At 37.6% G+C, this 144,179-nt stretch overlaps 1 protein-coding gene and 1 pseudogene across 3 annotated transcripts; both read right to left on the reverse strand.

The window, feature by feature from the left end:
• Nucleotides 1-21,674: 21,674 nt before the first annotated feature.
• DSC2 (desmocollin 2) lies at nt 21,675-59,856 on the reverse strand. Of its 2 annotated transcripts, XM_079718279.1 has the most exons (17): nt 59,701-59,856; nt 50,813-50,897; nt 49,712-49,911; nt 48,489-48,608; nt 47,051-47,206; nt 45,639-45,783; nt 44,479-44,645; nt 40,406-40,540; nt 39,969-40,154; nt 38,064-38,314; nt 37,796-37,938; nt 33,093-33,320; nt 30,531-30,761; nt 30,028-30,152; nt 28,273-28,560; nt 27,390-27,587; nt 21,675-21,800 (listed from the first exon to the last, which is right to left on the reverse strand). In XM_079718279.1, the coding sequence occupies exons 1-16, from the start codon at nt 59,764-59,766 to the stop codon at nt 27,390-27,392; spliced, it is 2,724 nt and encodes a 907-aa protein (XP_079574405.1). In that variant the 5' UTR covers nt 59,767-59,856; the 3' UTR covers nt 21,675-21,800. The 2 variants fall into 2 exon arrangements, with proteins under 2 accessions (XP_079574405.1, XP_079574404.1); XM_079718278.1 differs by lacking the exon at nt 21,675-21,800 and having other exon boundaries at nt 25,336-27,587.
• Nucleotides 59,857-60,031: 175 nt separating this feature from the next.
• Nucleotides 60,032-100,180, reverse strand: LOC307062458 (desmocollin-1-like; annotated as a pseudogene). The gene is made up of 13 exons: nt 99,873-100,180; nt 96,648-96,732; nt 94,994-95,188; nt 89,243-89,386; nt 87,910-88,076; nt 86,330-86,589; nt 86,036-86,182; nt 78,976-79,185; nt 78,405-78,645; nt 76,961-77,081; nt 75,983-76,237; nt 74,651-74,877; nt 60,032-60,404 (listed from the first exon to the last, which is right to left on the reverse strand). The product of its transcript is annotated as a desmocollin-1-like (transcript).
• Between the last annotated feature and the right edge of the window lie 43,999 nt (nt 100,181-144,179).

The raw sequence follows: 144,179 nt of genomic DNA on the forward strand, positions 1-144,179 counted from the left end.
AGCTGCACAGGCACTGGGGCTGGAGGAAAGGAAATTAACAAAACCCAGTTCCTGCCCAAAGCAATTCAAAGTCTACGAGGGAATAAAGGCATTCATCATAGCCCAGTATGCTAAACCTTTTAATAGAGAGGAAGCTTACAACACTAGGGCACATTCTTTTGTTTCTCTCTAGACTGAGTTTTGTGGCCCCACCTACTAGACTCAGGATGAACACCCTCTTACATATGTGTTGTTGCTTCTTAAAGTCCGTGTACAAGTTCCAAGGTCAGGACCCTCAGACACTGCAGATTAATCAGAGAAGGCACTAAGGCCTTCATTCATCCCACCCTGGTAACCCCAATAGGCTGCTTGTCTAAGCCATGTGTTTCCCTATAACTCACAGGCCTAAACTCTCAGGACTCAAACCCTAAGCTGAGCTTCCCAGTCCCATCTCTGAGGCATGCAAGGCTCCTATGCACCCATCAGAGATCCTGTTTCACCTCTGGAGGCCTCATATGGAAGAGCTCTTCCAACCTCAGAGAACGCTCTCCACACTTCACTCCAACCATTTTCACCTCCCATCCTCCAGACCCTCACCTTGACCCATGACCTCAAGACGGAGCCTCTCAAAGTGTCCTCTGGCCCCAGGCCGACTTTAGAAGTAAGCCAGGATGATAGCTCTCATCAGAAAGCAAATTGGCTAGCACTTGATTTTGGACCCTCAGCCTCCAGAACTAAATAATGCTTGAGATAAGAACCAACAGAGAAAAGGAGAAGGGTAGGAACATGTTTTGGGCAAAGACCATAGTAATAGCCCTAGCGGAGCTCTCAGGAGTCTTGTAAGGGTTTCCCACATCAAGGAAATAGAAAGGAGTTTCTTCAGAGCCACTGGATGGAAGACCTGTGCTGAGAATCAGGTTAGAAAGGTAGTCTCCTAACAAACCAGGCTGAGGAGTTGAATTTCATCCTAGAGGAGATGGAGAATCATCCACTCGATCTGTAAGAAAGATGATCACTTTGGGTGAGTTAATGGGCTCATTAACTTCATTAATGAACCTATTTCTGCCATGATATAGCTTTTCCTTAATATTTAGGAAATAAAAGATTTGAAATGTTTTTCTTTATGCTCAGTAGCCCTAGTTTTCAGTGATTTCAACTTTGTCTAATAGAGTCTGACCTGATTACTACTGTCTTCCATGTGACTAAAACCATTGAGATAGCTATCATTTGCTGTATAATTAAGGTGATTGTTAAACCTACTGACTATATATGACAGTTACTCTGAGCTTCTCTGTTTAGCTTCTACAAAATAAAAATTATAGGAATCTATTCCAGAAATAGCGTAAGAAAGCATATCGGTGGTATTTTCTATTTGTTTTGAAAAATTCTAGGTGCAATATGAATACTGAATAATAACAATATGAAGTATAACTATCTTGGAATTTCCTGTTTTGCTAAGACATGTATTTGTCCACCACGAGTATATTAAAGTCCTAATAAAAAGCAATGTGTTTTTATAATTTAGAAAAGAATCTTCATAGGCAGTTATAATTATAAATATGACTTGAAGACAAATTTAAAAATTGCTTTTATTTTTCCTGTGGAGATTATAATTTTAAATGAAATTGTTGAAAATTTATTTAAAACCTGAGCTTTAGTTTGAATATAGTTAGAACTGGATGCCTTCTATAATAAAACTAATTTTAAGTCATCATGAATCATCATAAAGCATAAAGAGTTATTCTGAAATGTCTTTACTTTAATACCCTGTACCCCAAACTGGAAAGTCAGTTGGAAGTCACTACTAAAAGAATAATATGCAAAAATGGGAAAGAAATATTATTTTTCCTTGTTGTCTTCTCAGTTTGAGGGTAAGAGCAGCAATAAATAGAAGATCAAAAATGGAAGGTGCTCTTAAGCTAATGTCTAAAACTTCAGGGATCCAGGTGAATTGTCAAATTTTCAGTAGAAAGCAAACTTAAGATCATCAGGAAGAGTTCTCTGTAGCTAGGAGGAATCTCTGGCCACAGAAAGGGTAAAGACCCTAAGAGCTGGGAGCCGACTCCTAGCCTACTGAGAAGGCTGCCTTGCACAACTCCGTGACCACAGGTGCTGGTCTCACACACCCACTCACCTCAGTGGTTTATATGGGTGGTGACACCGCAAATGTGGGTCCCCTCACACACGCCTATAAAACACAACCAGTACAACTGTATGATGTTTGGAACAAATTTGCTGGTAAGGGAAGAGATATTTATGAAAAGCTTAAATTAAAACCAAGTAAAAGTTTCATGTTGAATAGTCCTACTAGTGACACAGAATGAGTTCTGCCCTGAGACATTAGCTCCGAAGCATTTGTAGAATATTATTTAGGGTAAATAGTCATGGTAATGAACAGTATTCAAACAAATTGCTTGCTGGAGCAAGAGTGGGAAATACTGTACAAACATGTACTCAAATGCCAGGAGTGTTTTCAGACTTAATTTTTAGAAATTAGCTCCCCTTAGTGTATCCACTTGCTCTTTTAGAGAAGGCTCTTCCCTGTTGCTAGGCAACTGGGCGGTCGGATTCTCTCATCTCCACTACTGTTTTCCTCTAAGAGTACTAAATTCTGCTACTGCCCTTCCGGCCTCCAGGAGAGGATGCTGCTTTTCCTGTAGCACCTTTCCCAAAGTGTGGTGGTAGGTCCTCCACTAATTTCCCACAGCGTCGCTAAGAACGGCCTTGATTTTTTTTTTTTTTTTTTTTTGGTCATTTAAAAAGACTGCTGGAGACAGTTGACGTCAAGAGTAACCTATAATATTGCATTGATGCTCAGGAAGAGAGCCATCCCACGATCTCCATCAACCTCATGGCAAGCACCCCTCCCAGCTCTATTTCCACCCCCATGGAAATGCTCCAGGAAACAAAGAGAACCTCGAGCCTAGACCAGAATGAGCCCTGGCCTCCCAGGGAACAGAAGTTTACCTTTCCTCCTATTCTGTGCTGTGTCCTTACTCCTGAGGATTAATTTCTACCCAGAGTGATTGACAGTAGGATTACTCATTTCTTCCTGGAGAAAACACTCCCAGCCACAGAGGTGTGACCTTTCACTCTAACCTTGCAACAAACATTCAAAAATTGAACATTTGTACATCTCTCAAACTCAGAAATATCCAGTTTAAGTAACACCATGATAATAGTCCAATCCAGATAGGGTGTGCCAGGCTCAGAAAGGCTCCCTTTCAGTCTCTCCTTATTAATAAATGATTCAAGAACTATTACATTGGTTTTACTCTCCCTCCATGGAAATCTTCAGACACCCTGACAAATAGCCTCTCTTCTGCAAACAGGCCTTTCAAGGAGAGAGGAATTGTCTCCTGGTGACTTCTCACTAGGCTGGAAGGAAGACGGATTTCCACACAGACAACAACTCCATTGTGTGAGTGATAACTTCGTACATTAACTAGACAAACCCAGGGTAACAAAGCCCTGCTACAGGGTCAGTTTAGTCCCTCTTATCTTGGAATCATCCCATATCCTTCGCTTCATGTCAGTGTGAAAGTCTCTTCCCACCGGGTGAGGCTTTAGTTTCTCCTATATGTTCTCATGTCGCCAGGAGAGCGCATTGTGTGCATCTGTTGTTCAAAGAGCATTACTCATGGATGAAGGCTACAGGTGTGACTGGGCCATGTGTCATTCATCTGATTCATTGGCCAATCAGCCTTCTTTTTTCCCAGAAGTTTAGGAGGACCATCCCTCAAAATCAGCTTGGGGAAGTGGCAGACCCCCAGCTCAGATGCCTATCAGCTAGCTCAGGAGTGGAGAAGCAGATTTTCCCACCAGTTCTCTATGGGCGGTAAATTATTTAATTCAGCAGTTATTATTTATTGGTCTTAATTGTTGATTTTATTTTTAATTATCTACTCATTAATTTTATTTACTCAAGATTTATTCATCTTGATTTGTTTTTTTCTTTTCAGCCTGCCCAGTTTCCCGAGGCCTTCTGTCACTAGATAAGGAATAGCTTTCTACCAATTAGCTACTTAGTGTTCACTGAACAAGCCAAACACCAAGGTTCTTTCCTTGCACTGCTTTCAAGCATCATACTTGTGTTTGCCATTCAACGTTATGATAAGCTGCACTTTTCCCTAATTGATAAGTTCTAGTCTTAACTTACACACGTCTATGTAAGGTTATACCAGATCCCTATTCCTCTAAACAACCCTGATGCAGGGGTCTTACCTGAATGTTAAAAGAAAAAGAGAGAGAGAAGCTAGAAATATTCCTATTAGGCACATAGGCATGTACCAGAGAGCCTATTTTGTTGTCCCTTTCTCCTAAGGTTGCCGTGTTCTTGACATGTGCAATAAAACTGGCTGCTTCTCCCAGATTCCAAGTTCTGTTTGGATGGTGGTCAGAGAAAGACTTGATCTTAACTATAATATTTCACTTTAAAAATGAGAATCTCTGACCAAAATCACCATTTCAGGTCCCCAAAGTAATAAATAGTACTTTTAGACATCTCAAAATAAATTATTCCAAACTAACAGAGACATCCTTAAGAACTTTATTTCCTACTCAAAACAATGTTAACTAGAGCCCTGAACCAAGATGGTGGAGTAGAAGGATGTGCTCTCACTCCCTCTTGTGAGAACACCAGAATCACAACTAGCTGCTGGACAATCATCAACAGGAAGACACTGGAACTCACCAAAAAAGATACCCCACATCCAAAGACAAAGGAGAAGCCACAAGGAGATGGTAGGAGGGGCGCAATCACAGTAAAATCAAATCCCATAACTGCTGGCTGAGTGACTCACAGACTGGAGAACACTTATACCACAGAAGTCCAACCACTGGAGTGAAGGTTCTGAGCCCCATGTCAGGCTTCCCAACCTGGGGGTCCAGCAACGGGGGGAGGAATTCCTAGATAATCAGACTTTGAAGGCTAGTGGGATTTGATTGCACGACTTCAACAGCACTGGGGGAAACAGAGACTCCACTCTTGCAGGGCACACACAAAGTAGTGTGTGCATCAGGACCCAGGGGAAGGAGCAGTGACCCCAGGGGAGACTGAACCAGACCTACCCGTTAGTGTTGGAGGGTCTCCTGCAGAGGCGAGGGGTGGCTGTGACACTGGCAGCAGAAGTTCCAGGAAGTACTCCTTGGCATGAGCCCTCCCAGAGTCCAACACTAGCCCCACCAAAGAGCCCAGGCAGGCTCCAGTGTTGGGTTGCCTAAGGCCAAACAACCAACAGGGAGGGAAAACAGCCACACCCATCAGCAGTCAAGTGGATTAAAGTTTTACTGAGCTCTGCCCACCAGAACAACAGCCAGTTCAGCCACCATCAGGAAACTTGCCCAAGCCTCTTAGATGGCCGCATTCACCAGAGGGCAGACAGCAGAAGCAAGAAGAACTACAATCCTGCAGCCTGTGGAACAAAAACCACATTCACAGAAAGATAGACAAGATGAAAAGGCAGAGGGCTATGAACCAGATGAAGGAACAAGATAAAACCCCAGAAAAACAACTAAATGAAGTGGAGATAGGCAACCTTCCAGAAAAAGAATTCAGAATAATGAGAGTGAAGATGATCCAGGACCTCGGAAAAAGAATGAAGGCAAAGGTCGAGAAGATGCAAGAAATGTTTAACAAAGACCTAGAAGAATTAAAGAACAAACAAACAGAGATGAAAACTACAATAACTGAAATGTAAACTACACTAGAAGGAATCAATAGCATGATAACCAAGGCAGAAGAACGGTAAGTGACCTGGAAGACAGAATGGTGGAATTCACTTCTGCCAAACAGAATAAAGAAAAAAGAATGAAAAGAAATGAAGTCAGCCTAAGAGACCTCTGGGACCACATTAAATGCAACAACATCTGCATTATAGGGGTCCCAGAAGGAGAAGAGAGAGAGAAAGGACCAGAGAAAATATTTGACGAGATTATAGTTGAAAACTTCCCTTACATGGGAAAGGAAATAGCCACCCAAGTCCAGGAAGCACAGAGAGTCCCATACAGGATAAACCCAAGGAGAAACATGACAAGACACATAGTAATCAAATTGGCAAAAATTAAAGACAAAGAAAAATTATTGAAAGCAGCAAGGGACAAATGACAAATAACATACAAGGGAATTCCCATAAGGTTAACAGCTGATTTCTCAGCAGAAACTCTACAAGACAGAAGGGACTGGCATGATATACTTAAAGTGATGAAAGGGAAGAAGCTACAACCAAGAGTACTCCACCCAGCAAGCAACTCGTTCAGATTCGTTGGAGAAATCAAAAGCTTTACAGACAAGCAAAAGTTAAGAGAATTCAGCACCACCAAATCAGCTTTACAACAAATGCTAAAGGAACTTCTCTTAGTGGGAAACACAAGCGAAGAAAATGGCCTAAAAAAACAAACCCAAAACAATTAAGAAAATGCTCATAGGAACATACATATCGATAATTACCTTAAATGTAAATGGATTAAATGCTCCAACCAAAAGACACAGGCTTGCTGAGTGGATACAAAAACAAGACCCATATATATGCTGTCTACAAGAGACCCACTTCAGACCTAGAGACACATACAGACTGAAAGTGAGAGGATGGAGAAAAGATATTCCATGCAAATGGAAATCAAAAGAAAGCTGGAGTAGAAACATGCATATCAGATAAAATAGATTTTAAAATAAAGAATGTTACAAGAGTCAAGGAAGGACACTACATAATGATCAAGGGATCAATCCAAGAAGAAGATATAACAATTATAGATATATGTGCACCCAATATAGGTGCACCTCAAAACATAGGGCATCTGCTAACAGCTATAAAACAGGAAATCAACAGTAACACAATAATAGTGGGGGACTTTAACACCTCACTTACACCAATGGACAGATCATCCAAAATGAAAATAAATAAGGACGCAGAAGCTTTAAATGACACAATAGATGAGATAGATTTAATTGATATTTATAGGACATTCCATCCAGAAACAGCAGATTACACTTTCTTCTCAAGTGCGCTCAGAATATTCCCTGGGATAGATCACATCTTGGGTCAAAAATCAAGCCTCAGTAAATTTAAGAAAATTGAACTCATATCAAGCATCTTTTCTGACCACCACGCTATGAGATTAGAAATCAATTACAGGGAAAAAAGCATAAAAAACACAAACACATGGAGGCTAAACAATACGTTACTAAATAACCAAGAGATAAATCACTGAAGAAATCAAAGAGGAAATCATAAAATACCTAGAGAGAAATGACAATGAAAACACGATGATCCAAAACCTATGGGATGCAGCAAAAGCAGTTCTAAGAGGGAAGTTTATAGCTATACAACCCTACCTCAAGACACAAGAAAAATCTCAAATAAACAATCTAACCTTATACTAAAGGGACTAAAGAAAGAAGAACAAACAAAACCCAAAGTTAGCAGAAGGAAAGAAATCATGAAGATCAGGGCAGAAATAAATGAAATAGAAACAAAGAAAGCAATAGCAAAGATCAATAAAACTAAAAGCTGGTTCTTTGAGAAGATAAACAAAATTGATAAACCATTAGTCAGACTCATCAGGAAAAAGGGGAAGAGGACTCAAATCATTAAAATTAGAAATGAAAAAGGAGAAGTTACAACAGACACCGCAGAAATACAAAGCATCCTAAGAGACTGCTACAAGCAACTCTATGCTAATAAAATGGACAACCTGGAAGGAATGGACAAATTCTTAGAAAGGTAGAACCTTCCAAGACTGAACCAGGAAGAAACAGAAAATATGAACAGAACAATCACAAGTAATGAAATTGAAACTGTGATTAAAAATCTTCCAACAATCAAAAGTCCAGGAGCAGATGGCTTCACAGGTGAATCAAACATTTTGAGAGAGCTAGCACCTATCCATCTCAAACTCTTCCAAAAAATTGCAGAGGAAGGGTTACTCCCAAGCTCATTCTATAAGGCCACCATCACCCTGATACAAAAACCAGACAAAGATACTACAAAAAAAGAAAATTACAGACCAAATCACTGATGAATATAGATGCAAAAGTTCTCAACACAATACTAGCAAACAGAATCCAACAACACATTAAAAGGATCATACACCATGATCAATTGAGATTTATCCCAGGGATGCAAGGATTCTTGAATATACACAAATCAGTCAATGTGATACACCATATTAACAACTTGAAGAATAAAAACCATATGATTGGACTTCCCTGGTGGCGCAGTGGTTGAGGGTCCACCTGCCGATGCAGGGGACATGGGTTCATGCCCCAGTCTGGAAAGATCCCACATGCTGCGGAGCGGCTGGGCCCATGAGCCATGGCTGCTGAGCCTGCATGTCTGGAGTCTGTGCTCTGCAACAGGAGAGGCCACAACAGTGAGATGCCCGTGTACGACAAAATAAATAAATAAATAAATAAACCATATGATCATCTGAATAGATGCAGAAAAAGTTTTTGACAAAATTCATCACCCATTTATGATTAAAAACTCTCCAGAAAGTGGGCATAGAGGGAACCTACCTCAACATAATAAAGGCCATATATGACAAACCCACAGCAAACATCATTCTCAATGGTGAAAAACTGAAAGCATTTCCTCTAGGATCAGGAACAAGAGAAGGATGTCCACTCTCACCACTATTATTCAACATAGTTTTGGAAGTCCTAGTCACAGCAATCAGAGAAGAAAAAGAAATAAAAGGAATACAAATTGGAAAAGAAGTAAAACTGTCACTGTTTGCAGATGACCTGATAGTATGCATAGAGAATCCTCAAGATGCTACCAGAAAACTACTAGAGCTAATTAATGAATTTGGTAAATTTGCAGGATACAAAATTAATGTACAGAAATCTCTTGCATTCCTATACACTAATGATGAAAAATCTGAAAGAGAAATTAAGGAAACACTCCCATTTACCAGTGCAATAAAAAGAATAAAATACTTAGGAATAAACTTACCTAGGGAGACAAAAGACCTGTATGCAGAAAACAATAAGACACTGATGAAAAAATTAAAGATGATACCAACAAATGGAGTGATATACCATGTTTTTGGATTTGAAGAATCAATATTGTGAAAATGACTATACTACCCAAAGCAATCTACAGATTCAATGCAATCCCTATCAAACTGCCAATGGCATTTTTTATGGAACTAGAACAAAAAATCTTAAAATTATTATGGAGACACAAAAGACCCCGAATAGCCAAAGCAGTCTTGTGGGAAAAAAATGGAGCTGGAGGAATCAGACTCCCTGACTTCAGACTATACTACAAAGCTACAGTAATCAAGACAATATGGTACTGGCACAAAAACAGAAACATAGATCAATGGAACAAGATAGAAAGCCCAGAGATAAACCCATGTACCTATGGTCAACTAATCTATGACAAAGGAGAAAAGGATATACAATGGAGAAAAGACAGTCTCTTGAATAAGTGGTGCTGGGAAAACTGGACAGCTACATGTAAAAGAATGAAATTAGAACACTCCCTAACACCATACACAAAAATAAACTCAAAATGGATTCAAGACCTAAATATAAGTCCAGACACTATAAAACTCTTAGAGGAAAACATAGGAAGAACACTCTTTGACGTAAATCACAGCAAGATCTTTTTTGATCCACCTCCTAGAGTAATGGAAATCAAAACAAAAATAAACAAATGGGACCTAATGAAACTTCAAAGCTTTTGCACAGCAAATGAAATCATAAACAAGGCAAAAAGACAACCCTCAGAATAGGAGAAAACATTTGCAAACAAATCAATAGACAAAGGATTATTCTCCAAAATATATAAACAGTTCATGCAGCTCAATATTAAAAAAACAAACAACCCAATCCAAAAATGGACAGAAGACCTAAATAGACATTTCTCCAAAGAAGACATACAGATGGCCAAGAAGCATGTGAAAAGCTGCTCAACATCACTAATTATTAGAGAAATGCAAATCAAAACTACAGTGAGGTATCACCTCATACAAGTTAGAATGGGCATCATCAGAAAATCTATAAGCAACAAATGCTGGAGAGGGTGTCGAGAAAAGGGAACCCTCTTGCATTGTTGGTGGGAATGTTACTTGATACAGCTACTATGGAGAACAGTATGGAGGTTCCTTAAAAAACTAAAAATAAAATTAGCATATGATCCTGCAATCCCACTACTGGGCATATACTCAGAGAAAACCATAATTCAAAAAGACACATGCACCCCAATGTTCATTGCAGCACTATTTTCAATAGCCAGGTCATGGAAGCAACCTAAATGCCCATCGACAGACAAATGGATAAAGAAGTTGTATACAATGGAATATTACTCAGCCATAAAAAGGAAGGAAATTGAATCATTTGTTGAGATGTGGATGGATCTAGAGACTATCATGCAGAGTGAAGTAAGTCAGAAAGAGAAAAACAAATATCGTATATTAACACATATATGTGGAACCTAGAAAAATGGTACAGATGAACCGGTTTGCAGGGCAGAAATTGAGACACAAATGTAGAGAACAAACATATGGACACCAAGGGGAAAAGCGGTGGGAGGGTGGTGGTGGTGGTGTGATGAATTGAGTGATTGGGATTGACATGTATACACTGATGTGTATAAAATTGATGACTAATAAGAGCCTGCTGTATAAAAAATAAATTTAAAAAAAGAAAAGAAATGAAAAAAAAGACAAAACAATGTTAAGTAGTGATCAGATATTATCTGGAACAGCTTCTCAACCATCTAATGATGAGTTATCTGATCTCAACTGCTGTACTGTTCCAAAGGTCCAAGCAAAGACTGGAGCCCACTGCCTCTCCCCATTCGTCTTATCCTGGGATGGGTGGACAAAACGAAATTGGAATGGACAAGCACTGTGGATGTAACTATGACATCTTTCCCCTTATGGTGACCTGCCTTTCTGTAATAGTCCCAAGATAATTGACACCAATGTCATCCAATATCAACTTTTCCTTTCTCAATTGGCACACCGAGAATAAGGTTTCCTCCCTTCAGAGAGATACTGAAAAGTGATGAGGACACACATGTTCTCATGACATAATGTAACATAAAGACATCTTATTTTCTGCCACATTCATTTATCATAGTATACAAAGTATTCCCTGAGAATAGGTGGCCTGAGCCTTGCTCTATTGGGCTCTCTCAGCAATAGTTTTCCAGACTCGTCTGTTCAAAGGAGAAGGGCATACTCTATCATGGCATTTGGCAAGGAATATGCCAGGTTTTTTTATTTTTCCCAAGTTTGTCCAAGGCCCTCTAGTTTTTTCCTCCCCTTCCCCTCCAAATGTAACAGGGATCCAAGTCAGCCTGACCTGGGTACTCTAACCCCGTCTGTCTAGAGATTCTAACTGAATTTTTAAATTGCCTGTTAACTTGTTTGACATAATTGTCCTGGGGTAGGTAGTTTTTAAATCTCTGGCCTCTCCATATTGTAAAAATGTAAAATTTTAGAAAAGATTTTTCCCTTTACATCTGGATTACATAGAGTAAATTTCATAGACCTTAAGCATACACTTCAATAAGTTTTTTTTTCTTCAATAAGTTTTGACAAATATATACATAAATATATATATGGTTGGCCAAAAAGTTTGTTAGGGCTTTTCAGTAACATCTTACGAAAAACCCGAACAAATTTTTGGCCGACCCAATTATTTATCTATATATATACATAGTGTTACCTTCATTCAAATCAAGATAGAGAACATTTCCTTCACCGTAGTCAATACCCCCAACCTGAGGCAACCACTGTTCTGCTTTCTGTCACTAAGGAGTAGTTTTGACTTCCTTAGAATTTCACATAAATGGAATTGCCCACTAACTTAGTTATCTATTACAATCTTTTTATCTATTGGACATCACTTTTGCATTATTCCACAACTTAGTGAGTTAAAACAACTAGGACTTGTTATCTCACAGTTTCTGTGGAATCCAGGCTTAGCTGGCTGTCTCTAGCTCAGGTTGCAGTCAAGGTGTGTAGCTGAGGCTACAGTCATATCAAGGTTCCACTGGATCTGTTTTTAAGTTCCTGTACGTGACTTTCGGCAGGCTTTCCTTGATAAATGTTGGCTGAGGCATCAGTTCCTTGCCACATGGGCCTCTCTAGGGCAGCCCACACCATGGGTACCTGGCTTCCCTCAGAAAAAAACAGAAAAATAAGGTGCCCAGAATGGAAGCCACAGTCTTTTTGTAACACAACATCAGAAGTGAGATTCTGTCACCTCTGCCTAATTCTTTTGGCTAGAAGTAAGTCACTAGAAGCACTCCAAAGTCAAGGGATGGCGATTACACAAGGGCATGAACACCAAAAGGCAGAAATCATTGGACACCATCTTCGAGGCTGACAGCCACCCAGAATGTATGCTTTTGTGTCTGATGTCTTTCATTCAACTTTGTTGTTGAGTGTATCAGTACCTTGTCCCTTTAGTACTATTGCATTGTCTGTATACCACTGTGTGTTTAATTCTTCTCTTTTGTGTTGTTTCCCCATTTTAGCTGCTATGAATAAAGCTGTTATGAACATGTGCAAGTCTTTTTGTGCACATAGAGTTTTTGTGGGTTTTTTTTTTTTGCAGTACACGGGCCTCTCGCCGTTGTGGCCTCTCCCACTGCGGAGCACAGACTCCAGACGCGCAGACTCAGCGGCCATGGCTCACGGGCCTAGCCGCTCCGTGGCATGTGGGATCCTCCCAGACTGGGGCACGAACCCGTGTCCTCTGCATCGGCAGGTGAACTCTCAACCACTGCGCCACCAGGGAAGCCAGGGAAGCCCCCTTGCCAACACATTTTTGTCAGTCTTATAATTTTACCACTATGGGTGTCTCATTGTGGTTTTCATTTGCATTTCACTGATGAAGTGATATCTTATGTTTTTAATTTGCTTTCCCCTGATGACTAATGATGTTGAGCAATTTTTCATGTGCTTATTGGCCATGTTAAGTACAATTGCATTGTCTGTTTGTCTCCTCATTACTGTTTTGTGACAATATTTACTACATATTTTTAAAATTAAATTATTTATATGCAATAAATATACAAAGTATTTAAATATAAATTCAAATGTTGTACACTTTAAATAGAATTTTATTTGTTGAAAACATAATTCAAGTCCTCCTCCTTCCTCTTCCACCTCTTCCTTTTCATCTTTATATTGGCTAATGTTCATTACAAAAGTGGTTCCAGAGTCACAGGAGCTGTTAAAATCTTGTGTTTCACAGGTTGGATTCACAAGTAGGAAGATGGAGGCAAGGGTATCTTCTAGAAAGCGTATTGTCTAAGCTTTTGGACCACAAAACATTTTTAAAATTTCTTTTTGGATGCCAAGATAAAATTTATAGTTATGGAGGAGAATGTCCCTGTTCTGTAATTGACTCAAAAGTTTGGGAAGGGGGCTTCCCTGGTGGCACAGTGGTTGAGAGTCCGCCCGCCGATTCAGGGGACATGGGTTCATGCCCCGGTCCGGGAAGATCCCACATGCCGCGGAGCGGCTGGGCCCGTGAGCCATGGCCGCTGAGCCTGCACATCCGGAGCCTGTGCTCCGCAAGGGGAGAGGCCACGGCAGTGAGAGGCCCGCGTACCGAAAAAAAAAAAAGTTTGAGAAGGCTGCAGTGGGTCCAGGACTGACTACAAATTTAGGAATATCACCACCAGGAACAGTAGTTCGTAACTCTCACTGCATATTGATATCTCCTGGGGAGCTTTTAGTAAACACCAACGTTCAGCCTCCCCCCTCAGATCAATTACATCGGATTCTCCGAGGGAGGGACTCTCTTAAGTGTTTTATTTAAAAGCTTCCCAGAGTATTCTACTGTACAGATCAGAAATGAGATTCTTGCTCTAGATGAGCTGTTCTCAAAATGTGGTTGTTTAACCAGTAGCACAAGTACCACTAGGAATGTGGAAGTTCTTTACTCACTCTGAAATATGATGACCGATACAAAACCCAGGAAATGATGAAATTGATGTTGGAAGAATTCAGGCCTTTGGGTTTTTCTAAGATGCAGATTCTTAAACTTGTTTTTAAATGTTTCATTTTGATTTAGATGTAAATCTCCTCTTCCCATTTTTTAGCCCTCTTTGTAGCATTTATATAATCTATTTAATCAATATTTTACAAGAAAGGCTTAGGTCTGCTTTTGTGTACTTCATCAAGTCCTTTCACGGTGGGCATGATGAAATGTACTGTGGTTTCCAGTTCGTTTATTACCTGGACTGTTGTTACCTGTATTCGTTTATTCTTACTTTCAAAGTCTTTCCCTAGATTTCAGTAAATTACAGGAGAAATATATATCAAGGAAGGATTTCTTCCACACACCCATTTAGGTCTAGATGTTTCCTATCCTTGGTGAAATATTAATGGCTAGAAAGATTCTAATGGTTCTACTTTCCTATCTCAAGTGCAAGAATATTTATTCTAACTCTTGGGGCTGGGTCTTTTAAATGGTTTCCAGATAAACTATCTATATTATTAAGATTTCCCTCTGCTTACAATTGACACAATTCTCACGATTTACTTTGATGTCCACAGCTATTGGCAAAAAGGAAAAAAAAATCAGGTATTGTTTTGGTATTCTTTCCACTTAGATAACCAAAGCTATCATGTAAGACTTTTAGCATCATGACACAGTAAACACAGGACAGAGATTGGTGTTTCCACTGCCTTCATACTAAGTACTGAAACACCATATCTTATTACTTAGGGACTAATGCCAGTCTTGAAACGAAATCACGCTTCCCTTTGAGATACCTCTGTTCATCTCTACCTAGATGTTATGGGTCTTGCTTTTCATTATGGTTTTTAAAAATCTCTTCCTTTAGCTCATGCTTAACCTACTTTTTCATCTTTCCATTCCACACTCTCAACTGGGACAATAAAAATGTTCTCAAGATACATATAATTGACAGTAGTGAAGGCATGCTTCCTGAAACCACAAGTTTTCTGCCACACCTCTTTTAGGAAGACCAAACAGTCCTGACACCCAAGCTAGTTTAAATATCCTGAAAAATGGGTATTTTATAGGGGTCATCTGGAAAGATTTACTGAGATGTGAACTTGGAGATCTGAATGATAGAGGAGACAAATGATCTGGAGGCAAAGCATCCCAGCCTGAGAGAATACCAAGTATAAAAGCCCTGGAAATCAAGAACAAGCTTGTCTGTTCAGAGAACAGAGAGAAGCCAACAAGTGCTGGAGTGGAGTGAAGGCTACTAGCATATAAAGTGATAAAAAGAAGCAACAAAGATTTTAAAAAACTCATGGGCCCCGTTAAAGAGTTTAGGTTTTATTTTAATTTCATCTGCTCATAAAAAGGCATAGAAAGGCTTTTGGGTGGTGGGGGAGGAGGAAGGCATGATCTGATTTATATATTTTATTAATCACTTATGGCTGCTGTAAGAAAAGAGATTATAGAGGGCAACGCTGGCGGATGTAGCAGTTCAGGCCAAAGGTGATGATGGTTTGACCTATGAAAGGCAGTGACGGAACTAGTGATGAAGTTTGGATTTGTGGTATAACTTGAAGTTAAACCTCATAGGACTGGTTGATAGATTGGAGATGGGATGTGAGAGAAAGAGAAGATTCAAGGGTGCCTACCAAGGGCTTTGTACTAAGCAGCAGTGTGAACACAATGACTGAATGAAGGAAGGAAATTGGGAGAGGAACTGGTTTGGCTTCAGACATGAAGGGTTTTATCTGGACATGTAAAGCTTGAGATGTCTATTACATATCCAAGCTAAGATGTATTTTTTAAAACTTTGAGAGTGAAAGATAAAATCTAGGGAATGAGTGAAGATAGATCCCTTAGTTACTCCAAGAGTCAGGAAGGAAAAAGGAAGCAGCTTCTCCTAGACTGAGGAGGAGTGGCCAGAGACTAAGGAGGAATGGAATGATCTGTGAACATGGTGTTCCATAAGCCAAGGGAAGATAGTTTGTCAGCAAGAAGGAAGTAATTAACTGTGGCATAAGCTTTTGAAAAGTCAAGTAAGATTAAGGCTAAAAACAAGTCATTGGATTGGACATGACTAAGCCATTGGTGATGACAGGAAAGTGAGTTTCCTTGGAGTAGTGGTGACGAAGGCTCGATTGCAGAGCCGCAGATGGACTAGGCGAGGTGATGAGGAAATAGAGACAAAAGCGACTCTCAGATCATCGCTTTCTTGCACCTGTCACACTTTGGTCCTCCTGAAAGCAAAGCCTGAAACACAGATGTGAGAGAAGCCAGTCTACTGGGAGATAATCCTGGAGGCAGAATCAGAGACTGGGAAAATATAAAAATCACTAAAAGTTGTGTTATTGACTTGATTAATACTGTGGGCTCAGTCCCATTTGTCACGCTCTGAGAAATGAGGTCTACTGCACTTCAGAGTTGTATTCTGGAAAGAGAGTACATTACCAGGCAATTCTAAGCTACCACAAACTTAGAGGCTTAAAACAACACACATGTATTATCCATAGTTTTTGTGTGTCAAATATCTGGACATGGCTTAGCTGGGTGTTCTGCTTTATTCTCACCAGGTTGCAACCGAGGTGTCGGCTGGGCTGCATTTTCATCTAGAGGCTCAGGTGGGGAAGGATCCATTTTCAAGCTCATGCTGATTCTTGGTAGGTTTCCTTATGGCTGTGTAACAAATGGCCTGCTTTTTGTGGCTGTTGGATGGATGGTGGGCAGCATTAAGTCCTACAGACCATCAGCAGTTTCTAGAGGTCACGCCAGTTCTTTGTCACATAGGCTTGCTTAATATGGCTGCTTATTGCAAGTCAGCAAGAAGAAGCTCTTTCCCCGGTCCACTAAAATGGGATGTTATATAGCATAATCATACGCTATGTGGGTGAAGTCTCATCCCAATACCTTTGCCATGGTCTATTGACTAGAAGCAAGTCTAGTCAATAGACTTACTTCTAGTCAATAGAAGCCCTGCCCTGCCTTCTAGTCAATGAGGCCCGGCCCTCATTCCAGGGGAGGAGATTACTCAAAATCATGGACACCAAAAGGCAAGGAACCATTGGAGGGTCACCTTAACAAACAGGAATCTGGAGCACATGTCCACTGACTTCTCTTCCCTTTACAGTGAGCAGTCACTCCTCTGATTTTCTGGGCTCCACCTACACACAGACTGAGAGATGATGAAGCAGGTGCTCCAGGTGGACACTGGCAGGTGTGTGGAGCTGTCAGCCTCAGCTATGCTGAAATTGGGCATTGAAGGGTTGTCCTATGGGACTCAAAGGCTTCTGCAATAGCATCATTTGAGTCTCTGTTATGCAGGTTTTTCTATGAAAAGGGACAGAGAAAATGAGGCAAACGCTGAAGGACAACTTCAGGTAAACAAGTTCTATGCACATGACAGAAGCAAGTTGCAGGGTGGCTAAGAGCATAGATTCTGGAGTCAGATTGCCTAGTCAAATACTGATTCTATCATATCCTAGTACCACTACCCTGAGCTAGTCATTTAACATTTCTGTGTCTCAGTTTCCTCATCTATAAAGTGGGAATAATAATAGTTCCTAACTTGAATGAGCATAAAAAGAATTAACATATGTACATATGTTAATTGGAACAAGAAAACTACTATATCCATGTTAACTATTATTTCTATTAAGCATTTCTGTTTATTATTGGAGATGATCCAGGCAAGAGCAGATTATGGACGACGTAGGAGAGGTTAATTTCATGAACAAAGGTCTTGAGGAAGCAAAAGGTCATGGGAACCAGTGTATTAATGGAGAGGTTGCCTTAAATAGGGGCAGAGCAAGTCATCCATTATAAAGGATGGAGGTCAAAGTACATGGTATAGTTGTTGGTAGTCTGGTAGAGTTGGTGGTGCAAAGATGAGAGAGTTCTGTTTCTATTTTATCATTAAAATCAGATGCAAAGTTTTGTTAAGCAAGGAAGGTAGTCTAGAGAATTAAGCAGAGAGTAGGTGTAAAACAGGAAATTGACTAGACCAGTCTTTTGAATTGTTGACTCTAATTCATAGTAAGAAATATTTTTTATGTTGTGAACTGGTACATAGCTCACACATGTAATCTGGAGCTTAAATTTCATGAATAACACTTACTATTCCCATGTGTAACACACACCATTTCTGTTCATTGCCTTCTAATTTATTAATAATGCAGGTGGCCATCCCTCGAGTTAATTGGCTGTGTTTCAACCAATTGGCTATATCTCACTGTTTGAAAAACCCTGAACTTAGGCAACAGGGCAGAATTGTGGGTCAGCACTGACAACATGGTTAAATGTTTTTTCTTGAGCCATGTTCCAGGGTTCATGCAAAATTCATGAAAGAGCTGGCAAATGGGGTTTATCCAGTGATAGGGGTTTGCTGAGTAATTACAAAGAAGAGAAGGGAAAAGAAGTTAAAGTTATAGTGGAATAGATTAAAGCAATGAATAAATTGAGGTTGAGAAAGGAAGGAAATGAGATCAATGAAACAATGAAAAAGTGGTAGGGTTTTGCAAGAGACCGAAAATTGACAAAGATGTATTGGAAGCTTTCCTAAAGAAACTCAGCCAGGGCTTCCCTGGTGGCGCAGTGGTTGAGAGTCTGCCTGCCGATGCAGGGGATATGGGTTCGTGCCCCGGTCCGGGAAGATCCCACATGCCACGGAGCGGCTGGACCCATGAGCCATGGCCGCTGAGCCTGCACATCCGGAGCCTGTGCTCCTCAACGGGGGGGAGAGGCCACAACAGTGAGAGGTCCGCGTACCGAAAAAAAAAAAAAAAAAAAAACTCAGCCAAAAAAAAGAAAAAGGGAACTTCCCTAAGTAATTGAGTTTCAGGCACATATCCAGACAAACTATATAAATCAAAGCATCAGAAGAGTTCTGGGATAGACTTGTGCATTTATCTGTTAAAGACATTTTATCAGGGCTGCTTACCAGCTTCATGTTCGCATGGAGCTAACATCAAACTAATCCAACTACCCTTGCCCTGTCCTTGACATACATCCCCACACACCACAGACATTGCAGTACAATCTCTTTGATTTGGAGGACGTTTGGAAATCAATGATATACTAAGACTGAATTATCACTTCACTTATATTTGATTAACATGGAATCATAGAAAATTATAACAAAGTGACTAGATATTTAATCTGGTTTAACTCCTCATTTTTTTGAAGAAACATACACCCAAAGAAGGAGTTATGTGATTTTCCTAAAGGTGCAGATGAGTTTTAAGAATGTTGAGTTAAAAATTCAGAATTTTGGACCCATATACCCTCTCTTAAAAAATCTTTATGGAGATAAATTAATCTGTTAAAACCAAAAATGGTTGAAACCCATAATGTTGTTTTTTTCTTTCCTGCTTAAACCTAAGATGTATTGGCAGGTTTTAAATTATTATTATTTTTGGAAGAAACAGCACCCAATTATAACTATAAAAAACAAAACTGTGTCTGCAAGTTAAATCCTGTTCTAGGAAACTATCCAAATTCTTTTACTGTGAACAATCAATGAACCATATAAAGAGTTTTAGAAATAATTTTATTAATTAGAAGTTTTTTAATGATATTTATTCTCTAAGATTTCTATATGCATTATGCAAAAAGGAAGAATTTTAATTACTGATGTTTATATGAAAATTTTGCAAAAAGGAGACATTAAAATAATTAGAAAATGACTCCTATTTTTCAATTAAAAAAAGAAAGTACAGACTCCGGGGACTTCCCTGGTGGCTTAGTGGTTAAGAATCTGCCTGCCGGGCTTCCCTGGTGGCGCAGTGGTTGAGAGTCCGCCTGCCGATGCAGGGGACACTGGTTCGTGCCCCGGTCCGGGAGGATCCCACATTCTGCGGAGCGGCTGGGCCCGTGAGCCATGGCCACTGAGCCTGCGCGTCCGGAGCCTGTGCTCTGCAACGGGAGAGGCCGCGACAGTGAGAGGCCCGCGTACCGCAAAAAAAAAAAAAAAAAAAAAAAATCTGCCTGCCAATGCAGGGAACACGGGTTCAAACCCTGGTCGTGGAAGATCCCACATGCCATGGAGCAACTAATCCAGTGCACCACAGCTACTGAGCCTGCTGCACTCTTGAACCCGCGAGCCACAACTACTGAGCCCACGCACCACAACAACTGAAACCTGCGTGCTTAGACCCCGTGCTCCGCAAGGAAAGAAGCCACTGCAATGAGAATCCCATGCACTGCAACGAAGAGTAGCCCCCGGGCTTCCCTGGTGGCGCAGTGGTTGAGAGTCCGCCTGCCGATGCAGGGGACACGGGTTCATGCCCCGGTCTAGGAAGATCCCACATGCCGCGGAGCCGCTAGGCCCGTGAGCCATGGCCACTGAGCCTGCGCGTCCGGAGCCTGTGCTCTGCAACGGGAGAGGCCACAACAGTGAGAGGCCCGCGTACCGCAAAAGAAAAAAAAAAAAGTAGCCCCCATTGGCTGCAACCAGAGAAAAGCCCGCTCCCAGCAACGAAGACCCAATGCAGCCAGAAATAAATACATTAAATAAATAAATTTATATATATATATAAAAAGTACAGACTCCAGACCAAATCACAATGTTACAATGTTTAAAATGTAATGAAGACTCAGCAGTCTTTTTAAGATTTATTTTCTTTAAATTTATTTTCTTTATTTATTTTTGGCTGTGTTGGGTCTTTGCTGCTGCGCGTGGATTTTCTCTAGTTGTGGCGAGCGGGGGCTACTCTTTGTTGCGGAACACGGGCTTCTCCTTGTGGTGGCTTACTCTTGTTGTGAAGCTCGGGTTCTAGGCACGCGGGCTTCCGTAGCTGTGGCTCATGGACTCTACAGCGCAGGCTTGGTAGTTGTGGCACACTGGCTTAGATGCTCCACAGCATGTGGAATCTTTGCGGACCAGGGCTCGAACCAACGTCTCCTGCATTGGCAGGCAGATTCTTAACCACTTCACCACCAGGGAAGTCCTCATCATAGGTCTTCTTTGTGCAAAGATTAACTTTGTGTCTATGGCAGGAGGAAGAGGGAAAGCTGGGCTTGCTACAAAATGAACGATTTATTTGGTTCACCCTTGCACTCATGAAAATCCTGTTTGAAATATTTCATTTGGTACGTCTAGTAAATTGATTACTTTTTCTTAGTCTAGCCAGCACATGAAAATTTACTGATGATAAAATTTGGTGCTAATGCAAAATTTTTAGACGAAAAACACATGAGTGCACTCAATTCTTATGAGATGATAAAATATTGTTTTTGCTTTAATTCAGTCATTTACTGTGAAGGTAACATGTTCGTTGTAGCCTTGACGTTGTAAGGCTAAGATTTAAAGGTTTTTTTCTCACAGGTCTATAAATCTCCAAAAATCTAAAACCTATTAACTTTTCTTGTTATTTCATTTATTATTTTCCCCCGATTTTATAATAAATGCTCATTGTAAAATGGAAACACAAAAACATAATAAAGAAATATTTCATCTGCAGATTACCACTCAATGTTTTAGTATATTACATAGAATCTTATATTTATATGAATTTGGAATTATACTAGAGAATTGTCCTACTTTTTCATTAATACTGTATTTTGTCTTTTCTTAATTAAATAGCCTTCAAAATAAAATAATTGCATGATATTCCATTATCATCATAACAATAGTAGCAATAGCTATCTTTATTAATACATTGATGAGTCAAGCACTAAGATAGGATTCTTGGGACGTCCCTCGTGGTCCAGTGGTAAAGAATCCGCCTTCCACCACAAGGGACACGTGTTCGAGCCCTGGTCCAGCAACTAAGATCCCACATGCCGCAGGGCAACTAAGCGCGCGTGCCACAACGAAGAGCCTGCACCGCAATGAAAAGATCCTGCATGCCTCAATGAAGACCCCGTGTGCTGCAACTAAGACCTGAGGCAACCAAAAACAAACAAATAAATAAATTTTTAAAAAAGATAGGATCTTTACATGTATTACATCATTTGTTCCTATTTTGTCCTCATTTTATATGTAACAAATCTGATGCTCCCATGACTTACCAAGGTTCCTCAGTTAGTGATAACAAAGTTGCAATTTGGATTCATGTCTTTCAGACTACAAAGTCAGTGCCCATGGTCACTACATCCGTTATCCTCATTTATGGTAACTTGCATCACAATAATGTATTATAAACCATTTACTTTCCTATCATGGGACATTTAGCTTATTTCCAATTATCCACATATTTCATGCTACTGAGATAAACATCCTTGCATGTGTGTGGAATCTTTGCACCATTATCCTACCTTTTCAGGATAAATTCCTTTTACCTGATTTACTGGTAATTTTGCATCAGAATTCTGTAGGTTGACCCTGCCCCTCTCCTTTCAACGTTGGCTTTCAGAACGTCTCATTCCCTGTATGTTCACCTCATGTCCTTGGTTCTTAGAAAATTTCCAATTGGCCCACTTCCCATGGGAACACTCCTTAAGCTGCAAGTCTTGACTCTTCCACCACATCCCTTCCCTGTTTCATAAAACCCTCTGAAGCTCCAAGCCATCATGGTTACCCAGTGAGCACTGCCTGTCACCCTGCCTGACACGGCTTCCACATGACAGCATAGCACTGCCAAGCATCTGCCACTTCATGCACAGAGTCACCTGTTGCACCTGGTGCTGACCCTCCTTGCCCCATTTGTCTCTGGAGATTTGACAACCTGACTTGTTTTGGGAAGAGATGCAACATAATTTGCATGCATGTTATTGGTTAGCAGCATTTATGTGGCAAAATTAGCTCATTTTTTTAGTGTTTACTGAGTGTCCTCATCCCACGATTCTACCTTAAGACCATGCCTCCACTTCCCTTCCATGTGGTTGGCAGGAATCACGGAACAGAGTTCATTCTGAAATGGTTAATCAACTGAAATTGTGGAATTTTACAAACTAATGTGTTTCAACTCTTTGGTACATTTCTAGCATTTTGTGTAATGTATCTGATATGAAGAAGCAAACTTTAAATACTTTAGTTTCATAAACTTCCAAATAATCACCTACATCCAGATACTAATCCCTATCCATGGTTCTCAAACTTTAAAGGGTGTAAAACTGACTTAGCAAACTTATTAAAAAGTGCGGCCTTCCATACTTCTTCCCAATAACCTGTCATTTCTGTGATTCTGATTCAAGGGATTTTTTTGTTTGTTTCAGCCACTTTGCCTGTGGGATCTTATTTCCCTGACCAGGGATCAAACCTGCACCCCCTGCAGTGGAAGCACGGAGTCTTAACAACTGGACCACGAGTCTTAACCCCTGGACCACCAGGGAAGTCCCAAAGGGATCTTTATTTTAACAAACACAATGGGTGATTCTGAGGTAGATGATCTGTGAACCACACTCTAAAAAAATAGTGCAAGCAAGGTCACCCTACTATTTGTCTACTGTGAAAGAAACAGCATTTTGCTCCATCCTCATTCCTACATCCTAACATAAATAAAAGCAAGCAGGCAACTAGCAGAAATTCCACAGTTCTAACCTCTTAGCTTTGTGCAGATTTCCTGTAGGGTTGTAAGGGACAACTACACCTTGGACTACATGCCTTGTCCTGTGCAAGAGTAGCTGATTCAGCGTGTTCCTTCTCACATGAGCACAAACAGTCTGTATTAGGAAGGCCTTACATGGCTGTAATGGGAGCGCATTAAATGACTGTATGCAAAAAAATGAATGAATGAAACTGTGTTTAAAATTCTCAGAAAAGTTGGCAGTTTGGGGCAACGAATAGGATGTGCTATGAAGACAAGAAAGAGAAGCTAAGGATTCTCAGCTTCAAGCCTAAGTAATAAAAAGGAGGACACTATTTATACAGGCAACTCAGGAAGGCCTGATTGGATGTGGCAACATGCTGTTTGTCTTTACGCATGAGTTAAAAGTACTAGCCTAACAGAGGTCTTGACCTAAAAGTAAATAATAGGATAATAGAGGTCTTAAAGAAGAACTGGATAAGACCTGTAGCTCTACATAGATATCATGTAACCTCTTACAGCTTCATTATTCAAGGAGGTAAAAAAAATGATGGTTCTAGGTACATAGAAGGAAAAGCATTTTGTCGTCAGGATGTTACTGCCTAAGGGGTCGACCAGGGCAAAATCTGGGGTCGAGATTTCAATCTTGAGCCCAGGAAAAGGCTGGAGGTAGAGACTAAAGGGAAAGCTTGTGGTCAAAGTCAGATTTTGCACTTAAAAAAAGAAAGAAAGAAAAGGAACGAAGATAAAACCCCATCTTAAAACAGGGAATCCAATAAAGCAGAAAATGATTATACAGAGACCGCAAAAGCAGATTGCACTGAACTAATGGCAGATCTCTGTTGGCTTCCTCTGTTGAAGCAACATTTTGTAGGGGAAATCTCTAGGATTTTTGCCTTCTTTTTGCTTCCTGAGGCAATGTATGGCTTATTAGGAATTTTATCTGCTTTTCATTTAAGTCTTAAGACTGATCACACACTGATTTGTGGGCTATAGATATGATGTAGCTTCCTGACTACCAAGACTCAGAGACCTGGAAACTATTATTAGCCATGAAGTTCCCAAAGGCCATCACAGGTAAAACACTGATCGAGCTTCTGGGGAAAATGAATGGGAACATGACGGCAAGTTGTCAGCTGTAGAGAAGTGGATACAGGAGCTATGATTATTCCTAGCTATGGCATCCTCTGCTCCTATGATAATAGCAGCAGCTGACATATATATTGAGGGCTAACCCAGTACCAAGTCTTTTCATGAATTAACTCTTTTAACTGACAACAAAACTATGAAGTAGACTCCTCCAACCCCCTCAATAGGTGTCATACAAGTGAGGAAATTAGACTCAAAGTTTGAGTGACTTCTCAAATCCCACAGCTAATAAGGGTGGAGCTGGGAGTTTGCATCAAGGTAGTCTCTCTGGAGTTTTTGCATTTAGATAACCATGGTGACTGCCAAGAGTCTTAAACTCCCAGGCAAGCAACTGCTTGCCTCGGAGACAAATCATTCTTTAGCAGAACAAGCTAGCAGAGCAGCTAAGGATGGCCTTGGCAGGAGGAATCTTAAGCACAAGTAATTTTCAAAGAGCTTTAGAATTAGTGCCCTTTTTAAGAAGTGGATGTTCCTCTTTCCAGCCAATTTGAATAGAGTAGTTTCACAGTGTTTCAAACAAAGCAATCCTTTGCAGATACTTCATCAATCTTTGCGATGTATGTTCTGAACCACTGGAAATATAAGATCCAGTCATCAGATGATCATTATGAAGAAACATATGCTCAATTGACAAACATTTGAAAATGAAAAACAAAAACCAAAATAATCCTCCAAAAAACCCAACCTTTTCATTATCCTGTTTTCTTAATTGATTTTTGTTAACATGAAATGGGTTGTTATGTGACTTATTTAAAATTATTTGGTTTTATTAGGAGTGCCTTTTAGGTGGACCACTCTGACTTTCATGTTTAAAAACCATTTTTTATTCAAATGTCTTACAGCCACCCTAATAGAACCCTAGGAAAGGAGTTCTATTATTATTCCCCATTTTAGATGAAGAAAACCAGACACAGAGAAATTATGCAACTTAACCAACATCCCATAGCATCACAGTCTTTAGAATAGTAAAATTAGATAAATGTGGTGATGACAACGGACCAATTTCCTCTCCAAATCAAACTCTAAAATTCTAAAAAATGTAGAACAGGATTCGAAACAAGAGACTCATTTCTCTAAGAAAAATACAATCCCATAAGCTCATATCAGACACATGATTAACAAACACCCTGATTTTTAAAAACTATTTGATTTACTTTATCATAACTAGTAATATACAAGAATTTTATACATAATTTATTAAAAATAACTTTGAGAAATAGTATTTTTGACTGAGTAGTGATGAAACTATTGAAAAGATAAACTGATTATTGAATAAATTACCCAGTGTTAATTTTTAAAAATAATTGTTATAAGCCAATCCTGTGAATTCAAAATAGGCATATTATTAACAATCCTAAATATCAGAAATACTTTTTAAATGTCCATATGGTTAGTATGGATAGAAAATTCATTGACTGAAATCAGCTGTAAAATGTAGCCTGGAATTTGGTTGGCTATTAAGTTTAATTTTGTCTTATTATTTCAAAATTTAAATAGTTCGAACCAGTTCGACATTTGTTAAAAACTGTAATCTCAAAATATTAAAAAAAAACTTTACAAACACATAGCTATAACTAGCTACCTCATCTAAAAAGCTATAAAAGTTATTCCTAGAGAGATTTCACGATCCCTATATTGCAAAGCTTATTTCAAAAAACATCACTATTTTGCATTTATAAACTGTATCCTTGCAATAATGAACTGTAAATATACTATTATACACTAAACATCCGCACCCCAATTTTAATTACACTATTCCTTTTGTTAACATAAAATGTTGCACCATATAAAAGCATGACATATTTCTACAGTTGAATGGCAAAAGTAAAGGGTCTTTGCTGAGGAGATAATGAAGCAATCACCAAAATAGTTGAAACAAAAAAAATTGACATTACATTGATTTTAAGAAAAGCCAAGAATACAGGTGCTTACATAAAACAGAAACACAGAATAAGTCACTTTATAAGCAAGGAAAAAGAGGAGTCTTTTAAAAATATTTATATTCTCCAACCCAAATTGGAGTTTTAAGAACAAAAAGAAGAGAAAGAGAAAGAGAGAGATAGAGGGAAAAAGAGAGGGAGAGGGGGAAAGAGGGAAGAGAGGGTGAGAGGCAGACAGAAGGGGTGGTGGGGAGTGGCGGGGACCAAAGACCAAAACCTTGCAGGAGTAAAAATACATTCTTCAGCATTTTTTTAATTTAAATTTTGCGGAGAAGGTGGGCAACAGAGGAAATGTAGATTCAGTGCCAGATTTCACAGAGAATACAACACAAAAACTAAAGTCCACAGAAATGGAATTATAATAACAGTCAGGGCTTAGTTGGGAATCTCCCTTTGCTTTATGAAGCAAGGTCATGTTACAAGACTAAAACAATAGCAAGAATGTAGTGTATACACTTTAGAATGTTTAGAACAACAGTCTTCAAGCACCACACAAACAATTAACTTAGGTAACTGAAGATACTGTTAGAGCAAGACCTCTTCAATTTTCCATTCGGTTATACTCCAAGTAGTCTATGATATAGACTTGAGTTAATTCCATATTATTGCACTATAAATTGGCTGCTGTCACTATACCCAAATGTAAACAATAATGCAGACTTTCTCAACTTGTCTATCTGCAGGTGTCCTTAGGTGGAAGACAAGTAATTAAAAACTATGGAAAAATCAGGAAATGTGTGTAGTTATTCACAGCATCCCTCTGTAAAAGCACATTTGGCTAAAGAGATCTCAACAAAATAAAGGGGAAAAGCCCCCAAAACAGCATCTTCTATTTTTAAAAAAATCCTGGCTTGTAATAATAATTTAGAAGAGACAATTAAAGCCACTGGCTTTTGTAGACTAAATAGAACACACTCATCTCTTCATGCATGTTTCTGCTAGTGTCCTAAATTTGGGTTCCAAATGATCCAAAAATTCAAGCCCATCTTCTTCTTGTCGTTCACTGCAACAACCCACAGAACCAGCCGCCGATCCTTTTCCTTCATAGTTATACGTCCGGACGTAGTCTTGAGCATGCATGTGACTGTTATCCTGATTACACTGCTGGACCTTCTGCCAAGAGAAAAAACACAGCATATTTTATTACTATTTTAAACACCGAAACTTACTAGCATAAAAATAATTGCTTTGATTTACCTTTCATTGTTTAATTTTTAATCAGTGTATCCTCTGATGGATTCCTACATATAAAAAACACCCATGATTGGTCTATATCATCAATCATACCATCATTTCACTACATAGAATGTTTCTAAAAGTCACACATGTGGCAGCAACTATACAAGTGTTCGTTTTAAGTAATCATTGCTTTCTCTTTCAAGATTATGGCTAATGTGAAATGCATCCCTTAAACTGAACCTGAATGCATGTGGGCTCAGAGCTTTCCAGATAGGCATAGTGGCTGTGCAGGCTGGAATTGCCTTGGACCCCACTTTTGGTCTTTAAGACACGACTTGTCTGATGACAATGGCATCAGAGAAATGGCAACACAAAGTCATGAGAAAAAGAATTTGAATATCATATGATTTCAGAAGCAATTAAAAAGCAAACAAAATATGAGGAAAAGTCAATATCCACTTAACATCTGATCATAACTAAATCAAAATTAAGGAAAATCAAATTTCTTATTAGTAGGTTAATCATTAATTGAAAATAAAGATCAGGCCACTAAACTGTAATCATTTAGAAAGTTGAAAAGGAAGCAAAATAGATTTGTAGGTCACTTAGGGAAACCCACTTCACCAAGGCGGGGCTGAGTGTAGGTGTACCACTCGGAGTACGCGTATCTGCTGTTGTCTGCCTCTACTTGTCCTCCTCTGCAGGAATCCAGGGTGTGCTGTCCACCTCCCTTACGTGCTTCCAGGGTGTGATGATGCCCGGCCTCCTGGCAGGACTCAATGGTCTGCCCTCCTTTCACCATTTCAATGGTCTCCTGCCCTCCGTTCTTCACTCCGGATCCCAGGGTGCTGCAAATTCCCTGAGTGGAGCCTCCTGCAGTATGGGTTGTGAAGCCATTGGTGGAATACTGAAACAAAACAGTTGGCATTGGGGAAGTATGGAGGAGAACAAAAAATGAGAAAAAGAGCAAATCATGCAGATAATGCTGTGACTTTTCATACTATAAGGTAAGCATTCTGAGGGCAGGAACTCCATCTGTCCTGGCAATCCCAAGTACCTAACTACTGTAACCCCAGTACTTCACGTACTGTCCAATACAAGCAACAAACTATAGATGTCAAGTGGTCTGAACCTTGAGACAAGTCAGAAAGCTTGATGTATATTCCTTCTTCGAAAACTTCTTAGACTACTGTACAACTTCATTTGTGAAATCCTTCCAGCAACTCACATCTCAAGATCAGGATTGTACACTATTGTCTCACATGGATTGACCCTGATTCCCTTCACCTGACTAGAACAGAAACAGAAATAATAATCAGTATTTTTATTTAGTGTCTAATTGAGTTCCCTTCAACTGAAACAAAATCAATAGAAATAAAAGTTGCTGTAAAAATCTTAGCAGCGGGCTTCCCTGGTGGCGCAGTGGTTGAGAGTCCACCTGCCAATGCAGGGTACACGGGCTCGTGCCAAGGTCTGGGAAGATCCCACATGCCGCGGAGCGCCTGGGCCCGTGAGCCATGGCCGCTGAGCCTGCGTGTCTGGAGCCTGTGCTCCGCAACGGGAGGGGCCACAACAGTGAGAGGCCCGCGTACCACTAAAAAAAAAAAAAAAAATCTTAGCAGCAATACTAAATCCTTGTGATAACTAAATACAAATAAATCAGCAGAGAAAATAAGAACACTAAAGCTCTGGCCACTAATTTTCCATGTTACTTTTCTGTAGGAAACTCTAAGTTTTATTTTTTCTAATACCTTCCCAGATGTCAACATTCTTTTGTTTTTAAATCCTTCCTGCTCTAATCATCAATTATGCTTTTTGTAGGGAATTTACTTGCTCTTCATCCACATATTAGGCTGGAAAACAAAGCTGAAGCAGTGTAATCACCTGTTAGCATTACTGCTTCATATATTTAACTTCAGGCTCCTTTCTAACCTATATTAGAACCTGAAAGCCTCCATTAAAGTTCTTCCCACGATGATCAAAGCCTGTAGTCATTTTATTGCTGTTGCCAGAAAAAAAAATTAAAACCATATGCTGATGATCTGTGAATAACTAAATGAAACATTCTTACACACAACCAGCAGCTTCAACATATAAAAAAGACTGGGTCTAAAGTTGAAGCCATGACACCCTTGAAATAGAAAATAATAATGACATGCCGAAGGATTTTTACTATTACGTAACACTATATGGCCGAATTGAAATGCCATATATCACCATAGGATCAATGTCATTTTATCTGTCCCCTGGGACTGATGACATTTTATATATTGTAAGTTACCTGATTTCAAAAGAACTTTGCCCAGAAAAGATCATTATTGTTGGTTAGGCCAATTTATCATCTGTATGTATTTTGAAAAGACAAACAATTTACCACTTTGTCATCTCCGGGAGCTTCAGTGTTTGATACAATGAGGTTCTGCTGGGCTAAATCATCAGGAAATACTTTTGGCTTTTTGGCTGCCCCAGCAGCCCCACAGACTAAGGCAAATAGGATACCTGGAGGATGAGAGAGATTTTCAGTTTATCGTAAAACAATGTTATGAATTTATGATGACAAGTATGAAAACAACTTTCCAGAAAACATAAATATCATTGCTTGTGTCAAAGTAGCATCCAGTAGAAAAGTCTGCCCTAACCAGATATGCCACAAACAATGCTAAGGGCTGTATTTGTGTTGAATTTTATGTCTATGCTAATTAGGATAGCACTAAAATGATACCTAAATGCACTTTCAATAAATAAATTAAATATGTGCCTGTTAAATAGAAATGTAGCTATATACAAATGAGCAGCCATAGATAACAGTGCTGATTCTAAGAATGTGGCCTGAAAGTTATTTTAAAAGCTATCATTTGAATTCATGAAAGGACTTACAAAATAGCAATGCTATGCCCAACAATATTGCAAGGATGGCCCACTTTCCAAGTATTCCATTGCCAGTCTGCGGAGAAATGTCAGTGTTGCAGTCACTTGGGGTAACACAGTTACATAACATCACGTTTAATTGAGTGACAAGTGATTGGCCAAGCCTATCTGTAACTCTGGCAGGTACTGTATATCGTCCAAACTGGAGGTCATTCAGATAGGAAAGACGTGCTGCTGTATCTGAAAGGAAATAAAACCAAGCGTTATAGAATGTCATTGATTTCTCCTGAGCATAAATAAATAACTAGTGACAGAATATTCATATTTCCCTACAACTGGATATTCCTGATGGGAAAGGCACAAGTGCTACACAATTGTAAGCGTGAATGGACGAAGTCTTTCTAACCATATAAAAGTTTGTCTACACTGCCTCTTTTTAGAAAGGTCTTTCTTTTGGCTTTTGTAATAATATATTTTATCTGTGGATAAACAAATCCTTCCTATCACAAATAACAGACTTGTTTAAAGACTGATTTTTATCATATCTTTAAAATTTTAAAATTTTTAAAATACCAGTCAGTGTATATTTTCTTTTATGCATGATTCATCAGAGAATTTCATAGACTAAAATTCTGGATGTTTTCCCTTACTTTGTTTTCTATACATTGTGCCAAACCTTGAACATATTTTCAAGGCATGAGTCATGCTGCTGGAACTTCTTCTCATGGTCCTACAAGATACTGGGACCAACTGTATTTTTTTTGGTTTCTATGTATGTTTTTTTAGGTCAATAGTAGAAAATATCCAGGTCAAAATCCTAGTCTTGGGAACGCCAAAAATATACTACTCTACATGTAGATGACACATGCCCATGCCCAAGAATAATCCTCCCCACTTAACTGGCTCAGTGTGACATTTTCATTATTTCATAATTTGAAGCTCTAAATATAAACTTGGATATTTGGGTAAAAAAAAAAAAATCACTGAATCAAGTCAATTTTAAGAGAAAGCATCGTTAACCCAGTGAGTCTATGTATGTGTAAGAAATCATAATAAGACTAACAAAACCACAATTTATGATTCAAAATGTGCCATGGTCTATTGCATTGACTATCTTGTTTACTTCCCCCAATAATCCCATTTTACACATGAGTAAATTGATGCCCAAGAAGAATAAATAGCATGGCGAGACCTAAAGCCTCTTTAGGACACGTTCTTCTTAACCTGGCATTTCCCAGGCTTTTGGGCTCTTTCACAGCCCAGTAAAATTTTAAACTAACAAAGTTTTGACCAACATAATCCTGACAACGTTTCATTGTACTAAGTAGGAATATTTTTTAAAATTACCACCTCCTTTAACATTATGTAAAAAGAAATATTATGACACCAAATAAGTAGAAAGGACATCTAAATATAAGGTTAGTTCTCAAGCACACACACGTTAGAATGCTGTTACAAACACTGAAAATGTTGTCAGTTCACAGAGCAACTTGTTATAATAGGAAGTCAAGGAATACTCATTGAAAGCATGGGAATGAAAACCTTTCAAGGGCATTTTAAAGGCACCCCCCACTCAGCTTACAGTGGATCTTGAGTCGTGAAAGCTGGAGTGACATGACATCATGAAGCACAGGTACTGTAGTGCGGTCAGGAGATGCAGAATATGCTGGAAAGTTAAGAGCTGATGTAGGGAATGAGGCAATGGTGGGAAAAAGGGAGGTTCCCTTTGTTTTTGCCATTCTTGTCATCATAGATTCTAACATGGGTAAAGTCAGAAGTACAGACTGGGACCAAGTGGGGGAAGAATCCCACATAGAAAACAGTAGACAAGAAATGGTCAGAAGTCAATGCAGTGCAGAAAGAAGGGATCCTATGGTGGACACTGTGATGCATACCCAGATCCCCTGTAATCAGGGATGTATTGTCCCAGCTGCTTGGGAGGCTATCAGCACCATCAGTGACTGTGCCTTCCTGCCAAAGGTCACATCCCTGAGGGCAGCCCAACCCACTGATGAAGCAACGTAAAAGCACAGAACAGAATGGTCATTCTGAAGGGCCATTTAGTTCAGACTCCCCGTGAGTCAGCCGAGGCTGTCCTTTGGCCTGAGCTACAGCTTGATTTCTCTTTTTGCTAAATCCTGCTTCCCTTCCTTTCACACATATTAATGCCAAGGAAACTCCTTGATAAACATTCAGCCTGGAAAGACTGTCTCAGAGTCTGCTTCCTGGGTAGCATACCTGCAAGGGATGGGGATTCCCTTATGACTTAGGAGACCACTGTCATATGAAGACTCTGTGTAGGTGGGAGGTACACAAGTCAGGAAGTGGTTACATCAGACCTAGTCTGGGGTGGGGGGGTGGAGTACGAATGAGAATTCACCCAACACCAAAGGGAATCCTGGCACAGGACTGATCAGAGACTGGCACTTCTTACCACATCAACACTGAGAAACTCATGTTCTTTTGTTGGCAGTTACCATTCAGTGAATTATTCTTCTACTCCATCAGGAAAAAAAATATTTTAGATATCCTGATGCTGAGAAGGACAAAGGAATGTTTAAAAATACATACCGTTAATTTTTGTCAGTCTCCACATTCTAAGTACTTCTGAATCAGAAACACCGTCCAAACTGAAGTCAAAGGGTGGGCCGTGTATGGGTTCATCGGGATCTACGGCCACAATCTCCGCCGATGACATGACAGTTTTACAGATTATCACTGTCCGCTGAGGTATGAATGGGCCGTTATCATTCACGTCTTCAAGTATAATCCCTAGTGTCCCAGTACAGCTTCTCTTATCTAGAAAATTGGACACGAAAATACAATTTTTTAATGTTTTGAGTTTTCACTGGGACATTACACATTGCAAAAAATTTATTACTTATTAGGCACTTGTACCATATAAATGAGTGACAAGCACAGTCCCAGGCTATGTGCTTAAGGTAAGTTAAAAGAAAGACGTTATCAATTTCAAATGGGTTATACAGAAAATAACTGCTATTTAGATTTGTCATTCATTCACTAAAGAGCTGCAATAGACATGGGAACTTTTATGGAAGTGAGCTTTGACAGATTTTTAAAAAGAGGAAGGAAGAGGGGACCAACAAGGATATTTCTGGTATATTTAAAAGCACAAAGAGATTTAAGGAGGTGGGAAAGCACATACACACACCTATGTTCTGGACGTAATGAAGGGGAAGGCACACTGGTGGGAGCTAACGCTGGAAAGAAGAACCAAGGGTCCTTGAAAGCCAACGTAGGGAGCTTGGAGTTTAATATGCATTTAGAAAACACTTAAGATTTGGGGGCAGGAAAAGTGAAAGACAGAAGGCATGTATTTGGGAGATTAGAACAAAACTAGTACACGTAAATGTTCAAAGCATGAAAGACCCCAGAAGTGGAAAAATATTTTCAAACCAGAATAATCACTCTGAGGTGTAGCCTAAGGAATTCATCTATCTACATATTCAATAAAAACTTACTGAATAACTACTTTGTACAGGGCACTGCAGTGGAAAATCTGGAGATTCAAAAATGAGGTGGTCATGGGTCCTGGCCACAAATTAGTAACACGGTTGTGAAGTCTGAAGTTGAACATAAATCCAGGACTTGTGTCTCTAAATCGTTTATTCTTTCTGTTTAATAAGAAGGCCTTGAACATCAGGCATGGAGAAGAGGATGAAAAAAACCTGTGCCACCCGCGACCTGGGGCTATGCCTTATACGAAAGTGCCCACCTAGGAAAGCAGGAAGACCAGGCACTGGCATGCAGTCACAGCCTCGACCCAGCAAAAGAACCTATGATATTCCCAGGGTCATCATGAGCCAGGAGCCATAGCCCACCAAGTTAAGAAGGGGTTCTGAAATGTGGGCCACAGAAAAGAACATGGTGGAGGCAACTACAAGACCACTATGAGGTAAAGTGGAAGAAAGAAAAAAGTCAAAAGCAGAGGCAAACCAATACCCCCCATTTAATGTAAGCTTGCAAATTAAAATTCCTGAATGAGCAAGATTAATGCTTAAAGGAAAACCAACAAAATCAACAATCAGAAGATTAATTCACTCTATGCAAGATATCTTTGAAACATGTATATTTACTATCTTCAAAAGCATAAAGAAGGTTAACTGTTTAAATAAGCATGAAAATGACACTGAAATTCCAATAGAAATAAACATTCATCTAACAGGGACTCTAGAAAAAAAGGATAAATAGAATGGTAGGGAAGTAATACTTAAAGAAATACTTGCTGAGAATATCCCAGAATTAAAGAAAAAAAATGGATCTTCTAAAATATATTCTGACTGTAGTGCTGGGTAAATAAAAATAAATTCTCAGCATAACACTGAATTAAAACTATATATAGAACACAACCTAGGGAACTATAAAAGTTATCTGCATGTATTACCTATAAAGAGACAATAATTAAACAGACAGTAGAATATGCATCAGCAACAAGAAATGCCAAAAGATGATGGAGTACCACTTGCAGGGTACTGAGGGAAAGAAGGGGTTAAGGCAAAATTCTAAACCAAGTCAAATGATCAAATCAAGCATGAGAACAATATTAAAATATTTTTCAGAACAATAAAACTGACAGGGTTTATCACCCACAATGCACCATTGAAAGAACTAGTAAAGGATATAGTTCAGCAGGAAGAAAAGGGAACTAGGAGAGAAGAAATGAGATACAAGAAACAGTGCAACCATCTCTCACTTTGGACAACTTTTAAAGAAAAGACAGAGACACAAAGGAAGCAGGGAGACATGTATACATGTATTTTATCCATCTGACCAACTTTTCTATTAGGACAGAATAATCTCATCTCTCAAATTCTCTTGTTCTTATGCCATGTGGTATTTTCTTGCTCTCTCTGAAAATTGGGATTGCAAGATGTCTTGACCATTTCTTTCCATTTGAGGCCACACACGGAGTTGAAAGCACATGTCTTACTGATTAAATCTGGTTAATTATAAAGTCTTTAAAAATTGACCTCAGGACTTCCCTGGTGGCACAGTGGTTAAGAGTCCACCTGCCAAGGCAGGGAACATGTGTTCGATCCCTGGTCCGGGAAGATCCCACATGCTGCGCAGCAACTAAGCCTGTGCACCACAACTACCGAGCCTGTGCCCTAGAGCCCGAGTGACTAGAGCCCGCTCTCTGCAACAAAGACAAGCCACTGTAATGAGAAGCCCGCACACCACAACAAAGAGTAGCCCCCACCCACCACAACTAGAGAAAGCCAGCGCGCAGCAATGGAGACCCAACGCAGCCAAAAATAAATTAATTAATTAAAAAAATTTTTTGACCTCCACAGTGTTTGCTGTGCTACCACGGTGCTAAATGCTTGAATTTCCCTTCCATGAAATATTTAGAGTTGTTCAATAAACTCCATTTTTTTTGCACATTGTGATGAGTATTGGACAATATTTCAACCAAAGATTTTAGACATCTAACTCAGTGTTTCACAGCTCTGCTTTTCATCTGTTAATAAAGAATATTCTTTTATTCACTGGAATGTATGCATGCAATGCTCACCTTCTAATATTAATATAATTCTATATGGGTAAATATCAATTTCTAAAATGAAGTCTTGGAAGGTGAGCTACCTATGGGTCCATGATTTATGTGCATGGCACTCTTCTGATAAATGTTTTTTAAAAATTTGAAAGCACACTCCTCCTCCCCAAAGTTAGAATCTTACAACAAAAGTAGAAACCTAAAACTCAACTATACAGAGGAAACACCTGGGCAAAACTGCCAACTGAGGTTAGACTGAGAAGAGAAGAGAAATTGTACTTAAAGCTTAAGAAAAAGCTCTGTTTAGAAGAGAAGGAAGTAAAACTAGAATGCATGTGGATAAGAGAGAAATGTGTGGAAAAGTTGAGACAGAATCCTTGAGGGGGAGTTTTAAAAAGAGGAAACAAGTGCTGTAGGAAAGTAGGAGAGGGAGTGAGCACAGGCTCAGAGGTCAGTGCTCACAGGAGAGAACATTTCTCGTATGGAAGCAGCAGCTGGGAGGGCTCAAAGGGAATGAGCCAGGATAGATTTTAGAAAAAGGTAAAAGACAAAAACAAATAAAAAACATACTTTAGTATGATCTCAGTTCAGAAAATAAAAAGATGTGGAGTTATTTATCCCCTACCAGCTTCAAAAGAAATTAATGGAAAAAGCCCTGTCACACATTTGTTCTCGACCACAATGATGATTAACAGTGCCTCTCTTCTAAACGCCATAAAAACATTTGTTTGACAGAGGAAAATGTAGAATAAAATTACATCCAAAATCTCTCATTCCAGACAGTAATTTTTATCTCATTGATAAAAACCATTTGCCAACTGCAATTAAAAATGTAAAAATAATGGATTTGATTTTCATATTATTTCTCTTCTTTTCACTTGCTTTGACCAAAAAGCATGTTTTGACAAAGGGACAAAGGAAGCTGAGGCCTTAAAGGGCAGTCTTTAATTGGTTGAAGTTAAATTAACAATGATTACAACTTTACCAATTCAATCAATGGATATGAGCCATTTCTCTTTAATTTAGAAAAAGTTGAAATATCTAAAACATCTTCCAAAATCACTTCTAAATTCTAATTTTGCAAGCTATAGTATAATAATTTATGTTTACTGTAGTTAACATATTTATTTTACAGAGGCAAAAAGTTCAAATGTATATTACGGTAAAATTATATTTTATGCACTAAAAGGATCTCATTCCTAATCATTGTGCTCACATTCCAATTTTACAGGGCTCATAGAAAATGATTTTCCGTTTTATATGATTTTGTGGATTCACAGTATTTTTCTAACTTTATAATATCAGAATACTAACCCCCAAGTATATTGTCAGTTTCCTGTAGAAAGATATAACTCTTTTAGGACTGACCTATGAGGCAGTAAGTATGTTCTCTCTGTAATAAATTTTCCTGTCAAAGTGAATATTTTAAGAGATATGACTAAATAAATTGAAGCTAATTTTTCTAAAGTAATTTTCTCAATTTTTAATGATTATTTAATTTTAATAAATTATAGTCTCAAGTATTTTATATGACTAAATTATTTTATACTGTAATTACATACAAAACTGAGGGTACTATTAGAAAGCAGACATGAGTTAATAAATTATAGCAAACCTCTCAATTACTCTATTTGTCATCTGGGGTGAAATAAATTTTGAGAATGTATGCAGCTGACTTAAAAATGTATGTTGTTTAAAAACTGAGGATGTCTGTAGTTGGGGGTGTATATAGCTGGCTTAAACACAAAGTTCTTACCTTTGTCTGAGGCAAGGACTGTAATATTATATATACCATTTCTGGTGGTCTTTGCCTCTCTATCCAGGCTTCTGAAAGTTGTGATTGATCCTGAGTTTTCATCAACAGTGATCCATCCTTCTGGATCACTTAATTTCTTATACCTGTAAGTAATGAATTAAAATAGCAAAATGGATCATAAGCCAAATTACAATACTGGTATCAAAATAAGTTATACATTTTAAAAACATGGTAAATTTGAAATCAACTAAAACAGAATTACAAGTACCTTATGCCACTGCTACTATTTGTTTCCTGGACATATGCTTTATATCCACTGTGCTTTGTGCCCACTGGTACATTTTCTTTAATACGAACAAATTGTACTGCAGGGCTACACTCAGGGCCTTCATCCTGATTTTGTACATTAACAGTGACAGTCGCCATGTTCACGGTTCGTCTCGAACTACCAGAAAGTGGAGCTTCATTAACTACACTGATTTGCAGGGTCACCTCTTGTTTTTCTTCGTAATTCAGTGGCTACAAAAGCAAGCGTATTGGAAATCAGATCAAGAAATAGTACTTGGCAATGTGAACTAGTGTGTAACCAGTTAGCTTTGGAAATATGTAAGTGTTGTGTCGGGAACAGTCATGAAAATATTAAACATATACCCACAAATATGATGGTGGTGGAAGGAGGGAAATCCTTCAACTGATTGAGCATTTGGGTGGAGCCAGCAAAAAAAAAAAAAAAAAAATTCCTCAACTGCAATTTTAACACAAGTAATATTATAGGTCCTGATGGCGATTTCAGGTAGTATTTAATGAAATATTATTTGAAATATTACTTTAGGGACTCCATACCCTAATCAACAGTAATTTACTAGTCCATTAATTTTGGAACCGCTTTTCCTACCCCTCTGAGATGAGTACAATTATTCCTACCTGGTTTGGGGTAGAAAACGTGGGTCAAATTTTATGAAATGTTTTCAAGATAGGAGAGACAAGAAAATAGAAAGCTTATGGGCTTTACACTTTCCTTTTTAATCTCTTTTATCCAAGTTACTCTCTAAAAAATGGGTAGTACCAAGTTTAATGGAAGGTTTTCATTTTATTTTGCCTGATATCTAAAGAAAGAGAAAAGATTTAAGGGACAATCCCTTTGCTGTTGGTTTTTTTTTGTTTGTTTGTTTTGTTTTTGTGGTACGTGGGCCTCTCACTGTTGTGGCCTCTCCCGTTGCGGCGAGCACAGGTTCCGGACGCGCAGGCTCAGCGGCCATGGCTCACGGGCCTAGCCGCTCAGCGGCATGTGGGATCTTCCCGGACCGGGGTACGAACCCGTGTCCCCTGCATCGGCAGGCGGACTCTCAACCACTGTGCCACCAGGGAAGCCCCTTTTCTTGTTTTGAAACAGAAATTAACCCACAAACTGAAGCTAATTTTCATCATTGTAAGAAAAAAAGAATTCATCATGTTTGATCCATTCTCCTTGTGAATACGTACAGAAGGGAAGCTACAGAGACCCAGGATAGAATCATGTTTTAGTTAGAGGCAGCAGAAATAACCCCATGGTTTTGTCCAAAGCCACAGCTCAGATCACTTTATGGGCTAACTCTGCCTCCTGAATTCGCAGTGATGTCTTCTGAGATAATTTTAGAATATTATTAGAAAGAGATTTTAGAAGTATCTACATCTTCAAATGGGTGAGGATTCCCATTTTGAACCAGGAAGCTAAGAATGTAATGTACACTGGATACAGATGAACAGATCTATAAACAGCTTCCCTATGGGTCTGACCAGGAATAACTCATCATTTGGAAAATTCAGTAATTAAGTAGAGGCGCCTGGACACAGCTATAGATAGAATGGACTAGGAAAGTTTGACAGTGTCCCACTGGTGTCAAAGCTGTGCTAGTTTTTTAATTGTTAAGAGATACTGGTTACAAAGTGGGTACTATATCGTATTAATTGAACATGCATATATAATCATTTTAAACTATCATGCCTTTATAAAATGTTCTCCAAAATTTGTATATTCATCCCACTATATATATGAAAAACATAGTGTTTACATTTACCTAAATATCTATTTTATTCCTACATTTACCATAATTCCTTTCTTTTCACTAAGCTCTAGTATGCTAATCTGTGACATTATAAGCTACAAATAACTAATTTCCTAAGTTATTCTTACCTTAACTACACACAGAACTCCTTCATTGGTTTTGGGATCTGTTACAATTTTAAAATTTCCATCTTCATTGCCCTTTAAAATGGTATAATTAGCTCTCCAATTAGCAGTATTAATTAAATCCTTATCCGTAACGGCAACATGTAAGATTTCCACATCAATTCTATTTTCCTCCACTGATGTCTCATACTAAAATAATAAAAAACAACAAAAAAAAGTTTAATTAGTAACTCTCACAAAAATAAAACACCAGGTAAAGCCAGCCCAGTTCTTCTAATTTCTAAAGTACTATGTTAACATGACTTTAAACCCCAAGTCCAAACTACTGACACGTGGCTGGGAATACTTCATTTGAAATCATGGAGCATGGGTGAAGGTGCACATATGTAGCAACTAACACTACATTGTACATTTTTCTTTTATTAATATCACACACTTACAGAAGAACTGTTGAATGCTGGCAAGTTGTCATTCACATCTTCAATATTAATGATGCAAGTTGCAGTTGTCTGCAAACCAAAATCTTGACCATCCATGTCTTGTACTTTTATTTTCAATCGGTATTTATCAATTACCTGAAAAGTAAGTATTAATTATTGAGTGAAAGCAACATTGTAAATGAAATCTTAATTTACACTCTATAATTTCCCTTGCATTCAAATTTAAGACGTACACTATTAGATTTCATAGTTTTCATGTACTGGCAGAAGAACAATTTCCTCACACTAGTAATTTTCAATTAATTTATGAAAATAGAGTAGTTTCTCAAATTGAAAGTGCTACTCATGGAATTAACTGGTTTTAGCATTACTTAACAGAAAGAGAAGATATAGTCATAGTACATTTTAAATTGCCTAGTAATTAATCAAAATCTTTATCTCCTATGCAAAGTACATTCTTATATTCAAAAATACACAGCAGTGACTCTATGCCAGTCTCGTAATGAAGCAGTAAGGGTATCCTCCTGTAAAAAAAGGTGGATTTTAAATATTTACTTTACATTTACTAAAAGATCATTAAATTAGCATGAAAACAAAGTTCTGGAACTATGTAATTTTTTCTTCTTCATGGAAAATAGATTCTGGTTCTTAAGGGTTTTCCGTTCTTCAGAGATTGCAGAAGGCTCATCACTGGTTTTTAAAAATGTGTATCTCCTCATAATGGTTTCATTTGTCACAAGTATTGAGATATGGAAGGATTAACAACAACACTAATAATAATGTCTTCTGGACTGAACATTAGGAGGCTTGGGTTCTACTTCCAAGTTCAAAAATAACAAATGTACTCTTGGGCAGTTGGAAAAGTATTTTTCCCTAGCTTTCCTCTTCTATAAAATTATAACAACACCTTCCTTTATAATTCACCTCTTTTCATTAAGACTAAATTATATGTAAAAAACTATCCTAACCGTCCACCTAGAATATTCACCCTTCTCTTAAAAAGCCACCTTCTTGGGGCTTCCCTGATGGCGCAGTGGTTAAGAATCCACCTGCCAATGCAGGGGACACGGGTTCGAGCCCTTCTCCGGGAAGATCCCACATGCCGCGGAGCAACTAAGCCCGTGCGGCACAGCTACTGAGCCTGTGCTCTAGAGCCCGCGAGCCACAACTACTGAGCCTGTGTGCCGCAACTACTGAAGCCCGCGTGCCTAGAGCCCGTGCTCTGCAACCAAAGAAGCCACTGCAATGAGAAGCCTGCGCACCGCAATGGAGTAGCTCCTACTTACCGCAACTAGAGAAAGCCCTCGTGCAGCTATGAAGGCCCAAAGCAGCCAAAAATAAAATAAATAAAATAAATAAATTTTTTTAAAAAGACACCTTTTTCCCTTTAGACCTCTTAAACTTTCTAGCCCTCATGTATTACCTAAAATAAAACTAATATTTCTCTCGATCACTATGCTTTTTACAAACCCAATTTTTCCCAATTTACTCTTCTCTCATAATCAATCACGTGTAGAGTTAAAAATTCATGGCCTTATTTCATTAAAAAATTTTTAAAAGCTCATACTAGTATTACTTATGGGAGGGAATATGTATTCTGTTTGTAATAAACTATGATTTATTGGGAATGATCAACTGGCTGATAAAACAAAGAAAGAAATCAAGTTTGGGACCTAAATATTAACTTGTGATATCTTCAGATGGAAGAAAAATTCTGATGTTTAAAGAGCTTAAAGGGCTGAAGGCCATCAATAAAAAAATTGGAAACCTGGGATCAAAAAGTGAGTCCAGAGCTCTCTCGGGTAAAAGCACTCCAAGACTCCTTCATTAGTCAAATGTTTTCAACTGATTTATCAGAAGGATCTATTCAAGGCTTGATGATAAAAGAGAATTTGGTCTATAATCTGCTCTTTCTGAGCACATAAATTCCATGAAGAATCTGTATAATTTGTAGAGCTGTGACAGCAATTCATTCATTCAACAAATGAAATTGCATTCTTCACTGGCACATACTCATGGTAAAAATAAATAAATTATAAATTATAAAATTGAATTAAAAATAAAAATTTACCTAGGAATGTCCTTGTAAATGCAGTAAAAATGATTAATTTTAATAAATTTTATTAGATTTCAACCCATAGTCTACGTAAAGAAATGGGAGGTATATATAAGGCACTTCTGCATAACATAGTATGATGTTCTTTTCATGGAAAAGTACTTGTGTGATTGATTTATAAGCTGAACTAGCTATCGGTTTGTTTTTTTTTTTTCATAGAATACCATTTTTACATGAAAGACACCTATGGTTATTCAGACTGGTATATTTGGAAGACATTTTGTCATAGGTAAAGTGAATATGTCATTTCAAGGAAAACAGCTATTTGTTGCCAATGGTCAATTGGAGTTTTCAAGCCAAAATGAGGATTCTGGAAAACTTTTATGAACCATCGTGATATTAATGGAGATGAGGAGGTGATTTTTTCCAATATTGTTTAATTAGATGTGTCAATATTTGGAGGATCTACATAACTCAGGGAGTCAATATTTCCCATATGACTAATGCACGATGTTACAAAATCACACATGGTAAACTATCCACTCATAGCAGAAGAAAGACCAATGTATTTTGATGTAACAAAGTAGGAAAGTTCATGGACAAGGCTTCTTCAGAGTGTACATTGCAAAACACATTTATGACACTACCACTTGTCAAGATTTGGTGTATCAAAGAAGACTATCCACAATGATCTGAAATTACTATTAAAATACTCTTTTCTAACTTCGTATCATGTTGGATTTTCTTTACATATTTCGACTAAAACTATATAACAGACTGAATGCAGGAGATGTGAGAATCCATTGGTCTTATATTAAGTCAGGTATTGAAGAGATTTAGAAAATGCATAATAATGCCATGCTTCTCACTAAATTACTTATTGTTTTAGAAATGTAATCATTTTTTATAAAAATATTATTTACATTAACATGTAATATATTATTTTAATTGGGTAAATAAATATATAGTTTAAACTTTTATAGTTTTAAATGCTTACAGATTAAATAGTGATAAATATAACCCACATAAACAAAAGATCTTTGGAATTTCCAATAATATTTAAGACTGTAAAGGGGTCCTGAGACCAGAAAAGTTGCAGACCACTTCTATGGAAGAGGGAGAGGAAATGAATCGATATGAGTTTTAGGAAACAAAGAAAAATGTGACAAACACATATTACTATATTTTAAGATTAAGGATTATAAACGTAGGAAGTAGGCCAGAATAAAGGTTTGGTGGAGGAGGTAATAGTTTAATAACAAAATGAACAATTACTAAACTGGGGAAGTTGCAGTAGAAATGGACAGAATGTGAATGTTAAGATCACTTTGGAGTCAATATCAAATGCTTTGGAAAGTAATCTGATCTGCAAGAAGAGACATCAAATACAATTTTAAGAACATGAATCCAAGGTGACAATAGAAAAAAATTGTAAAGGAAAAGAAGGTACTAATGGCATTTTAGCTAGAGAACATGGGAAGGAGAGCATGTTTAGAAGGAAAGAAGAATTCATTTCTAGATGTACTGAATCTTAGGTACCTGTGAAATGTTCAAATAAGGATTTCTAGCAGTAAACTGAAAATGTTAAACCAGAGATCAGAGGCAGATAAACTTTCATTTAATCTATGTAAGGGGAAAGAGTGTAGATGAGATTGTTCATGAAGAAATAACACAGATAGAAAAAGAAGCATTGCTATCTGTAGATAAGAAAATTCCACAAATTCTGAAAGTTTTACTTTTCATATATGACATTTCTTGTTTTTTACAACTATGAATATGTTTATATTAGGAAATTTGATTTTATAAAACATACAATTCAGGAGAGAATGAATTAGCGGTTCAAAGTCAGAGCATTGCAAGGTCAATGACCTCCATCAACCTACCTAAAATAATTTTTGTTAAATTAGATTCACAACATTCTTTTCAAAAGCACATCTGCAGGTGGTATACAGAGATATGCAGGTACTGCTAAGTAGCCATGTGATAATCAGGCTTTATTTGTTAATATTTATGTTACCTCTCTGTCTAGCTGAGACGATGATGTGGTGATCACACCGGTAGTTGAATGCATAGAAAAGAGGGTGGGTGATGCTGGCAACTGCTCAATGATGGAGTACCTTAGACGCGTGTGCAGTGAGTCAGGCTCATCTTCATCAGTTGCACAAACCTGTCCCACGGTAGTACCTACATATGGAAAAATCCTCTTTAATTTCAAAAACTTTTACAGTTTCAATTTTCCCTTTATTTGACTCCTCTCCATCTACCACAAAAAAGTTTTGGACCACATAATTGATAATAGTAATAGTTTTTATACATTCTCAGACTTCTATATAAAATAGCACTTACTTTTAAATATCCCAGTATTCCAACATTTTGGAATTTGGTGACCATATTTGTATTTATTGTATTTATTGTATAAATTTATAAATGTTCATAATATCCCTCCATGGCCTTTGTATTTCTAGACTAAAGAATTCCAATTATTCTTTAACCTTTTTCTATTTGTAAGCCTACACTTAAATTGATCATATGAGTCAGTTTGCTCTGAAAATTCTTGGTTTAGTTAGATCTTTCTAAGGGAAGACTCAAAATCTGCATTCCGACTCCTAGCTGAAATGGTCAATTTTCAAAAGACTGAGAAAATATATTATTCTCCATGACCTTTATGATAATGCTCAGAATACTGTCTATCATTTAATCACTATAGAACATCAGCCAGGTCTCTTCAAGGCCAAGACATCCGTTGCTCAAAGACTTATTCTTTTTTAGAAAAGAATATTCTAAAAACATTCTTAGAATATTTAGAAAATATGGTATCTTAAAAGTATTTATTTTACCTCACACAGGAAGGCAAAGTAACATTGAGTCACTCCTATTTTTCAGGCACTGTGCTTGGCCTTCAAGGTATATTGTGCTTCATTTAACCTTCAAAACAACCTTGTATATTAATATCCCATTTTACAGATGAGGAAACCAAGGCTTGTCAAGATTAGGAAACTTGCCCAGGGTCATGTCAGACAGCTAGCAAAAGGCAGAGTAAAATGCCACCTACAGCCGCCTGTCTGGCAAGTCCCTTGTTCTTGGCAGCAGGATGTGCCACCTCCCAGTGGCCAGAGTGAAACTCAGCTAATGAATTGAAACATTAAGTTGCCGTATATTGCCACGGTAGGTACTCACCAACTCTGCAATTCTCAGAAACATTAAAAATGTAAGTTGTTTCTGTAAAAATTGGGAAGTTATCATTCTCATCCTCGATTCTGATTAGTAGGGGCAGTGGATATTCTGGAGTATATCCATCCTGAGTTGTTGCAAAGGCAACTAGCTGTGAAGAGAGTAAAATTGAAAAAAAAAAAAAAAAAAGCAAAAAAAAATACACTTCAAACTTGCTTTCGCTTTGGCTTTCATTTGGAGACAGTTCAGCATCACAGTGTGGATTTCACCGTTTATTACTGTTTTTGGATGTGAACATAACCTTAATGCCAGAAGAGATGGTTAATTTCATGGTGCACTACAGCATTTTATGTTTAAATTTATCTAATATAATAACATAGCTAAATTTGGTTTCCTCACCATTGCTGTATTGTTGTTCATGAGTGTAAGGGTTTTTATTATTATTTTCCTGAAAGAGTCTTGAGAACTATTTTGCTTTGTTTGAAAGTTTCAGGTGCATGAATTTAAAATACAATTTTCTGGATCTTTTATAACTTTGAATTCTTAGGATTCCAAATTCCCCAGGTGCAGTTAACTGAGATATTAATTTATTTTCTAATTAGAATTTTAGGCATATTGATGATTGTATTTAGATAACTGTCTTCATAAGGATTTTTTAATTTAAAAAGGGGGAGTCAGAAATGGACCAAATGAGTGGTTATAAATTGGGTCTAGAATGCGATTTATTCTTTTGATTTTATAATATGAATTTCCATTCCAATTTTTCTCATAACAACTATCATAGAAAGAACAGACCATCACAGGTACTTAGAAGGTCATGTTGTAGTAATTCTAAAACTAAGTAATTACATCATCCAAAATAGATATAAAATAATTAAAACTAAGTTAAGCAAAATGACCAGCTCCTGTTGGAAAATCAACACAACATTAGGTTAAATTCTTATCTATTAACGCTCATCCCACCACAGGAGGTTGCCCAGATGATGAAAAGACCTATTTATCCTAGTTAAGCACTGTCCACACTCCTTACTTGCTCACCACAAGTTAACTTTCTCTCATTGCAAAGGTACCAAGGCTTAACTTCCGAACTTGACTTACCTCCTATGGTATCAATCTCAGTACCATAAAGAGGTTCACAGATCTTTTCTGCCAAATAAATAACTACTGTTCAAAGTGGTCCTCTTTTTTTTCTTTTGAAAAGAAAAATAGTAAACTGTAATTCCCAGAAGAATCTAATAGAATCGAAGGCTATTTATTCTATAAAATTATTTTTGCTGCCAGTCAGGTCTGTACTATCAGATATACCCAGAGCACGGATGCCAAAATCAGAAAACAGTCAAGAGTATACAAATTGAGGAAGAGAGACGAAATAGCCAAGTTCAATTTTACTAATACAATATGTAAACTTTAGACTTTACCTCAAAAGATGGATACTTTTCACGATCAACAGGACGAGTACAAAACAATTTTCCAGTATCTCTCTCTACATAAAATAAATTTAGAGGTTCTTTGTCAACTCCAGGCCCACTTATGGAATAGTAAATAGTGTAGTTTTGTGCTGTATCAGATTGAATCTAGAAAGTAGACATCATATACATAAAAGACAAATTTGTATTTCAGCAAAACTTTCATTTATATACTTATGCAATCACACTGACATTTTACAATAAGTAATTGCCCTCTTTAATTTATTATTATGTCTGAATACAAAGCAGCAATAGAATAAGGAAGCCTAATAATTGTGAAATTCAAGAGCAAGGCATGAGGAAAATAATGTAATAGCATCTTAGCTTTCCAGAATAACTAAGAAATACATTAAAGGCTACATGTAACTACATGGATCAAGCATTTTGGACTTTCCCTGTCTTGGATAACAAAGTATTCTGAGCATGAAAAGTTATCCTTTTGTCAATGTTTTACACCTCAAGTTTTATTATATATAACGTATTTGAGACACTGGGTTTAAAGTATACTGTCGGCAGGCAAACATTTGGAAAGTGGTTTCCTTAATTAGTTTTTGTTATTTCTCAGCATCTTGTCAATTATAGGGGCTAAATGGGGGGATGAAAATGAGTGAGAATGGAAATGATGTAATATCTTGGCAAGTGTGCTACTTTGGTATTTGATTCAAAAAGAAAATTTTTTCCAAATTGTTTTCATCCTCTTAGTAGGATCCTTATCTATTAGGATGACTAACAATTATTTTCTAACAATTTCTTTCTCAACTTTAAAATGCTCTTTTCTCAGCTGCATTGAATTTGTTGGTGGGATATAATAAACAAGGATTCTCTCTCACCATTTCAAGAACTGGGGGAAAAGAAACCTAAGAGCTAGACTGAATGGTAGTGACCACTGATAAGGGAGGAAGGCAAGAAGATTTGTTAGGGTTTCCACTAAAAATGAAACAGGGGAGAGAAAATGTGGATCCAGTGTGATTTAAGCAGTGGACTTGGGAAGAAACCATGGAAAGGTGTACGTGTCTTTCCCCTTCATGGCATTTGACCTGTTATCAACAATTTCATCCTTTGTTATGGAAGATGTTTTGGGATTTTCTAGACTATGCCCAGGCTCTGAGATACCCTTGATGATATGAAAATTCATTAAGGAAGCATGTGTTTGACAGTGCTATATGGGTTTTACAGTTTTATAAATGGCTTTTGCATGACTAAAACTGCAAAAAAAAGTATACATAGGTATAGAGAGATGCATTTATACCATATATTGAAACATATGATAGACATACTCACCCATACATTCATACACACATACTTTTTAAATAACTGCATACTCATTGTCTAAATTTTTTACAAAGATGGAAACCATAGACTCTCACAGTGGAAGGAAAGTAAATTATACCTGTTGAAGAAAAAGTGGGAAAGGACCCAAGGAATTCTCAGACACTGAACAAGGAATAGGAGCCCATCTTCTCTTGGCACGTATTAGAACTTTTTCTTGAGAACGCCTTTTCCTCAGTACCTTAATTTAGAAGACAAAAAAATATTAATAATAAATAAAGCCAATGACTACTTTATTTTCAAACTTTAAAACTCTGATACATCTTTCTCCTCTCATGAGGATTAGCTGGGGAGGCGTAAGACCATGGTTGTGCTTGAAAACCAAACGAAATGTCAATACTAGAAAAAAAATAACCAAGAAATCCCTGCCCTAACTGTTATCACAGCAATCCTCTTGAGAAAATAACTTGGTGGGAACATGGAAGAGAGAGAGATGAAATTGGAAGCCTAGAAGCAAAACTGAAAAAAAAAAAACCTGTACTGTTGCCACACTGCCATGCAAAAACATGGGAGGAGAAATATGCAATGAATGTAAGTAGACAGGTGCCCTTCTAAATTTAGCATAAGCATCTTCCACTCACCGGCAACTAGGAAGCGCCAGGGGACCAACAGAGAGATCTGTGTCAGAAGGAGGAGAGAAACATGGTGACAACTCTCAAACAGCTGTCATGAGTATTGGCCAGGGGTTGAATGAAGTCATTTTGATCTTGGATGTCAAAGAGTCATAAGTATGCGTGAAGTCCAAACCTTAACCTAAAATAGTCCTCAATTTTCTAAGACTAAAAATTATGCTAAGATACATGAGACCTACCTCTGGATGCCTCATGTATCTCAGAGTAATTAACCATGTCATGACCCTATACTGCTGCCCAGAGTAGGACACCATCCTAAGTCATTAACGTGCCATATGAGTTCTTGAATAATTAAAAGCTACAAAGTCCAAGTTATATACAAATATCTTAAACAATAATGTTTCTTGTTTTGGAAACCTATTCCACAGTGAAGATCAAGAAATGCTTCTCTGTGTCTAATCTCAAGTTCTCATGCTGTCCCATATCCCAATTTCTCCTTTTATGTCCCAAATAAAAAGAAATTATAATCTGTGATAACCGACCGATGTTGAACAACCCTTTTCCATTTCAACACTGTTAACTTGAGTCATGGCTTTTATTCTTCTTCAAGCTAAATTATCCCATATCTTTTCTGATTCACATCTTCCCTGGTCATGTTAGTTCCACCTGAAGAAAATAGTTCATCATACTTCATTTTTATACTGTGGTATACCTTTGTTTGTTGCTCTAAAAGGACAAGTATTTTCTTCTCTTCTTGGGTTTCTGTGTTGGAAAGTAATATGGTAAAAGATCTCTTCGCTGAGGACAAAAGAATGGCATTTGTTGTATAGACTGAACCATCTTCTAAAATTTGGAAATCAGGATCACTTGAATGAATTAGATTTGCAGATTTAAAGCACTCCTTCAGGTTAACTGTAGAAAATGTACAGAGCAATCATTTGTAAGGTAAAACAAAGCAATATATAGCTTTAACAGTAAGCTATGCATTTGAGGTGGGGCAATCAAAAACTTTAAATACACTGACACTTGTAAGTTTTGCATTTTTAAAAGGATATATGAAACTATACGGTTAATTCAGTTGTGTTTAACTAAACATATCCATCACTTCTGATACCTACTTCACAGCCTTTTAAAGAAGAGACATTTGTTCTGAAATAAAAGAATGTGAATTCTACAGTTTGAATATTAAACTCACATCAAAAAGGTTTTTCTTTATTAACTGAAACTAGCCACAGAGCAATACATGAGAACACTTAAAATAAGTTAAACAGAATCTAGAGATTAAAACTGGCAGTTATTACATTAAATTATTAGTGAACTCTTTGCATCTGTTGTTAAATAGTCATCGTATTCTGTATCTTCATTGGTCTGATCTTTTGGTATACATTTGAGTTATATGAAAAAAATAATTGAAAAAAAATATGTGGAAGTAAATGTTGTAAGATGCCAAAATATTTTAGGAGAAAAACCCAAAAACAACACCTTTAAACTCAAGAAATAGTTTCAATACTATTTCTCAATTTCATAGATGTGTTATAACATATACCATATCCTTCATCTAACGTAAATATTACTAATTACTTCATTACTCAAACTAAACAATTTTAACTACTTTATATAATCATGTTTTTCAATAAAGTACAATATTCTGTTCATTGGATTGACACAATATATATATTAAAAAAAAAACTACTGGAATGTACTATATTAGTTTTAACTATTAGTTCCAATACAGTTATCCTCCTAAAGATTACACTAATTTTACAAGATCATACCAAATTAGGATTTATTACATATTTTGGCAGTTTCTTACCTCTACCAATAAATTTTTCAGCATCTAGTTTGGAGGGGACATGTAGTGTCACTGTTTTGCAGGCATCACAGGCAAATGTTAAGATCTAAAAAAATCAGTATTATACATTAAAAAGAGCCTTTTCATGTGTACATAGTTTATACAAATTTGTATAATTATAAATCTGTTTATATAATTAGCAAAATAAAATAAAAAGCATACACTGGATTAAGAATTCAGAAAAAAACTGCATAGAAGAGAAGAATAAAAACAACAGACTAGGGCTTCCCTGGTGGCGCAGTGGTTGAGAGTCCGCCTGCCGATGCAGGGGACGCGGGTTCGTGCCCCGGTCTGGGAAGATCCCACATGCCGCGGAGCGGCTGGGCCCGTGAGCCATGGCCACTGAGCCTGTGCTCCGGAGCCTGTGCTGTGCTCCGCAAGGGGAGAGGCCACAACAGTGAGAGGCCCGCCTACCGCAAAAAAAAAAAAAAAACAACAGACTAAGAGCCATGGCTCCCTCCCTCACAAAGCATGTAAACTCAGAGAATTGCTTATCCTCTTGGGCTCTGTTTCCTAGTCTGTAAAATGAAGTTAATAATAATTTCACTAACTTAGTGGATATACTGAGAAACCTATGACACCCTTTTGTGGGAAAGCACTGGAAACTATTAGGAAGGCAGCACAGGTATGTAAAAGGAAAGAGAAACAAAAACAAATTTAATGAGTCAGCAAGTTGTTTCAATTAACTGTCAACTGTCTATGAGTTTTGGTACCAAATCAAAAATATCCTAAAGAAAATTCCGATGCTTTTAAAGAGAAGCACTGACTCATTGCCATGGAGTGACTTAAGAAGTATTTACATATGACCCCACGCATATAAGCACACAACTTTGAAATATGAACTTATTTTGAAGTTCTCAATAATGAGAATTAAGGTCAATGTTAAAAATATTTCACTTAAAAAATTTAAATGATTTAGTGATTTATGCTGAACCAATTCCAATACAATATATATTTGAGCACACTGAAAATAAATTCTGTTCTCTCTGAAACTTTATAATGGATGCTTCTGAAAGTTTCACAGTTTTTTGCAAAGGTTTTTGATGAAAAGCAAAACAGCCAACCAGCATTTACACTGTTACTTAAACTTTTATTTTTTTTGGCTGTACTGCGCGGCCTGCAGGATCTTAGTTCCCCCACCAGGGATCGAACCCGTACTCCTTGCAGTGGAAGCTCAGAGTCTTAACCGCTGGACCACCAGGGAAGTCCCTACACTGTTATTTAGAAGTCTATAAACATAAATTAAAATCATCAAAATTTGGATGAAAATTTTAATTTCCAAAATGCACTAAAGACCGTTTAAGTATCTAATTTAAATTATGTATGAAGGACCAAGCATGGCAGAGATTACATTTCATTTGGAACTCAGAGATGGACATAACAAAGAGACTGTACTTGAATTAGAAATAAAAAGACGAAAAGAATCTTCATTGGTTGCATAGCCCAGAGGGAATAGGAGTAGAATCAGACATGTGAAGAGTCCAGCTCAAGGTGACAGAAAGCATACACCCACTGATTCATTCAACCAACATTTCTTGGTTTCTGCCTAGGTGCCAGGAAGTGTTCAAAGGCTACTACGGTGAACAAAGAGAACTCGACCTCACAGAGATTATTTTACACTAAAAGACAAAAAGTAAATACACAAATGCACAAAGGTCACACAATGCCGAGAGTAAGTGTTACGAGAAAAATAAAACAGAAAGAGAGGGTGATAAAGACCAGAAACTTGAATGAAAGCAGGACGCAAACCAGTTCACTAACTGGGGAAGAGTCTTCCAGGTGGAGCGAAAAGCTAGGCCAAAGGCCCTGGGAGGGAACTTCACCTGGTGTGTTGAAGGAACAAAAAGAAGGGCGTAGCAGTAAACACAGTGAGGGAAGAGTGAGAGGACATGATATTGAAGAGACAATCATAGGTGTATCATGTAGGGTCTAAAAGGCCACAGTAAGGAGTGCAGATTTTATTCTGAGGGCAAAGAGAAGCACAGTAGGTTTAGACACTGGAGTGGCGTCACGTGGTGAGCATTTACACAGACTCATTCCGGTGGCCATGTGAGAACAGACTATGGAGGAAGACAGAGTGGAAGCAAGGAGACCCATTGGGAGGAATCTATCTGAGAGGAGAGGTGGTGACTTGGACTAAGGTAAAAACGATGGAAAAGGTGAGAAGTGGCCGAATTAAGACAATATTTCAGATAACAGTATCCTGGACATCCAGCCATTCATGCATTCAACAAATACTGACTGAATGTTCTAATATGTACCAGACACAGAGCAGTAAAAGGGATTCTCATGAAACATTCAATTCAAGGGTAAGACTTATTTGTAATTTCAATAATGGAGGATAAAAGCTATGACAGGGAAGTACAGGATGCTTTGGGATAGCACTAGGAACCAGCCTCCTCTAAGAGCCAGGTGAAGAGGGGCAACAAGTTAGCTATGTCACAGGGAGGCAGGGCTTGTATGCTGCAAACATAGGAACTGCATATGCAAAGGCCCAGAGATGACACAGACTTGAAAATGCAATTTGCGATGGTTGATGCATATAGCACAAGAGGGACAGGAGTTTAAAATGGATTCACAGAAGTAGGTGTGGGACAGGTCCTGAACAGCCTTAACAAAGTACACATACAGATTTTTTTCCTAAAGATAATAAGAAACCAAAGATTTGTTTTAAGCAAATAAATTACATAAGCAGCTTTCTATTTGAATAAGGTTAACTCTGACCAGTGTGACGAATGAATTAGGGGAACAATTTTCATTTCTAATAATGGGACCTAGGGCATTCAGTCCAACCCCCAGGCCAAAACTAAAAATGATGAATACATGTTTTTAAACCATCCTAAAACATCCAGCTAGGCAAAAACTGAGGATAAAGCTGGAACACAGTAGTAACCAGAAACAACTTCTAATCTGAAAAGATTAGATTCTGGCTTTTTGGCCTCAAGAGAGGGGAGTGAAATCAAAGCACAGACCTGCCTAAGATCTAAGAGAAGGTTTGTCCACATCAATCTGGATCCCCAAATGCAAAACCTTCATTGTAAGAGTAAGCTAGAAGTAAACTGGTCCTCACATGGATTTGTGATCCACACTCACATCACTCATTTGTTCTAGGAAACACAAGCCGCTAATTAGTTTAAAGAAGCCCTGGCATGTGATCAGCACCATAGGTGCTGAAAACCATTTGACCAAATTCAATAACCATTCTTAATTTTTTTAAAAAAGTGCCCCCAGTAAGAATTGATAAGTCCTACTTCAATATTATATATTATATGACATCATCAATGGAAAGGCACTAGCAGTAGCCTCACTAAACTCAGAAACAAGATAGACTTCCCAAGGGTCATCATCTATAGCTAACATTACATTAAAGTATATTAGGCAAGAGAATGATATTAGATGGCATATGAATTGAAAAGAAAGAGGTTAAAAAAACCCACTATTTGCATTTGATATGACTATTTATCTGGAAAACCCAAGGAAAGTAACCACAAAACAATAAAATTTCATAAGGGAGCAGAAACAACTATTAAAACACAGAAATCATTAGTCATCATACACATAAACAAAATCTGTTAAACAATATAATGGAAAAGAGATCATTTTCGAAAGTGATAAAAAGTTAGAATACCAAAGAGTAAACTTAACAAGAAACATGTAAAGTTTATTTGAGAAAAACCTGAAAATATTTCTGAAGGACACAAAAGCAGACTTGAACAAAAGAAATATATATTATTATTTTGGATAGTAAAAAATCAACAACATAAGTATATCAGTTTACACTAAGTTAAATTATAAAGTTTATAATCCCAATAAAAATCGCATCGGGGGCTTCCCTGGTGGCGCAGTGGTTGAGAGTCCGCCTGCCGATGCAGGGGACGCAGGTTCGTGCCCAGGTGCGGGAAGATCCCACATGCCGCGAGGCAGCTGGGCCCGTGAGCCATGGCGGCTGAGCCTGCGCGTCCGGAGCCTGTGCTCTGCAACAGGAGAGGCCACAACAGTGAGAAGCCCGCGTACCGCAAAAAAAAAAAAAAAAATCACATCGGGCTTCCCTGGTGGCGCGGTGGTTAAGAGTCAGCCTGCCGTTGCAGGAGACACGGGTTGATGCCCCGGTCCGGGAAGATCCCACATGCTGCGGAGCGGCTGGGCCCGTGAGCCATGGCCGCTGAGCCTGCGCGTGTGCTCCGCAACGGGAGAGGCCACAACAGTGAGAGGCCCGTGTACCGCAAAAAAAAAAAAAAAAAAAAAAAAAAAAAAAAAAATCCCATCAATATTTTTTCTGGAACTAGACAAGCTGATATAAAATGTAATAAGGAAAAATAAACAATTAAAGATAGAAAAATTATGAAAAAGAAAAGCAATGAAAGGATATTAGCTTTAGCAGATACTGAAAGGTCTTATGAAGTCTCAATAATTAAAACAAAGCAGTATTTGGTATATGAATAGACGGAAAGAGAGTAGATGCATATAAATTGGAAAGGAAGAAGTAAAACAGTTTCTATTTACATTTGTTACAACTGTATATAGACCATAGGGGTTGTAACTTTTTGTTAACACTCACTAGCCATTTATGAGTTTCTATTTCTCCACATTCTTGCCTACAGAGCCTGTTGTCAAACTTTTGGATGTTTGCCAAATGAGAAATGACATTTCAATGTATTTCTTTCTTTTTTTTGTAATACCATTTTTTTAATTATTTATTTATTTGTTTTTTTAAAGATTTTTTTTTATATAGACCATTTTTTTCTTTTTTCCTTTAACATCTTTATTAGAGTATAATTGCTTTACAACCAATGTAGTTTAGAATGCATCTTTCCTTATTATGAGTAAGGCTGAAATATTTTATGGGACATTTTTATTACTTTATGGTTTTTCAGGTCCATGTTCATGCTGGACTTCTTGATTTAGAAGAGCTCCAACCACAAGATGGAATTGTATAAGGAATGATTTCGATTTAGCAGTGGAGATCCCTGATGACCTTAGAGAGACAGAAACTTCATTAGGTGTTTAGGTAGAGGCAGCGTTCAAGTGGTTACCAAATGTGTGAGGTGAGGCAAGATGAGGAAGTTGGGAGAAGCTGATTCACAGAAGGGTGACGGATTACTTGGGTTCATGGGGAAGGGAAATGTAAGGGGTGTCCCCCAAGCCATTTTTATTTAGTAATGTTCCTACTCTTCTTTTTTTTTTTTTTTTTTTATCTTATCTTTTTATTGAGGTATAGTTGATTTACAACATTATATTAGATTTAGGTATAAAACATAGATTCAAAACTTTTATAACTGATACTCCATTTAAAGTTATTATAAAATATTGGCTATATTTCCTATGTTGTACAATGTATCTTTGTAGCTTATTTATTTTATCCATAGTATTTTGTACCTCTTAATCCCCTACCCCTGTCTTGCGCCTCCCCTCTTGCCTCTCCCCACTGTCAGCCATTCTTTTTTTTTTTTTTTTTTTTTTTTTTTTAATTAGTTTCTGCTTTATAACAAAGTGAATCAGTCATACATATACATCTGTTCCCACATCCCTTCCCTCATGCATCTCCCTCCCTCCCACCCTCCCCATCCCACCCCTCCAGGCAGTCACAAAGCACCCAGCTGATCTCCCTGTGCTCTGTGGCTGCTTCCCACTATCTATCTACCTTACGTTTGGTAGTGTATATATGTCCATGCCTCTCTTTCGCTTTGTCACAGCTTACCCTTCCCCCTCCCCATATCCTCAAGTCCATTCTCAAGTAGGTCTGTGTCTTTATTTCTGTCTTACCCCTATGTTCTTCATGACATTTTTTTTTCTTAAATTCCATATATATGTGTCAGCATACAGTATTTGTCTTTCTCTTTCTGACTTACTTCACTCTGTATGACAGACTCTAGGTCCATCCACCTCATTACAAATAGCTCAATTTCATTTCTTTTTATGGCTGAGTAATATTCCATTGTATATATGTGCCACATCTTCTTTACCCATTCATCCGATGATGGACACTTAGGTTGTTTCCATCTCCGGGCTATTGTAAATAGGGCTGCTATGAACATTTTGGTACATGTCTCTTTTTGAATTATGGTTTTCTCAGGGTATATGCCCAGTAGTGGGATTGCTGGGTCATATGGTAGTTCTATTTGTAGTTTTTTAAGGAACCTCCATACCGTTCTCCATAGTGGCTGTACCAATTCACATTCCCACCAGCAGTGCAAGAGGGTTCCCTTTTTTCCACACCCTCTCCAGCATTTATTGTTTCTAGATTTTTTGATGATGGCCATTCTGACTGGTGTAAGATGATATCTCATTGTAGTTTTGATTTGCATTTCTCTAATGAGTAAAGATGTTGAGCATCCTTTCATGTGTTTGTTGGCAGTCTGTATATCTTCTGTGGAGAAATGTCTATTTAGGTCTTCTGCCCATTTTTGGATTGGGTTGTTTGTTTTTTTGTTATTGAGCTGCATGAGCTGCTTATAAATTTTGGAGATTAATCCTTTGTCAGTTGCTCCATTTGCAAATATTTTCTCCCATTCTGAGGGTTGTCTTTTGGTCTTGTTTATGGTTTCCTTTGCTGTGCAAAAGCTTTTAAGTTTCATTAGGTCCCATGTGTTTATTTTTGTCTTTATTTCCATTTCTCTAGGAGGTGGGTCAAAAAGGATCTTGCTGTGATTTATGTCATAGAGTGTTCTGCCTATGTTTTCCTCTAAGAGTTTGATAGTTTCTGGCCTTACATTTAGGTCTTTAATCCATTTTGAGCTTATTTTTGTGTATGGTGTTAGGGAGTGATCTAATCTCATACTTTTACATGTCCCTATCCAGTTTTCCCAGCACCACTTATTGAAGAGACTGTCCTTTCTCCACTGTACATTCCTGCCTCCTTTATCAAAGATAAGGTGACCATATGTCCGTGGGTTTATCTCTGGGCTTTCTATCCTGTTCCATTGATCTATCTTTCTGTTTTTGTGCCAGTACCATACTGTCTTGATTACTGTAGCTTTGTAGTATAGTCTGAAGTCAGGGAGCCTGATTCCTCCAGCTCCATTTTTCGTTCTCAAGATTGCTTTGGCTATTCGGGGTCTTTTGTGTTTCCATACAAATTGTGAAATTTTTTGTTCTAGTTCTGTGAAAAACGCCAGTGGTAGTTTGATAGGGATTGCATTGAATCTGTACCTACTCTTCTTTACACGTCTATCACACATGAGGCTCACAACCACAACAAGCATCTGAGGCTAGCAGGACTTTGCACAGACATGCACATGAGCATCAGAACAGCTTAAGACCCACCAAGCCTTCCAGCCAGAATGCAGTAGGATGAGGGGGGGTAGCCACAGCCACCCCACTTCTGGTCTATCCAGCTTTGAAGCTAAGGAAGGCCAAAGAATGAGAATTATTCAACTTCAGTTTATTCCCTTATATCTGCTTTCTTCTAAAAAGGAAGTGAGAACACACAGAAAATTGTGTGTGTCAGTATATAAGAGCAAAGCTATTTATGGCCTGTGCCTTTTAGTACCCGTGCCTAATCATGCCTTTTCCTTCAAGGGCAATGTTTAAAAAGAAGTGTCAAAAAAAAAAAAAAGTGTCAACTTTATTAAGAATCTAAGCAAAATCCGTTCCTTTTGTCATCAAAGACATATCTTACGACCGTTATTTACTCCCTTCTTGATTTCCTCAGCTGTGAACTATTACTTGCTGTGCACCCGGCCCTTTGTATGTTATTAATGTGCCCCGGGAGTTTAGTTAAGGGTTTGAAGTCTCTGGAGTTCCATGGGAAAGGCATTCTAATAATAGTAACAACTACAATTTCATTAGTTAAAAATTTCAGGACTTCGTTGTAAAATGAGAGCGGTAGAGTTAAGGGAAATTACACGGATATTTCCCGCCGCCAGTTGCACTCCTCCCAGAAGGAATCCTCCCTCTGTCTGTTCTCCAGGTTCGTCCCCTTGTCCTTCAGGGTTAGGGACTAGAGCCCTAACGCCTGCGGCTCAACGTGAAAGGACACTACCCGCTTAGCCCTCTGTACTTGGTCTATGTAAATTTTGTCCTTCCAGGGGACCCAGGAAGCCCTGACTGGGGAACCTCTGATCCCACACTCTCCCAGGGGCTGCTCTCCCCGCACTGGATTCCTATGCCTTGAGGTCCCCCAAAGAGATCTCAGTCTTTCCTGCCAGGCAGGGGGGCTATCCCTTCCGAATAAGGCCACCTCCTTTTCCCCTCCTTTAAAGCGGGAAGGAAACTAGAGCTGGAGGGCTTGGCGGGGGATGCGGGAGCGGGGAGAATCTGTGTGCCTCCGAGGCGAAAGATCGGGAAAGCCATTTCCCCGAAGTTTAAGGGGAATGAAATCTCACGTTCTGACAAACAATGGAAACCATAGCAAGGACCACCGAGGGCCGGCCCATCTACTATCTTTAGGCGCAGAGGGTGGAGACCGCCCCCGCCCCAGCTCTTCCCTCCCCACTTCACTCACACACTAAGATCAAAAGGCGCCTAGTCCTTTCACCCAAGGACCTGCGATTTCGGTCGCATCCGCCCAGAGGCTCCCCTCGTCTGCGGCCGGAGCCCGGCACTGAGGTCGAAGGGACTGCCCCGCCCGGGGAGGTGCACGAGGCGCAGAGGAGCAGCGCGGGGCGCGCGGCGCTCGCCGGCTTGTACCCAGAGGCTTCTCCTCCCCTGCGGGAGCGCTGCGCCCAGCTCGCTCTCCTCTGTCGGCCCTCCCCCCTCCCCCAGCCTACGGCACTTTTTTCAGCCAGCCCCAGGCCCAAGAACCCCCCGCATGGGCCGCCGCCACCACCGACCCCCGCTCCCAAAGTTTCCCCTCCCTCCCCCATGGGTCCGTGCGCCCACTCGGGACCGGGGTCCGGGCAGCCACTCACCGCGAGGGTCAGCAGGAGTTGCCGGCAAAGGGCTCCGCTCGCGGAGCCTGTGGGTCGCGCTGCCATGGGAGGACTCGGAGGCAGGTCGCCGGCCGAGGCACCCGGAAGCCAGGGGTGGGAAGGCGCAGCCGGGCGAAAGGCCGCGGGCCAGGCGCAGGCTGGGCCGGCCGCGCGGGAGTGCGAGGCAGAGGCCGTGGCGCGCGGAGGGAGCTGCTTTTCTTCTCGGTTTTTCTGAAGCTCCTGCGTCTCACCCCAGGGGCTTTTCCTCTGACCGAGGGTGGGGTTACAGGCGCCTCCGAAACACACCGATCGGCCCCACCTTGGTATTTTCTCAAGTCTTCATTTCTGGAAGAACGCCAACATGTGGGAACTCCCTGTCGCCGCCACCCTTTTTCTGCGCTAGGTGTTTCTCACCTACGGACGCCACCCACATGTCCCATCTCCCCACCGCCCCGGTATCTGCCTTGAGGATTAACAGCTGGCCCTGCCCAGCAAAAGCCCTGACTGTACAGACTCGGTCCCCGAGCGCGTCCTGCCGCAGGAGGGGGCGCGCTCTCGGCCCCGACTCCGCCCCGTGCGCAGCGGCCAGTTTCAGACCCGCAAAGGCCGCCTGGGAGCTGGAGAGGTCGCCTTTTGTGTCACAACTAACTAAGGCCCGCCTATTAGAGGGTTGACCCCAGGTAGACTGTTTTATACACTCTTTGCTGGAGTTAATTTATTGCAGACATCCAAGTGCAATTCAGACAGAGGTTTCATCTGTGGCACACCTTTCTTGGGGTGTTGTTTGGTTGTTGTTGTTTGTCTTTTTTTTTTTTAACAGAAATGTCATGGCCAGTATAGCAATTATACAAGGAAATTACAATAATTAATCAATTAAAATAAGGGAATCCAGGCATCAAGGGTGAGTTACTACGGAAAATACATCTTGTAGACGTTGGTTAAATGCGGGCCTACTGATTTCCTCCAAGACCCTCCTTTGTCACAGTTAAAGCCAACCACTGACCTTCTTGTAACTTACCTCCTAAATTGGACTCCTGGACGTCTGAGATTTCTCTCTTCCCTTCCCACCATAAAAACCAGAGTTCGTGGTAAGGAAAGAAAAAGAATAGGATAAAATGTATGTTTTGGTTTGAAGTGTACTTAAACTAGATGAATTATAGGAGTACTTAACCTGGAAGATTAAAATATAAAAGAGGTATGCTTGCAGCTCTTCAGAAAGCAATGACAGGGCATTCTGAATCATCCTACACCTCTTTTCAATTACGGCTTAAACCAGGGAATTCTGACCACAAAGGAGAAACTTGTCTGTTCCATCTCATTTGGTTTGTCTCCACAGGGATGTGTGGAGAAAACTTGTTTGAAAAGCCAGCCGTGATACATTTCAGCTCTTGAAAACATGTACAGTCCTAATACCATTATACACAGAGCCAACATTATTATAATATTGACCATATACTTAAATTCAAAAGTATTGTCAAACAGTACCTGCGTTAACATTCTATGTATTAGTCCCATGCTCTATTTTATTACTGAATGACACATAATGAGCTGTTCTGTTGTCTCCATACAAAATTTGTCATTGAACCTTTGCTTGTAAAATAAGCCTGAGTCATCAGCATGAGACTATGGTTAACATCCTTCTGTTTCCATAATTTTTTAACCCCCATGTTTTTTCCAGCAATGCTTTCATAAACACACCTCATCCTATTAATGAAGATATCATGATCTCTAGCGTGAAGCTTTCCAGAGGAAGAGAAGCAAGCTAGTTTCAGGTTTAAGAAATCTACTCAGGCTGTCGTCCTAGCCCTGGACAATAGGACATTTCCAAGCTCTTGCCTACCCCTCAACCTTTAATGCCTAAAGGTAGCTCATGTTTTTCCACATTCCAGAAAAGGGGAGAAGAGCAATTTGAAAAGAATTCGCCTTAGATATTTATTTTCATCTTTCACATTAAGTAACTGATTGAGGCTACTAAGATGGTGACTTGTTTGTTTCACTGTGATTCTTTAAACAAAGAAATGAATTATAAACTCTAAACAAGGGACCCAATTAATTTAATAGATTTAAATTAGACTATATGGCTTCTGAAATAGCTTCTTCTATACTACAATCTTGAAACAACAGGTATAAATTTGAAGAGACAATGAAATATGGGAAGATGAAATTTTTAGGTATGTCTTTTGGCTGTGAAGATGATTTTGCTGCCTTGAACTGGTTTTCCATTCTGCTATAGTAAAGAGTGCACCAGACCAAAAGTCAGGACCAAGTTTCTTTGTGTCTTGGGCCACTCATATAACCTTAGCGCTCAGCACTCCTGTTTGTTAAGTAAGATAATTAAAGTAATACTAGATGCTGTCTATGGCACCTTCCACATCTAAAATTAAACTACTTAGACTCCTTGTGGCTTATTTTTGAGAAGTTGGCTGGAAATAGGTGTTCCTTTCCAAGTAGAAAGTCAGAACCAGAGTTGTCCTTAAAAAACTGAACAAACAGCAACAAACAGCAAGGCACTTGGAGCACATCTCTGCAACCTAACTTCACAGTTTTCTAATTTCAGAAACTGGAAACTGAACATATTAATGGCAACAAAAAAATACCACTTACTGATAAGTACACAGGGACAGCTCTCTTTGAGCTGCGTGATTCCACTGTTGAAGCCTGGGGAGAAGGGTCAACGTGGACACGTGATCTTTAGGGTGCCTCTATCTTGGCGTGGCCAATGACACAGAATGGAACCTCAAAGCAAAGGAAACAGACCTAAGGGGGAAAAAATGAGGTTGGAGGACATTGTCTAGTTACTTTACAGGTGAAAGTGAAGAGGAAAACATCAGGTAACCATAATAAAATGAGCACAATTAGACTATTTACCTCTCAGAGTTGTTACAAGATTAAATGATGCAGAATAAAGCCTAGCATATTCTAAGAGCTCCATGAATGTTGGTTAATATGGGTATCCCTCTTCTGCCCGCTGCTACCATACCTTTACAAACCACTCATCGCCCACCCGACTTCATCCTTATGACTAGTTCCCTAGTTCCCTAGTTCCTGTTCTTCCTCTTTCCTCAGGTACTGGTCTAGGTCTCAACCCCAGTATTAATTCACTCACCACTCCCAAATCCTTCAAGCTCCGTCCCCCCAACACGACCCCCAGACCTCATCTGATTCAGAAGGATTAAGTATGCAATACCAAAATGAGATGCCGCAGCTCGCACTAGTTTTGTACTTACTGAAAATTGGGACCAATTTTTTTTCAACATTTAACAAACATTTATTGAATGTCTACCCTGTATTCCCATAGTATGGGATGCATTCTTAGTATTGCAGTTAACATATTGAATAGAAATTATGTTCACTTTTTCTATTTCTCATTTTACACTGTGCACTTCTTAGGGCAAGGACCATCAGAATTCTTTTATGATGGGAGAAAAGCTTTTTAAGTGCTGCCTTGTTCGATAAATAAAATATTTATTTTTTAATACTGCCGTATTTCTTTGAAGTTCTCTTCAAAATAGTCCTCGATAAAAGAGTATACTAATCAAATTCAACTTCCATTACCTTTCAAAATATATTTTTGAAATAAATAAGGGGTAGAGAGTGAAATAAACAGTCAGTTCTTATTGAAGTACTTTCACTTAAAAGACCCTCAATTAAAAAACAAGCCAATGAATGAATTCTGAGGCAGTTGTGTTGAACGTGACCGTGTCTGCTCTTGCCTTTAATAGAATGCCATTGACATGTGCCACTCTGGAGTGCTGTGAACAAATATATCCTTAAAACCACAGCATTAAAAAAAAAAAAACCCACAGCATTTTCAATTATTTGCTTTACTAACTAACTAGTTTGACAAGTATTTATTCAGTATCAACTATGTCTCAGGCATTTTCTCAGCCCTGGGAATGCTGTGGTGAAAAAAACAGAAAGGGCATGTGCTCGAAGGAAGGAAACGCCTAAGGAAGTACAATTGGGCTGAACAAGTACTCTCCACCTGCTATTCACCTCCTGCTGACTCTTTTGTAAAAGAAAAGACTAATCTCAAGTTAAGTGCAAAATGATATATAAAGAGTGTTCTATAAGGATGAAAAATCACCGACTAAAATTCATGTGTTAAATTCTGAAACAGACCTCGGGACAGGAAACTCACTGTTTTGTGAGATCACTTCACTTAGAACATATTTGCTCTTGGCTTCTTTGACAGTCATGTCTCCTGTTTTTCCTGTTTTCTTCTTCCCTTGCTGGCTGGGTCTGTGCATTCTCCTTGCCTGGATTCCTCTGCTCGACCTGACTTCTAAATATCGCCACATACTTCTACCATGGGTGTTTTGTATATGCTCTTCCCTTACCTGGAACTTTCTTCTGTCTCTGGCCTGGCCCATCCTATAAATAGCAACTTTTATTTTCTCTCCCACCAGGTCAAATCCCTCTCTGATCAGGTCAAATCTTCCTCATTAAATAGCTGCCTGTTCTTTAGAGCACTTGTCACAATTACAATGTTAAATTTGAGTAATTATTTGATTAATATTTGTTTTTCACCAAAGACCATACATTTTCATGACTGCACTTGACCTTTTTGGTTCTCCCTATATCCCTGGCACTAACCAGCATGAATCCTGGCACATCGTAGATGCCTAATAAATAATTGTTGAATGAGTGAGTAAATGAATAAAGGAATGAATGACTCCTGGGAGGTTTTTTTGGTAAGTAATTCTTTGTTTTTCTAATTTTAATGTTTATTGGCCTAATAAAATGATGTCTTGAGTCAAATTTAGCAGGGTGAGTGTTCCTAATCTGATCTCAAACATAATGGACATGTATTAGTATATTTGTTAAAATGTGAGCTGGGCCTACCTCAGCCACATTCAACTGTGAGTGTGTAGCAGTTGGGAGGGTAGAGAGTTAGATTTAATCAGGGAGTCACTTTTACAAGGAAGCATCAGCTTCCTAATTTTTGTCAGTCCAACAGGTATGAAGGATATTTTATGATTTTAAAATGCACTTCTCTGGTTTCTTAAAATATACTTTGTAGACTTTGGGATTCCTTTATTGTAAAATGCCTGGTCATACCCTTTGCCCATTTTTTTCTATTGTGCTTCCTGTCATGTGTAAGAATTCTTTGCACATTCTAGATATTATTCCCTTGTCTGTTTTAGTCATAACTAATGTATTCTCCCAATCTATCACCTATTATCTTTAATCAGGTTTAAATAGAAAGTCTGAATTTTAATGTAATCAAATGTATCTTTTAAAATTTTCTTTATGGTATATGCTTTTTGGGTGTTTTTTTAAAAATCTTTCTCTACTCCTGGGTCATATAGATGTTCTATATTGTCTTCCATTAACTTATGTCTTTGTCACCACAGGAAGTTTATCCCATCTGGAGGCCACTCTGTACATGATGTTAAGTAGGGAATCAATTCTGTTTTTCTCTAATAAAGAATCAGTTTTCCTAACAACACCACTAAATAATTTCTTCTTTTTTCAGTGGTGTGTGCCATCCACACTTTTAACATATATTAAGTTCCTATTTCTGCACTGGTCTCTTTCTGAATTTTAAAACTCTTTAGCCTATTTGTCTGTTCTTGTGCAAAAGCCATACTGGTCAGCCTTACCTTTAAATCCTCGCTCTATGAAAACCTAGCAGTCTGATCTTGTTTAAGTCAGCTAACCTCTCCCAGCCTCAGTTTTCTTACTGGTAAAAGGAATAATAAACACCTAAACTTGGAAGTATGTTATTAATATTTTCAATGAGATAACATTTGTGATAGTATCCTGTAATGCTTGCACATAGTAGGTGCTCAGTAAATGTCTTCAACAAGCATTTACTGAATTTCCTCCATGTTCCAGACACTGTTTTAAGCACAAAGATCCCTGCCCTCATGGAGCTTACACTCAAATGTGGGGAGGGGAGAGAAAACAATGAACATAATGAAGAAACAAATTATATTGTACACCAAATGGCAACATAATCCATTTTATATTGAAAATTCATGTAGTGTAAGTAGTCATAGTCTTTAACACCTGCAGGGTCCAGGAAAGTAATCAAAATAAATAAGTTAGGTTGGTTGAAAAGAGCAGCCCTTTTTATTATTCTGATTTTGTGAAGATAAGAGCACAAAAAATACATCTCTTTTCCTTCCTACATCTATCTTCAGAAAACAATAGTACAAGTGTCATGATAATTGGCAATTGACAGCCTTCTTATCTGAGACATAAATGGCAAGCCTCATAGGGCTCTGGCACTGGCAGAGACCCTGGGAAAGTCACTTGTCACTTCCAAGCAATTGGTGGTCTTTGGGAATATGGACTCCGTGTTGCCAGACCCGCCAGTTTTTCAAGCGAAGTCATAAATTTGCATTTGGGGTGAAATATCCTGATTTTTAATATAGCAGTTTATTCGTATTTTTTTCAACTGTAAAAGCTTCTCCTCTCCTCCCCCCAAACCCCCCAAAATTTGCAGGCCACATACGGTTTAAGGAAGTAATCAGGTTTAAATCTCTGAAAAAAACTGAGGTTTTATTTATGTCACTTTTAAAATAAGCTTTAGCTCTGCAGTATTTTGTAAAACTTGGTATGTGAAAGAGTGTGAGCCACTCAAACTATTATATAGTGCACTAACTATTTTTTTTTAATTGGAGTATAGCTGTTTTAGAATGTTGTGTTAGTTTCTGCTGTACAACGAAGTGAATCAGCTATATGTATACATATATCTCTTCCCTCTTAGACCTCCCTCCCACCCCCCATCCCACCCATCTATGTCATCACAAAGCACTGAGCTGAGCTCCCTGTGCTATACAGCAGGTTCCCACTGGCCATTTATTTTACACATGGTAGTGTATATATGTCAATCCTAATCTCCCAATTCATCCCACCCTCCCCTTCTACCCCCCTCCCTGTCCACATGTCCGTTCTCTATGTCTGCGTCTCTATTCCTGCCCTGCAAATCATTATATACTGAATAAATATTTTGCTAAGAATCTTACTGACCTGGGGCAGGAAACACTGGTTAAGAATAAGAAACAATATTTCTCCTGCATATTTGCCCCCAGATTACCTCCTATCATTATTAAACATCTACCTTAGTTACAGTGCCCTGATTTTGTTCAGCTGATAAACCACATTTCTCACTCTCTCTTGCAGCTAGGGATGGACAAGTGACTAAGTTCTCCCAAGGATATGTAGGCAGGAGTTGTTGGAGGGAGCTTCTGGAAACGCTCCCTAAAAAGAAAGTCTTCCTCCTTCCTCTTTTTTTCCTGCCTCAGACTCAGATGTGATAGCTGGAGTTGCATGAGCCATCTTGTGATTGTGAAGCAATTTGTACAAAGGATGGTTGAGCAGAAAAAGTGAAGGCTCCTGGGACATTGATGATATTAAGAAGCCCCTGTAAGTCCAAGACTCTGAACTTGTTTTACATTAGTGAAAACGAACTTTTGCCTATTTAAACCACTTTATAAGAAATTGATTCTTTACAAGAAATTGATTAAATTAAGAGATAATTAAGAGCTAGAGTGAACTGGTTGTAGTTCTATGTGGGATGTTGTATGGGGGAGGGCAGAGGGGGAAGAGTCAAGGGTGTTGCCCAGGGTTCTGGCTTTGGCTACTGGGCGACAATGTGCCCTGAGCAGGCAGGATCAGGTGGTTCATGATGTCTAAATAAATAAAGAAGCCACTTTATTTCTGTCACCAAGTAGTCTTATACAAGTCCTGAGTTTTTTTTTTTGTTTTTTTTTTTTGCGATACGCGGGCCTCTCACTGTTGTGGCCTCTCCCGTTGCGGAGCACAGGCTCCGGACACGCAGGCTCAACGGCCATGGCTCACGGGCCCAGCCGCTCCGCGGCATGTGGGATCTTCCCGCACCGGGGCACGAACCCGTGTCCCCTGCATCGGCAGGTGGACTCTCAACCACTGTGCCACCAGGGAAGCCCCTGAGATCATTTTTAAAATACCTTTTTATATAGCCTCTAATGTGGACGAGCAGAATTCCAACTAAGTTAATAGGCATGTGGAATCACCATTTGTCATACAGCAAAACAATAAAATTGTCTTCTTTGTCACCTGCTGAAACCTCCTCAACTTCCTGTGTTTGTTAAACTCACCTTTACTCATTTTGAAGTCTAGTTGAATTGGCATAAGAAATATTTTAGTCTGTGATGTAATTTGTTGGATTAATTAATAGGAAAATAAATTGTATTTGCTTTTATTTACCTATATATTAATTAACTGAAAAATGTGATCATGCCTCAGGCTATTAGAATGCAACCAAACATTGAATCCCTCAGACTTAAGGGGACACATCCATTTGATCACACAATTTATAGGGACAGAGACTGAAGCAGTGGAAATAGTATGCTAAATCTTAAAAGGTGTGTTTTAAAATTAGGGAAGATGTTTTCACTGAAATTTTTAATTTAATGCATCAATTAAATACTAAATGCCATGTATATATACTATTGACACACACAAAACAAACAAACAAACAAAAACTCTTGTCAAGCACAGGTGTAAGGGAGAGCACAGTGATGACTGAAACATAATCACTGCATTGAAGAATGTCAGTTTGGCTTATAAAACCAACAAATAAAATCCTTTTTATAGTTGAGGGGATTGAAGTAAATGAGCTTCAATGACTTGATAAAGATCATACAACAAGTTAATAGAAAAGTCCAGACTGTCTCACTCCTAGACCCATGCCTTCTGACAAAGTCAGGCTTCTGACTTCAGGGAGAACAGAAAAGAATATTTTCAAGTGAAGAAAAGGTACACCTTTTTGACTTCCATTAAATAATTAATACTTCATTTTGCCTTGAGACTGTTTAGAGAACACAGAACTATCTTCAAGAACAATCATTTTTGAAATCTTAGCCAAAAGAAAATGAGTTCCCAAGGCAGATTAAGTTGATTGAATCATGACTTAAGTAAAACAATTATTTCCATCCAGTCTCTGTTCTCTCCCTATATCAGATTAGACTAGCTACATTTAACAGAAAATCTAAAATTTCATTGCTTAAACACAGAAAGGTTTAGTCACTCAAGTGGACAGGTCCAGAGGCAGGAAGACCAGGGCAGGTTTGGAGGCTCCACAAAGTCACAAGGGATTTAGGCTCCTTCTATCTTGATGCTCCACCATTCTCAACACAAATGGCTCATGGTTTCCAATCTGAAGCATCATAAGATGGCTGCTTGAGCACCAGCCATCACATCTGTGTTCTAGCAATCATGAAATTCAATTGAGGAATGCAAAAAACAAAATAAAACAAAACAAAAACAAACATAAAAACATCTTCCAGCTGAATCAGCTCCTTTAAAACACCTACTCAGAAATTTCATACACAGCAATTCACTTGCTTCTCGTTGACCAGAATCTAGGACACGTCACACTTAGTTCAAGGGATTGGGAAATAATGGTCTGTTAGTGAGGCCCATAGCCATTCTGAATGAAATCAAGGTCCATCTCTAAGAAATAGCTAGGTTAGGGGATAGTTGGTAAACAACCAGAAGTCTCTGTCACAACTGTCACAAAATGTCAAGGGACATGTGTTTGTCAGTGGCAAGTGTCCCCTTGATATTTAACTTCAAATGTATTTAATATTAAAATATCAATACCAAATTCATATTTAATTTTAATAATTATTTTTTATCTATTTAATATTAATAACACATAAATATTAGACTAAGATAACTCTGAAAATTTGTCTTCATTTCCTTCTGCCTGATTTCCCAGTCTGAAATGAAAAGAAATAATCGTGACAGAATATGGTTACTCAGTGAAACACAGCTGGTTCTGACAGCTTCCTAGCCACACCTATGATATTCAAAGTCAGCTACACCCAAAAAAATAAAAGCTTAAAAACGTACATGGTGATGAACTGGCTCAGTAAGAAAAGAATACGTCAAGTCATCTATTTGCCAAAATGGTCTCAGGATACTGCGAGTGTGTTGCTTAAACTATCCAGGTTATTCAGGTTGGTTTTTAAACATAATTTAGTAAACTTGTTGGATAGACCCTGACCAAAAATAATGCCAAAATGTGATTTTTTTCCCCTCAATTATGGGTTGGCAAAATATATTCACTAAGTAAAATGGCAGTGAGTATGCCATGTACCTAAATTTGGTTACCCTATGTGCCATTGTATACCCTCCAATATATGCAATCATAAGGTACAAAGTATACAGAGAGTCAGTTACAGTTATTCAGGTACAGAAGAATACAGAGTAGGGTGGGAGATTCTGCTGTGTGGGTGAACAGAAGAGACGTGGCCTTGAGTTGGGGTCACCAGGTGAGCCGGGACAAATTTCCTTACCATTTGGCAGCCGTAGACCTGCTGCCTGAGCCTACCAGTGTACTCACTCTAATTGGCTAATTGTGTTGTTCATCTATTAGTTTTTGCAGGTTCTAACCAAGGGATCATCTATACAGTGCTTGTCAAATTTCATGTACAAAGGGATCTCCTGGGAGAGCTTGTTGAAATGCAGATTCTGATTCAATAGGTCTGGGGTGGGACCTGAATCCACTTTCTTCACCTGCTGTCAGGTGTTATAAACAGCACTGAGTAGCAAAGACCTAGTACAGAGGTGAACTTGTACACTGGGAACACCTGCAAGGCCTCCCCCACAGAGTTTTTTATTCAGTGGATCTGAGAAGAGACCCAAGAATTAGCCTTTCTGGCACATTCCCAGGTGATGCTGATGCTTCTGGTCCAGGAATCACACTTCAAGGACCACTGATTTAGAATTTCATTGTGGATCTCAAAGAGGTGGAAAATATGGTGGATGTAGAATAGTAAACTAGCTCTCTTACAGAATGCCTACAATGGGCGAAAGGTCTTTGTGAAGTTGGATTTTAAATTTTATGTAAATGAACCATATAAATGTCATCCACTCTTAATTCCTAAGCTTTCTACATATTTTAAGAGAGACAAAGTCAAAATAAGAAAATTCTTTCATTTCCACTTTGGATTAGAGGGTTCCTTTTAGTTTTCCTTGAACTATACCTGGCAGAAAATAATTCTATGTGAATTTTTGGTATGAATTCTAGGTAAAAATTCAGGTATCTCAAAGGAAGCCTTGAAGTTTCCTTTTAATAATAATTCCATGTTATAGCATTTAATGGTCCCTAAACATGGACAAATAAAAACACTCCACAATTACAGGTATTCATTGTTGCACTGTGACAACTAAATTTTTAAAAATTTGAAATCTTATGTATCCTCAGACCAAATACAGAGGAAGGTCATACTTATTTTTAATTGTTTTTTTCTCTAAAGTTAGTAAATAAACAACGTCTAACTCCATAGATTGATTTTATAAAGGGCATTTTATTCCTATCAATCAAAAACTTTAAGTAAAGATTTTAAAATAACTTGATCTATCCACATGAAATGCATATTATAAATATACTTTGCAAATAACATTTTTTACACAATTATTCTATCTATATATTTGAAAGTGGTTATTATTTTATTGGTAGTGGCAAGGATTTGAGATCAAGTGTGGTTTTTATTTTTTATGCAACACTATCCTTTCAAAGAGTTTTTTAAAACTATGCTCACTTAAATTTACTGGGCCCTACGAAGTATACAAGGATCTATCCATTCTTTTTTTTTTTTTTAATTTTTATTGGCGTGTAGTTGCTTTATCCATTCTTAGTAGTGCTTTCTCATGCTATACGTAGTACTCTTTTCTTTAACCTAATTATATAGAAAGACAAAGGCAGTTTCTGGTCAAATACAATGTTCCTTAACATTTATTAGAAAAGCAGATAAAGGCAGCAGAAACATGTAACAATATACATAATTTGTTTCATTGCCCTAATCTAATTGAGGATTTTCAACTAGTACAGGACTTTTATAACTAACGCACACCAAAATGGAGTTAGCTTTTCCTCTATGATAATAAAAATCCTCAAATCTAGAACATCTGTTGTGAACATTTCCCAAATAACATAGCATATTCCATTTTCTATGAGTAAACATATGCATAGATATCAAATTTTACAAAATATTTTTAATAAACCTAGGAGGAATTAAAAGCTCAGCAAAGTTAAGGAAGTATTTAACAAAGCTCATTTATAACAATTATATCAATTTTCATCTGTCTTGGTGTTTCCATGGAATTTTTTCACATGAAATAGTTTGAGATCTTGATCAAGATAAGAAAGTTTAATTATATATTTTCCCTAACTATGGATTTAATTCTTGAAAACAATTCAGAATGATTAACTTACTGACAATTAATTAACAGACAATTAACTTACATGAAATAATCCATCAAATACAATGTTCTGTTAACAAACTAAATTTGTAAACAGTTCAGCAGAGTTTCATAAATTTCATCAATCATACAATTAACATTTAATTTTGAGTGTAAATAAAGAATGACTTTGAACTTCCTAAATAAACCAAAAGGCATCATAGTTCCTCTGTGAGATAAATTTTAACATTTTTGTTGTTGTTTTGTTTTTTTATTTTTGTGGTACACGGGGCTCTCACTGTTGTGGCCTCTCCCATTGCGGAGCACAGGCTCCGGACGCGCAGGCTCAGCGGCCATGGCTCACGGGCCCAGCCACTCTGCGGCATGTGGGATCTTCCCGGACCGGGGCATGAACCCGTGTCCCCTGCATCAGCAGGTAGACTCGCAACCACTGCGCCACCAGGGAAGCCCTAAGTTTTAACATTTTGAAAACATTTTAAAATAGTCGAAACTTCTTTATACAAATTCATTTCCCACACTTTCTAATATATATATATATTTTTTGCGGTATGCGGGCCTCTTACTGCTGTGGCCTCTCTCGCTGCGGAGCACAGGCTCCGGACGCGCAGGCTCAGCGGCCATGGCTCACGGGCCCAGCTGCTCCGCGGCACGTGGGATCTTCCCAGACCGGGGCACAAACCCGTGTCCCCTGCATCGGCAGGTGGACTCTCAACCACTGCGCCACCAGGGAAGCCCCTCTAATAATTTTGATTATAATTTTAGAGTGTCTTCTCTTGCTGATTGAGAAATCAGCCTTTGCCCTTTAATTGCATTTTATGTTCAGATACAAATTTTCTCTTTCATTCTTAAATTTAAGAAATATGAAGACATAAACAAACATGTAAGTTAATGTTCGACTAGTGAGTTTTAATTGCTTAGCAAACATACTGCATCTACATTCAAGAATATAACTTAACACGTTATTATTATATATTTCCAAAATTTTAATATTATATTTTAAAATTTCAAAACTGGTATCATTGTCAGAGTAACATGTACATCAAATAACAGATATCCAGAAATTGCATTACTCTCCAAAATTATTTTACTGACAATGGCTATAAAAATGGACACCTTTTAGGGCTTGCCTGGTGGTGCAGTGGTTGAGAGTCCGCCTGCGGATGCAGAGGACATGGGTTCATGGCCCGGTCCAGGAAGATCCCGCATGCCTCGGAGCGGCTGGGTCCGTGGGCCATGGTCGCTGAGCCTGCGCGTCCGGAGCCTGTGCTCCGCAACGGGAGAGGCCATGACAGTGAGAGGCCCGCGTATCGCAAAAAAAAAAAAAAAAGGACACCTTTTAAAATATAATCTTACTTATTAAAACTACTTTTTTTTTCTGCTCTAATATCCAACTTCATATCAAGAAACACCTTTACTTAGAAACTGACTAAGAATAAGGAGACTAATCACAAAATTTAAGAAAATCAGATACTCATTTGTTTCAAAGGTTAACTAGCTAATAGATTAAAAAAATTATTTTTGTCTGAACAAGAAATATCCTTGTGATATATACAGTTAATGTTTATAAATCTATAGAGTTTGGCACAAAACACTATTAAAATATTATTTAAATATATGGTTTCTTTCTAAATTAATAAAATATAATGTCCTATTAAAATGCTATATATTCAAAATAGTTTATTAACTCATGTTTTCATTTTTTTATCCACCACCATTCAAGTAATGTTTGGTAAGAATTGCATTAATAGATTTCAATTTTTTAACATATATATGCCAGACACTTTTTCTGATTTAACATTTTTTGAAAGTGATTACCAACGCAGCCTGAGTATTAAGTTCCGGGTTAGATAGTCATTCAATCTTTAGCATAATCAAAGGGCTAAGCACTGTGTATCAGGGTTGTAAGCCTAATGCCTGTTGGGCTAGTTCCCCAAATGCTTGAAGATGGTGGGTGTGTGTCACACTAGAGAGAGCATGTCCTTGCCAAGGTATTTATATTTTAAAAAAGTAATAATACATCATGGTGGGCAAACAAAACACATTTGTGGGTTTCAGTCAACCCATGGGCATCAAGGCTGCAATTCTTTCATGGAAATCCTCTCACGTGATCCTTAAAAAAAAATCTCAGAGGCTCAAATTGCTGTGAGCTTGCTCTGGTCCATGTCTTTCCAACAATTCTAGAACGTGTAGGAACCTGATGATGCATCCACATGGACAGAGATCTCAGGATCGAGCTGGGAGCACCTCCGGAGGGTGAAAAATATAGTGGGAGATGAACCTTATTCACCAGTTGGAGACTGTATCAAAGAATGTTTAAAAAATCCTTCAGCACAGAGCCATGCAGATAGAGGAAGCAATTCTCTTGCACCAAAGACAATATTTCTAAAAGCATAATTGTCCCCAAGACTGTGAAGAAAATATATAATTTTCATCTAAAATAAAAATGTACTTTTCACTAGCTCCCCCGTATACTCTTCCAGAGCATACCAAGTAACATAAGTTTTCAAATAGAAGGTGCAAGACAGCACATAGTACAGTCCTAGAAAGGGCAATATGTAAATGCATATAAATGGAAATTAATAAATGAAACATTTATTTCTAGAGAACATGGAAGTTATCTCAGACAAGGAGAATTAGAGGGAGCTTCGTATTTATAGTATCCTTATCTATATGACTGGAAGTTTACCTCCAATAAACAAACACTTTAGCAGATGCTGCTATCATTTTACATTCAATAAACTCCTACATATGCATCGTAGATGTTACTCTAGTAAAAGGCACATTTATTTCTTTACACACTAGGGTCCTAAATTTGGGTTCCAGATGATCTAGAAACTCAAGTCCCTCTTCTTCCGGCAGATCCCTGTAGCAGCCAACGGAGCCGGCCACAGACTCTTTTCCTTCTCAGTTATAGGAGTGAACGTAGTCTTCAGAATGTTTATGCTCCTCGTCTTTTCCACACAGATACACCTTCTGTTTTGAAAAGGCACATTTTATTATTTTTAAAAAAACACCTAAATGTATTAGCATAAAAATAATGTCTTTGATTTACCTATTACTGTTTAATTTTTAATCAGAGTGTGTCCTCTAACGGATTCCTACACATAAAAAATGCACATGGGGGCTTCCCTGGTGGCGCAGTGGTTGAGAGTCCGCCTGGTGATGCAGGGGACACAGGTTCGTGCCCCGGTCCGGGAAGATCCCACATGCCGCGGAGCGGCTGAGCCCGTGAGCCATGGCCTCTGAGCCTGCATGTCTGGAGCCTGTGCTCCGCAATGGGAGAGACCACAACAGTGAGAGGCCCGCGTACAGCAAAAAAAAAAAAAAAAAAAAAAAAAAAGCACATGATTGGTCTGTATTATATTCATTATTAAAGCATAGCAAATATATAAATGCTCCTACTGAACACACTGACGAAAACAAAAGCTCCACATACATCACACAACTAGTTTACAATTTCCCATTTAAACATGAGATTGTATAACTGAAATGTATCTCTGAAACTTTTTCACATATTTGGGGGAAACCAAAATAAGCTATGATTCTTATGTTTATACACTATTATATACCTATAATAATATAATACATTAACTGGCTAATATTAATCTATGTTGATTGATCTGAGCATAAAACAAGGAGCTAAAACCCCACATAAAAGCTTAACGATCTATCTGGTTGAGGGCGATAGTCAAGATTTCATAACCACATGGAGGATTCAACATACTAAAAATATTTATAATCTGTGATCTGCACAGTACTCCATAACAAATATTTCACTCTAGGTGATTTTCCTGGCAACTTTTAGGGAAGAAGCTATCAGTTTTTTTACACGTCCTAAAGTATAAAATGCCTACATATGCCACTCCTAGATCAAGTTTTGTAAACCTTATTTTAAAAATTGAACTTTATAAGATCGTTTTTCTCTTTGGTTTTGGACCTAACACCCATCTATCTCTATGATAATTTAACATGAAAAGGTGATGAGCTCCAGATGTAGGAGGAGGAAAACTTTGGGGAAATCCTGATTTATAAGTAGTGTACTTTCACGTAATATGAACTTGAAGACACTGGCACTTACTTCGCCAAGCCGAGGTTGGGTGAAGCTGTGCCAGTCGTTGTATATGTATCTGCTGGTGTTCGTCACTCCTTGTCTTACACCCTTGACAGATTCCAAGGTCTGATGTCTGCCTCCTTTGATGGGGTCCAAAGTGTAGCAGCCTTTGACCACCTCAAAACTTTGATGTGTTTTGACTCCCTGGCCACCAAGTGTGCTAGCAGACATTCTTGTGTCACAGATGTTGGATTTCTGTATGGAGAGTCTAATATTTGCTTCCTAAAATGAATAAATCAGATTGAAACTAACAATTTTCTTTCACTTATTTCGCACCATGGGCAAATCACTTAACTGCTGTGCCTCTCTGTTCCCCATGCATGAAATCAGGATAATAATAGTACCCGTATCATAGGTGTTATAGGTTAAATTGTATCCCCTCCCCCAACAAAATTCATATGTTGAAGTCCCAACCCTCAGTGCCTCAGAATGTGGTCTTATTTGAAGATAGGGTCGTTATAGATGTAACTAGTTAAATTAAGATAAGGTCATACTCAGTTAAGGTGGGTCCCTAATCCAAAAGGGAAAAGTTGGACACAGACACACACACATACAGAATGCCATATGAAGACTTGATTTATGCTGTCACAAGCCAAGGAACTATCAGAAGCTAGGAGAGAAGACTGGAACAGAATCCTAGCACCTCCAGAGGGAGATGGTTCTGTGAATACCTTGATGTCTTAATTTCTAGCCTTCAGAATTGTGAGACAATAAGTTTCAACTGTTTAAGTTACTCAGTTTGCGGTGCTTTGTTATTGCAGCCCTAGGAAACTAATACAGTAGAATTATGAAGTTTAAGTGAATTAATACATGCAGGGCACTTGGAGCTCTGCTTGGCATAATAAGTGCTCAGTAAGCATTAGCTGTTATTATTATTACTATTTTACATAATAATCAACTGTCATCATTGAACCACCATACAAAGCAAAGTGAAATCTGATTTACCATCACTCCTTCTCTGGGTGCTTCAGTATTTGATACAATTAAGTTTTGCTTGGCTACATCTTCTGGAAAACATTTCTTTACTGTACTTTAGCAGTAACACAGATACATGTAAACAAAATACCTAAAAAATAAAAATATATAAGTAAAATAGCATTTTTTTCATGCTGGTATATATTAAGTCATTTGAATCATTTGATTTGTTTTAAAGTTTCTTCAGAGAACTTTAAAAAAATTGTTCCATAAATTGAGATCTCTTTGGATCATAAAATTTAAAACAGAATATTAACAAATGTATTAGTATACAGACCAGCTCTGTCTTAGTGAGGTTATGTTATTAGGCTAAATAAGATACAAATCAATAAAAAGGAAGAAAGATGAAGTGAACATAGTTTATTAATAGCTCTCTTCCCAGGTCCAGAATTAAATGCTTTCCTTATTTCCTCCACACTGAAATAGTAACTTCATTTGATTGGAATTTAAGCTAGTATTATTGGTATTTAAAATCCACAGAGAACAACTCAAAGATCTTAGAATCACAAAACAAAGAACATTAGGCATAAATCAAACAGGAAAGGCAATTATGTAAAATCAGTGCCTGGCTTTGAAAGTGTACATCAAGTGCTAAGAGGAATATCCAGTTTAACCTGAAACACAAATCAATGAACACAGACAAAGTAAAGACTATGGGAAAAGTTTGTAAATGCAAATAGGCTGTATGTAGTCAAATAGATTGTTAAAAAAAGAAAGAAGGGAGGAAGGAAGGGGAAAGGAGCAAACAAAGGAAAGAGGAGAGAGAGGAAGAGAGGGAGGGAGGAAGGAAGGAGAGAAGCCTGGGTAATGATTTCCATCACTTTTGCACCTCCAAAAACCAGTTTGCAGAATGCAAAATCTTAGGATTCTTTGCATCCATTACTTTTCCTCAGTGGTTCACCGTATGACCATTTCCCCCACGTTGGAGTCTTATTAAGATGTATGCTAAATCACTTCATTAATATACATTAATAATGAGCATAAACATCTAAGTAAATTTTGAAACTACTCTTTTCACTAACTCTTTCTGTGCGTTCACTATATGAACGTGGCTGGTTGAGAGACTATAATATTTTGTACGGGAGAGAATCTTAACATTAATTTTATCCAATCTCTTCACTTCACACATGGAAAAAAGCACTTAAAGAAGAGGAAATGATTTACCCAGTGTCTCACAGCTAATTCTTGGAAGAACTAAGGCTATAGTTCTGAAAATTACTTTAAATTTAATCTGCTCTTACTGATAGGTTTATTCTTCTATGACTCAGTACCCCAAGCCATAGAGTTCATGCAAGATTTTTAAAAGGACACATTTATCAAAGGCTATAAATGTCACTGATGTAAAGAACTGCCATATGTTTTTAAAAATATTAGATAACATTTCAGCTAACACATTCTAGAAAATTATACTTACATGACAACAATGCAGAACCCAACACCATGTCAAGAATAGCCCATCTTCCAAGTATTGCATTTGATCGCCTTGCATCTCTCGGAACTTTAGTAGTCATTCTACATTCAGATGGAATTGTACAGTCACATACTCTCACTGATAACGTGTTCTGCAGAAACACCATGTCTATCTTTTATTTGGAGAGGCACAGAATAATAGTTATAATCAAGATTTTGCAGTCCACGAAGAATGGCAGTTTTACCTATGTGAAAAAAAGACAGATTTTGATTTCTTGAAAAGCCAGGAAAATTAACTGACATTGCTCTATGCTTACCTATACTATTCTATATTTAATATATTATTCAAATATTATATTAAAATGGATTTGTATGTTTTCTTAAAGATATTCAGAACAAGAGTCTAAACATAGGTATATTATTCATTGCTTTAAAAAACAAGGTATTATCCTTTTTCTGGGATCAATAAAATAATTTACTAAAATTAATATTTATTTATTATAATGAACTAAGGTGAAAATCTAGACCACCATCTTAAGTTCCTATTGATTAGAAGGTTTAGCATAACTACATACCATCCATTAATGTCTCTATTGTCCAAAGTTTGCTGGCAGAATTATCGAGAATGAATTGAAAACGTGGCCCATTATCAGGTCCATCTTGATCTACAGGTTTGAGAATAGCAAAATCCTTATCATGCCGAAAAAATTGTCACTTCTTTTCCAATTTGTGATGAGTGATCATTATCATCTTCCAAAAGAACTACTAATGTTCCAGTGCAAGATCTGTTATATAAGAAAAACAAAAAATAAGATATTTCTTCACTTAAAGTTTATTTTCAACAATCTCTATGATGTACAGTTGACATCTGCTTTCTACTAGTTGTCTGAACTGGAATTTCATACACTTTCTGAACCACAAATAACATTGCTACCAGTACAAAATAGTGACATTACTCTTCCTTGGAGGTTGGTAGCTGTATCAGATGATATCTTGAGGTGCTTTTTAAAACTGAAAGGTATGAGATTATAAGTAATGTCACTAAGGAATAACCAGTTAAGAAGAAAATTGATTTCTTACATCTTTCTTTAGGAAGAACATACATTCATGCTTAAAATACAAACACTTTACATTTGGTCATAGTCACTTCTTTGACTTCATCTCTTTTTCTTCATCTACTCTTTGTTCAGACTTTGTAAAACTGACCATCAAACTCAGTAGGTGTGCTCCTGCCTGTGTACAGCTTTGGCACATTCTATTGCCACTGCTGAGAATATGTTTCTTCTCTTCTCTGCCTGACAAAACCTTATTATCCTTTAAGAATCCATTCAAATATCACCTCTGCATGAAACCTGCTGCGACTTCTACAGACAATGGTAGCCACATTCTCCTTCAATTTCTCAGAACCCTTGGTTCATCTTTGGCTCACGCACTGAACTGTGAACATGTTCATCCTAAGGGCTAAGTTGTATTCATCTTGAGTGCCTAGTGATATGGGCACAGTATTTCTTGGCTAACTTAAAACTTAATACTAACACATTGAATATAATGCACTTACTATTTTTAGACTTTGTAAAAAAATTAATTGAATAAACTGTAAAAAAGTTGCACCCCTCACCCCCATTTAATCAATTTGCTTTTGAGAATAAGAACTGTTGGGCTTCCCTGGTGGCACAGTGGTTAAGAATCCGGCTGCCAATTCAGGGGACACGGATTCGAGCCCTGGTCCAGGAAGATCTCACAAGTCGCAGAGCAACTAAGCCCATGTGCCACAACTACTGAGCCTGCACTCTAGAGCCCACGAGCCACAACTACTGAGTCCATGAGCCACAACTACTGAAGCCCACACACCTAGAACCCATGCTCTGCAACAAGAGAAGCCACCGCAATGAGAAGCCCACGCACGGCAAGGAAGAGTAGCCCCCGCTTGCCACAACTAGAGAAAGCCCGTGCGCAGCAACAAAGAGCCAACACAGCCAAAAATAAATAAATAAAATAAGTTTATTTTTAAAAAAAAGAGAATAAGAACTGTTGCTCATCTCCAGCTCTCCACTATTATTGGCCTAATGTTTCACACATAAGTCTAAATAAGTATTTTTAATTAACAGAACGCCCATTACTGGTGTTTAAGAGATACTGAAGTTTAAAAAACATGTTCAAGTTTTATCATTTGTAATAAAATTACAAACTACTATAAATGGTAAGCTTTCAAAATTGAAATAAACAGAAAACTAACTGATGAAATTTCTCACTTTTTTTGCTTTGAATGCTAGTCTAAATTTTGGTGCATAAATATTGATTTTATCATAAAGACTACCATAAATCATGTGTAAATGTAATCTGTTTTTTCTTTTTAGGTTGAAATAACAATTAAGCCATATTGGATAGTGTATTTCAGTGAAACTTTTTCTGTTGAATAACTAAAAAATTAATTTATTCAAAGTGACTTTTAAACTAATCACTTACATAAGGTAACTGCAGTATATTCTTATTTTATCTGAACAAGTTTTACAATATCTAGAAATTAAAGAGAGATACAGCAGGCTTCCCTGGTGGTGCAGTGGTTAAGAATCCGCCTGCCAATTCAGGGGACACGGGTTCAAGCCCTGATCCAGGAAGATCTTACATGCCGCGGAACGACTAAGCCTGTGTGCCACAACTACTGAGCCCACGTGTCACAACTACTGAAGCTCGCATGCCTGGAACCCATGCTCTGCAGCAAGAGAAGCCACCGCAATGAAGAGTAGCCCCCACTCGCTGCAACTAGAGAAAGCCCGCACACAGCAACGAAGACCTAACGCAGCCAAAAATAAATAAAATAAATAAATTTATTAAAAAATAAAGAGAGATACAATTTTTATTTTAAAAAATCTGCAGTAGCATATAAACATTTGGGACTGCCATAAATTTGTAAATAAATTTGAATACAAGTAACAACTTCAAACCCTAACAAGGAAGTGAATAATGGGAAAAAAGAAGCTCTTATTTTTTTAATAAAAAAAAAAGTTACAGATACTACCTGTGAGTCAACATGTGTGCTCTGATTTTACTTTTTAAAATTTAAGCAGAGAACTATTTCTCTTTAAGGAACAATAGAAATCTCACTTTTAAGAAATCTAGTAAAGAAATAGAGGGACTTCCCTGGAGGTCCAATGGTTAATAGGAGTCCGCGCTTCCAATGCAGGGGACGTGGGTTTGATCCCTGGTTGAGGAACTAAGATTCTGCATGCCGCAGTGCAGCAAAAAAAAAAAAAAAAAAAAAAAAAAATTCAACCAACATTCATCACATAAATGATTATTTTCCATCACAGTCTGTTTTAAGCATGTTGTTAAAAAGGGGAAAACTTGAAATTGTTAAAATGGATAGTAGTCAAAGCCACAGCTGAAAACAAAGTCCTAGATGCCTTCTAAAACTATGAAAGACTGATTGCAAATTTTTCCTTACTTCTGAGAAATAGAGCAAAAAGTAAGTAATTACTGATAATAGTTGAAGATTGTGAGAAGGTAATTGAGTGTGTATGTTTGTCTACTTCTAAACCTTATTTTAAATTAAGCACATAAGCAAATGCCAAGTATCGGTGAGTAAGGAATGTCATAATATTGGAGCTAGAAAGTACATCTTGGGTTAACTAAAATCTAAACTTACATGTCAACAATAGGGACTCTGAAATGCAAGAGTTCTCCATTGCTATTTAAGTTTCCAGGAACTGGAAGTCCACTGTTATGAATCAGCCCACTCCATGTAGAGAACTCTTTAATTAACCACTAGAAAGTTTTCAGGTTCTTTCTTATCAAGCTATAATACACCCCTTAATCATTTCCAATTTTTTCATGGGTTATTTTGGACTATACACAAAATGTTCACCTCTTCCACATGACAACCCTGAAATATTTATTTTAAGAAAATTCTTTTTACAGCCGAATATAAAAAAGCATTTGTAAACTTTTGAACTCAAGTTTCTATAATACATTAAAACTAATTGTTCCAGGTGCCTATTATGCACTTGAACTTGCAAAGCTCTTGGTAGTGAAATTCACAACCTGGACCTGGAGATTCACAGGGCTCTCAAACAACAGAGGAGTGACAAATATCAGTACCTACACGAAGCAAACATGCCAAGATCTCTGTCAGATGCTTGGTAAAAAAGATATTTAGCAATGATAGGGTCCTTGTATGAAAATGAGTTCAGAGTCTAGCTAGAGGAAAATAATGTACATGAGAAACAATGTGAGCACCCTTTTATAGAGAAGACACATCACCTGTGATAATTACGATATTATTCCCAGGGAAGGAGGGCGTAAAAGGTGTTCATAGAAGAACTGAACAGGGACTTCCCTGGTGGTGCAGTGGTTAACAGTCCGCCTGCCAGTGCAGAGGACATGGGTTCGAGCCCTAGTCTGGGAGGATCCCACATGCGGCGGAGCAGCTAAGGCCGTGCGCCACAACTACTGAGCCTGCATGCTGCAAATACTGAAGCCCGCACACCTACAGCCCGTGCTCCGCAACAAAAGAAGCCACCGCAATGAGAAGCTCGTGCACCACAGCAAAGAGTAGCTCCCACTCACTGCCAACTAGAGAATGCCCGCGTGCAAACTGAACAAAGACTAGTGAGAGCTACCACAGAAGATGTCACTGCCATTCATTTGAAGAAGCAAAGGGACCTGAATTTCAAACAGGAGGGGCAGTCTAATTCTAGGTGGAGGGTGTATAAAACGGTGCTTTCTAGAGTGAAAGCAGGGAAACCAGCCTGACTGACTGACAAGAATATTGACACAAAAAATACAAGGAAATAAACTAGATTCGAAGAAAGCTGGAATACCTAGATCATCATCATAAAATATTTATGAGCATCAAAACTAAACATTCATTTGGAAATATAAGTACTTATTTATATATTTGGCCCTTGGAAGCATATATTAAATGGATTAAAGTTCAAATAAACAAAATCCTTCATGACACCATACGGTTTTCCATTAACATTTATAGCACCTTTATCTTTACTTCTTGAGCACATCCAAGTTATCCATGGGCCTGGGACATAGACTCACAAAGTTTAGATTTGACATTTCATTTCTTTGTGCTATGATCACTGTATTTAAAGACGTTCTTTTGTCACCAAAAGACCAAGTTAATTTCTTACATCTCTGTTTTCCATATTTTCCTTCTCTCCAAAAAGTATTTCATTTTCTATCACCAAGCTTCTGCATTTCCGTGAAGTTTCCTCCCTTTATTTTTTAATCTGGGTGGGCAACTCTTTAACTGATTTCCACTTCTCATGATATGCATACATTCTTTGATGGGGAAAATTTTCATACCAGGGAATCTGTTATGAGAACATAATAATCCCTCAACTGATATTGCATGAAAATTTGACCTTGTCTTATGAATCCTAATTTTCATGGCCTAGTACTTGGAACTTAAAAGACAATCAACATTTGTGGAATAAGTGAGTAAATATAAATCCTTGTTTGACATCATAATTGTGTTCCTGAACCATTCAGATTTCACTTTCGCCTATATAGAAGCAGCAAATCACCAGGATTATAAAGGAGTGGCAATGTTAACTATATTTCTCAGTTAATGTTTTCCCCATTCTTTAGTAGATTTTTTTTCCTACTTATACTGAAAGAATTACATTAAAAGATTGTGTGAGAGGTATCAAGAGGAAAGGAAGATCATATGCACATGATTAAGTAATAATATTCAAATTGAGGTTTTCTTTCAGATTTTGAAATCTAAAAATTTTTGGCTCATGGGCATAGTTCTTTCAAACTGCTTGGTCATCTCACTGATTATGATGTGCAACAGACCATTTCCATCCCAGGGTTAACAGGAATAGACCAAGGCTGAGAGAGGAAGTAAGGAAAAAACCTGAATGGGACACACGTAGATGAACTGGCTTGCCCTTCCTCTATAAATCATAAGCAGCAGTATCTTCATTAGTTTAACCTTTGTCTCTCATCAGAGAATCTATTTTTTCATAGATGTGGCTTTTAGTGTAAAGCTATAGAAAAATGTATGGGTATAATATGTGAGAAAACATCTGTCTTTATCTTATTGTCAAAATATCAAGGGGCAAAATGAATAAACATGAAACATTTCATGACTTACTTCCAACTTTTGTTTATTTCCGTGGGATTTGATGTGTGTTTATTCATACACTCGCCCATTCCTGCTAAAGAAATTCAGTGATTCTATAGAAAAAGACCACAACATTGCTTTACCAGCTTGTTTTTATGAACATCTAGTGTATAAAAATATGCTAACCATAAAAATAATGGAAACCATCTTGGATTAAGCAGATAGTCAAAAACATAGGCTCTGTCATAAAAGCCCAAGTTCATTCACCTTTATCATTAATAGAAATTTACCCCAAATGAGTGAGTAATTGGTGTGGTGGAATGCCATATTGTAACTTCTATTTATATTTTTTATCATCTTCTTTTAGTATCTATTTTTATGATATATACATTAGCATAGTAGTATATGTATATAAATAAACACAGTAGTAAATATATGGGAGTGGTTATGGACTGGTCTCAGCCTATCAATAACCAAGGTTGTAGCTGAACTGGCCCTTGTGGTTCCTCTTATGATTGCAAGATGTCCTAAGTAATAACGATCAGGAAACATTGGGAAAAAAAAGGTTTATTACTTACAAGTCCTGGAAATTACCTGGCACACATGGGGCCACAGAACAAGAGTAAGTTTGTGGGGAATGGACGGGGTGGGGCAAGGGGAGTGACACCTGGGATTCTCCTTTTATTGAGGTGGAGGCTGGGGCCTTGGGTTTCACAGGCTCACTCTTAATTTAAAACACAAGAGCAGGAATTTAAAGCACAGGAAGAGATAAAACCAGCAGCCCAAATGGTGAGTTACTGAAATCAACCAAGATCTCTAAAACAAAGGAGCCTGGGGAGATGGGGTGAGGGTCAGCCTGTCTCTTGCTCTAGTTCTGTGGTTAGCAATGTGTTTATTTGAGATATCAATCAAAGCTTAAGTCAGGCACTTGCATTACAAAAAGAGAAGCCAACTGACAGGGCTTACACTGCAAAGGTCTATATTCAAAAATGATTTACTGCTTGAAGGATATATTCAAAAGAGTTTTGAGATCTCTACTTTAGGACGTTTGAAGAACAGTTCTTCACAAAACAGGTTCTAGGATTAACCTTGGAGAATGATTGTAAACCTCAGCAAAAGACATTAAAAATCATTGTTTGACCATTTATTTAGGAAATAGGATAAATGTTTTATTCCCCAGTAAGAGAGACTCAGAACAAATCTATCTGAACACAACTGTGGAAGGTGGGTTGAATCCCTCCAGCAAGTTCAGATCAGAATAATCTAAATCTGTACTCCTGAGAAAAATAGGGATCCTTGATGATGCCACTATGTCCATGGAAGAAGTCAAATAATATGGACCTCGAAACTGGGACTTCGGCCGTTCACCACCTCTTAGTTTTGCATTAGTGATGCACTGGGACCTAAATTGGGTGGTTTCCAAGCAATTAAGCAATCATAATGCAAACATTTTTTGCATTAAATTTTGATCTGGAAACAAACAAATTTAAATTTAGCTCCAAGATTTTCTAAAATATGTCCTATATTTATATTTTATTTCTAGAAAATTGCACTCACCTGCATCCATTGCAATCACGGAAACATTGTATTGGTTGTCTTTTACAAATGTTGATTTTCTATCTAGAACTTTTACGGTTTTGAAGTCACCAGTGTATTCATTAATTTCAAACCAGTTATCTTCATCTCTTATCTTCTTATACCTAGTTTTTAGAAATCAAATGTAAATGCTCAAACCAAAGAGTGGACATAATCTCAAAATCCGTCATCCTAAAATACATAGGGTGTTCCCAAATTTGAAATCAATTATCATCACAATTAAAAAGAAGGAAATTTTGAAAATACATTACCTTAAGCCCTCAGCAGTGCCGCTGTCTGGATCCACTGCTTCGTATCCAAGGAGTGTTGTGCCCACTGGGAGGCCATCTTTACTCTTAATAACTTTTACTGGTAGTTGGCATTCGGGGCCCTCATCACGGTCTTTAACTTTAACAGTGACAGTTGTAATGTGCATAGTAGGAGTTTGTGAGTTTGCTGCTTTAGAGAATTGTGCTTCGTTAATTACACCAATTTGCAAAACCATTTGGCGATGTACATCATAGTTCAATGACTGTTCAATAAACATACCATAATGAGTCTCTCTCTCTATATATATATATATAGAGGACATAACTATGTTTCCAAGTTTTAGCACAAAAGGGAAAATCATTTTTATATATAAAATGTTACCAAAAGTTGTTGCTAATGTATTAACGACGAATAAATAGCTTCCTATAGTGACAAACACTATCAAATGTAAAATTGTTCATTTTTAAGATTCAACAAATTTTTCTTCTCGCTTTCCTTTGGAAAGGTCCTGCTTTCATTTTTTTTTTATTACAAGTTTAAATACTAATAGAAATACAGAATAAGTGTTTGAATAAATTCAAATGGACTATTTCTCATTATTTTATTATTATCAAATGGGATAACAGTGATAACTAAATTAGCAAAAGTCCCTCTAAGCTAAGTATACAAAATAATCACATAGACTGTAACCAAGCAGGACCCTATGGGGCCTTCCCAGGGCAGACTTCTCCCCCATATACTCTGCTTTAGCTCCTTTCTGTAGTGCCTAGATAATAGTATCTGATGCACAGTTCCTGAGTTGTTTTAAAGATGTGAAAAGCCCCCACCAAATGGAAGATGTTAACTACTTGATGACCATGAGCTCATAGCCCACAGGCCTAAGGACTGATAATGTTAACCCCTATGACACCACCCTGTTGCCTCACCATCAGCCAATCAGAGAATTGTGCAGGAGTTGATCACATACTCTGGGATGCCCCTCCCTCACCTTGCCTTTACAAATGGTTTTTCTAAAATCCTTAGGGGAGTTTGGAGTTTTTGAGCACAAGCCACCTGTTCTCCTTGTATTGGCACCTTTACAATAAAGCTGCACTTTCCTTCACTACAACTTGGTGTCAGTAGATTGGCTTTACTGCCAGAGGGCGAGTGGGCCTGAGTTTGGTTCAGTAATAAGACTACTAGGACATGAGATTTGGCTATAATGGAGCAGTTACTCTGAGTATCTGAGTCAAAAGGTATAATCATATTATCTAGCAACACCTTCTCAAAGTATATTATATACGGATTTGTTAGTTCATGAACTGAGTAACTAGAAAGAATCCCAAAACAATAAATGAATAGAGACTAAAATCTATCAAAATAACAAAAAAAGAAAGAAAGAAATCTAGAAAAAAGTCCAAAAATATTTTTTAAAGAAATTTAAAAAAAGAAAGGAAAAATAAGCAATATTATAATTAAAGGACAGTTTCTAAAAATTTTATAAGGAACACAAAATGAAAATACTTACTGTAACTTCTTTGGGAGTTCATGATCAGTTTACACATAGTTTAGTGATTGAGAAATTAACTAAGCAATTCATTACTTCTCTATTCAGTAAACGTGTAGTTGTGGTGATGACACCTGTGTCTGGATGTATGGAGAAATGCTTTGGATTGTCTGGAATTTGCTGTAAGATTTTATATTTCAGATGAGTATGTAGAGTATCAGGTTCATCGAGGTCTATGGCAGTCACTTTTCTCACTGAAGTTCCTGTTTAGATAAATCCAATACTGTCAACAACTTAAGATAGCGATATAATTGAATTACAAACAAAAATAAAATCAAGGCATTGCTGTGGCATATTCTCCCAAAAACCCCACAAGTTGACTGATTTTACAGATAAGTGGAGAAGTATCTAAATGCTCTCCCACAACTCCAAGTTCCCCTAACCTGGAAACTTCAGTTAGGTGGCTACTGTGGATAACATAATCTGTGTTCTGCATGTGTGAGAACATCCACCCCACCGTTGGTAACAGAGGTTCTCAAATTCTTCCTCTCAATCCAGTACACGGACCATTTTTTGATGGGACCTTCTCTGTATATCTTGTTTCTTTAATATCCCACTTGATAGTGTTAAAGGAAAAGCACAGCTTTGCATATGATAACAAAGGTTTTATGCTTTTATATTTTAATAAATGTGCTGAATTGTTAATACATACAAGACAAACATTATGCAACAGTCAGAATATCATTTGGACAAGCTTTATGGCTCAGAAATCAGAGTATTGGTAATGTTACTTTAGCAAACCATTTATTGTGGGAAAATAATATTAAATGTGCACACAAAATAATGTTAAATATGCACATAGAAATTAAGAACATATCTTGTGATTTTTGAGAATGAACTAGACTTGTTATGCCCTTTGGTTTGATGAGGCCACAATCTTGGCTGCTGAGAGCATCAAACCAATTTTAAATTTTTTCAATTTGTTTGGGAAATAAGCTAAGTAAAGAAATGCATATGTTGTTATAAGCCAGATCAGCATTTCCATACCATAATCTATTTCTGGGTCCTTGAAAATGTATTGCGACTTTATAAAGATTCAAATGCTCTATTGCTTTATAAATACATCTGGGACACATATGTACATGATCAAAATAGAAAATATAAACAGCCTTTGTCTGTCATTGCGGATTAATCTAACAAAGTTAGTAACTTTGTGTATCAGTTAGCTGCCTTCTACATGTGCCTAGAAAATGAGCACAAAAAAGGTTTGCCTTTGAAACGCCTATGATCTTATAAGACTACAAAGTTTTATGTAGATTATCCATGAAAGTCAAGCATTTAAAAATGTTTTGCATAACTGTGCCTAAAACATTAATGAAGAATTCAACTGAAGCAAAATTCTCATGTTTTTCCTAAGATGTGAACTTACCGGTTTGGCAATTCTCAGGCACACTAAAGACAGTCAGTTGTCTTCAAAATATGAGGCGTTATCATTATCATCGTCAACTTTGAATAGTAAGGGGAGTGGGTACTCAGGTGCAAAACCGTCCACAGTAGTTGCATAGGCATAGATCTGAAAGGTAGACAAACACCATCAGCTAATTCTTGAATAACAAATTAGGCACAAAATTAAACCTAGTGGTTGGGGAAAGATGTAATATTTTAAAATATCATTGGCAAAGGCCTATGTAACTAAGAACTTATGCAACAGAGAGACAACACAGCAGCACAGACTATGCCTGCCCTATGGCTTCAATCCTTTCTCATTATTCTCTCACCAAGTACCATGCACTCCAGCTGAAGGAGGCTATTCTGTTCCCTGAATTAACTGCATGCAGTTCTGCTTGTTAGAATGCATGTAGACTTCCCCTAGTCATGCTAATAACAAGTATTTTTTTCTAAAGTTTATACAAAATATGATTCTAGTTATTTGTAGATTTATATACACATATAAATATCAACTATTTCTGGGTGACTCGACTGTGTTCTTTTCTCTACCTGTATTTTCTCATTTTTCTATCAGTAACATGTATTTCTTGTGTAGTAAAAATGCTAATAAAATCATATATATATATATATTCCAAACTCTATCTCAAAATGATATATCTTGGTCCCAAATATGAGGATTTAATGCCCTTTTTCTTTAAATACCATCAAATTATTTCTGAAGTTTTCTGGTAAATGGTTGTTGAGTTAAACAGATTTTCTTCACTGACAGTAGCAACTAAACCTGCCCAAAGTGAAGTCTGTGTTAACTCAGTTCATTACCACAACTAGCCTTCCTGATTTCCCTTCCTTAACCATTTTCTAAAATGAACCAGGATTAAAATCTCAGGAATCTAACTCCTCCCCCTCTTTAGCCTTATATTCATCAGTTGCCAGGTTCTAGAGATTACAGCATTTCTGTGTCTCTGTCATTCACTTCTCTTTTCTATACTCAATGCCATTATCCTCATGTGACTCCAAATGTATCCTTTCATATTGTATCCTACACACATGTCCTACCAACTTTCCTACAGTTGTCCTAACTGACCTTCTCCAAACTATGTAGCCCTCAGGAGTCAGATTCATTTCCACAAAGCACAATTTTAATCATGATATTAGCTAATCAGACTTTTCAGTGATCTTCCTATCATCTACCAAAGTAACACAAAATCTTCACTGTTGTGTGGAAAGGAAACATTTCATCTTCACATGCTAACCTGGAGGGGAAGAAATTTCCACTCCAATCTCTAGGACAGAAGGTTTTGAAATAACCATTCATGTTCTCTCTGTTCCCTTTTTCACTTTTCCCCAAACAACCTCCAGCTGGGTTTTTTCAGTAATAAAACTGATACTTTGATTTCTGTCAGTCTGATCCCTGTATCTTAATAAATTCTGCACTCAGGGATTCAGGAGGGTATTATCACCACTTCACCACCACCACACTATTCAGTCTTCCTATCAATCCCTCCCTCTCCCCTCATATTTTTGTTTGTCTGTTTGCGGTACACGTGCCTCACTGCTGTGGCCTCTCCCGTTGCGGAGCACAGGCTCCGGATGCACAGGCTCAGCGGCCATGGCTCACGGGCCCAGCCGCTCCGCGGCATGTGGAATCTTCCCGGACCGGGGCACGAACCCGTGTCCCCTGAATCAGCAGGAGGACTCTCAACCACTGCGCCACCAGGGAAGCCCTCCCCTCATATTTGATGTAATTTTTTCTTTCTTTAAACTGCTGTCATTTTGAGAGTTTTGGCTAGAGAAAACTATGTAATTGTTTTATGTCCCTATTAGTTTCCAATTGTCCTCAGGGGTGAAGCCTGAGACTTAGGATATTTGTGTGATTGAAGCACCTAACACAGTGCCTTACATTGGGTAATTCACCAGTAAATAGCTTGTTGCATTCAATTCCATCCATCTTTTTTTTTTTTAAGGAAAATAAACCACCCCTTAAGTTTGCCTTCTGTAAAAACTGTCTTAAACATTCTATGGGACCACTTGTAATGAATTCTCCTACTTCATCACGTTGATATTAAAACATCTCCCTATCTAACCTAAGTCCATCCTGCTGTAATTTACACTAATTTTTGCTAGTTTTTCTCTTCAATGGAAATGATCATCTACTTCTCGCTGTATAATCACTTGTAGTTTAAAATAGCTCCTGATGCTCAACTACAAATAAATATTGTTATTCCACATTCCACTGATTTTCAGATGTAGTGATTTTGTTTCCGGTACTATTTCAGGTACTAGTTTGATTTTTCACTATTAATGTGCTGAGCATCTCCAAAATAAATAAAAATTCAAATAATTATTGTAAAGATGATTTAAACTAGAAATGCAGCTGAACTTTAAACCACAGCCTGGATCCCTTGGAGAATCCACTAATATTCATATGATAAAGAAACTAATTATAAATATTTTCATAATTAGTCACTAAAGCAGCAGTTTCAGAAAGCTCAATACAACTAATGGTTTTGCAGTCTAGTTCCCATTATTCTATATTAAAAGCAATAATAATATATTTAAATATTGTTACAATACCTATACATAGAATACTATACTTTAGTAGAATTAGTCATATTTTTAGCTAAGTTAGAAGAGTATTATTTAAATTTCTTGTGTCTACTCTTGTGATATTTTCCCCTTGAATTCTTCTGTAGCTTGAAGAACCTCATCTCTTTTATCCCTTTTGCACTATAATTTGCCTTTATCTCTGTAATTGCTCTCATCTTTGGGAATGTGTAAACAGTTGTCAACAGAAGATGGGGCTTGAATTTACCCTTGTAGAGAGGGGTATTGAGTGTAGACTGGGGAGAGGAAAGGAGAGAGCAGTGACACCAAAGCTGAGTGTGTACGGAATGTAACTAGCAACATGAATTTAAAGACAATGGATAGACTTGTGTGTCTGGAAAAGAAATCATATGTTACAAGATAGTAAGGCTCTGGCTGGATAGGTAAGAAGGGACCAGATTGAGCTGATTTTTCCCTATAAACTTATAAAAGGTACAGACTCTCCTCAACATTCAAAGAGGAAGAGTGTTTGCAGCTGCTTTCTTTCATAAAATAACTTGGAATTATTGAAGAAAATTCACTTCTTATACAACTCTTCTTTAAAAAAACTTGCAAAAGGGCCTTATATAAATCCCTAAAAGACTAGATGCATTGAATGGTTTAAAACAAATTCCTTCAACTGCAATAATGGTGTGACTCATCCAGAAAAATCTTTACCAGACAAAATTAAACAATACAACATGGGGCAATAGAGCAAATGGGAGCACAGTAATGATATGTATTGAATTAGACCCTGTTCCCAATAATCAAGGAAATCAAATTATTTCAAACAACAATAATTTATTAACACTTAACATTCAAATAGCTTAGGTAAAAGCAAAGAATTGGAAAATCCCATCAAAAGCCCCAGTCTTGAGGACAAAATTCTGGAATATGTGCATTATTTGATCTCTGCCATTAGAATATTTGTAGACAGCTTTACTGTTTATATGGTGATTTTGCCAGCATTATGGCATTTAATGATCACAACAGCCTTGAGGTAGATAAGACAACAATTAGCAGCCCATAAAACAGAGAAGAAAACAGATTCTTGAAGTTGTGACTTGTCCAAGACTAAAAGCAAAAGTGGCAGATACTGAAGATCCACTAATATCCAGAGAAATAAGCTTTCCAGTAAAAAACAGTAAATGAAACTGACTTGATAGAAAAGCAAAGACATACTATTTTAATTTTAACCTCTACATTGACAGAGAAGGCTTCTATTCCACATTGTCTCAAGAGATTTTACAACTTTCACCATGTTTACATCTGGTTGTTATACTTTATGAATTTTGTTGATTTGCAGTTGGTGTTTCTAAATGTCAATTCAATCTTAAGCATGTTAATGGAAACTAGAGAAACACAAGTAATTCTGAAGGAAAATTACACAAAAGGCCAACTTTGAGCAAAAATTCCAACTATTTTATTCCTTTGTCCTTTAAAAGATGTCAAAAAAGAGTGAAGTAACTTATTTTATTTTGTTTTATTTTATTTTATTTTAGGCCACACCATACGGCTCTTGGGATCTTAGTTCCCTGACCATATATATCCCCTCAGCAGCGAAAGTGCAGAGTCCTAACCACTGGACAGCCAGGGAATTCCCAGTAACTTATTTTAATTATAAATTATTCTCTTTCCCTTCCCTCTTGCAATGATCTTAATAAGAAGCCAAAAGAGACAGCAGACTGACCAGTGAGAAGCAGCTAAAGACCTCAAAAATCCATAAACAGCATGTTATCAGCAGAATAAGAAATGAAGTGTACATCACAACATACAGAGCAGGCAGCTTTTTATTTCTCCACAAAAATGACTGCTAGTGTTAGAGCTTTTCTTCCTATAAAGAAGCTATAAAAGCAGCAGAGAACTTATGTATTTACATACACATGTATGTAAATATACATATTTATCAATTATTTATTTGGCTTTTTGATGAAAAGGTCAAAATGTTTAAAGTGAAGAAATATAGCATTGCGTATCATTCTAGATACTATGATTTTCACATATATAGTAACACGAAGAAAATCAGCAATGATTGTATATAACAATATCATGGATAATGCCTGAACAATTTCTGTTTTTCATAATTTCTGTTTTTATTAATAACACACACACACACACAGAGTAAGAACCAGTTTCACCTATTTCCTGATTTAATCACTTGTCACTTAACCAACCAGAACTTTATAGGGTTTTGGTGAAAGATGCTCTCTTGAGAAATATTGACCCGCCTAAAAAGAGATAATCCATTAACAAATATTAAAGAATTGATTTTATTCCACTAGAAGTGGTACGATGAAAATTTGTTAAAATACTAGCTACTGTGCAAAGCATTTTTATACCTATATAAAGACACACAGGTCAGCCTGTGTTCCAGCATATTTTATTTTATGTGATATGGAGACTCTTTACAATTTGGACATAAAAAAATATTTTGTAAGCCTTATTCTAAATGTATAACAAATGTAAAGTATATGTAATATGTAAGCATATTCTAAATTTGATGAAGAGTTCTTGTAATCAAAACAAATTTATCTGGGAAAGTCTCTTATAAATCGAGTCCTCACTGCAAGAAGACGAGCTTAGAGTCAGAACATTCAAGCCAATCCGGTGGACTGGCCCTACTGCATTCTCTGAAGAGAGGGACCTCTTAGAAAGTTCTATTAAGATGGAAATAAACTGTAGATGATCTCATCTCCTCTTTAAAGAGAGACTCAAATCCATAGTTACTTGGGAGAAAGCCACTCAGGGTGGAGCACCACATCTCCAGCCAGAATGAATCTTCACTGACCCACCTTGCCTTGCTCTGCAGGTAGGTCATTCTTTTTTATTTATTTATTTATTTATTTTTGTTGGGTTTTTTTTTCTTTCTTTTTTCTTTTTTCTTTTTTAGGTAGGTCATTCTTATTGCCACACCTGAAAACATTTGATATTCTGACTTTGCTCCCTGGCTACTGCGTTGTTCATTTTTACACCAGTTGTAAATAGCCCTATTATTCCTTAAAACCATCTAGGCTTTATGTTTGTTAATTATAAGTGGAATAGACAAACAAGTGAGCATTCAAGAGCAATAATTTTAGCACAGAAGGAAATAGATGAGATGAAGGGCTCCTGTGAGCAGATTATTGTGCTTAAGTCTTGCCTAATATACCTTCCTTCCTCCTGCTTCCAGTACAATTTCTATCTCCTTCTGTTCCTGTCTCTGAGTGTCTGAAAGCAAAATGGAAAAACTCTTCTTTTCAGAAGACAAAATGAGGTCATGTGTTGTGTAAATGGAGCCATCTTCTAGAATTCCGAAGTCAGGATCGCTTGACTGAATTAGGCTGGAGACACTCCTTCAGATTCACTGCAGGGAAGAAATTTCACTGTAATTTGTAAAGTGAAACAAGAATAGAACAAGTTTTACAGGAATGACAACCTCCAGTTAGTTCATGAGAAGCAAAAAAGGCAAGGTTATGCTTGGAATGTGTGGAGTAATTACTATTCTAAAACTTAGAGGCCATAAAAATTAAGTAATTAAATTGATGGAGTCACCATTTCCACTGCTTTCATCATAAAATAATTTATGAACAGACATAAAATATTTTTAATGTCACTGGATTTATTGTTTCCACTTTAACTCATGTATATGTACAAATGTATTGTTTTCTATTATATGTAGTAAACTGTATGATGTCAGATTTTGAACTTGTTTGCAATCATCTGTGATAGTTAAAACTATCTTGCAAAAAATAAGAAAACTGGTCTATACTTAAGTAATATTTCTCAGTAATACTGCAAGTACTAATTCTATAAAATCTTTTATAGGCTTAATAAACCCCAAACTTAATAATGCTTAGTGGTTGTATCAAAATATTTCCTTTACTGATTCATATTTAATATATTTACCATATTTACTATGTGTCTTTAGAGTATAGACTGTGTACCTTTTAAGTGCTTTTAAAAGATATAAGGGATTAATTCAAAACCTCAAAGCACTGGGTAAAGTATACAGAAGTATACCACTTCTGTATACAAGGTGTGTTTTTCTTTCTTTTTTTTTTTTTTTTTTGTGGTACGCGGGCCTCTCACTGTTGTGGCCTCTCCCGTTGTGGAGCACAGGCTCCGGACGCGCAGGATCAGCGGCCATGGCTCACGGGCCCAGCCACTCCGCGGCATGTGGGATCTTCCCGGACCGGGGCATGAACCCGTGTCCCCTGCATCGGCAGGCGGACTCTCAACCACTGCGCCACCAGGGAAGCCCAAGGTGTGTTTTTCTAGATGTAAACTTAAGGCTAATGAAAGGAATGTTACCCCTGGACTCAGAACAACCAACCCACGCCTCAGGTATGGCTGTGATAGTAAGACTACTTAAATTTTTATTTGACTTTCTGAAGCTATTCTGTGAAATAGATCACATAAATTCTTGATGGGTACTTGGTCATTGTAATCAAACTCAAGCATAAATTTTGTTTTGGGGCATTTCAATTTTGACACATCTGTTTTATATGTAATCAATTAAAGAATCTTGGAAGCAGATCAGTCATAGCAAACTAAAACATGTTTCTGGTTTTGGTGCCTCTGTTTGTATTAAACTAAGATAATTTAGCCTTCTGATGTTTGCTCATTTTTCTGGCAAGAAAAGTGTACAGCTAACGTGGTACTTTGTTTCTAACCACTACCAAAAAACAAGTAGTTTATCTTTCATTTCATGTCGAATTTTAATGCAAGTAGCTACCATATGGCTTTTATCCCAAACTTTACAAGAGCAGCTGGAAGCTAAATGTAGTAGTTAAAACCACGAAATTCATAACATGGTTTCTCACCTTTGCCTACAAGTGCTTCAGCCTGAAGATGAGAAGGAACTTGAAGAGAAATTTTCTGACAAACATCCCAAAATAATAATCAAATCTCAAAAGAAGGGGAAAAAATCAGGAATTACATTTGATTAAACTTTCACATTACAGTTTTGTCTTATTGATAAAAGTATTGTCAATTTCAGAAACAAATTAATCTTCCAATCCTTCAATATTTTTCATATTCATTTTAAAAGGAAACAGCAAAGAAAGTGGCTTTAGGGACACAACAGTCATTTAGTATCAATTAAAAAATTAAAATGAAGAGAGTTCTTAGAACCCGAATTGTATTGCATCCTTTCAAGAAAATGTTACAAACCATTGACTCTATATAGAGTTTATCATCTCTAAGACCATTTGTAAATGTCATTCTGATTTCTTAGCATGAAGAAAGTACTTAATTCTGGAATACAATAATCACACATTTGTACACAAATCATCATTTTCACAGCCCCAAGCAATTTGACCTGTAGTTAAGTCAAGAAAATATTCGAGGATGTTTTTAACCACCTGAAGACCAACGTCCGTAAATATTCACTGATCTCAAATTACTCCTTGGACTGGCTTTGCATAAACTTCAAAGTCTAAATGATCTCATTCACAAAACTAGTCTCAAAAGAAATACATTTCAAAATTTAGAGAGTAGACTTCAACAGGGTAAAGATTTTTAATTAAATTCAAGACACAAATATTGCTTTAACAAGCTATATACCTAACTCAAGGAAAGAAGACAGAGATTATCTGAAAAATAAGAGAAAAAGTGAATGTAAGTTCAAAACCTATTTTACTTACTTTTCTTAGCATTTTCTGTTTAGTTGCTTCTTCTACTGTTTTTCCAAATGACAGTTTTGTTATTATTTAAATATAAAACAGAGCTAGGACAGGGCTTCCTTGGTGGTGCAGTGGTTAAGAATACGTCTGCCAATGCAGGGGACATGGGTTCGAGCTCTGGTCCGGGAAGATCCCACATGCCGTGGAGCAACTAAGCCCGTGTGCCACAACTACTGAGCCTGTGTTCTAGAACACGAGAGCCACAACTACTGAGCCCATGTGCCACAACTACTGAAGCCCACGTGCCTAGAGCCTGTGCTCCGCAACAAGAGAAGCCACCGCAATGAGAAGCCCGTGCACCGCAACAGAGAGTAGCCCCCACTTGCCACAACTAGGGAAAGCCCGTGTGCAACAACAAAGACCCAATGCAACCAAAAATAAATAAATTAATTAAATAAATTTCAAAAAGAAAAGAGTAAGAAAAAAAAACAGTCTTCATCAATACAGATACTAATTAAAATGCAATTAAAAAATAGAGCTAGAACAGATAGGTCAATTTTATAACCAATTTTTCTCTGAGGACATATTTCTAGAGTTATGGGACCCACTATTTGGGAGAAGGAAAGAAAACCATCAGCCATATTATGGATGTATATTTCTTTTCTAACTCAACGCAAGTTTATTGGCTATATCCTGTCAGCCTATTTAAACTGTCTGTAATTTTACAATAACTCTGTTAGGCAGATAATACTAAAAACTGAAATTTAAAAAGTTGCATTTTTATTCCACTTTAAATAACCACTTTTAAAAAAATGAGTCTTTTTATTTACTTGACTTATAATATTTTCATTCCTTTTTAAAAAATAATGATTACTTCTTTTTATTATAAATGTATTTATTTTTAGCTGCATGGGGTCTTCATTGCTGCACGCGGGCTTTCTCTAGTTGTGGCAAGTGGGGGCTACTCTTTGTTGCAGTGTGCGGGCTTCTCACTGCGGTGGCTTCTCTCATTGCAGACCACAGGCTCTAGGCACACAGGCTTCAGTAGTTGTGGCTTGCAGGCTCTAGAGCACAGGCTCAGTAGTTGTGGCGCACGGGCTTAGTTGCTCTGCAACATGTGGGATCATCCCAGACCAGGACTCGAACCCGTGTCCCCTGTATTGGCAGACAGATTCTTAAACACTGCGCCACCAGGGAAGTCCCAATGTTTTCATTCTTAATAACAGGGAATGAAGTACACAGTTACAAAGCTATTAAAAACCTGAGTGGAAGCCAAGTTTCTGTATTTTTTCAAGACTGTCACATTTTTCTTTATTATTTTTTTTCAAGTTAAACGCTGTGCTTGAACTGAGAGCTCTGCTCTTCTTTTAGCTCTTCCTGGGTAAAATTAAGAGAGCCCTGGAGGGATTTCCCTGGTGGCGCAGTGGTTAAGAATTCGCCTGCTAATGCAGGGGACATGGGTTCAAGCCCTGGTCCGGGAAGATCCCACATGCTGTGGAGCAACTAAGCCCGTGCACCACAACTACTGAGCCTGCTCTCTAGAGCCCACGAGCCACAAGTACTGAGCCCGAGTGCCACAACTACTGAAGCCCACGTGCCTAGAGCCCGTGCTCCGCAACAAGAGAAGCCACTGCAATAAGAAGCCCGCGCACTGCAGTGAAGAGTAGCCCCGGCTCGCCACAACTAGAGAAAGCCCACGTGCAGCAATGAAGACACAATGCAGCCAAAAATAAATAAATAAATAAATTCATAAAAAAAAAAAAAAGTCCTGGGTATTTCACCTCTCCACCCAGAATCCTTTTCCTCTTCTCGCAGCTTAGTGGAACTAAGTATGTTAAATAAGTACAGCTTATTTACTAGTAGCAAAAGCAAACCTCAGAACCTCCTGGGTCAAATGGCTGAGGAGTGAATTCATTCCATCACTCCTTAGAAAAACACCACAGCAAGAATGAACAGGGGATTCCCTTGAAAAACTAACAGGTTGGCAGTGGAAACTTGAAGAGCAAACCAAACACCTGCCATCCCAGGTCTCAAGTCTTTCAACTCTTCCCTGAATTTTTCTCAGATCTGTTTTTTTTTTTCTCCCAGTCTACCTTCTCTGCCTTCCACTACCACCCTACTCTCTGTTTTTTTTGGGGTTTTTTTTGTGGTACGCGGGCCTCTCACTGTTGTGGCCTCTCCCGTTGCGGAGCACAGGCTCCGGACGCGCAGGCTCAGCGGCCATGGCTCACGGACCCAGCCTCCCCGCGGCATGTGGGATCTTCCCGGACCGGGGCACGAACCTGAGTCCCCTGCATCGGCAGGCGGACTCTTAACCACTGCGCCACCAGGTAAGCCCCACCCTACTCTCTTTCAAGCCCAGACTGAAGGAGGGAAACACACAGTAACATGCTTGAACTCCCTAACCCTTTGCTTGTTACTCACCAGGAAAGAGAAAAGGAAGCTGCTTAGAGAAGATGCTCCCTGGGGCAGTGGAGGCCACAGCCATCAGAAGCAGTCCCAATGGTCACGGGTGGTGGCTGGATAACAGGGCAGCTTGGGATGCACAGGGTGGCTTCAGCAGATTCCCGACAGCTGGCACTTGTACAGGATATTCTGCTGCCACCTTGACGTGGATGAACGTGATTTGGAGAAGAGTCAGGAGGCAAGTGGTAAAAATGACAGGAGGAGGAGCAGCAGAACAATTGCTTTCCTCCTATTCTCAGGTCAGTCCTCCTCCTTCAATTCAATTACCTCGGAATGGAAAGAGGTTTTCCTATAAGTGGGGAGGGTGGGGTACCACTAGCTCTTCCTCACAGCTTTCAAAATTTCTACTGCCACTTGACACATAGGCAGAAGCAACGGGGAGCACCCTCAATCCTCAGCCCTCCTCCCTTTCCCCCCATGTTAATGCTCTGAAGTCCTCCCTGGCTATTACCCACTCCCATGTCCTCCCCTCCTTCTTGGCCTTGTTAACCTGTCTTGGCCCTGGGTACAAACATAGATAGTGTGTGCACAAACTCCACTCAAAGAAGTGATGCCTCCTCAGCTGCCATTGGCAAATCAGGAATACACAGCCATCTGCAATCACATCTATCAGAAGTTATCTCCCCATCTAAGCATTTTGGTGTAGTCTGTCACACCTAGCACTGCAGTTCTGCCTGAGGTCTGGCGCTCTGGTCCACAGCAGCACTTTCACAGATGTGTTGTGTCTACTCCTTATTATTGTCTGCATGCTGTGGTATGATTCTGTAGATGTTACAGGAATTTCCTACAGTGCATATTGAAGTTATACAGGTAAGTGAATAAAGAAATAGCTGGGGGCTTCCCTGATGGCGCAGTGGTTGAGAGTCCACCTGTCGATGCAGGGGACATGGGTTCGTGTCCCGGTCCGGGAAGATCCCACATGCCGCAGAGTGGCTGGGACCATGAGCCATGGCCGCTAAGCCTGCGTGTCCGGAGCCTGTGCTCCACAACGGGAGAGGCCACAACAGTGAGAGGCCCGCGTACCGCAAAAAAAAAAAAAAATATATATATATATATATATAATATATATATAAATATATATAATATATATAAATATATATATATAAATATATAAAAAAAATATATATATATATATAAATATATATATAACAGCTTCTTTGGAATTAGAGGCCAAGAAGGTTTGGGAAATAAAACGTTCTGGAAAAAGAACTAGATGATGTCTTGTAATATATTATTGCCAAAGGTACAACCACCAATAAATATTTACTTTGAATCTGCATTGGAATTTGATTTCTCAATGAGAAAATAAAACCACTTTAATTAGGGACTTCCCTGATGGTCCAGTGGTTAAGAATCCGCCTTCCAATTCAGGGGACGTGGGTGCAAGATTTAAGTCTAAAGACCCACCTGACCATTGCAGTTCTTTAGTTTTTAGCTTAAGAGGTGTCAAGAATATAAGCCTTTCTATAAATTTCAAAGAATGTGTCTTATAGAAATACAGTGACAAATTTCATAAAAGATATTTATTCATAGCTAACTTGCAGAAATTACTGGTTACGAATAAATTCAAGGCCTCAAAATAGCCTCTTAATCATAAAATTATTATCTGTTAGGTGACCCAATTTATTCCAACAGATTTTGGACTGGTAGCAATGCTTTATACATTAATAAAGCCCTAACAAGGCATTTTGGGTTAAGTTTACATGGCTGAAGATAACAGAAGCTACAGGGGTAAAAGAGGGTGTATGGTTTTAAAATAGAAGATTAGAAGTGTATGAACAAATTAAAAATAAGTCAACTATAGAAGACATCTGGGTCTCAGGAGTTTAATTCTCAGGGGAAAACCCCTTTAATTCCAATGAACTCATGGACTTTTTTCTGGGTAAAAGGTTATTAAAACTTAGAAGCAACTCATAGGTATTGACGATTACTAGCAATGATTTCTTAAGGCTGTTTACATAGAATACTGACTAATTTTACATAAAATGACTACTTCCCATTATTATCAAAATTGTTGGCAGACTTATGAAAAGAAATGTCAGCATAAATATCCATATAATTTAGAACTGTATTCAGCACACACACCAAACTCAAATTGGCTTAAGAGAAACATAACAAAACAAAACAAAATTGCTGAGGATAAAGGGATTTGTTAGGTCATGTAATTGGAAAGTCCAGGGATCTCCTAGATTCAGGCATAGCTCAAGCCAAGTTATCAAATGATGTCACCAAGATACTGGTTCTCTCTATCTCTTAGCTCTGCCTTTCTTTGTGTTGGTTTCATTATCATTAAGTTTTCTCAGTGCAGAGGCAAATATGGTCACCAGAAGCTCCAAGATTACATTCAACTGTTCAGTAATGCATAGTTGAAAGAGCATGTCTCATTTTTAATAGCTGGAGCAAAACAATCTCACTGGAGAATCTTGCCCAAAAGGCTAAAGTCAAGGGATGGCCAGACCACATGGGCAAAAAGCCATGAGGAGGTCTTGCTCCAAAACAACTGTCAGCTACTTACAGAAAAAGGAGGCTAGACAAGCAAATTAAACGAAGCCCAGTAAACTGACCTTGTGTAGCATGCATTGTCCCCTTAATAATATAAAACAAATATTTGTCTTATGTCATGACAAGCCCTAAATGGATTTGCTAGAAACTGCATTAAACTTTTTCAGATAAATGATTTACAGTCGATTTATCCTCTCCATAATATTGGGTATTTAAGTTGTTGCCAATTTTTCATCGTTATAAAGACCATCTTCTCTAGATTCAGGACTATCTTTTTGAGACAGGGTCCCACAAGTAAAAGTTCTAGGTCAAATGATTTAATGGGACTTAATAGCTTTTGGTATATAAAGCCAATTTACATCACAAAAGCAGAGTACCAATGTACATTCTTACAATGAATGTAACAATAAATATCCTAGACAGGATCAAATGTTATCATTTCATTAAAAATCCTGCTATTTTAATCAGTAAAACATTATAATTTTAATCTGAATTACTTGTCTAGTGATGATATCTAGCACTTTTCACAACTGCCAAGCAATTGTATTTTTTATTATGTATATGCTCTTTTAATATATTGGCACATATTTGGAACTGTAAGGAAATTTGGCACATTTTGGAATAAACCAAACAAGTTAATAACTAAAACTCTTTCTTCAATGGAGCTTCTTGAGTTGAGAAGGTTGTTACACTTAGCTTCTAGCCTTTTATAACTTTGTGATTGAATCTGATGATTGTGCAAAAGTATTTTTGCTTTATAAGTCTATTAAAATGCTAATCTTCCCTGAGAAACTACTGGTATTTTCTGAAGTAACAACCATAAACTCACCCAGAGGTTTATAAATTGATTTGCTGGCTAGATTGAAATATGTGTTGTCATCTATAGCAAATGTGATACATACTCAGAGGAACCATTTGTAATTTCTTTGCTCTTGAACTAAAAATAAAACCCATTCCCCAAGATTCCTGCAGCTTGTTTTGGATATAACAAAACTAAATCTCTATTGATCAGATTCTGCATAGTGTTTCATGAAATGCCCCTAAGAATTTGTTCTTACCTAAGTTTAATTGAATAAACAGACTGTCATCTCAGTGGTCCTGCTGCTGTTCCACGGTCAAAGGGTGAAGATGTGGGATTAGATTGCTGGTCATTACAATGGTTGCTATGAACTGCTGCTCTTTCTTTTATATGGAAGATAATTAGAAAAATGAGAATGGGAAACAAACTGCTCTACATGATCAAACAAAACAAGTTCTCCTGTTTGAATAGAGAAACACTTTGTAAATTGTTTTGTCTTTTGATAAAAGTTTCCCTATACAAATTTGAACTAGAATATTTCTTAGAATGTTTGCCTGTACTTTGAAGAAGTGCATGGCTGCACGCTGTGCTTCTCCTGAGACAGATCAGAGGTCTCAGGTACAGTGAAAAAGTTCAGGTTTACCTCAGCCTAGACTGTTGTGCTGACTCTTTTGCTATTTTACCTTTTTCGGGGGGAGGGGGCCACGTGACATGCAGGATATTAGTCTCCCAACCAGGGATCAAACCCGTGCCCCCTGCAGTGGAAGCATGGAGGTTTAACCACTGGACCGCCAGGGAAGTCCCATTTTACCACTATTCTGAAAGGAAAGCACATTATGGTCTGTTTTGCTGAAGCCTTGGTGGTGTTATTTTCATTAATAGAATATATAAGAACTTTTAACTCATATAATGTATAATGTATAAAATAGTAATGGGATGGAGAAAGGGAAGATAGTAACCCATGAATGTTTTTGGACTAAACTACATTAAAAATACACGTCTCCACTTTACATTGGTGTTAACCGAGGTTTCCTTTATGTAAATGGAATAAGAGTGATTAACATTAAATGAAAGAAATTACACCCTTTAAAGTATACACCCTTTATGAAATAGCTTCAATTAGCCACTGGGTTCAAATTATTATTGCATCATAGGTGCTTCTGCAGTCAATTGGTAACATACAATTCTCCTGCCATGGAATGATTTAGGGAAAATGAGTCTAGAAAGTGCTGACTTTAGGAACTCCCTGACTTAATTCGCAGAGTTTGGATTCAGATTTGAATTGGCCCAATATTTTGCCAGGTCCTCAGATAGTATGAATTAGAATACATTCCCTATTTTTTAATAAATATCTGTTATGTGTCTATCACACTGCTTGAGAATGTGAGAAAAACAAAATTTGTAGGGGAAAATAATTATGCCCTAAAAATGCTTACAATGTTGTTAAACAGACAAAATGCATATGTATCGAGGAGAGAACAGAATGAGAAACACATAAACGCATGCTAAGTATTGGTACAGAATTTAAGTGTTTCCAGCATTCGGAGAAAAGACATTCACAGAAGAGTAAGATAATCAGAAAACCAGACAATCAGACAATCTTAGCCAAATATTAGATGACCTGTGAGGAATTCAAGCATAGCCCAAGACAAGGGTCCTGAACTCAGATAAAGTAAATGTGCGTTAAAACAAGGAGAAACAAATTAATGGTGCCTACCTAACCATAAGTGAAACGAAGGTTCAGAAAGAAATCAGTATATCTTGTAAACGGAGAATTGAAAGGTAGACTGGAATTAGATAAGCAGAAAGAGGATGCAGAACACGTGGTATAAGAGAGGTACAGGAACACAGTCAGCCCTCCACATCCATGGTTGCAGTTACCCTCTATATCCGTGGATTCCAACCCATGGATACCGAGAGCCAATTGTACTACATCATTTTACATCAGGAACTTGTGCATCCGCAGATTTTGGTATCCTCAGTGTGGGGGTGAGGTTGGGGGTTCCTGGAACCAATCCTCCTTTGACACCCAGGGACAACTCTAAATATGAACAGAGAACTGACCAAAATGGATTGTCTGGAACAGCTAGTCTAGATAGAACCAACTTTATCAACTTATAATTAGCACACCCTTTCTGTGTGTCAGGTGCTTTTCTAGGTTTTTCAGGGTACAGACATGGCCTCTTCTCATAGTGTAATAAAAGGAACAAATGAGGAAAAATATAACACTGCATGATGAAATAACAGCTATGAACAAGTGCCATGAGAGTACAGAGAAGAGAGAAAGTCATTCGGCATGGTGGATAGGAAAGCAATGCCATAGATTTGGTATGTCACAAAGGAGAAGGTGCAGTTTTAGTGGCTCTTGAAAGATGAATTGAAGTTAAGCAGATAAAGGAATCCAAAGGAAGCACAGTCTTCAGAGAAGTTTTTAATCAAAACCAAAGAAGTGTGGAAGAACAATGCTTATTCAGGAATGATGAGAAACTCCCAGGATGGAAGAACTTGAAGCTGTATCATGCAAAGAATGATTAAAGAAACTGGGAATTTCCATCCTACAGAAAAGCGGATTCAGTGGTGATATTATATAATAATTGTTTCCAAATATTTATTACATAGGGAAAATCTTACACTTGGTATTTTTGTCATTTTTGTTTTTATGTTTTAGAACAGTTTCAGATTTATAGAAAAATTGCAAAGACAGAACAGAGAGATCCTATACACTTCACACTCACCTTCCCCTATTATTAATATCTTACATTAGTGTCATACATTTGTTACAATTGGTGAGCCAAGATTAATACATTATTATTAACTAAAATCCATACTTTATTCAGATTTTTCTTTAGTTTTTACTTAACTTCTTTTTTCTGTTCCAGCATCCCATCAAGGATTTCACATTACATTTAGTAGTTGGGTCTTCTTAGGTTCTTCTTGACTGTAATAGTCTCTTAGACTCTCCTTGCTTTTGATGACCTTGATAGTTTTAAAGAGTACTGGTCAGGTATTGTGGGTCCTATGAGATTTTTCTGATATTTTTCCCATGATTGGATTACAGGAAAGTGCTATTTTTCATTACATCGTATCAAGTTACATACTATCAACATGACATACTCTACACTTGTTTTGAAACATGCTGAGAAGTAGAAAACATTCAAAAGGGGATAAAGATTTATACCATTTTTCTAGATTCCACATATATGCATTATTTTGCAAAGCAGAAATAGAGACATAGACATAGAGGATACCAAGGGGGAAAGAGGTGGGGAGGGAGGAATTGGGAGACTGGGATTGACACATGTACATTATTGATACTATGTATAAACAGACAACTGATGGGAACATATGTATAGCACAGGGAACTCTACCTAATGCACTGTGATAACCTAAATGGGAGGGAAGTCCAAAAGGGAGGGTATATCTGTATGTGTATGGCTGATTCATTTTGTTGTTCAGTAGAGGCTAACACAACATTGTAAAGCAACCATACTCCAATAAAAATTAATTTAAAAAAAGAGATTTAAATACATTAGTCAGAAGGACTCAGGATCAGAGAGAATGAAGTTACTTGCCTGAGTTCACAAGGCTAGTAAGTAACTAGACCAAGGCTCAAACCCAACTGTCCTGATTTTAAGTTTCTTCTTCCACTTCCTCAGGTTATAAATGAGCAAATGCCATAACATTCTGGCCAGGGGTGGGCTGAAGCTGCATGTCCTGGTTCTTTATAGCCAACTATGCACATTTCTTCCAAAATCTGCACTCAGAGACATCACGTTGGTAGCTTGAAACCAGTTATGGTGGGAGTATTTACACCATGGCAAACATCATATGTTCTAAATCGGAGCATTTCAAAAATACATTTTTTTTTCTGGAGAGTTGGTTGTTAAACAACCAACAAGGAAAATATTGATTGTTCATTCTATTTGTTTTGTTTTGGTTTTACACTAGAACAATCTTACTCTATTTCCAATTGTGTGTAGAAAAAAGAAAAAGAAAGACAATATATCAATATGTTTAACCTTCTCATAGAAAAATTAAAACAAAATAAAAATGTTGGAGCCTAAGTAAAAAATCTAACTACAGAGGGTCTGAAGATCCAAGTGAAAAATAGCCACAGGTAAAAGGGTAGAATATAGTGAAGAAGGAAAGAGAACGAGAACTCCATGGGTTCTTGTACCCAGATGTGTTATTTTGTCATTGGTGATAATGCTGTTCTATTCATTTTTGTTTGTTTGTTAAATCTGGAAATCCTATTATGTTTGGAGCAGCGACTTGATATTTATTTCCTGAATACAAGTTCCAAAGACATCTTTCTATGTGAAATACATATTTCTAGATCTCCATGCTGATTTAAGAAGTACACATGTGCTTAATAGATTCTGTAAATTAGAATGCTGCTTCTAATATTTAAACTATGAAAATATAGGAGTTCCTTCCTCCTTACCCCACCCCACTGACTTGGTAGTTGCAGTTTGATTCCTGGTTGAAAGACACCTGTCTAATAAGAAAGAGCTTTTATAGACACTTACTGGGCAGAGTCACTTGAAATGTCTGGTCAGCAGGATGGAGCTCCCTTCCCACCCCAAATTAGTGGTGTTTATCTCCCAAATAAGGATGAGGATGAGGTGTTCTGAAAGGGAAGACTTAAAGGAAATTGAAGGAAAGTGCTTGACAGTAGGCATTCTCTATCCAATGCTGTCAGACTCTAAGAATATCATTTAAGAATCCCAAATTCATATGGATAGAACATGGTGATTCAGAGTCAGTGAGGAAAGTAGCATCTGATTGTGAAGCAATTTTTCCCAAAGAAAAATATCTTTTAAAAAGTCCTTTTAGTGTTTGAGTGATTAAATATACACAAATATTTAACCACCATATAGGTTTTTTTTTTAATGTTGTGAGCATCTGTGACTGTGTGTGTATAAAATAAATATTGCAAATTGGTGCTTGAATGCTCTGAAAGGGATGGATGGTTAGTTAAACCAAATACACAAACACACACATATGCACGGAAAAAGTATAAAAATTTAAAACAAAAAAAATTTTTTTTTCAATGAGAGGCAAGCAGGAAGATGAGTTTGAGGGAATTTTGTCATCAAGCAAAAAACAGACCAGTTGGGCTTGTTTTGAATTTTTATTGGATGTCACCAGTGTTTCTCAAACTTGGCTAATTATCAAAAATACCCAGGGTGCTTGTTAAAAGTACAGATTCCTTTGATCCACCTCAGACTTATGGAATCAGATTCTTGTGGGAGTGGCGCAGGAATCTACATTCTTAACAATTGTCCCTAGTGATTCTGATGACTAGCCAAGGATGAGAAACACTGCCTAGATCAGGGGTTCTCAACTGTGGCTGCACACTTCTATCAGTTATAGAGTTTTTTAAAAAAATGCTGATGTCTTGGTCCCAACCCAGGCCAATTAAATCAGAATCTCTGGGATTGGAGCTGAGATATTTAAATAAACAAACAAACTAAACAAATATACCCTTCCAGGTGATTTTAATGCGCTAAGAGTGAGGACCACTGGCCGACCTAAATAATAAGCTAACACAGGAATCAGTGAACTTATAATAAGAAATGCCTGTTGTTCAATCTGTGGATATCTTTAGAAATTTAGAAGAAAAGGTAGCAAGTTTGGGGACACTTCTGACTACAAAGAAGTGAATCTATTTCTTCCTCTTGTCATTTTATGTATTCATTTTTAACTAGAGAGAGAAGTAGAAGAAAGGGAGGAAAAAAAGTGGAAGAACTCTCATGTATATTCTGAGTATTTAAAATCTCTAAGGACATCTCACCCATTCCCCTAACAATTTAAACTGAGCCTACCCTATGTACACAAATATCAGTGTGTTATTTAAGAATTTTCTTTTTATTTTCATTACCCAGTCTTGTAGAGAAATTGTGCTCCTTTAATTTTAATAAATTCCAATAAACATTTAAATAAATAAAAAATCATGGCTAAGATTCATATTGTTGGAGAAAGCCTTCTTTTAAAAAAATTAGGTTTCTTAAAATTTCCAGTTTAGATTGCTTGTGAATACCATTGTTACTTACACAGTAAAATATAGAACTAATGTAATTATCGAGAACAGCTTATAAAGCTGGCATATTTACCTGTAAACATTTTCTTTGAACAGACAAGAGAAATGTCATGCTTTATACTTAATGAATTAGGAAGATTTATTTTGCTTTTACATACTTTGTGGTATATACTAGTTTACAGGCTCTGTGAAACAAGGTGTAGCATTTTTCAAAAAATAGGCTTTATTTTTTAGAGTAGTTTTAGGGTCACAACAGTATTAAGAAGAAAGTACAGAGACTTCCCATACACCTCCTAACCCCACATATTGTAGCTTACCCCATTATCAACATCCCCACCAGAGTGGGACATTTGTTACAACTGATGACACACTGATACATCATTGTTACCCAATGTCCACAGTTTACATTAGAGTTTATTCTTGGTGGTGTACAATGTATGGTTTGGACATATGTATGACATGTATCCTCCATTATAATATTGTACAGAATAGTTTCATTACCTTAAAATTACACTGTGTTCCACCTATTCATCCTTCCTCCCCACCCCCAACCTCTGAGGACCACTGATCATTTTACTGTCTCCATAATTTCTCCTTTTCCAGAAATGTCATATAGTTGGAATTATACAGCATATAGCCTTTCAGACTGGCTTCTTTCACTTTGTAATATACATTAATTTTCTTCATTGTCTTTTCATGACTTGATAGCTCAATTCTTTTTAGTACTAATTAATAGTCCATTGTCTCGATGTATTGAAATCTGTTTATCCTTTCACCTACTGAAGGACATCTTGGTTACTTCCAAGTTTTGGCAGTTATGAATAAAAATGCTATAAACATCCGTGTACAGGTTTTTGTGTGGACAAATGTTTTCAGTTCCCTTGGATAGATACAAAGGGGTACCATTGCTGGATCAATTTTGTATGGTGAAAGTATGTTTAATTTTGTAAGAAACTGCCAAACTGTCTTTAACATGGCTGTACCATTTTGCATTCCTGTTGTTCCTCATCCTTGTCAGCATTTGGTGGTGTCAGTGCCCTGGATTTTGGCCACTCTAATAGGTGTGCAGTGGTATCTCCTTGTTATTTCAAGTTGTATTTCCCTGATAACATATAATGTGGAGCAAATTTTCATATGCTCATTTGCCATCTGTATATCATCGTTGGTGAGGATTCAAGTTCTTTGGCCAATTTTTTAGTTGGCTTGTTTGTTTTCTCATTGCTGAATTTCTAAGCGTTCTTCATATATTTTTGGAGACCAGTCCTTTATCAGATATATCTTTTGCAAATATTTTCTCCCAAGGGAGTAGCATTTTTGTTTGTGTGTGTGTGTTTTTTAGGATACATTGCCGAGTTATAAATTAATGTATATACATTCTGTATATTCATTTCTGTATATTCCTTTCATTTAATACAATAATGTAGGTATTTCCTAGTTTGTGTTTGTATTAGTTTGCTAGGGCTGCTGTAACAAAATATCACAAACTGGGTGACTTAAACAACAGAAATTTACTATTTCATTGTTCACAATATGTCAACAAGGTGTTTTTTTCTGATGGAAGGATCTGTTCCAGTCCTCTCTACTTGACTTATAGATGACTGCCTTTTCCCTATGCCTCTTCACATTATCTTCCCTTTATATGTGTCCAAATTTCCCCTTTTTATAAGGATACCAGTCATATTAGATTAGGGTCCATCATAATAACCTCATCTTAACTAATGGCATATGCAATGACCCTGTTTCCAAATAAGGTCACATTCTGAGGTACTGGGGGGCAGGACCTCAACATATGAATATGGGGGGAACACAATTCAATCATAACAATGTTGAAGCCATTTAGTCAACTCTTTCAATCCAATGAATAAGGACAATTACAACCTCTGTGCTTTCATGCCCTGTTAGTTATATATAACTCCCCTTATGTCCAGGTGTCTGCTTAGACGTTGGTTACCAGGAGAGGTAACAAACCTTTCCTGGTTCTGTTACCCCCACCTGAATTGGTATTAGGTGTGTTTCTCATATAAAGCCTCTTTACCCTGATTAGCCATCTCCAGTTGACTGGCAAGTTTTCCTCCCTGGATGATAAATTCTTTCTATTCAGGGACTGTTTATTCCCAATGGCTAGAATTATGGTTGAGAGTCCGCCTGTCGATGATGGGGACACGGGTTCGTGCCCCGGTCTGGGAAGATCCCACATGCTGTGGAGCGGCTGGGCCCGTGAGCCATGACTACTGAGCCTGCGCTTCCGGAGCCTGTGCTCCGCAACGGGAAAGGCCACAACAGTGAGAGGCCCGTGTACCGCAAAAAAAAAAAAAAAAAAAAAAAGATGCAGACCTACTAGAGAATGGACTTGAGGATATGGGGAGGGGGAAGGGTAAGCTGGGACAAAGTGAGAGAGTGGCATGGACATATATACACTACCAAACATAAAATAGATAGCTAGTGGGAAGCAGCTGCATAGCATAGGGAGATCAGCTCGGTGTTTTGTGACCACCTAGAGGGGTGGGATAGGGAGGGTGGGAGGGAGGGAGATGCAAGAGGGAAGAGATATGGGGACATATGTATATGTATAACTGATTCACTTTGTTATAAAGCAGAAAATGACACACCACTGTAAAGCAATTTTACTCTAATAAAGATGTTAAAAAAAATAAAAATAAAAATAGAGAAATGAATTAGCAAAAAAAAAAAAAAAAAGTCTCCACCGAACAACCAGCAAACCAGCTTAGCAACTTTCCTGGGTGGATTCTCCTATGAGTAATTAGCCCTGAGCAATGAAAATGTCCAGCAGCAACACCTCCTCTTGTAATCTTTGATCTGTGTGAGATTGCAGGATTCACAACAGAGGTGTTTGTTTCATGGTGCATCTAAATATTGACCAGGAAAAGGAAATTCTTCCTTTGCTTTCATGCACCAGACTTAGGCGGCCTGGTGGTTGTCTGAGCAATTACTCTGTGTGGTGGGGAGGGAATCCCTCACTCAGACCCACCAGGCCTTAACATCTCACCCCCTGCCTATCAGAAAAGCCTTCTTTCTGGTTTCTCAAACCCCACCTTCAAGAGCTCAGATTACATGACATTTATTTTGATACCATCAAAGTTTTGCTGACAACATGGAATTTTTGCCTGCCCTATGTTAACAAGTATATTCTTCAGATAATTAGACAGACAAATTCAGGCCTTGGTTAAGGGCCTAGAAGAGAAAACTTAAGTCACAGTTCATTCCAGTCCCCCCTCTCACCTCTTGCTCAAGGTGGCCATTAAGAGAGCAATGAATTGTGTGACAAAAGATGGTACAGTGTCAGAACGTACAAGAAGTCCCATCCAATAATTCCATGTAAAGAGCCATAGACTAACCATGTGCCCATAGGGCCTGAAATAATACCTTACATGATAAACATGCAGGTAGATGAATTTGGTAATAGGTATTTATACACTGTGCAATATAATTGACTTTTTACCGAAGTGTGCTGAGCCAAGTTGCTGTGTCACTGATGGATTTGCCAAAGATTCAGTGGTTTTATTCACATTGGAGGAGCAATCTGTTGAGGGAAGTAGTTTCAGTAGATATGTTTTATTGTTCTTGCAAGATAATAAACTCCTTGAGGCAAGAGCAGTGTTATTGCACTTTCTGTATAAGGTGCCTGACACAGTGACAACAAATAAATACTCTTTGGTTGAATGTATTTGAATAGGTGACCTTTTGAAAGTAACCAACACACAGAAAAGAGGAGATGTAAGAAGACCCAGGTTTTTATCCAGATTCATTCATTGCTAATTTTGAAAATTCTTAAATCACTTAAACGTACTGGGTCTCAAAGTTTTAATACATAAAAAGTAGGGTGGATAAAAGTATTCTCTGAAGTTGTTTTTTATTCATGCAGCAATGTTTATTTGGTGCAAAGTAAAAGAATGTTTCTACTCTCGTGGAATATATATGATGGGTGAATAGGTGGGAATAAACACGTAAAAAAATAGATGACTTCTAGCAGTAATAACTGCTATGTAGACAGGACCACAGGGGAAAGGAACAAAGAGTTAAATCCCCTAAGATGTCCTTGTTTGTTGGTTTTGTTTTTAATTTCTCCTTTTTCTCCAAATAGAAATCAACAGACTTTCTTGAAAGGAGGCCATGACTATCTGAATCAACTCTGGATTGGGTTTTTTTTTTTGTTTTGTTTTGTTTTGTTTTTTTGCGGTATGCGGGCCTCTCACTGTTGTGGCCTCTCCCTTTGCGGAGCACAGGCTCCGGACGCGCAGGCCCAGTGGCCATGGCTCACGGGCCTAGCTGCTCCGCGGCATGTGGGATCTTCCTGGACTGGGGCACGAACCCATGTCCCCTGCATCGGCAGGCGAACTCTCAACCACTGCACCACCAGGGAAGCCCCTGGAGTGTTCTACAGATGCAGGTTTTTGGCAAACACGAAGGATATAGAACCGCAGCCCTAAAACCTCTAGGGTCTTCCTAAAGTCTCTGTAGACATGCTGGTGTGTGCTGGGGGCAGTGGACAATAATGTACATATATATCATTTATATTTCAGCTGTCTCTAAGTGTAAGGCTCTGTAAGTAATGCATTTTGCAAATCACTCAAAGTTTTCCTCACTGTGATTTTCTCACTGTCCTTAGCCAGTATGACTATGGACTGAGTTGACTTCTAAAATACCTGATTACACTGACTTGAATTCATTTGATAAACCCAAAGTATTAAGACTCATTGACTCAGATAACTCACTTCCAGTAGAATCTAGCAAATTGGAAACTAGATTTGGTCTGTGATCTCAGAGGGGCATGAATACTACACGCTGGTCATTGTGGTTACCTAGGTAAGACTTCCTTATTAAAAATTGGCACACAAAGCATGAACATGAACAGCAGATGGGATCATTTGTTATCTTTAACACTGTATGCCTGCCCAAGTATGGCAACACAGGAGAAATCCCACAAAACAGAGCCAGTGCTGCAATCACCCAACCACGGGGTAGATATAGTTGAGATCACACGTTCCCTGAGTGGAGAGCTACATCAGCCTTCCTGGCTTGTTCCTTGAGCTCTCTACCCAAGACATTGGCCATGCAAAGTGGGTGTTTTCAGGGTACGAAAAACTCCTCCAAGAATGCTTCTAAAAGGTATGGTGAATGTATTTTCAACTTAAATGTGTTTTCATACTATCAGCACTCTAAATTTGCCACTTATCAGAAAAGCCCTTTTCCTCTCTTTCCTACATTTTTCTTGGCCTTTGAGGAATGTGGTAAGTAAAGATACACTGGAAAATAAAGAAACAAAACAAAAAAGAACTCCACTTGCGCTGGAATGGAATCTGAAGATAAAGGTTTGAGATGGCCATTTGCCAGCCCTGAATCTGGCTAAGTCCCAGTAACATAGGGTTATTATCCAACCCATAGAAATTTTGTGAGGGTTAAACAAGAAATAATTTGGTTATGAAAATGCTCTGTAAGGTTCAAAGAACTGCACACTTAGAAGGCTTGAACAGCTACTGGCCTTTTCTTGCGTATGCCACGTGGGACATTTATCAGAGGCTGAACACAAGGCTGGGCTAATAATAGTTTATTTGAAGTCAGCATCCAGGTTTTTGAGATATGAGCTTTAGAAAAGAACTGTAAATGAAGGTAGTCTAACCTCCTTGAGAATGCCATTCTAGTAAAGAAATGCAGTGATATCCCAAGCCTCATGGTCTTGGCTAGCTTTTGGCTAGTCTTGTGGCTGAAGCAATATGGCATGGCTGAGAGCCACAGGAAGTGCAAAAACAGACCCTGGAACCACATTTCTGAAGGCCACCACTATAGGCAATTTGCCGAGGAGCAGTATAATCTATAAAGGGCTGGGAGGCAATAATACATGAAGAAAAATGATAACAGGAAAGTGAAGCATTTAGAGTAATGGTCTATCTCACAGTAGAGTCTTTAACAAGGGACAAAAATGGAGTCTCTCCATCAGGGTTTCTAATATACATTTAATTTCTTATATAAATCTCTCATCTCTTTTGCACTCATGATTTGACTTGCCTTTTAGGATGTGGTTTCTTAAACTGGAAAGGAAACTGCTGAATCTCAAATTTCACTTTGTCAAACAATGACAGTCTTCACTGCCAACATCTAGGACACTCCCTTCTTTAAGTTATTCTACCTGATCAAGCACAGCATTTTCTACAGCCCTGAGTCTTTAAAAGAATGTTGAAACTGCAAACACAAAAAAGAAATGTTTAGAATGAAACAAACTATAAGCTAATTGGTAAGGGATTGAATGAAGGCCCAAATAGGAACTCATCTAAAGCAAACTTTCAAAAAGAAATCTATGTTAAGAGAGTAAAAAACAAACAAACAAAACAAAAACTGGCTTCAGTCTTTATGTTTATTGATAAAATCTCCTAAAAAGTTGCCAGAAAGCACTTAAAAAAATAAACATTATTTTATTTTACACTGAATGCCTGAAGATCCCTTAGAAAGTGGCCTAGTTAGGAAAGAGAAAACAGGAAGTAGGAATTAAGAGGGCAACCCCAGAGAAAAGATGGCTCCCCCCAGAGAAAAGATGGCTCTCCCCAGAGAAAAGATGGCTCAGATTAGGTATATTTGGCTGACAGCTGTGCCTCAGGGAAACACCAGATTAGTCAATCAAGTGCTACAATCTGACTAGAGAGCAGCAAGTAAAGAGATCTTGATCACAGTTGTCAGAGGCAAAGGCAGCAAGCGTTACAAGAGAGGTGCTTGTTAGCCCAGGAGTTTGGCTAAGATTTTTCTCTAATACTCAACAAACACATTCAAGAAACCTGGAAGAGTGCTCACTTGAATGAGCCTTGCCTGACAGCCCCGGGAAGAAATAAAGGATTATGTGAAAGAAATAAGCTTTGTAGACTATATTCTACAGAAATTATGAGTCTTGCAATCACAATTACATATAAAATTGGCAGTTCATTAAGATTTTAATATGCCTTTCTGGACTTCTGCTTGCCCTGTATGCCTTAAGGAGAGGTGAGGATGAGAATTCAGCCACTTGGAAATATTCCATGAAATTAACTTCCTCTGAAAATGCATGGAGTATGGAATAGAACGAGGTGCCGTCACAGAACTGACAATACATGTCATCATTGATGTCTTGCGAGAGAGATAGCTCTATTCTAAATTAATCATTAATTTAGCCACCTTTAAGATGAATCAGCTGAGGAACACTTCTTAGTTTTTCTCTCTTGCTCATGATAGAAAAAAGGTCTAAGAAATTAGCCTGTGTACCAAAAACGAGTTAAGTTTTGAGGGGCCCAGGCTTTTTCCCAAGCTAGGGCCAAGAGTCAAAGCTGCCAACTACCACTTAAGTATTAAAACCACCTCCCTCCCTCTGTGAAGCGTTAATGGACTCCATCCAGTTCCTGGCAGACATCTGTCTACATCACACATAAAATAAAGTTAAATTGGCAGTGTCAGCAGAGAAAGGGAGGTTTCATGGGTGTGGAGACAAACCAACCCTTCAGGTGAGAAGTGACTTCAGTCCTAGTTAGAGATAGTCTCCTCATGGTGAGTTCTGAGAAGCCAAACATTTTAAATGCCTTTCTCACTGTTTCCTGCCCCATAAAGAGCAGGTACCACAAATGATGCCCTCAGACCTCCTGTGATAAGAAACACATTAGATTCTACGAGCATGTGTAGCTATTGTGTAATAGTGGGGATTACACACTTATAGGTTTACTTCTACTTCTGTTTTACTCAGTTAAAACTCATTTATTCTTATAAAGGCATGAGGTAAGTGGGAGTGTGTAGGTGTCAACTACTGTTATTATTTTTCCACTTTTTAAATAGAGATATCTGATACTCATCCTTGCTAAAGAAAACATGCAAAATCAAACTGGTAATCTGGTTAGCACTTTGATATATTCTAAACATTCTCTTGCAATATGACCAAGGCATTACAAATGAGCAGCGGCTCCTTAAAAATGTCTACTGAAGGGCTTCCCTGGTGGCGCAGTGGTTGAGAGTCCGCCTGCCGATGCAGGGGACATGGGTTCGTGCCCCGGTCCAGGAAGATCCCACATGCCGCGGAGCAGCTAGGCCCATGAGCCATGGCCACTGGGCCTGCGCGTCCAGAGCCTGTGCTCTGCAATGGGAGAGGCCACAACAGTGAGAGGCCCGCGTGCTGCAAAAAAAAAAAAAAAAAAAAAAATGTCGACTGAAACCTCCAATGGAATGTAAGTTCCTACAGATGGTCTAAAAGGCTTTATATCTCTTTCAAATCATGTCATCTAAGATAGAAGCACTATAGCTAATACTGATAGTAATAATAATAATAAATACCAGTGTGTCTTTTGTACATTATCCCATTTCAGCTTTCTCTGAGACATTATCACAGTGGTATAGGCTATGCAAATTACCTTTATGAATGATAACTAATAATTTTCTTAAACAAAACTAATGGATAATATGGTTTTTCATTTTTCACTCTAAGTATAAAATTAATGCAACTATTTGGGTGTGTGTGTGTGCATGTGTGTGTATGCTATGGTGTTAGAAATTTATTCTTGTTTACTCAAAGTGTATAATGGAAACTAAACCACTATACTATCGATATCATTAGGGTGATACCACTTCATCAGTGATGAGCCCAGGAATATTTTAAGATGTGTATCAATAACATTTTAGAAACCATCATTCATCACACTGAATAATCTATTGGAGTAAAAATTATTTCAACTTCCATTGGTGATACTATAGATGGTGTTTGATGAGATAAATCTGCTATTTAGTATAAGAAAGGATTTAGATGATGCCAGGAATTTTCGGTCACACGTGCTCTTTGAGTGACACGTACCATCATGGTGTTGAGTTTTGGAGTTGAAATGTGTGGGGTTGGGGCAGGGAAGTGGTTCCAGGAAGAGAGCAAGCAGAAAGATACCAGACAGGTTGCTTTATCTTGAGAACAGAGCAGAAGCCCCATTTTCCTACTTTAGCATAAGATAAACAGCAAAAATTACTTTAAAGCAATTTCTTCAGTCTCTTTCATCTGAGGTCAGATAGAGTTCTCGTGATTGAAACAGCAATATTTATAGATAAGATTCTGGATATAAATTCAGGAAATTCAAAAATGATGGAACCAAGGCAGTGCCTAAAAAATGTTTTCAAAATCTTAGGAATCAGATGATTAAAATTAAAATTCTGTATCAGTACATATTCTACAATCTACAAATCTCAACTGAAAATGATTCCCTCGCTATCATCAACTGGAAGAAAATCTAAGAAGCTTGTCTTTGAATTCCTTCAAAAATAGAGAAAACCATAGTTATCTCCCTTCCTATCTATCTTCTCCACAAGTCACAGAGTTTTTTGAAGCCCAGGATAGCTGCTGTCTGCCCTGATCAGTTCAGTAAGTGGCATAAGGAAATTTGAGGAACTGCAGTTTTAGGAATGAAAGGACCATATCAGTAAAGTAAAACTAAGGTCACCAAAGTCACCGAATATCATTTTACTTTATCTTTCTTAAAGAGATTAAAATACCATTAAAAAGTGAACCATCAAAGAATCACCGTAGGAAAAAAAAATCTTTTTTTTTAATCTTTATTGGAGTATAATTGTTTTACAATGGTGTGTTTGTTTCTGCTTTATAACAAAGTGAATCAGTTATACATATACGTAAGTTCCCATATCTCTTCCCTCTTGCGGCTTTTTTATCAATCAAGTTATCAATTCCATTCCTTAGACATTAATTAAAATCTCACATACATTATCAAAGAAATTACTTTTTTCACAAGAATTTTGAGATAGCACTTTTACCAACTTTCCCCAAATCTGTACTTTAATATCTTTATTATTAACTTTTCACTAACTTGTTATCTTTTCTGAACTGACTTATGAATATCCATCCCATATGCCACTCGGCTCACTAAATACAGACACTAGCTGCATCTCATTAATTTCTACAAGGAATTTGGCTCTGAAAGTGTTGTTACGCTTATTATTGGTAAGATTTAAAAAAAGCAAGAAACAAGGGAAAAAATCTTTGTTATAGTTTTGTTTTTCTGTCTATTGTGATGATATGAGGTGTTTTGCCATTTATTGGAAAAAAATCATTTCTGGAATAAAGTCAAAGAAACTATACCACATTTCAGGGGACTTGTAATAATGTGGCTCTAAACCCTGGTTTTAAAAGCCTGGGAGCTTGGAGAGGAGGAGAGGAGGAAGGTTGTCCCAGTTTTCCACATGCAGAGTGATGTGGAAAACAGTGCTGTGAATAAGCCAACATGACTCCTGAACATTTTCAAAAATGTCAATTAAAAGAAAAAAAGCCTGAAGGTAAATCTCTGCTATATTACGTCAGTTAGTTTCTTTAACATCCAGTTTGATTCACTGGACTTTAAAATGAATTGAAGAAATTATCACACAGTTAAAATTTGGGAAAATGATATCTAATGTAGAATTATAAAATGCATCCTCATTATTTAACCTAGAAAAGGTTAACAAATGACAGGACTTGCTTGGAGTATATGAAGGAGTGTAAATGTCATAAATATATCATTAGAGGAAATTTTAGACTTTTTCCAAATCCATATCCTGGCTACTCACCACTCCCACTTTGACAGTGAGAGGTGCTGAGTCCAGTGAGCTGAAGCTGCTTGTTCAAAACCAGAGATATTTCATGAGAGATCCAGAGATTAAAAACTCAAGCATCCTGTCCCCTTCTTAAGGCATGAAAATGAGGTAATTTTATGGATTTTTCAACAAATATACCAGGATCTACTATTTAATGAATGTTTGCATCAAAGTAATTGCTTCAGAAAGCTGGAATAATGGCATCAAACTTTTTTTTTTTTGGCCACACTGCACAGCATGGGATCCTAGTTCACCGACCAAGGATGGAACCCACGCCCCGCTGCAGAGGAAGCATGGAGTCCTAACCGCTGGACAGCCAGGGAAGTACTGGCATAGAACATTTTTTAAAGTACTTCTTTTTTTTTTTTTTTTGCGGTACGTGGGCCTCTCACTGTTGTGGCCTCTCCCGTTGCGGAGCACAGGCTCCGGACGTGCAGGCCCAGCGGCCGTGGCTCACGGGCCTAGCCGCTCTGCGACATGTGGGATCTTCCCGGACCGGGGCACGAACACATGTCCCCTGCATCAGCAGGCGGACTCTCAACCACTGCGCCACCAGGGAAGCCCTAAAGTACTTCTTTTAAAACTATTTGGAGACTCAATTTACATGTCACAAAAGAAAGTTACTGTATAATTTTTATTCTAAAACATTTGCTTAGACCTAAAAATGCATCACTCAGCTTAAATTATAGAACTAATCCAGAAACTTGTTTCTGAATGATTTTTGGTCATTGTTAAAAATCAAATCCACCTTACAGGACAGAAATTTGTCACCAGAAACTTTAGTGCAAGCTTTGAAATTAATTGCAGAGGATCTTAAAATACTAAGATATGCGGCCAACAATGTATAACAATTGGGTAGTTTTCCAATATGAATACACTGAAGGAACATCACTAATTTTCTATGTATACTTGTCTATTAATCAAATTAGCCATATCAAGGAGAGGAAGAATATTGAGTAGTGAATATTTCTTCTTTTGAATATTTCCCTTAATTATGTTACACTATTAACATTAATTTTTAAATAAATCTTTTTTTAAAGACCATTCCACTTATTCATTTAAATGCTAAAATCCTTTGACAATCTGTAAGCTAGACCAGTAGAAATGTGATAATCTTTTCACACTCTTTAACTTTGCAGCAGTATTATAATCATAGAGAGTTAGAACATAATTAAGATGGCAATATAAGTATACGCTTTGAACACTGCCATCCATCACTGCCATGCTCCTAACACATATAAAGTATACTTTTTAAAAAGGAAAGTAAAAATACATGAATGTGCTAAAAAATTAGATAAATGTAATTGTGGGCAGAAATAAGGACATTGTCTAATGGATAGCTGAGGTGCAGTAGAGTTCTTCCCTTATTTTGGAAAAGAATAGAAGTACAAAATAATTCTAGACTTTCTTAGAAAAAAGATTTGTGTGTGTGTGTGTGTGTGTTAAAATTTGAAGATAAATACTAAAACTGTAGATATTTAACTCTTGCTTCTAGAAGCCCCATATGAGGTAGAATACTGGAGTCTGGTTAACTGCCTAAGTTTGGATGCTGTAGTAGAAAAACCCACCACCTTTAAAATGAGGCTTAAAAATTTCAAATTACTGCCTAGAATGAAGGCTTATATAAAGTCACTAGGGAAGTTGGGAGAACAGACACACTTTTGCAGTCAGTAATGGGCTGAGACATCTCCTAGCTTGGTAACTAGATCAGCATGTTGCCAAGAACAGCACAAAAGCCATAAACCATGAATATAAGCCCTGATTTCTCCTGAAGCTCTCCAAGTCATCTCAAAACTGCAAAAAATACATACAGGGTCAATAGAGGGAAAGGGAGAGAATAAATAAGCATTTTAGAGAGTTCACAAATCAAAATTCCAAAACAAACACATGTTTAAGCAAACGTGGCAGTAAGAAAGACAATGAACAAAATCAACCATCAGAAATGTAACTATTCTGGATAAAATGAAAATGTAAGAGCAATCTGTAAATAACTTTAAAATAAATATGATTAGGATATTCAAAAAGATGAAAGAAGAAACTCCTGATTGAGTAAGAAATCATGAAGCCAAATATGGCAGAAATGAGACAAGAACAGAAGTATATGCAAGTGTAGATTTGAGAGTCTAAATATAAATAGGTATGACAATAAAATAAATAGAGCTTGTCTTGAAAAATCCTTATCAATTTGACTGTAGTAGTCCCATTGAATCATAGAAAGTAAGTTTGTTTTCCTTGTCTTCTTTTACCAAACCTTAACTCATCCCTAAAGAAAGAAAAATTAGAGTCAACTATGCCAATTGATTGTATGATGTTTCTAATTGTAAAATATATTTACATCATATACAGAGGAGTAATACTTAGAATTTGTAGAATTATAGCACTGAATTATTCCTTTTCAAGTATTTAAATTTTTATTCAACAAAATTCAATTCATGTTGTACATGGAATAACATGCATTACATTGTGAATATAAATGGTAGTTCCAAATAAAAAGTTTAATTATTGTTGAAAAATTAAGCATTAATATTTGTAAATGAATATAATACTTGCTAAATAATATAGTGTTGATTCCTGACTGATTGATTCCTGATTATATAAAATAATATCTCAGATATTATTTTATATAATAAATGTTATATAATTATACCATGGTCTTATTGTGGATAGTTGCATAAATCATATTAATTTTTTCTGCCCTTGAAGGAGTTACTTTCTTTTCATAACAATCTTGTACATTAATTGTTAAGAGCACAAGCTTTGGAGACTATTTGAATTTTAGGTTTAAATTTTATATTTGAAATGTGAATCCATCAGGATAAAGCCAGGAAGCAGAAGCCACTTTAAGTCTCTCAAATAAAGGAAATTAAACAAGGAAGTTGGACAGAGCTGAGAAGTCAATCTACAAGGCTATTTAGAGATTAGCAACAATAGCAAGCAGCTCCCTCCCTGATGGCTGGAGAGACTGTGGGGAAGGCATGGTGCTTCCAAGGATTTAGAAGCCTAGTGGGAGCTAGAACAATGGAAGCAATGCCAGGCAGAACTGAGACCTTGGAGAGAAGCCCATGTGGTGGTAGATAGAACCAAGGAGGAGAAACAGCTGTTTCTGGAGATGCCCCAGGAAGCAGAAAGAGAAGAGGAGAAATATACTAACTTCTCCCCTTCTCCCACCCTCCCATATTCCACAAGTACCTCCCATTGGCCACCTCTTGCAGAAGTCAGAGAACAGGAAGCCTGGGAAATGTAGTTCTCTGTCATGCAGAGCAAGGAAAGGGCAGGAAATATAGATTTGAAGAAAAACAGTATGCTTCACATCTTTGAATATTTTCATCTTTTTCACTTGTGAAATGAGCATTGTAATCCAGTGTTGTTGTAAACATTAGAGTATGCATTTAAAGCACTGAGCAAAGTGCCTGCCATATTGCAAGCTCTCAATAAATGTGAAGTATTTTTTAAAATTTTTTATTTATTTGTTTTTTTTTGTGTGGTACAAGGGCCTCTCACTGTTGTGGCCTCTCCCGTTGCGGAGCACAGGCTCCGGACGCGCAGGCTCAGCGGCCATGGCTCACGGGCCTAGCCGCTCCGCGGCATATGGGATCTTCCCGGACCAGGGCAAGAACCCGTGTCCCCTGCATCGGCAGGCGGACTCTCAACCACTGCACCACCAGGGAAGCCCAATAAATGTGAAGTATTTTAATGATAGACTAGAGTCCCTGTGATAGACTTAAGTCCCTGTGTTGTTTAAAATCTTAATCTAATCTTTATTGTGCTTTGGTTTCTGTTTATGCTCTTCTAAATTATAGCCTCATACTCCAGAAGTAGTCCTCCATCCTTCCTCTTTATAGCAAATATGACCTCCTTCTCTTCAATTCCAAAATCCTTATCAAAGTAGTGTTGATGGTTTCATGGGTCAAATGATATTTAGAATTTCTATTTGGATTTGAGAAAAAATTTAAAAATTATTTGAGAATAATTTTCTTGAGTGTCTATGATATGTCATATTTGAGACTCAAATAAAGGCTGTGGTATGAGTGAACCAGTGGATAGTAAGCTCCATGGTAGCAGAGAATGTCTTGTTCATCATCGTATCTTCCACTCCTCACCAAGTGTTTATAGATCTAGGCATTCCAGGAACCTGTGTTGAATGAATGAATGTGTGAATGAATGAAAGCAAAGGTGAGTGTTCTCCTAAAATTTTTAATAAAAGTATTGTTTTGTAACCTTTGGAGGCTTCACACAATTAAAGAAGCGTCATCTGTGCAGTAGAACTCAGAATGACTGATTAAATACCTTCTTTCCTCCTGAGATCCTCCCATGGGGGATCTCAGAACCTGAGCAGCAAGCTCTGACGGCGTGTGTGTGGTATGTTCACTCACTCCTGAGAGTGAGCAAATCCAAATCAGCATGATTACTAAAACGATTAAAAGGCGATAAGTACACGCCAGGCTCAATGTCAGTTTGCAGTCCCTTTGGAGTTCTGTCCATGGTCGGTACTCCGCCTCTTCTCTCTCTTCTCTGTATTTGTAGATATTCATGGTGTATACGAAGTGGGCAAAGGGAGGAAATAATATTGTACTTTATCTATAAATACTATAACGAGAATTCTACTGATTTTTCTTAAGGCAATACGAACAAGAGTAAATACTTTAAGGAGTGGACCATCCCCTGAAAGTGTAACGAGCAAGTACAGACAAGCTGTGGGACTACAAACAGTTGTGAAATAGTGAACATGAGGCCAGGGGTGGTGGCATTCTTACTTCTCTGTCTATAAATGTCTCATATTAAGTTAGTTTTTATTTCTATTGGCTAAACATTTTTTCATTGACCTTCTTGATAAAAATATTTATATAATATTTTTTCAGAAATCATAAAGAGAATCCAAATTCATTGAGATCTAAGAAAATACTGACTGAAAAAGTGCTCCATTGCTCATTTTGATGTTTTTAAGAGCCGAGGGTGTGTTCTGCCTTTAATCCAGGGGCTCTGCTTTCAACCAGCTGTGCTGGCAAAGCAAGGAATGTAGTTGCCCCGTAGGCTGAAGGCAAGATCCTACCTGTTGTCTCTGGGAACCTTAACGATATAGTCCAACTCTCTGACTCAAATAAGCTGTGGATGAGAGAGAATGAGCTCAGAAATAAAAAAGATTTCCAATCTGGGTTTATTTAAGAGTTTTACACGCACACGCGCGCACACACACACACACATGTATATATGAAGAGAGAGAGAAAGGCAAAGATAATTTGAATATTCTAAACTAATCTAATTTAGACGCATAGAGCCTATTTACATCAAAATATTTACCACTCTGGATTACCAATAGTATTGACAAAGTTTTGGTATACATTAATAACAAGAGTGATTTAGACTTCTTGAGTGATATCTTTGTTTCGCTACTCGAGGCCACGCCTGGGCACTGACTTTAGCCCAGGACACAGGGAGGGCAGGGAAGGCTGACTGCTCAGTGCGATAGCCAGGCTGGTTGAGCTGAAATAGCTCAGGTTATGTCCTGCCAGAAGGTACCCATGTGTTTCCTGTGGACAGTGTGTGGCCCATGTGGAGAGGTAGTTTGGCTGGAGCTCCTGGGAGAGGGAAGGATGCCAGCAAAGTGTGCCTGGGTTGAAGGGGCCACCAGTGAAGTTGGGCCTTTGCCTGTGTCCTGAACCAACACCCAGGCACCTGCAGGGAACCCCCGTATGGTTCTTGAAAGCACTTATAAGAGAAGCACTGCCAGGACAAGAGAGTGAGTCCACCGAGCCAAGTCCGAGTTCTCATCTCTCCTCCCTTCCTCTGCTTCACCCCTGATGGGGGTTCAAACACCCCCTAGAGAATGAGGGATGTACGAAGGATATCAGAGCAGAAGCCAAAGCACCCCCTGTGCACAGAGGTAGGCAACTATAGAGGCCTCACCTGGGAAAGGGGAGAAGACTTACTTTGAGTGAATATTGAAGAGTTGATTCTCCTATTTGTTTTGTATATAGTTTTTTCTGTGACATTTTGATTTCTAAATTGGGAGTGTACTTTTTTTTTTTTTTTTTTTGCGGTACGTGGGCCTCTCACTGTTGGGGCCTCTCCTGTTGCGGAGCACAGGCTCCAGACGTGCAGGCTCAGCGGCCATGGCTCACGGGCCCAGCCGCTCCGCGGCATGTGGGATCTTCCTGGACTGGGGCACGAACTCGTGTCCCCTTCATCAGCAGGCGGACTCTCAACCACTGTGCCACCAAGGAAGCCCAGGACTGTATTTTGTGATGATGTTTTGACTTAAGGATCTGTTCATCTAAGAATAAACAAAAGCCTCATGGGAACTGCCCCAATTTCATGTAGAGGCACGGTAAGATTATAGCCAATGATTATATTTTAAAAGGATGCTGGGAGACCAAAAATTAAAGTTGTATTTTTATTAAACCATAACACAAACAAAAACCTCTGTTACTTCATTTTCTATATGTGGCTCTTGACTCATCTTAAGGCAATGACCCAAAATAATTAGTTTAACAAGAAATCATCCTTAAGAAAATTTATTCACTCTCCCACACTGGATAGTGTCATTTGAAATTTGTATTTCACACATCTTCTAACTTTATAAGCAAAGCATATAAGAAAGTTTCACTAGATGTGACTGAGGGTAACATCTGTACTTATCTGAGAGTTGCCTAAAGCAGTCAGACTGGATGTGGACCAGTGAGATCTGAGGTCGCTCCTTGATAAAACAACTTCCCAATAAATGGATGAAAGAACTATATGCGACAACTGTTAACACAAGAAGGTGATTATCTGGACATAAACTGAAATTTATTCTTGAAGTAAAGCCGGATTGCACAAGATTATCTTTATCAAGGTAGTAAGAATAAAGAACAAGGAGTTTTCCTTGGATTTCTCTGCTCCTCATATCCCGCATCTCATATATCAGCAGGTCCATTTCTCAGACTCATCTACCTCTCCCCATCTCCACGACTATCACTCCAGTCCAACCTCTCACTGCTTAACCCCCAGACTACATGATGGCTTTCTGCTGCTCTTCTTACTTCTACTCTTAAATCCCTAGGATCTATTTTCATTACAGCAATTGAAGTGACCTTTCAAAAAATATATATACCTAGATCACACCTTCACACTACTTCAAACCTTCTAATAATAGCATAGAGCAGAAATATGTCCATTTGTAAATCCATACGTGGCCTAACCTCTGCTTACCTGTCTGACTTCATTTCATACCACTTTCCCTGTCATCCACTGCTCTCCAGCCGGTCTCACTGTTAACACAGCCAGACTAGCTGGCTTCCTCTAGGCATTAAGATCTCAGTTCCTCAAGGAGGCCTTCTCTGCCCATTCAATCACGAGACACCAAGTTGCAATCGTAACACCGCATTTTGATTCTCTGCAGAGTACTCATTTCCATCTGATGTTATCCTCGTATATTTATTCACAGGTGTGGCAGACAGACTTCAAGGAAGCCCCCGTCATCCCCGTCTCCCGGTATTTATGCCTGTGTATAATCTCCTCCCCTTGGGTATGGGCAGAACCTCTGACTTGCTTCCAACCAATAGAATATGGTAAAAGTGATGGGCGGTCACCTTTTATTGCAAAGGGAATGGAATGTCATCCTTGGGTTTAGGGTACGTTATAAAAGATTCCATTTCTTTAGCAGACTTGCTTTAGAGACTTTATTTTTTTCTGGCTTTGAAGAAGCAAGCTGTCGTTTTTTGAGAGGCCCCCATGGAGAAAGCCATGTAGCAAGGAACTTCAGGCAGCTTCTAGCAGCTCAATAACCCCTGAAGTTCCATACCTGCAGGAAGTAAATGCTGCTAACAGCCACATGAGTGTGGAAAAGCCCCGAGCCAGGCCCGGTCTATACCTTGATTGCAGCTGTGTGAGACCTTAATCAGAGAACTCAGTTAAGCCACGTTGGGACTTCTGATCCACAGAAATTATGAGATAATAAATGTGTGTTGTCTTAAGTCGCTAAGTTAGTTGTAATTTGTTACACAGCAAGGGAAAGTGAAGACACCAGTTTCTTGTCTCTCCCCAGCTAGACTGCAAACTCCAGCATTCAGAAGAGTGCCCATCACATAGTGTTCAAGAAATATTTGTTGAAGGAATGAATGAAAATAATTGGATTATGAAACATTTTAAGTGGCAACTGCATTCCCATGATAATTTAGTATATGAAAATTGAAAAAATGGGCCAATGTAGTAGGAAGGCAAAGGTGTCATAGTGGTCAAAGTATGGGCCTTGAAGCTGAGCAAACCTGGATTTCAACAGCAGCTCTGGTTATATTATGATTCCAAGCAAATAATTTTACCTGTGATCTTTTGCTTTCTCATCTCTTAAATGGTGATAATAATACCTACATCATATATGAAGTAGATATGATAAGGATTAAATAAGATACAGTATTTAAAGTCTGTATCTATTGTCTGGCATGTCTATCACATGCCAGACAATGTTCTAAGTGCTGGGACACAACAGAAAACAGACAGAAAATAAACAGTTTTTTTAAATGTTGTAATTTTAGAAATTGATATGTCCTATGAAGAAAATGAGTTAGAGGAGGTGATGGCAGGTGCTATTTTTAGATTGATCACAGAAGTGAGAAAAGTGAGAAAAGACCTCCATGATTAATACAGTGAGTCAACCAATTTTCCTGTGGAAGAGCATCCTGGGCAGAGAGAATACAAAACATAAGATACAAGTAAAGGGACCGTGGACCATTTCTTCTGAAGCTTGACTACATTTTTAAGGTCATATGAACAATTTCCAACTTCACTCTGTTCAAATTTAAACCAAGTCGCCATTAGGTCCACCACACACAGTCAACACTAATACATGTTTTGTACCCTGAGCTTAAAGTTTGTGCAGCTTGATACCTCATGCTTTTTTCTGCTTGTTCGTTTGTTTGTTTGTTTGCTGAGATTTGTATGTACCTATCATGCCTGAAATCTCTAGGACAAATGCAAATCATTCAAATGTATCACTAGTCTATAATTTTTTCTTGGAGACAAGTCCACTAGAGTACTCTGTCCTCCTCTGACCTGAAAGGTTTGCCCTCCAGGCTGGACACTCACTTATCATACTGGGTCTTCCTTTCACCAGCATCCTGAGCATTTTCTTCTCTCCTGTGTTGGATCTCCTGATTTCTGGCCCCATGTCATCCTCTTTCTTAGATTAGTTCTCATTGTAATGAATAATATCCTCTACTAGCTTACTATGAAAGGACACATGAGAGGAAAAAAACGAGACGTTGGATATCTGAAGAATTCTATATTCTACCCTTATACTAAACTAACAGTCTAGCCAGGAATAGGATTCCAAGTTAGTAGTCATTTTCCCTAAGAATTTTAAGGGCACATCTCCACTGTTTTCTAGCTCTCAAGGTTGCTGAGAAGTTTGATGCCATTCATTCATATTTAAGAACAAGGCAATGAAAAGCTGAATAGAAGTTCAGTGTGTGTTGATAGAATTTATCAAATTATAGACATTGTTAGAGAGTATCCATCTAGGAAATTAAATTCAAGTACTCCTGAATCTCATTGACTCTAAATCTTTGGTGGGGAGATAGAGCCAGTAAATTTTTTCCAGAGAGGAATCTTCTCCCATTTTCCTACCTTGGAGAACTATTGCTGGCAGTCAACATCTCTGAGTTAATGAAGGAAAAGGGTTAGGATGTAACCATTCAGAGTGTAGACATTTACTTAACCCCCATTTTCAGCATGGAGGTGACTGCAAGTCTAAAGTCTCTCTAGTTGAATCTCTCCAGAGAGTAAAGGCTAATCTTCTTCTTGGGTAAAGGAAGGTTATCCATCACCTCTGAAGGATTTCGAAGATGCAGTATTAACTACTCGAAATATTGACCCTTACCCTTGTTTTCTCTCTATTTGCATCTTTCTCCAATCCTTGAGGCCTTGGGGTTTTGAGGAATGAATTCATCTACTTCTGGTTTCAACTCTCAAAGATCTGCTGATTCAAATACCACTTGTTCATCTGATGTTTTCATTCTAAAACATAGTTGAAATTGTTTGCTTACTCTCTATTTTATCCTTGTACATTGACAGTTGTTTTAATCCCATTAGGTTGTTTAAATTATTTGAGTTTGATTTGGGGTGTATTTAACCTGCAATATCTAACTAGAAACTCCCTCGAAATGTTTTCCCCACAATTCAATTCCTTTCCACAAAGAATTTCTTATAAATAGAATTTTATTCATATCATTTCATCTCATCTCATTTCATCATTGTGCAAAATTATGTGGAAGTTATAAAAAGAAAAGGTTAATGTGAGAGATAAGAAGCCTACGTTTTATAAACTTCATATGTTTGATACAGAGATGGAAATCGTTAGGTCTACCAGAAGCTGTATCTCTTTACTTTCAATCTGATGCTTATTGGATTTAACCCAGTTGAATATATGAACAGTTATAAGGTACAAGAATAAACTTAAAGGATATGGTTTAAATGCTGAAAATATATGACTAAAACTGGTGTTTCACAGACAAAGTGTAATTAAGAATTTTACAATGGAACTCTTTCTGTAATATATGTCTATTATTAGTCTTTAAAGAATTTGAGGTTTAGAAAGTTCCAGTAACATAGGAACAAAACTAAAGAACTGCCCAAACAATTTTTAGGCCTCCATCTTAAATTTAAGAGCCATAAAGAAATAAATAGCTACGCAGTGAGAAAGGTTATAAAGTATTCAGTAACGCCAAAGTTCTTCTGATATTTTCTGAAACTTTCTTGATCTACTTACTTTCTTTTTCAACTGTATTATAACTCTGCTCTATCAAAACTTTTCATTTTTTAAAAATTATTATTCATGTTACACCTTACAAATCAATGTTTTACCTCTTGCCCTTAAAAAAAAAAATCAGACATTCTTGAAGAGTTAGAAAATATTTGAGAGAACAATGTGGTGTATTAAAGAGGATTAAATATTGCTGATTGAACACAAATATGTATTCTCTTTGCCAAAATCCCACTAAATAAAAATTTGAACAGCAATCCTGGAAGCCAGAAGATAATGAAGCAGTATATTTGAAATTCTAAGGAAAATTAACTTCTAACTTAGAATTCTATATCTAGTCATACAATCAATTAAGTGTGAGAGTAAAATAAAGACATTTTCATAATGTCAAGTCTCAAAATGATTATTTCCAATGCACCTTTTCTCAGAAGCTGCTCTCTTCAAGGACTAAATCAAGAAGCAGAAGTCATGAGACCTGGGAAACAAGAGATCCAACAAAGGGGAAAGAAGCAGAAAATGCTAAGAGTAAGAAGGAATTGGAGTCCTAAAACTAATCTGATAAGAACAGCCAGAGCAAACTGGAGCTGAGAGAGAATACCCCAGGAGGGAAACTAAAAAGACAAAGTCAAACAAATGAACAAATAAACAAAGAAAAAAACCTGAGTGAATGATTATCTAAGTTTTCAGAGTTCTGTGAAAATACTGGGAATTAACTTAACAAAAAGTACACAGAAATCTAAGCAGTGAGACAATTGCTAATGAACTCCAAGGGAAATGGAAAATTGCACACAAAAAAGGAAACATGACCATAGTATGCTATGTGGTTTAGCTGTGAACAATACAAACATAGTCAGAATAATGGAAGCACTGAAATTTCTTCTTACCCCAAATTATGGGATAGCTGCATTGGGAGGTTGCGTTGAGAGAAGAATGTATTGAAACAGGGTTGTTGTTGGGTTTTTTTTTCCATTTGTTGGTTTTAAAGAGAGCTAAATGATCATGTCATCTTCCATAAAAGGAATTTAGTGGATTAGGTCTCAATTTTTTAACTGAAGAGTACATTTAAAATTTGAAAGAAATCCCAGAAGAAGCAGAACTGCAAATGGGTTGCTTCTGGTAGGCAGGTCAGGAATGGGTAGGGATTGGGCATGAGATTGCTAATATTTCTCATAAACACTTTGTCATTTTATTTGACATGTTAAAGAATATTGGTGATTTTTTTTTTAAATGAGTAGGGACCACCTAGATTTAAATCTTTGCCCTGGTCTGGTTATTCAGTAGCCTAAACAAGTTTACTGAGTCCTCTGAACTTCACCCCCATAATTCGAGGGCAGTTTTTAAAACAAAATAAGGAGTCTCCAAATATTTCCTTCCTTGACACTCAGGCATGTTTTGAGCATATTTTCTAAACCCAGAAGCCCCAAATTCTTGACAAGTCACAGCATGACCATATCTTCTTCCCATACCAAGGGTTCTAAAGATTCGTGCTCAATTAGACTTCCACCTCCCTCCCCCCTCCCCCAGCCCCCTAGCCTGAGGAATAGGAAAGTCCCAAGTGAACCCATAACTCTTGAGATTTCCCAGACAAGAAGGGGAATTTCCAGGCATCTTGGGTTTCCTAGGATTTTAGAGATTCTCAAGTCTCAAGTTTCAATATGAGTCCTCGCAACAATTCTGAATGAGCAGTAGAAGGGATGACTGTACATGCCCAAGGCTGGGAGGATGGCAGATTAGCTCACTTATGGCACCGTGTGTCTATTGGGGAAAGAAGAGTGTGATTTCTTCTTAACTCAAATTTATATCTATGTGTCTAACAGATGTTTTTACAAGAATGTTTAAACCTTTTATTTCACATTTTAAAAGATTGAATATATTTTCCGATTTAATAATTCTTAAACTAGTACTTTTGGAAATTTGTATATGAATAAAGTAGAAATAGAAGATTGTTTGAAGTGAATGATGTTTTAGCACTCATAGCTATTTTTCTGTCTCAGTTGCTATTTACAAAGCAAACTGCACCTCCTTAACAGTTCTCATTCTGAAAAACAGATCCACATTCTTCTCTTATCAGGGGCTGGTCCCTTACACTCAACTTAATGTTCAACTAAAGTAACTCACACTTGTTTTACTTATTTCACACACTTTACTTTTTCCGAGAAAGAGAATGCACATTGAGCTGTGCTGAGTATTCATTTTATTTGCCTGTGTTTAGATGTTTTATACTTATAAACACAATTATAGACTATTTCCAACCTACTTAACACTTATGAATGGATGTAGCAACTGTCTGCTTACCACCTTATGGTTTTAAAGTAAGTAATCTCCCATTAAAACAAATTACCAAAAGAAGTAATAATACATATGTCAATTTATATTTGTGTATAATGAGTCCTAAATTTTAAAATTATTAATTGACTCTTTTATTCTCATTAGCACCTTGATTTTGGGCAAAATTTCAAATGAAGAGGGTTCAACCCCTATTATTCTAGTAGAGATGATCATTTCTCCTTCTACCGCTGGTTACTGGGTTTCTAATTATCTAAAATTTTAATGTAAATCTTGAACTATAGCAGCCTACAGGGAGTGTCACAGTTTAGATTTGGGGTTGCTATTCCCAGTCAGTCAAGAATAGGGTCCTGAGCCAAAATGAACTGTGTGGAGAGCTCTGACTTAATCTTTACTATTCCATTATATTCCCTCACCAAAATCAAACAAACAAAAATGTGGTTTTGTTTTTACTGTGATTTACATAGAGGAGAATGCATAAATCTTAATCGCATAGTTCAGTGAATTTTGACATATGTATGTACCCAAGCAACCAACATCCAGATCAAGATATAGAAAAACATGTTTAGCATTCTAGAAAACTTCTCCACGTCACTTTCCAATCAATAGCCCTCCCTTTCTCCAGGAGTAACTGCTTTTCTGATTTCTATCACCAAAAATTAGTTTTGCATATTCTTTGCATGAACTTGATATGCATAAAATTATAAAGTCTATACTCATGGTGTCTGTCTTCTTTCGATCAATACTTTTTGAGATAAATATAAGGCCTGAAGTTTGAAAAAAGAGAAGTAAAATTGGCTTTTCTTCACAGATGGCATAATTATGTGTGTAAAAATCTTAAGGCATCAGGAAAAAAAGCCTATAAGTACTAAGAAAGTTAGTCAAGAGCTACAAAGTCACCATATAAAAATCATTGTATCTCACTACGCCTTTTGAATATCTTTATGGTTGATTAAGAAATTAGTTGCTGGAATAGAAGTATTCTTTAACAGATAGACACCCAGGGACATAAACAAACATAACTCCCAAACAAACATGATTAACAAGATGAAAAAAGACCTAAAATATCCCTAAAACCTAGTAAGCAATCAAGATTTTTAAAAAGAAAGTGCCAGGCAATGCATAGAAGAAAGCATTTAACTCTTGTATCCATTCGTTTGTCCTTCTTGAGGAACCTTTCACTTATATATATGTATCCTTATTTCTCTGTGAATACAATTTTTAAAAATCAAGTTGCAAAGTATTTGACTGAGTAAGATCAACTGGAAATGGGACCTTGTGCTTCTTTCCTTTGTTTATAAACCAGAAGATTCTCTTATGAATAAAGAATTCAATGAAAACATTTAAATTGTCTTAAAAACTGAACTACCTCTGCACACTTGGTGTGTGTGTGCACATATGCACACGTTCTGTCTTTAGAAGGTATTAACCCTCACAAAGGATAACTGGTCAAATGAAACAAGTGCAATACTTAAATAGATGTAATCCAGTTAAGTAAAGTTTAAAGGTTAGTCGTAGACTATGTACAAAACAAGGCTACCAGATAATTTGCTTTTCTACAGCTAACTGAATACAATGTAGAAGATGACTATAGACATATTTATTTTGAAATTTCCAGTGCTAGACACTCTGCTAAGGACTTCACATTCCTTACCTCATTTATTCTTCACCAAAACTGAAGCAGGTAATAGTTCCCCCGTTTTACAGATGAGAAATCAAGGTTTAGGGAATTTAGTTAACTTCCCCAAGGTTTCACAATAATTAAGTAAAGAAACCAAAATTCAAGTCAAGAGGTTCCTTCCATGCCCTGACCCCTTTGCTATCTTCCTCTATGTAAGTCGATATTCTCCATTTCCATTTTGAACATCTCGTAAATGAAGGTAAATTTGTTATGTACAAGTAAATTTCCTAAGTGTCTTAATTGAAATGAAATAAATACTTAACCCACATAAGAGCAATGTGATATAGAGACTAGATTCTAATAAAGGAGATCATAATAACTGGAATAAAAATCTGGCATAGTCTAATTAAAAAGTTTTGTCTTTACATGTTGAGCAAATAGTGTGATTCCCTACATGTGATTTTCATGTAAATATCAGAGCAACTGCATGGGAAAGATATTTCTACAATTTTACAAAGCAGCACACTTGGGCTCAGAGGTGAAATGATTGTCACTCAAAGTCACAACAGCTGACTATAACCGGACGGTTACAGAGCTCATTCAATTGAGGATATGAACAGAGTTCACAGAAAGAAAAATGCAAATGGCCAATAAAACTTTAAACCTCAACTTCATCAAAATCAGAGAGATGAACATTTAAGCTACAGATAATATAAACCTTTCAACCATCAAACTGGCAAACATAAATAATTCAAACCTTCTAATGATGAAAAGGATGTGCAGGTAATGGAATTCTCCCTCATTCCTGGTAGGTATGTGAATTGCTACAACTTTTTAGAAAGTCATCTAATTAATATCTAGTAAATTTTTAAATTTCTTACATTTTGATTAGGAAATTTCACTTTAGAACCAATCCATCACAAATACAAACTTTGGATATATGTACCAGAATTTTTATTACAGCCTCCCTTGCAATAATATATGAGTACATACATACTTAAATATGCAAATTAAAACTAGATCCACAACAGTGCAAAAGTCATTCATTGGAAAAAAGCCTAGTCTTTTCAACAAATAGTGCTGGAACAATGGGACAGCTATAGGTAAGAAAATGAACTTCAACCTACATGTTATACATTATGCCAAAATTAACTGACAAAGGATCATAGACTTAGATTTAAATCATAAAATCATAAAACATTTAGAAAAATTTTTTAAATCTTTGTGACCTGGGGTTAGGTAAAGTGTTCCTAGAAGTGACACAAAAAACACAATCCATTCAAGAAAAAAATGATGAACTGAACTTCATCCAAATTAAAAATGTTTGCTTTGTTCAAGACGCTGCTAAGAAATCAAAAGGCAAGCTACAAACTGGGAGAAAATGTTTGCAAATCACATATGCAATAAACGACCTGTATCAAGACTAACCCTCAAAAATCAACAGTAAGAAAACATAATAACCTATATAAATATGTGCAAAAGACTTGAACAAACACTTCACCAAAGAGGATCTGGAGATAGCAAACAAGCACTTGAAAAGAAATCCAATATCACTAGCCATTAGGTAAACGCAAATTAAAACCAAGGTAAAATACAAAAGCATTAGAACAACTAAAGAGAAAAATACTGACAACATCAAGTGCTGGTGAGGATGTGGAGCAACTGGAACACTCATACTTTGCTCCTGGGAATACAGAATGGTACAGCGACTCTGGAAAAGTTGGGCAATTTCTTCAAAATTAATCATTTACTGGAGAGAAATAAAAATTATCTTCACACTGAAAGACCTGTACCTGAATGTTTATAGCATCTTTATTCATAATAATCAAAAATTCCATCAACCCCAAACTCCATCAATTTCTAATGGATAAATAAACTTTGGTAAATTCATATCAAAGGAACAAACTATTGATAAACTCTACAGCTTGGATGAATCTCAAAGACATTGTGCTGAGTGAAAGAAATCATCACACTTTAGCTTTTGTAGTCTCAAAAGCTACATATTACATGGCTCTATGTATATGACATTTTCCAAAAAACTAAGCTATCAGTTTGAGAACAGTTCAGTGGTTTCAAAGAGTTACAGATGCAGGAAGCATGTGACTATAAAAGGATAGCATGAGAGTTTTTGAAGGTGATGAAATTGTTCTATAACCTGATATAACCTGTAAATTTTAGATTTACACAAATCTAAAATTCAAAAACTGTACACCCCCAATATCAATTTTACTGTATGATAATTTAAAAATTAAAAAACAGGCTGGAATTATTGAATAAAGAATGATTCTTCGATGTGTATGAAATATTGTACAGTTGTTAATATGAATGAATTAACCTATCAATACCTAATAATCTGAGTGGGTATCTCTGATATGTTGTTAAGTGATAAAATCAATTCCAAATGACCCCATTTTTGCAAAATTAAAACGAAATTAAAACTTATAAAACTTATATGTGTATGTATATATATGTGTGTGTGCATGAATGTATGTGTATGTGCGTGTATCTGTGTGTATATACTATGTTTCTATAATTCATTGTATCATTGTACAGAAAGATGTTATCAGAAAGATGGTATCCATGATACCATGGGATCATGGTATCATTCATGGTATCATTGTACAGAAAGACACTTAATTAAAAAGTAGAGGTAGAGTGGGGTTTAGAGGTGGAGTGGAAAAAACGGTTAACTTTTGTAATTACTGTATAATTTCAGTGGTTAAATATTTGTTTCTTTTGTTAAAAAAGAATAAGCTAATACCTCTTATATAGGCATGAGTGTTTTGGAAGAATGTTACTTCTACAGAAACACAAATATGTGTCCCTATACATAGAAAGATGTTTAAAGAAATGCCTTTTAATTATTATTCATCAGTGATTTTAGTCTTCAGGACATGGTGAGAATTGAGGAAATTTGAGGAGTTTATTGGCAATTGCAAAATTCTATAAATCCTTAGATTTAGGTAAGTTTACATTTGCAGTGAGCTGTGACCATGAACAAATTTCAAAATAATTAGTAATATCTCAATCCAATATTGAATGAAAGATGATTTTTTAAATAACAGCACAATTTTCTTCAGCACATCTTAGGGATTAATGAAGCATAACTATATTAATAGCTACATGATTAAAGGCATAAGAAATTATAAATAAATTGTTTTATCATTTAATACCTTTAAAGCAGGAATATTATTTAGTTATTTACAAATTGTACTGTACTGATGTATGTACTTTGCTAAGTCAGGGATAATATTTTAAACTATATAAAATTCACATCATATCTTTATTAATAAAAATGATATCCTTTTTCTTAATGGAATAACACAGCCCATTTCAGATGCTTTCCAAAATAGAATTTTTTGATAGCATCAGTACTATTCAACACTCTGTTATCAGGTAAAGGAAAATCATAATTTGAAAACAGAATTTTTAACGCTCCTTAAACAGGAATATGTTCCCCAATATCACAGATACAGATTATCATAAGGTAAAATTTCTGGAAGGTGGCAACATCCTAAGCAAAATCTGTCCTCAACCTTTGCAGCAAGCTCTTCTTATTTATGAAGTATTATTACAGTTGCTGGTTATAATGGCTGGTAATATTACAAACCATTAGTAATTATGAAAACAACGTCACTGTAATCATCATACTGATGGGATTTCTAAAGGACCCCTAGTTATAGTCTGTGCTTACAAGTATATTCTTACATATTTATAAGCATATGCTATATATATAATACATAAATATGTATAAGACTAAAGATATATGTTACTCAAAAAATATATATTTGTCAAGGGTTTTATATCTATGAAAATTTCTGTTCCCTGATTCATTACATTAATTTTCATACTAATCTTAGCAAAGTGACAAGGTGGCAAAGATACATTTCAATATTCCAATTTCCAACTTTGAATCATTTTCTTATCAGAAGAAAATAATTTTAATGCCAATTCTTTCTTTATATTTCTTGAAATATGAGAAAAATAATCATGATGAATATTATGACAGTGATTCTTAAAACCAGGAATGGCCCCATAAATCAGGAGATAAATTCTAATTTAAACATTGGGTTTTAAAGTAGTTATTCAATTCAATTCACAGTTTTAAATGAAAACCCACAAAGTTTCATGCCTGCCAATAAAATATTATTTGATGATATACTTTTTTTTGATGTGGACAATTTTTAAAGTCTTTATTGAATTTGTTACAATATTGCTTCTGTTTTATGTTTTGGTTTTTTGGCCTAAAAGCATGTGGAATCTTAGCTCCCCGACCAGGGATCAAACCTGCACTCCCTGCATTGGAAGGCAAAGTCTTAACCACTGGACCACCAGAGAAGTCCCGATGAGATAATTTTGAAGCTATAATTCTCTATATAGATGGCTGTGGCTGTTATCATTAATATTAAAAGACAAGTTTCTTGACCATACTTTGCCATTAGGGACTCTTATAAGAAGAAAGAGTTCATTAGTATGGCCAAGATAATCACTGCCATCCCTGATTAAATACTCTGTCAGAGATCACAGTCACCTCAAGGGAAATGTTAGCCTGTAGGAACAATTGAAACATATGATTCATTAGTAAGAATCTTATTATCCCCAAATCTTTCCATTCATCCCCAACTGGGTTGTACCTAAATTCTCCCACACTCCACACTCATACAACTCCTGAAAAGAGAACCGGCATTTTCTCAGTAATAGCAGCCATTAATCCTTTGCCATGTCATTCATCAATAGAGTTTCTCTGGTCCAGGTATTTTTTCACGGAAAATGAGATGTGTTTCTCATTTCATTCATAATAATTGGTTGGTTGATTTCCAGTCATTTGTTTGTTACTCCATGTCTAAATTCTACTGTGTTTGTCAGCAATCTCCTATCTAAATTTTAAGACCTATTCATCATGTATAAATTAGACTGTCATATAATCAAATGTTTCTTAGAAAAAGAATGAAGCCTTTTGTGCCACAGGTACAAAGACATGATGCATCTTTGCAGATGGTAACACGCAAGCCAGCTAACCCATATATGACCATGTGGTTTAGCAAAGAAAAGGCAGTACTGGAAGGCAGTAAATGCAATCTCAGCAATTTTTTTCCTTTAGATTTTCCCCACCCAGAGCTTTCCTCTCCATCCCTATTGCATTTTCATTTTTCCTTCTTTCCACTTCTTCCTCTACTCTTCTTCCCATCATTATTCTTCCTTCCATTTGTTTCATTTTTTCCCCTTTTTTTCACCTCTGTCCCTTTTTTCTGCAGTTTCTGACTCTGTGAGTATAGTGGACTTAGGGATTTTCCCAGGATATTTTCCAAAGGTTTGGGAAAAGCATCAGGCCTGGGACTTGAGGTCACAGAGGCAATAATAGCACCGACTCTGGGTGATGATGGACAATGGTTAGAGTGATGACTTATCCAGATATCACTGAGTAGAGGAAAAATAGAAAATGGGGAAAAGGAAAGTTCTATGCAGTTTACCTATAAACTGAAAACCAAAAATTTCCAACATAACTCGTCCAATAAATCTGATTTTTTACATAGTTGGGACTAGCAAGTTAAAAATTCTTAGGGCTTCCCTGGTGGCGCAGTGGTTGAGAGTCTGCCTGCCGATACAGGGGACATGGGTTCGTGCCCCTGTCCGGGAAGATCCCACATGCCGCGGAGCGGCTGGGCCCGTGAGCCATGGCCGCTGGGTCTGCACGTCCGGAGCCTGTGCTCCTCAACGGGAGAGGCCGCAACAGTAAGAGGCCCGCATACCACACACACAAAAAAAATTCTTAAAATATTTGGCCTAAACTCCTCAGCTAATACTATAGAGTATACCAGCAAGCATATTATAGATACAAATGAAGAAGTGGGCTCCTTTTTCTATACTTTGCTAAACAGAGCTTAATGAAGAAAAGATTTAAGAAAAGAAATGAGAAGGTTATTTTAAACAAAATGAGATCACTTAAGCATGAGTGATATAATAGAAGACATGGCATGACTTTCATGGCATGAAAATAGGCATGATTCTAGTATGGGGACCTTTAAAGGGATAAGAGAGAAATGAAAGTTGAAATACAAGAAACAAAGCATTCATATATGTAATTAACAATTGCCTTGGAGGAAATTAAAGGACACAGGCAAGAAAAAAAAAGACAATCAATATTATAATGTTTGGGAATGACAGAGAGACAGAGAGAAAGAAAAAGAGAAATGATCTAGAGGCCAGATAAAAAATTCTTGTTGATTGCAGTAATAAGGAGGAAATAAATTAGGAAGATAACATGGAGAAGAAGCAGTAAGATTTTGCCGTGAGTGGAAGGAAGGGCTGGTTAGATCATCTGCCAAGTGGAGAAGGTGTAAACATCTGAGCCAGACAGAAGAAATATCAGTGACTGTTATACAATAAGTCAGTTTTGCCCTAAACCAAGTAGAGTGAAAACACTGATTCTGCCAACAAGCTGATTTTTCCATCAAGCATGGAACAGCAACAAATACATAATTTAATTATCATTGAAAGCAGAGATGACACTAATTGCATCTTAAGCTCTTCATAGTCTCATGGAATGTGACAGTAAGTGAATTGTGGACAACATCAAGCTCATTTTTGGTGCTCAACTAAAGGCACACAATAAAAAACTAAGTTAGCAAGAAGGATTTGTGTTATTATTCTGTATTAGCTACCTGGAAAATCTTAGGTACTTTGTATTTGAGACACATTTTCTTGTTTCCTGATCCTTCTTGCAAAATGAAGGTATACAGGCAGTTTTTTGCCAAAGTGAACACAGAAAGGAGAGGCAGGGCAGAGTCACCCTAAGCATATACCTCCCTCCTCCTTTGCCCACCAGTAGAACAAGCCAGTCACATCAGAGGTGAGGCATCCATAGCCTCCACTCATTTTCAAATTTCTCACTGGAATACTGACTCTCCTCTATGGACCTTCAGTAAGGAAATGAGAACACAAGAATAGAACATAAACTCTTAGTTTCTGCAATTGGGAGATAACAGTAGGTATTAATTGTTCCTTATGCAGCCCAGGACGCTTGACCTCTTTGGATACGCCTGTGGTGTCAAAGGAATTCCATTTACAAAAAGGTCCCAAGTCTTTAGATGGGTGGGTAAACACTGGAGCTTATTGCCAGATTTTCCTGTGACTGAGTTAGAACACTAAAGATTAGGGAAAAGGCTATTTTTTTTCTTCAAACTCTAGGAAGGTAGCCTTTGAGTTGCACTTCCAGACAAAGAAGCATAAATGTAGACGCCTCTGGACCATGAAAGCAAGAAGTCCTGGGCTTAGGAAAGGGACTACACAATGTATTTTGCTGCCTGCTTTAAAGGGATTCAAATAGTTCTTAACAAAAACAAGTTTATAAAAAGCTCTATCCAGATTCATAGGGAAGATTTAATTACTTTTTAAATTAACATATAATATAAATATGGTATACCTACGGTGCCTCTGAAAACTGCACCTATCACAAGCATATGGCTCAGTGAATTTTTATCAGATAAGTATTACATCTCATATAACTAGCTCTCTGATCATGATCTAGAGCCTTAACAGAAGGCCTTCCATCACCAACTTCTAACATAACTACTAGCTTGAATTCTAACAGCATAATTTTGCCTGTTTTTTGTTTTTAAGTTTTTGTTTATTTACCTTGAATAAATGAAATAATGCTGTATGTTCTCTTCTTGTATCTGGCTTCCATCCAACATTATGTTTGTATGATTCATTTATACATTTGGTGGTAGTTATGGATTGGATTAGTTATTCTCATTGCTGTACAGTATTTCATTATATGAACATACTGTAATATATTATCCATTCTACTATTGATGAACATTTGAGCAGTTTTAGTTTGGGGATGTTATGAATAGTACTGTGATAAACCTTCTCATATATGTGTCTTTCAGTGCATATATTCATGCATTTGTGATAGGTATATATCAAGGAAGTGGAATTGCTAAGCCATAGGGTAGGCGCTTGTTCATTTGTTTTAATAGATAGTACCAAACAATTTTCCAAAGTGTTTCTACCAATTTACATTGCAACTATAATGTGTGAGAGTTCCAATTGCTCTACATTTTTGACAATATTTTCCATCTTTTTATTTTAGCCTTTCTGATGGAAAGGCTAAATCCAGAGGGATTTAGAGATGTCCTCTTAACAGTGGTTGAGGAGTCTTACACCCAGATCTTGATAATTCCAGCTGTAAATGATGTATTTGGGTCTCAGATTCCACTTTGATATGTAGCACCTTTTTGGCAAATGAAAATAAATTGATTTTTCAGAAATCTACCCAGCAAGCCAAATTTACCCATCAACAAAGGCTTTGAAAAACAGTTGAGGAATCTATTCTTCAATTCAGTCACATCGAATGAAGCTGCAGTTTCAAGGACATATAGCTTTTTAAGTATTGGATTGGCCCAAAAGTTCATTCGGGTTTATCATACCATCTTATGGAAAAACCTAAATGAACTTTTTGGCCAACCCAGTAATTTCATTTTTCTTCCTAATACTTTTACTTTTAATCAATCTGATTATCTGTTCCTTTACAGATATATCCAGAATGCTTTGGTGCTTTCCAAAGCAGATTAAGGACCCCTTAGAAAACTTGTTCTAGATTAAAATGTTATTTATCTAGTTATTACTGCCTGATTTTTACTGTGATAATTATCAGATTCAAAGAGCAATAAAATAGAACCCCCTTTTCTAGCAACTCACAAACTAAGGAGAAAGATAACAGCTAACATTCTTTGAGTCTTTCGTGTATGCACTTCACACACATTATCTCACTTAATCCTCATTAACAACACAGGAGTATGTTCTATTATTGTCCCCTACTGCAGATGAGGAGACTGAGGCACAGAGACATGAAGAAACTTGCCCAAGGTAACAGTGATGTAGAAATGGCATTCAAAGCCAGGAAGTCTAAGCCCAGACTACGCTTTTAACCATTATACCATCTTACAACTATAACAAAAACCAGAATACGACATGTGTTTTAAAATAGAGCTGAAAATAAAGTTATGCGAGAGATACAACAGGAAGAGATGAATTCTGACTGAGAAAGTTGGGCACTTTATGGAAATGGCATAGGATGAGCTGGGTTTTTAAAATTAGGTAGTACTTTGAAGGAAAAAAATGAGAAGGAATGGAACCTCATATAGAGAAAACAATACAGATTCAAAATTCCTTGGGGGAAGGAAGTGTAACCTGAGAGACTAGAAAAAGGTCTGTAAGTTAACAAATGTTGAATGGACACAGAAATTTGGGCATGTCAAGTATTTTATGCATCATGTAACCCTGTACTGCAGTTCAAGTGGCTGACGGATGAGAGAGTGAATAAATGGGTTAAAGCGCACATTCAGGTAAACAGTACTTTGGGGTGAGCATAACTGAAGTAGAACCTCGGCCTAAGGTTTAAAATTTCTCATTCTGTACAATTTATTTTGTACTATAATGTTCGGATCTTCAAAGAAGTAACTCATTTCAAAATTCTGGGAGTGGCTTTGCTAAAGGATCACTAAATTTAATTGTATAGAAACTAGGCCAAATTTCAAGTCACTTTCAATAGTGTTATCTTCACATAATCACTTTAAAATTTTACTTTAAGGGGCTTCCCTGGTGGCGCAGAGGTTGAGAGTCCACCTGCCGATGCAGGGAACACGGGTTCGTGCCCTGGTCCGGGAAGATCCCACATGCCACGGAGC

Source organism: Hyperoodon ampullatus, assembly GCF_949752795.1.
Source record: "Hyperoodon ampullatus genome assembly, chromosome: 13".
NCBI lineage: Eukaryota > Metazoa > Chordata > Mammalia > Artiodactyla > Ziphiidae > Hyperoodon > Hyperoodon ampullatus.

What these genes read in the sequence shown, in the direction of transcription:
- DSC2 (XM_079718279.1), bottom strand. Translation starts at nt 59,766, where the DNA reads ATGGCAGCGCGACCCACAGGCTCCGCGAGCGGAGCCCTTTGCCGGCAA. An exon ending in TCCCACTTTTTCTTCAACAG is followed by an intron (nt 47,207 to 48,488) that starts GTATAATTTACT and finishes TCTACTTTCTAG; the next exon opens with ATTCAATCTGATACAGCACA. An exon ending in CTCAGCCCCGCCTTGGTGAA is followed by an intron (nt 27,588 to 28,272) that starts GTGGGTTTCCCT and finishes TTCTCTTGGCAG; the next exon opens with AAGGTCCAGCAGTGTAATCA.